The sequence below is a fragment of the Rhinolophus ferrumequinum genome, chromosome 8 (assembly GCF_004115265.2).
Source record: "Rhinolophus ferrumequinum isolate MPI-CBG mRhiFer1 chromosome 8, mRhiFer1_v1.p, whole genome shotgun sequence".
Lineage (NCBI taxonomy): Eukaryota > Metazoa > Chordata > Mammalia > Chiroptera > Rhinolophidae > Rhinolophus > Rhinolophus ferrumequinum.
Genome location: NC_046291.1, coordinates 18,719,951 through 18,864,129, shown reverse-complemented (window position 1 = coordinate 18,864,129; position 144,179 = coordinate 18,719,951). Strand labels below are relative to the sequence as shown.

The window sequence follows — 144,179 nt, the reverse complement described above, 5'->3', positions numbered from 1 at the left end:
TTGGTCACATGGAGTCAGCCCTGATTTACGGTGAGAGGGAACCACACGGGGGCCTCAAAGCAGGGGGGGATTTGCACCATGGAAATCAGCCAATGCTACAAATCAGCCTTCTGCTCACATTGGTTTTGTTGTTGTTTTTGGAATAGTAATGGTTAAACATTTACCAGCACACGACTAAACTTAACTGTACATACCTAAAGACAAAAAGAATTACAAAACAAAATTATCAGAAATTAGCTTCAATAATCATGGTGTTGGTAGTAGTGTTGGTTTTGTTATTCTGAGATTGTCTTGTGAGTAGTAGGAGATAAACAAATGAGTAATTATGTTGCTATTGTTAAAAACTGGGATTTGGCAGAGTAGGGAAAAGAAGACACAAATGTAACAGAATAAGTAAAAAAAACCTTAGTATTGAATTTCTGTCCGAAGTATCAGTGTGAATACACAATAAATTTTATTTTATTGAACATACGCATAGGGATGCACTCAGCAAAACCCAACTGTGGGAACTCTGGGGCAAACTATACATTTCTTCAACAAAAACAACAAAAATCACAAGAAAAATAAAAAGAAATGGACGAGTATATCTATTGATTAAAAGAGACATAAAAGATATTAATCAATCTCATTGTATGGACTTTTTGAATCCTGACTCATACAAAAACAAAAAACAAAAAAAAAAGGGAAAAAAAGGAAGGGAGTATTTGAGCAAAAGAGCATTCTGAAGACAACTAAGGAAACATGAATAATCACTGAATGTGTGATGTTATTAAGGACTTTCTGTTGATTTTGTGTGATTGTGGTATATTATTGTATGTATTGTGATTACATTTTAATAGCACAGTCTTTGTCTTTAAAAACACACCCTGAAATATTTATGTATAAAATAATATTACAGATATGCCTAGAATATGCTTCAAAATAAGCAGGGGAAGGAGTAACGAGAGGAGATATAGAAAAATAAAATTGGTCATAAACTGATCATTGTTGAAGCTTAGTGATGAATACATAGGAGATCAATATATTATTGTCTATTTCTTTATTTGATGGAAATTTTTCTTCAAATGATTTCTAAGATTAAGATTCCTACAGCCCTGTGCCTACTAGATTTTGCTTTCCCCAATTTTCTTTTAAAATATAAGCATATTTTTATGGGGACTATTAACTGGACTTATTGTGGTCATCATTTTGTAACATATAGAAATATCAAAACATTATGTTGTATCCCTGAAATTAACATAAGGTTATGTCAGTTATACCTCAATAAAACTAGATAAGCATCTTTTCTATTGAGATGAGTTTCTGTGGATGTTTTACTGTCATATTCTACTAAAAATCATTTACTAAGTGCTTCATATAAGGGCTTAAATTTAACAAAATTCACAAATCACCCAAGTATAGACATGAAAACCATACTGAATTACCATAGTTCGAAAAAAAACCACCTCAATAGAGGCAATTTATAGACCAAAATAACCTTGGCAGCGATTAATGAAATGCTTAATTAGGAGCTGCAAAACACTTTCCAAACAATAAATAATTGGAACTTCTTACAAAGTCACACACCTTTAAAAGAGTTATTGCTGCTGTATAACATTATATAGGCCCACATAGAAGGATTCTTTAAAACATCTGGAACCAAGCACATTTGCTACAGGTTGTTTAACAGAGCCTCCATAAAACCACAGAACAGACAGAACAGACTGATTGACCCGAGGGCACCTATATGACTAGACCATGAGAAGAAGGCACAGACGGTACTTCTGCCCACAGTGCATTTCTCAAGAAAATGAAACCTCAGAAAAGTACAAAGAGGCATCAGCCCGAACCATCCCTGTTTGCTTTAGGTGTGAAATATCCTGTCCCAATTCAGACAGACAGCAAATATTTAACAAGGAAAGAAGAGAAGCAGGTGCCGAATTTGGGCAATTGGTAAGAACTCCTCGCACAATGGTGAGTCATCAGAGAGACATTTAGGTCAGTGACCTTCAGACAAAGATAGCGCTTTTGATCATTATAAAAAGCAGGAGGCATTTCAGGAAGGGATCTACCCCTGGCCCCCAGTCCCAGAGTCCCAACCAAACAAAAAACCCACACACCATGGCGAGGCGGTGGTAAGAAACCTTGGCCATCGGCCAACGTAAGTAATGCAAGTAAACCCGGAAAGTGTCTGGAAGCCAGGCTTCGGTGAAAATCAACAAAGTATTGGCTTTGGAGCTCCTCATAAGTGTCCTTAAATCCTCAAGTCACGAAAGGAGCACAATTTTCTGAATGACTCCAAGCCAACATCCCTGCAAATAAGTCTATTGGGCCAATTGCATCAGAATGAACTTGAGATGCTGCTAAACACAGACCTCCTAAACAGAGTGGCCAGTGTGACGAGGGAATCTGAATTTTCAAGAAGCCCACTAAAATTTTCATGCCCACTACAATTTAAGAACCACTGTGCTGGGCCAAGCCTGAACAGTGAATGTTATCACAGATCACAAAATGCCCAACAGTAGAAGCAAATGCTTATTATTTTTCCATTATGTACAGTGTATATGAAATTATTTTGTAATCACATGTCTCCCGTATTCTACAAAACTTGGTGGGAGGGTGGGCATAAGGGCTGGAGATTATTCAGCGTCAGAGATTCTGACTCCCTGTCATCTTCCTAGACTTCTAATTTTTTAATCTCTGAGTCATCCAGGTGAAATGTTCATTTTTTTTTTTTAAATGTTAGGTCATTTTTATTATCTGTGGTAGAGAGTATATTCAAATATCTAGGACGAGGGGACATTCATGTTGCCTGTTATGGAAAGACTAAACCTCACTCAGATAAGAGGGTCCAAGCAACAGCCTAGAACTGGGTTGAAGTCCCACTTATCACCTATGTAACTTTAGATGGTTCACCTCACCTTTCTGAGCGTGTTCTTTATGTTAACATTGAGAACAATGAAAATGTCTACCAGGATTAGATGAAGTACAATAAGTAAAAGCCTTTGGATGTCTGCCGCACAACTGACTGTTATACAACAACAAATTGTTATACTCATGCCTTCCTCCAGCATCATTCTGTCATATCACCAATACATATCATCCCTTTGGGGTCCTCCCTCCCAAAGGGATCTTGGAAAAGGGGACTGGAGAGACTTATTGAGCTAGGAGAGAGACAAACTCAATGTGATGTTTGTTCTGTGCTTCCCATGGGAGGACAGTCAATACAGGATAATCAGTCTCCTGAAATCACTTACATTCTCAGGACACTGAGAATTCTTTGAAAAACCTGGGTCAAGATCTCTACTTACAGAGACAGGTAGGGATCCAGCTTTTAAGTCAGCAAGCAACTAGAAGAAGGTATTGAGTTGGTGCAAAAGTAAGTGCGGTTTAAAAGGTTAAAAACAATTGCAAAAACCACAGTCACTTTTGCACCAACCTAATAGTATACTATCCTCCCTGATTTAGGGATTTAAAAGAAGGTGTCACCATCTCTGTATCAGTTCTCAACTGTCAGACTTTTGACTTTTGACAAACTGACTGCTCTGTATTTCTATTTTATCAGGAACCAGTCGGTGTCAGTGATGTGACTTTCCCTTTGTTCTCTCTGGGTAAGTGGACGTAACCGAGCTGGGTGGACTCAGAGACCTCTGCTTGGTTTGCTGCAGAGCTCGATTACCCCTGTCCACATCTTTTCCCGCCCTCCCTGTCTCCCTTCCCTGGAGCCCTGTATCTTGATTCTCTCCTAGCAGAGGGAGAAAACTGATAAATCACTAACATGTTTTGATTTAGTTAATGCATTACTCCTCATAGTGCTGTGTGTAATTGACGAAAGCAAACCAAGAATATATTCCTAATGATGGAATTTCTGGGGGGAAGGAGAGAGACGTTTTGGGTCCCCCAACCCCATTGGTGAGCGACTATGCTCACAACCGAACGAAGAACCAAGGTGTTCCAGTCTCACTCCTTAGCCACGCTTGGCACTTGGTCACCCCCGATGCTAGGCAGCCATGCATGGTGGTTATTGCTGACACCTGGTCATTTCTTTCTTCAGAGGGGGCCAAAACTCACGATTTTCCTGGACTCCCCCTTCCTCCGAACCCAGTCATTTCCTGATGAAGAACCACTTTTGGTTTCCTAAAATTGTTAAGAATATCACAATGGATTGGGCCTGGCATGGCTGAGGGAAGCACTGAGAATGTAGTCCTTGTTGGGGACAGTGGCCAGTCTCTTTCTCTCTGGAATTTCCCGAATCCCCTCACCTCTTTCAAAGCTTCGCTCCCATCTCACCTTTTCATGGGGTCTACCCTGAACACCTCTTGTTGAAATCTGCACCCACTCCTCATCCCTGGCCTGCACTCCTCCTTTCCCTTTTCCTTCTGCCATAACCTGTATCAACATTGAAGATCCTATAAAATCTATGGGCTTATTTTGTCTACTGCTAATGTCTTTCTTCTACCACTGATTATAAACTTCATGAGGGCAGGAATATTTATTTTGTTCATCAATATATGCCCAGTGATTGACACATAGTAGGCACTCCATAAATAGTCGCTATTAATAATAATATAATATAATTAATTGATTTAATTAATAATTAAATTCAATGAATGCCATAATAGTTCTTAATAATAATAATAACAGTTGTATGCTATTGATGGCTAATACGGATATTGAAACAGCACAGTTGTTAACTAGAGACGAGAGGTAAAGTGGAAGAGAGGATGTACTCTGGGCTGGGCACCACCCAGACTCACGTTTAGGAATACAGTTCTCCTCATTCCCTGCAGAGTTTCTAGAACAAAGACCTTTAACTGAAAAGTGCCAACCTAACAGTCAGCCCTAAGTCCTGGCCTGGGTGGCAGCCAACAGGAGAGCTAGAGCATATCGTCTCCCCAAGACTCCTGGAAATTCCTACAGGGAAAAAGAAAAATTGCCTGTGTCGTAGACTTATACGTTAGGTGATCCCTCCACCACGCCATCCCCAGGTCACTAACGAAAACTTAAAGATTTGCAGAAACTAAAGGGAAGCCCAGGGGAGTTGCCGACTGCTCACCCCTTGGGCCTTGCAGCGGGCCCCGAAACAGCTCACGAGTCTATCACTGCCTGCTATAAAAGTAGATACATCAAGTGTGGGTCTGAGCTATTAAAATTGCATGAAAAACAATATATTAGGTTGGTACAAAAGTAACTGCAGTTTAAAAGGTTAAAAATAATTGCAAAAACCGCGATTACTTTTGCACCAACCTAACATATAAGCAAGCAGAGCCCATGAGACAGGAGCAGGCTTGCTGGAAATATCATTTTCTAAAAGAAGGGCCAATCTGGGTTTGGCCACTGCATCTCACCAGGCATTAATGAGTCTCAGTGGCTTGAATCCTACTTGTCTCCTAAAATCTAAAACAAAGTAGCCTCAACACTTTGTATCCTCCTGTCTCCTGAGCTGGAAGGTGGAAAACATTCTGGAAAGGCATATGCTAAATCATTAGCATCTGTTACCTCTGGATAAAGAGATCATAGAAAAGACGGGGGTGCTTTTAAATTCGTGCACTTCCAAATTTTATAAATGTGTCAAAACAAGCATGGATTACTTTTGTAATTTAAAAAAAAAATAATCATGCATCTTTTTTTTTTTAAAAAAAAAGATTTTATTGGGGAAGGGGAACAGAACTTTATTGGGGAACAGTGTGTACTTCCAGGCCTGTTTTCCAAGTCAATTTGTTGTCCTTTCAATCTTAGTTGTGGAGGGTGCCGTTCAGCTTCAAGTTGTTGTCCTTTCAGTCTTAGTTGTGGAGGGCGCAGCTCAGCTCCAGGTCCAGTTGCCGTTTTCTAGTTGCAGAGGGCACAGCCCACCATCCCTTGCGGGAGTCGAACCGGCAACCTTGTGGTTGAGAGGACACTCTCCAACCAACTGAGCCATCCGGAAGCTCAGCGGCAGCTTAGCTCAAGGTGCCGTGTTCAATCTTAGTTGCAGGGGGCGCTGCCCACCATCCCTTGCGGGACCTTGAGGAATTGAACTGGCAACCTTGTGGTTGAGAGCCCACTGGCTCATGTGGGAATTGAACCGGCAGCCTTCGGAGTTAGGAGCATGGAGCTTTAACCGCCTGAGCCACCGGGCCGGCCAATCATGCATCTTTTTTTAAAAAGAATTCTTTATTGGAGGATGAAAGTTGGCTTCTCAGTAGACATGCCACAACTGTATGGAAATTCTCAGTGAGAGGTAATTCCGGCCGGTTCCAGTGGGAAGCATGTAAAACATATAGCTTATCTGCTGGTGGACACCACTGTCACATCACCCCAGGAACCAGAGCTTTGCCTCGCAAATGGGGCTCCACACCTGGGATTCTTTGGGGTGTCTTTAGCCACCTCTGAAGCCCTGTGCATGTGTTTTGCTCTGGAAGGCAGTCTACAGTGTCCTCTGCGAGTCAGCCTGCCCAAGGTCACGGCTCTCCCAGTCTACCTCAAATGAGTCCTTGTTTGTAGGATCCCCAAGGTCCTGCTGAACAAACTGGTTTAAACCCTCGAGTCCTGTTCCAATGGGATACAGCAAAGGGATTTATGAGAAGTCATGTCTGGAGGCAGGAGGAAAATATTGGGTAATGTGAGCAGCCTGACCCAGAGGCGGGCTGTGGTTTGTAACTAGACATCTACCCTGAGGCAAGGCAGGGTGCTGGGTCATGCTACCCAGGTCCCCAGAACCACAGTGGGTTCCATTCACAAAATCACACCACCCCATGGCCCAGAGCTGGACAGGCTCCATACTGAGGGCACCTTTTCCAAAATGTGGCAATGTAGACATGTAACCAGAAAGAGTCTACGTTTGCCTGCGGTCAGTGTCTGTGACTGAGAATGAGACAAGGCTGGCATTGCACAATGACTTTCAGAGTGGGAAGGGACTGTGAGGTGTATTCACAGGGTGATTTCAATCTTGGCTTCACAGAGCCCCGGGAGTCAGAGCAGGAACCCAGGAGACAAGGGAGGGGCTGAGGGGGGCTCTGGGTTACCCATCCTGGCTTCATCAAAAGTCGGCTACCATTTATCTATTATATATCTATTTACCGTATACTTATTTTATCATTTATCTGTTTTATATCTGGCTTCTTGCCTGTGGATGCCAGATAACTCTGTGGTCCAATCTCAGCATAAAGTCATAGAAACAGCTATCCATCAAAAAATATAATCCAAAACAATTCATATCACAACTAGGCCTCTCAAGTAAAATCCAAATATGCGGAGTACATTCTATATGAGCACCAAGGTGTCTTTAAAATCCCTTACCCCCAAGCCTTGCCATTCTCAATATCTTCCACATACATGGCCGCTGCTTTCTGAAATCTTACTTTCTATCCTACTCTCGAAGCCAGACCAAAAACTCTCCACAATTTCCAGCCTGTCTGGCTTACCCACCAACCCTCGTCCCTTGTCCAGCTCAGTTCTCTATTATGTAGCTCAGCTTAGCCTCTCTGGCTTCACTGGTTGGTTTTTCTCCCCCCGGACCCCATACGGGAAAGATCAGACATTGGTGCAGCAAGTATGAACCCTTCTTCTTTACAAGGTAAGGAAAACAGAGAAAGAATAAATTCTCAGAGTGTCATTTTTTTCCTTGTTGCATTAATGTCTCAGAAAAAAATAAATCACTTTTAAAAGGATGCCACTGATCCAGTCCATTCTAAATGGAGTCTCTGAGAAAATTCTAGCTGATAACCATTCTGCCTCTACCCATGAAGTGACAAGGGGTTCATTACTTCACAAAGCAATATGCATAATGTTTAGCCAACTTTCATTTGTGAAAATTTTTCCTTAGCCAGATTTTTGACAGGGTTTACCGTCTGGCCAAAGTTCCTTCTGCTTAAAAATATTTCTCTCCAGAACTAGAAGAAGTGTCTCAAGATCTAAAGTTCCCAAGGACTAATTACGTAGAAACATATTCTCTAAAACAGGTAAGCCCTTCTGTCACTAACACCAGCCTCATTCTCTGAATTCATTTCTCAAATCTGCTAGCCTTGGTGATACCTTAAAATTTGGGGTTGGGAATAAAGAAGGAGAACATTCCAAAGAATGAGGTAACGCCCAGCAAAGTGGGGGAGGACTGGAGCTCTGGGAAAGCACAAAGACAAGCGGTGTTAGAGACCCACTGCCCAAGCCCTCCACGCCCAGAAGAACTGGTTTTGAACCACCAGACAAAGCTTCGCTCCCATCTCACCTTTTCATGGGGTCTACCCTGAACAACTCTGTTGAAATCTGCACCCACTCCTCCTCCCTGGCCAGCACTCCACTTACGAAGCCCTGAGCTCTCATTGTTCGTCAGCACTGTGGTTCCAGACGTCCTGTTGGAGTGGAGTACTTCCTGGGGCCACATCCTCAGCTCATGCTCCTGATCTGGCAAACCCACTAACTCTTCTCTTCTCTAACAAGCCCACCTGCCAGCTCATCACCAGGTTCCAAGTGCCCCACCCATGCTATTCTCCCTGCTCCGCCTTCTGCTTCTAACTTCAACCTCTCCAGCCCTACCCTACTGCTCACCTCTCACCTCCTTGTGGGCGGCAGGCCCTTGTCCTGACCCACCACAGTCTGTGCCCACGATCCAATATGCTCTGGCTCCCCAAAGACTCTCCCCTCAAGTAGCCCTCGTCTTCTCTCACTCGTCTCTAATTTCTCCTCATCAGCTACACAGGTGTCCCCTGCCTCTGACAAACTTGAGCGACCTAACAATTTTACCCAGGGATGCCTTTCCTGCCTGACATGACAAAATCACACTGCTGAATCCTTTCATTCTCAGGGCTCTCAGAATGTTGTTAATTGAGTGAATGAATACATGAATGAATGGACAATTAAATGCTTTATAAGATCAGGGAGGACATGTGGCGAAAACTACCATACAGGTTTCCTTGGCGACTTCAGTGTTCAACAATAACAACGAGTGGGGACAGAGCCCCAAAAAGCAGTTTCCAGGCTCTCGGCCTCACATAGGAAGGTGCTGGCTCAGGTAGTAAATGGCCATCGACTGTGATCAAATGGCCATCAGCTGTGGCTAGTTAGCCGTCAGCTGTAACCAGTGAGCCATTGGCCACTAATATAACTGCTGTGGCTACGCTAACAGCAAGAATGGGGGCTAGCAAGAAGATGGTGGCTGAGCCTGCAAGCGGTGCACTGAGGGTTGCGAACAGTGTGGCTCCTGCTTCCTGTGTCTCCAACCCAGCCGCCAGCGAGAATATAGTGGTGTGACTCCCCTACCTATGGCTCCGTGGGTGTTCCCTTTTGGCCTCACCATGTCCTGCGTTCTTGTGTGGGGAGCGGGAGCAGAGACCCCGCAGGCTCCCCCGCACGACACAACGACAGCAGTGAATACGTTATGAAGTCAATGCCCATCATGCATCTGTCCTTGGAGCTCTATCTCACCCCAGGAACTATGGACATTCATTGTTTTATCCAATCGGCATCCTTTCCCTTTCTTCTGCTTTTCCTAGGATATTACCACTGTGACTAGGACATGGGCTGATGGTCCACTTGGGCCATCCAGGCCTCTCTCCTCTAGAGATTTGCATCTTGAGTTGAGTGACTCAAGAATGGAAATAATTGGAGCAGATTCCTCCAGAATTCTGCACCCTATACAGACTGGCCAACTGTCTAAGCGGCTTTGTGGCGTAATGTGGGTTCTGGAGCCAAGTGGTCCAGGACTGAACATTGGATCTACCATTTATCATCCACATGTCTTTGGATTACTTACGGTTACTTAACTTCTCACCGTCTCAGTTTCCTTTTCTGGATAAAAGTGATATGCATTGTCCATTGGGGTCTTCTCAGGTTCAAATAAAGAGCCCGACTCAGAGGACAGCAATAGGGTTTGCACGTGGCATTAGTTTACTCAGAAACATATCAGACGTTCTTCTTCGGACAGGAGCCCTTACAATAATCCACACAGTAGATTTCAAGTGCAAGAAGCCAACATCCGCATCAAGTGGGAATTGCTCTGACTTAACAACCTCAGGACTCCCTCCCTGCTTTCCCCCTCCAAGAGGTAGCAGTGCTTGTAACAATTCCATAGACATAGTTTGCAGGTTCCCACATAAGGACATGCCAGTTGTGAGAGTCAGAGAAACCCAAAATGATAGCTTCCTAACACGTATTTATAGTTTGCCCCGTCTAGGAGCCATTAACCAATCAGAGGTCATTTCTACCATAAGCAAAGCTGCTTAGCATTATGAGTGACACATATCATTATAGCTGGTGTCCAGAGTAACATTTAGGCAGTTAACCAAAGGTGAGATTGTCATGTCACAGGGGAATTGGGTTTTATTAACCCTTTTACACACAGGATACCCACCTTACCACATTCTTGTGAGGGTGAAATGAACTAATACGCGTCAAGGGCTTAGCACAAGGGCAGGGACACAGTAAGTAGTCAGTCAGTGCTAGCTACCGTTATTGTAGATTTCTGGACCTGCCTGTTTTCTCTCCTTTACAAGTTCTGATTATTCAGGCTTTTCTTCAATTCTTAGCTACCACTAATCCTTCCAGTAAATTGAACATTTGATTAAGTTGCTCAGAATAACTTTCTCGTGCAATTTATCAACCCTGATAATGCCGGAGTAGCCGCAGGAGAAGGATCTTGTCTGAACCAGGTAGTGTAACCTGACCTCACTCTCAGGTCCTTGCCTAACTGCCAGATTTCCAAAATTACCACATGAGAGCCTGAAACTTCCAATGTCACCCTAGCCCAAAGTGACATGGAGTCTGAAGCGGATGTGGCTTCCAGTCCAGAGCCTCAGGTGACTTTGTCATCAAGCACAAAAAAGGAAGAAGCCATGTTCCTCTGCTTACCTTGCTCTGAGATCTTAGGTCTCTGTGTTTATTAGTGACTTGAGGGCAGAATGTTGTCAGAGAACAGAGGTCTCGAGAGTTGTCTCAGAGAAGGTAAGTTGTCACGGCTGCTCTTTAGGGACCAGGGAGTATAAAGTCAGGTAAAGAAGACCAGGATGCTTCTGCAGTATGGCCCTTGGCCAGAACACAGCCCTCCATCCAGGGAGGAGCGGGTTACAGTAAATCTGTCCCTAAAGGAGACACACCACAAATGACACACGCACTCCTTTCTCTTTCTCCTGCCGTGCGGTGAATGGGAACGATGGTATCAGCAGATCTGTGCCCCTCTGTTTCACTGAGGTAGCTGACTGCTGTCGGAGCAGGATGACTCACTGGAAGGCTTTTCTCCTCCTGTCTCCTTTTTAGGGTCACGGTGTCTGGCTCTGGGAATTGATAAGTCCTCTCCTTGTTCCAGCTCCCCCAAGTCCCTTCCTTCCAACACCCTACATCACGTCTGGCTTCCACCTCCTGTTTCTGACACTCTGGCTAAAAAAAGCAGACCAAGAAACCAAGGCAGCTTTCCCTTTCCTGGGGCTGGTTGGGTGACAGTAACTGGATTTCTTGCTAAAGTCAGTGTTCATGCCTGCTCTCTGGATCTAAAGAATAGTGCCTGAAAAGCAACCTTCTTTTGAAAAGGTGAGACGATAAATAGAGACAGAAAACCAGCAAGTGTCTTGATATAAGCCAAGTCCCCACTGCCATCTTCCCTTTCAGAAGAGAGTCAGAGAGGTGCAGCCCACCTGTGCCACTCACTGGGCTCAAACTTCTTTGTGCTGTTGTTCTTCCTGGTATAGACTAGAACTTCCCAAGTGACAGTCATGTTCTTCATATTGGACCCCTACCTGTACTATTAGTTATCTATTTATTTCAAAATATTCCCATCCATTTTTTAAAGCAATTCCTAGTTACCTCTCCAAATTCAAAATACAGTCATACATTTAACGTGTTATTATCTCCTTAACAAACACTACAGAACTCTTACAGTATGTCAGGCCCTACTGCAAGTGATTTTCCAATGTTAGCTCGTTGAATCCTCACAACAAACCTATGACTTAGGGTCTGCTGTTATCCCCATTTTACAAATTAGGAAATTGAGGCTTAGACTGACGAGGAAATCACACTGTGAGTAGTAGAATTGGGACTAGAATCCAGGTCTGATGGTTCCAGAACTTAAGTTTAACCTCAGTTAACCTAAAAACTATGGTATTCCGCCTTTTTAAACATAGATGAAAATAACCTATTAAAATGTTTTCATTTTAATTCATACACCGCCTGAAATCATCTCATGCACAACCAGTGCTACCCATCACTGTGAGAAATACACTTTCTTACCCACTGAGAAATACCAGCTGAGTGGAAAGAACTCTGGATTTAGGGAAGAGACTTCATTTCAATTCCTTTCCCACTACTTACGTGCTGTGTGGCCACATTTTCTGAACCACGTAAGCCTCAGTTTCCCCACATATTGACTGTGGGTAATAATCCCTACTTCTCTCACAAGTGGTGGTAGAGACTGAAGAATTCCTACCATCACAAGTGCTTCGAGAAATGTTATTGCCACTAGTCAACATCATCCCCTCCAATGATGAATAAATGTTTAAAATGAAGAAAACGCTGCCCCTACTTTTTCATTACAAGCAGCCCTTGCTGGTTGGAAAATCTTTCAAATAAAAAGTAGATCCTTATGTTCCTTTGTGCTATGCTATAGAGGTTGTTGCTGCTGCTGCCAATTCAAAATAAATTACTTCGTGAAGTAAAGTCTGTTTATGTTATTCCACTACCTGATGACTTCCTGTGTATAACATTGAAATGTAAGCATCCCAGCCAAAGGCCCATAAAGCCATTTCCCCCACACTTCACACTCAGCTGTGCTAAACATCTGCTTTTCTTGGCCACCTGAGTTGATGAGTTTTACTTTGCACCACGGTGAGGTCCAGGTGTCAAGCGAGGACCCAGACATTTTCATCCCTCATTGCCTCAAGAGGGGTCTGGGTTTATAGCCCCATTTCCCTACAAGAGCTGGTGGTGAGGAAACATTGCAGCTGGACTTCATTACCCTCAATCAACGGCCATGACTTTTTTTTTTTTTTTAAGGTAGCAGGCAGGGCCTAAGGTTGCATTCTCGCATTTTCAGCCAGGTTGGAGCTGTGGCCATCGGGAAAGATGGATATGATTATAAACCCGAATGAGGGAACTTTGGTTTTTCTTTCTTTGGGAGCTCCTACAATCTAAAAATTCCTTGAGTCTTCACCCTGGGAGTAACATGTTTTCTAGACTGAGCTCGTGAGTGTGGCAAGGATCTGGTCTCTGTTCCTTTCGGCTCCTCTTCTTTATCGATGAGAAATAAGAATAAACGATGTAATGCTTTTGGGGTGTTTGGATATCTTCATTGGAATAGTAATCTGTAATGAATTCGTGAAACCCTGATATCACAGAGGCCTTTGGGCGTGTCTCCTCCCTGATTCCCACAGTCCTTCATTGTTAAAGGATTTCTTTTGAAACCGGTGCCCATTTTTACCTTACAGAACTCATCTCAGTATATCAGAGAATATCACCTGATCATTGTGAAAGGAGAGGCAAGAGAAATACAGAGGAAACATCTCCTAAATCCCACCTAAATCTCTGTGCCTCTGTCAGCCAAACCAGAGCCTCCTACCCTGGAGAGAAAACAACTCTCTTCCTGAAACAATACCGGCCATATTTTGAAAACCAGAGCTCATTGAAGAACTGAGTCAATATGTTGCAGCTGCACCAATACACTGATATCCCAGGTGCTGCCCTTCACAGCTTTTGTATTTAATAACACGTGGGCCTTCCTGGTTTGGTCACACCTCAAAGGGTGGCAGTACAAATGGAGAATGGACCAAGAGAACAAACTGGCACTCGTTCCTGAAAGGAGATTTGCATACAGGTTACTGTCTATCTGAACGCTTCCATATATTTGGATCCCGCCAGGAGTTTTCTAGGCCACTTCTATTGCCTGTCTGGCGAGAAAAGATCACTTTTTTTAATGGTCCTGGTTGACTGTAAAAAAAAAAAGTATTTATTTAACTGCTTGGGATTTTCCCTTCAATCATCCCTTTATTGCAGGACTGTATCAAAAAGTGTGTATGTGTTTGTTTTTTTAATTGGCTTCAAAATGTTACCTGTTCCTCCCGACATCTCTCAATGACAGTCACTTTCCATATCGCCCCCCCACCTGCTGGGCTATGGACCCACACATCTTCCTGTGCCTCCAACTTTCAGTGTCTAGATGCAGACCCACCATGATGTACCGGAGATAACTGTTCCAGGCATTGTGTTAGACGCATTCCCGTGCCCTATGCCATTGGATCCCCAAAGCACTGAGATAAGCAGAATGCCCCATGTCACAAGCAGGAAAACCCAGACAAGAAGAGGCCACGAACTTTGCAGTGGTCGATGCACGCTTTACACCAGGGTCTTCTCCAATCCCTGCACGCTCTATATTAAATGAACTCCTTCACTTTCTCTTCCCTCTGTTCTGAGCTATCTCGGTCAGCATCACTAATTACAGTTGACCCTTGAACAACACAGGTTTGAACTGCGTGGTTCCACTTATCCACAAGTTTTGTTTTGTTTTTTCAATAGTCAGCCTTTCCTATGTGTGGGTTTCGCATCCACAGATTCAACTAAGCACTGGTCAAAAACAATATTTTCACATTCCCCACCACAGATTCCCAAACCGGGGATGGAAAATACCATTTTGGATCTATGGCTGGTTGAATCCAGGGATGTGAAGGGCCGACTGTAGAGTCAAAAGTTATACACAGATTTTCAATTCCGTGGGGGTCAGTGCCCCTAACTCCACTTTGTTCAAGGGTCGACTGTATTTACTCTCCTCTTTGCAACAAGCATCCTCTCTCTTTTCTGTCCGTGCTTGAAAGCGTTACTGCAGGACCTGTCTTCCTTGCATCTTGTGCTTTTTTCCTTTCCACTGACTCCCTCCTTCTTTCCTCTCACAGCCAAATTCCTGAAAAGCGAACTACATTCTTCCTGTTGCTCAATTCCTATCCGCTGCTCACTCCCTTGAAATTGCCCCAAAAGGGCAGTTTGGTTGTACTGCTGGTCTTTTCCCTTATCTTACCATGTTCTGATTCCATCCAGACCTCAAGCATATAAGCACATGCTGATCTGTATGCCAAGAGGAGATATCTATCCAGAGACACATTTTTCTCTGCGAATTTTTCAAAGTACCTTACTAAATATTTTTCTAAGTCTTTTGTTTTCCTTTTAATTGTTAAACAATTCGAGCTACCTGAAAGTAAGAACTATGTTTTTTGTTTTCAGTAGTGGGTCTCAGGACATGCATGCAATCAAATTAAAATCAAATAAAAAATAGAACTTAAATCTTTTTGACCAAATGGAACCAACTACACTAGTTCTCTAGATATGGAAGCTCCCATAACTTCAGAGAACAGAAGAGTTACGTAGGAGACAACAATTTCTTTTTTGAAAGTTGGCTAATATTCCATAGAAGCCCCACTTTCCATAGATGGAAGAGAGATGGAAAGAAGAAATTGCTAGCTCTGTCAAATTGCTATCTCTGTGTTAGGAGGAAGGTAAAGGAAAAAACCACTTGGATGCATTGCTGCTATAAGTGTAAATTGGTAACACTTTTTTTGGAGAAAGATTTATCAATATTTATCAAAATAAAAATGCATATACTCTGACCCACCAATTCTACTCTTTTAGAACTAAGCCTACAGGTTTACTCATATCTATGCACAAAGAAATGTGTGTTGTAATATTCATTGCAGTATTTAAAAAATGAGGCAGCTCAATATCATATGAAATGATCTCCAAGATAAGATATGAAGAAAGCAAAATGCAGAACAATATGTATCATTTACTAATATTTATGGAGGTAAGACACACACATACACACTTGCATTTGAAAAGACTATAGACCTATAAACACACACATACACATTCGGATTTGAAAAGATTGTCTCTGGCAATTTATACCAGAAAATTATCTTAGCTGTTATCTTTGGGGAGAGAAATTAGGGACTGGGGTGGGAAGGAAACTTACTTTCCCACCGCATTTTTATGTGCTAATTTGAAATTTTGCCTCGTGCAACTATTAAATTTAAAAAAAAAAATTTTTAAAGGAAAAGAAATTTTTAAAAGCTTGGATTAACCTGGATTTCTTTATTCCCAATTAAGTATAAAGAATTGCTATAATTTAAACATTTTTATTTTCCCAGTTAAGTATGAAGAGTTGCTCTAAGATTTGGGAGGCACAGGTAGGCCAACTCTGAATTGAGGTGTGATAGCCACAGATCTAGGGTGAAAGAGGTTTTTCTGTTGCCTCCCCCTGATTTTGAGTTTCGCTGTTTTCAGAACTTTACAGAAGTGTTGCTCTAAAGAAGGCACAAATTATTTAATCCACACACAAGAGCCTGTCTCCTGAGTTCACATTCACACCTCTTAGTTTGTACAGCGGTCATCAGCTCGACCTGGGAGGGGTTTCGAGGGACAATCTCACCGCTCTGTGAAATAGTTTTCTGTCCTACAGGTTCTGGGTCTTGGAATGTACGCAACAACATTCACCAGCCACAGTCCAGTCTGTTCCTTCTATGGCCTCTTCAGTCAGTAACACTAAGTCAATATTACTCCATCGTTTCAGCGATCTGGTCCGGCTCTCTATTCCAGATACTTAGTTGCAAGTTTATGGCACCACAGCAGGTCCAGACCTTCCATTTTTGACTCAGAATAGCTTTGCTATCTTACCTCAGGAGCCCCCCAACCTGGCATCTTCTTAGCAATCAATTTCATATCCCAGGAAAGAAGGGGAAATTCCAGAGACCGCGATCTCCAGGCCATGTAGGAAGCACCCAGAAGACAGCCATTAATAGACATTCAGGAACTGTAGGCAGTTCCTGTCCTCGTAACAACAGCTATTGGAGAGGCAATTTTACAGCAGCCACTGTTGTCAAATGGAAATACATTTTTAATAATACGAATAACAGCAGTGCATTGATACTTTGGCTCTTCTGCAACAGCCATCCAGGGATATCCCAGGCTTCAAGTTGTATCAGTTCGAGCAAAGTTAATGTTTCCAACCCCCCCCCCCCCCCCCCCGGGGACCACTTTAGCTCTTAATCTCTTTTACAAGCAGCAGAGGACTGGAGAAGCAATGACAGCTGAGGGCCTGGCCTGTGCCAGGTGGCCTGTGAAGGAGCAAGCATGGAGGAACAGAGTCCCTTCTCTCTGTCTCTGTTTTTCTCACCAGCCTTTCTTTCCCACTGTCCTGTAGGTGTAGTACATTCAAATCCGTAATTCTCAAAAACCATAACTCACGCTTTCTCTGGGTGCCAAACAATCTTAGAATGCTAAGACACTTTCAATAATCCACTCTCCCGTCTTACTTCAGCTTCTGGCATTGATCAAGAAAAGGAGACCGCCTCATTTGCCCTCCTCAATCTTGTTCATGTGCTATCAAGACTCACCTATGGGATTAGAAAGATTTCCAAGCACACGACGTGAATTTATATCTTTACACACCTAATACACTGACTTCCTGAAGCCTCATGCACTTGGAAAGAGAACATAATGCAAGTAAAATCTGAATTGATTTTAGCCTGATTTTTTTCCATGAAACAGGGACTTATAAATCATGCTATGTGTCAAACTCTGCCCTTTTCCCCTGACTCAGTAATCACTCTTGGTAACTTGGGATATTTAAACTAGACATTTGTATCTACCATGGGCCCTGACTGGGGTATTTATTTAATTCAGCTGAGAATTTGGGGTGTTATGTTCTATTAATTCACAGATGACCTATTTTTAAATTAATGATGCAGCGCCAACTTCTTTTTGAGATGCTGGACTTGATAGAAATAGAATACAGTAAGGAATAATTCTCTGTTTTGGCTTAACCTTGTTATTATCCTAACTATTCACATAAGAAAAAAAAAATCCTCAAATGCTCTCAGGTTTCACAGACATACTTTTGTCTGTATGTTTACTCAGAAGGAGATCAAGTCCATAGTTTCACTTCATATTTTAAATTAATAGCAAGAGGAAGATCCTAAACCAATCCAAAAACCCCAGCTCTTCTGAATTAAAGCTAAAATTATGAAAATTAGTTATAACCACAGATTATGTCTGGCTTTTAAACTATTTCTAATGCACAGACATAATTTAGCCACACTTTGTGTTAAAGAGAGTTTTAATGGCTTTAAAAGAAAGTTTGTGTCGGCTTCCCTCTTTTTCTTCCGACTAACTTGTTCAAGTTCTATGGTACTAAGACCTGGAGTTAACTACTGTTATTCACACTGGATTTTCAAAAATTCAAGTATAAGAGAATAAAAGCTCTTGACCAATGTTTGCCTATTGGAGAAAGGGGAAAACGTGAGTAAGCAGACAGAGATTTGTGATTCAAAAGGATGGCTTGTGCTAAATTCCTCATAAAAAGGTAAATTCTCAAGGGTCACCTTTCAACCTCAAGTCTGGAGTTTGACTTCGTACATTACTATTAATGGGAACCATGATTCCATGACTCAGAAATGCCACGCCACGTCAGGAGCATTGCTTTTCCCAGCCAATATCTATGTCTCCATCTTTAAAAAGCATAGATTCCTTTCCTATTTTTACCACTCAACTTCAAATGTTCTCTTTTGGTCTGAGTTATGAAGTCAACAAAAACCAGTCAGAACTGCCTTCAGATGTTGTATCTTTTTCCATCTTTGTGAGAATGTTCTGATGAAAGGGGGAAAAGCATGCTCTCAGAACGCCATTACTGTATAGGTTTTTTTAGCATCCTCCTCTCATAGCGTTCCATTCACTTAGAAGCTTCTCCTCTCTCTTTCCCATATCCAAGTCCTTCCCACCTTCAAATCATATTAAGGACTGTTCTAATGATACTTCTTCCCCTAATATCTAGCAAAGAGTCAACCCCACACGAGCACGCCAAGAATTGTGGAAGGACAATGCTATACTTTTCTGCTCTTAAAAGATCTCTAAATTGTAACCTTTCAGGATTGTCATGTGCCCACAGGATGTAGCTCAAGGTAGGACAGAGGCTAAATAAGATAAAACTTAGGTTAATAATACGTGGTCTAAAGCTTAGTTGTAACTGTCATCTTTGGGAAGGTATATGCCCACCCCATGGTCAAACAACTGCCTCTTTCTCACTCTTCCCCACTCATCTGAAATGATACCACAGACGTTTCACCCTGGCTTCTTGAAGTTGTTTCAAGCAGAACTTATGGGTCAGTTTCTTTTCCTGAAAGTACAGTCTATTTTCCAATATAAAACATTACTATTGGACAATCAAACTTACATAGGTGTAGGAAAAATTGTAAAAGCCTTTGCAATAGAACAAAATGATTAGAAGTTGTCTTCAGTGGAAAACTAGGCATTGTCTAAATGTCATCTTCCTGGGTATTTGACTCCATGAGACCTTTTATCGACTTTGAACTACTTTGTTTACAACTCTGTAAATTGTAAATAACAGTAATGCAAATGATTCTTGTCCAGAGATATGCAAATGAATTTTCCCCAGAAAATACAATTGATTTTTCTCCCCTGCTGTGGAATGAGCCTAGTTTTGCATATTTGCAAATCTATTGCTCTGTTATTGCTGGTTCTTTGAATTCTTCTTTGACCCAGTAGTAACATCTTACTGGTTTCCTCATTAATTAATGATTTAAATAATGTCTCTAACATATGTTCATTTTATATCTGAGATTCATGATTATATTTTATTTTGAAAATTATCCTTTAATACAAGGAATCCAGAGGACAGTAAACACTGTTCTTTACTTTTCTCATGGAAGAATCCATGGAGTTCACCTCTGGTAGGCATCAAAGAGCCCCGCCTCTCTGGTCTCTATCCGGTTCTCTTCCAGGTGCACCCCTATTGCCCTCTCAGTCTTTTTAGTCATTTACCCCCATGACAGGCTCTCAACCAGCCAGTTCCATCTGAAGGGAAGAGAGAAGAATATTCTGATTCTTCTGTTTCCTCAGCACATAATAGCTATGAAAAAATAAGTGAACTTGTCTACTGCTAGTATTAGTGACTCATCAGACCACTTCTCCACTGTGTTAGACTAATTCCAATTGTCAAAGATCCCCTCCAAGAAAGCAAGTGGAAAGGAAGGACCTAACACGCCATTCTGCCACTCTGTACTAACTTCCTTTTCCTATTAAAAAGGCCTGTTGCTAATTTCTCTTTCCAATGATAAGGATGGTTTCTCCTGATCCACGATCCTCTTTTATCCTGTTTCATGGCTCTCAACCAGTTCTGTGGAGCATTAATTGAGCATTTGCTATATGCTAGGCATTGTTCTATTTGCTGGAGATTCACAGAGCTCAAGGAGCCCACAGCTTTGGGATGATCGCTTCCAAGTAAATGAACAGTTAGAACACATTGTCGCCATGCAGCACTTAATGAGCCTGTACATTTTCAGAATGACTGTCATGATGAAGAGATCCAGTCTGTGCCTAAATAACATAACTAAAATCTCAGTACAGCATTCAAACCTAGGGTCCTGGCCTTCTCTAGCCTTAAATTTGAACAAACCCAACCATCTCCAGACAAAAAGATTCTATCTGAACAGAAAATAGTAGAGATCAGATATCTCAGATGGTTAGTTATCAAATTACTACTCACAACCCAGAAAATGTCAATGCTTAGTTGGCTTTCAAGATGACAATTCATGAAATATGGGGTTAAGGAAACTAATAATATCATCTTGAAGGGCTTTTAAGTGATTTGGACACTCTGCACTAAGACTCAACATCTTGTGGGGGGCAGTTCTGCTTTGGGGTGCCTTTCTAAAGTGAGTGGGCAGTTTATTCCCTTGACCTCCAAGAGGCGTCCAGAGTTGGTCATGTTTTATGAGTAATTTTGAAAGCACATTTTAGACCTCCCTTCCTTTCCAACTGCTCAGGCTTCGCTAGGCTTTTCAACTTTCTATTTCATTAGAGTACAAACAACCCTACAAGCAGGCCTCCTGCTTCTTCCCTCAGGCTATGCAGAATTATTCATACTCAGACTCTAAAGAGGAACATCAGCATGAAGGAAAAACAGACCAAGGAGTGAAAACAAATTAGCAATCCAAACAGCCCTCTCCCTGCCTGTCAGGAGTAGGCCTTTGGTGTCTCCTCCCAGAGTCGAGGGCTTTTTTGAGTCAAAGATTAAAGGATACATTTCAGGGCTCAGAGAACAGACACTCTGAAATGTATATCTACCCAAGGCAAGCAGGACAAATTTTGCATATGCAGAACCGGGTGTGCCTTAAACCCTGCAGGACTCTCCAAAGCCAGATCAGCCTGACTGAATGTTTGGTATTCTGCACCCACCAGGCACAGGTCTAAAAGTGCATCTCATATTTTCCTTCATGCTCGGGTAGGAAAAAAGGGAAAAGAACGGAAAAAGAAGAAAAATAAGCCCGTGAAGCTCTCTAGGGGAGTGTAAAAGCTTACCTTAAGTTATTCTCAACTGGAGGGGTTTTTGCCCAACACGGAAACATTTGGCAATGTCTAAAGATGCTTTTGATGGTCACAACTGGGGGTGGGAGCTGCCACTGTCGACGTGGGTAGACAACAAAGAGGATGCAGCGAATCACCCTACACAACAACCCCCACAACAAAGAGTGACCTGGTCCACGTGGCAGTAGTGAGGAGATGGAAAAGCCCTGCCTTAAAGAGGCGAAGAGGTGAAAAGAGAATTTTTTAAAAAAATTTCCTCTCCCTCTCTCTCTCTCTCTCTCTCTCTCTCTCTCTCTCTCTCTCTCTCTCTCTCACACACACACACACACACACACACACACACACACACGGTTGGCTTCATGCCTGTGAAACCTGAGCATTTGCAAACGACCCTACACTCAGAGGAGTCCCTGCACTTGATAATCCTCTGCTGTTGCCATCTTGAAATTCTTAATAATTTTGAACAAGAGACCTGACATTTTCATTTTACTCTGGGCCCGCAAATTGTGTAGCTAGTACTATGTGCAAATGCACGTGCACGGGAGACTCGGCCGTTTACTGGAGCAGAACCATATGTTCACTGCACTCCCTTTCCAGCGCCAACATTCCACTTCTTCACAACAGTGTGTATTCTTGTTCTGTTTTTAAAACCCCTTTTTGCGTTATGGCAAAGCTGAAGCTGGAAAATCTACCCTGTCATGGATTTCAAGTACCTGTGGATTGCCCTGTCCCCCATCAAACTGTCTAGGAAATCCACACAAGGCACCAAGGGCCAGGCAGTGAACTGTGTGGCATAAACAGACATTTTCTCAAGGACCCAGGAAAAAAGCTGTAGGGACGGTACAGGGTATTTGTTTCCTGCAAGGGCAGTAGGGCTCTGCACCAATAACCCTTGAAAAGGTGACAAAAACAATCCAGGACAAGCATCTTAATACCTGGATTCAAATAAAATCAACTTTCACATCTATCCTCTTCCTGCAAGTCTATTGTGATGTCACGTTATCCATTGCTAACAAAGCTATGAATATGCTCAAAATGCCCTATTTAAAGCCTCAGTGAGGTAAGAGCCATCACTTTGCTTCTCATTAATCACTTTTAATCTACTACCGTAGGTCCATCAGCAACAATTGTAAAGGGATGGAACACCCTATCCACAAACAATCTCATTCTCTTTTCCAAATGGATTCTTCAAAATGCCCTATTTGTGGGATTATCTGTGATGTTTACATGAACAAAAACACAAGAGCAACAACAAATTCAGTTTTTGAATACTGGGCCAATATGAAAAACCCTGCCTAAAAGGTCCAGGTTCCCTTGGTAAAGACCTACCAAATGTGTCTCTGCTGCCATCTTCTGATAAGCCATCCAGCACACATGTTTATTAGCGTCTACCACTTGGGAATCACCCTGAGCACTTTAGAACTGCACTTGCAAAATAAATGGGCTTTGAAAAAAATATTAAAGCACCAGTCACAGTCGCTGCCACATTAGTAAACAGTTGAGGACATCAATAACAATTTGCAAGTTTGCAGGTGATTTGACTTAAAACGTATACACAGAGCAAAATTCAATGCCGTGGGCTGTGAGCAGGCAGCCTTGACTGCAGTGGGACTCTTCAGGGACCTGTACAAGAACCATGGAAAAGGCCGAGGGAGGGAGTCAACAGGATCTGATCAGAACATTTTGAGTTCTTTAAAGGTTTTTGTTTGTCTGCTCCTAGGAAGGAGAACAGATCAAAGGCTGTGAGGCTGATTTTCCAGGTAAAGTAGAAATATGGTCAGTGTACCTTCTTAGGCATCATCTAAGACACACCTAGTTCTCTTTTCCCCTTTGAGTATGGCAACCCAGACTAGATTTGTAATCATAGTGATGATGGTTACTATGTAGATTTCACAAGGGCAAGGACTGGATTCCGTTCGTGGCTGTATTCCTAGGACAAAAACAGTGGTGTCGCAGTGCTCAAAAATATATACTCACCAAAGATATATTATTTCTTGGTGATATATCTTATGCCAAGTCCTTTCCAGTTCTTATCTCATTTCCTCTTTATAATATCTTATGAAGTATGTATTATTGTGCACGTATTATTGATAGAAAAAGTGATATTAAGCAGAGTTGGTAATGGCCAGACTGAACAGAGAGAAAATCCATGTTATGTTACCAGTAGCCCCGGGAGAAGCGGCTGCATAATAATAATAAAATCAGTTATTGAGAAATTACTCTGTGTTGGCAGATGCTCAGCATTATCTTCTTTACTCCTAACAACAGCTCAGTGAGATAAATACTATCTGACATTGCCATTTTAAAGATAAGGGTCAGAAAGTTTAAGCCATTTGCTGGGATTCCCACCCAGGACTGCCTCATTGACTGCAGCTTCTCCTCCCCACATGCCTTGCCCCACATGCATACGTGGTGGGCTGCACGCCCGTCTTCGTCCAGAAAGGCCCCCCAGGAGAGGAACAAAATGGTGAGCCAACTCCTACATGAAATGCCCACCAACGGACTAACTGCAAGATACTTCCTCTCAAAATAGTTAGCAGTGTGGACACAGAAAGAAAGAGGCCTGACATGATGATCTAATGATTTAGGTTGGTTGGTTTAGAGTAGAATGGAGTCTCCTCAATGCAATGACAAAGGTCAAAAGGTCAGCTAGAAGAAGAAAGCATGAAACCATGGCAGCAACTTGGCGCTTCCACTTGCCTGTCCCATAAACACTGCAAATTTCACAAATTTAAACAAAACTTGGATACCCACACAAAAATTGGTACACAAGTGTTCATAGCAACATTATACATCATTGCCAAAATGAAAAAACAACCCAAATGACTGATGAATGGGAAAATAAAATGTGGTATATCCATACAATGGAATTTTATTCAACAATAAAAAAGTGAAATACTGGCACATGCTACAGTACGAATGAACTTTGAAAACATTATTCCAAGTGAAAGAAGTCAAACCCAAAAGGCTACATATTGTATGATTCCACTTATACTAAATGATCAGAATACATAAATCTATAGTGATAGAAAGTATATTAGTGGTTACCTAGAGTTTGGGATAGAGGAGCAGGGGCAGATGTGAAGAACGAATGACTGCTAAAGGGTACAGAGTTTCTTCTGGAGTAATGAAAATACTCTAAAATTGATTATGGTGATAGTTGCACAACTCTGTGAGTATATTAAAATCCATTGAATTACACACTTTAAATGGGTAAATTGTACAGTATATGAATTATACCTCAACAAAGCTGTCGTGAAAAAACCAATATTCTGTATGTGTTTAGAAACAAAATGAATTCCTTAATTATTGAAGGGAAAAAATCTTGGTGCTCTATCAAAACTAATCCAGCCCCTTCTTCCAGTGTTCCTTATCTCAGCAAATGGTACCACAGTCTTGCACAGCTAGAAAGCTATGAGTGATCCTTGATTTCTCCTTTTCCTGTACCACCTCCAAAATCAAAATCCATCAGCAACTACTGTCCATTCCATCTCCAAAATATACCTCAAACTTTGCCCATTTGTCCTCATCCTCACCACCTGTACCCTAATCCAAACCACCATCCTCTTTCATTTCTAACTGGGCTTGCTTCCACTCTTGCAATCCTCCAACCCATTCCCTATAAATTGCAAGAGTGGTTGTCTTAAAAGAATTCCGATCATGGCTCTCCCTGGTGCAAACTCCTTCAGTCTTTGGCCCATTGCAAAGACACAACATCCACTTTCCCTATGGCCTCAGCATTCCACCCCCTACGATGCTCTCGGGCACTGCTCCCTCTTCTGTCCTTCGTTCATGCCAAATGTTTTATCACCTCCAGGCTTTTGCACAGCTGTTCCCTCCCACTGGAATAGTCTTCCTTCAAATATTTGCTTAATTGGCTGTCACTCGTCCTTCAGGTCTCAACTGAAATGTCCCCTCTCAGAGAAGATGCCCCTGACAGCTCTCCGAACACAGGTCTCACCCAGTTTCACTCTATCTCACCCCAGGGTTCATTTTTATAGTTGTGATTGTAATTTGTACTTACTTGTTTATTTGTCTGCTCTTGTCTTTCTTATTAGTAACTAAGTTTAACGTTTTCTTTACAATATATTAATAATTAATATAAACGTTTGTTTGTAATGAAATCTTATGAAATCCCTACATTTTGAGATTGAGTAGAGGGGGATCCAGCAAAAGAGACTGAACAGGAGCTATGTTCTGAAAACTTTCCCAGTTAAAAAAATATATATTAATGATTCTGGAAAAAGCAGGATTATAGGATTCTAGTGAAACTATGGAGGACTTTACAATGATTTTTATATTTACCGAACTAAAACAATAACGTGTAAAACAAACAGATTATCAGTAACATTTTATGGCACTTAAATTTATAATATTGGTTATGGTGTAATTAATTTCCGCACTTATTATCCCAGTTTGAATTCAACATTTTGTGATTTCCCTCACACATAATTCTAAAGAGATACTTGTAAATTTGTTCTGCTTTGTATGTAGATCATCTAAATTAAAGAGGAATTTTTCTTCTGGGTATGGTTCTTCATCCAAAAATTCGATCATTTTCTAAAACCAAATGTCTCAGAGTCGTTGAGTCACTTTTCCCAAGTTATGACTCAACGAGGCTAGTAATTCATGTATATTCTTCCAAAATTCTTACCATGGCAGAAAAAGAACACTGAGTATAATAGAATCAGTTGTTTGGAGAGATCAATGAAAAAGTTTGCTCATACTTCAATTAAATGAGAAGCAAGGAATACATAATGGGGGAAAAAGGTTCGTGGGGCAGATATCCTGGAGAATTCAGATCTAAGACTGCCAAGTCCTTGTTTTTCATCCCTCCACCATGTTGAACTATGCTGGACTTTGCTGTTTCAAATTTTTGATTCAGGAATTCTGCAGAGAGGTCTAGAGATCTATACAGTTGTAACTCCAAAGGCATTCTGACATGAAGTCAAGGTTGGAAAACACTGCTTTAGGCCAGGTACTGAGAAAAGATCGGATCACAGGGGTACAAAGATAACCAGGATTTGGTGTTGTCCTAGAGGAAGGAGGTCTTCTCTGGGAGCAACGGTTATGTAAGCATGTATTTCAATGCAATATGATAAATGCTCTGAGCACGTTGTCATGGAAGTATATATAGAGAGATGTCTCCAAGTCAGAGCCATAATTCTTCTGAAAGGACAGGGGGATTTTGAGGACTGAAATGGAGCGAGGACTCTCTAATGTTATTTGCAATTTCTATGTTTTCAAGTAACTTTTAGTGATCTGCCTTTTGCGAGAGGTGCCCCCTAACTATCCATCAACAGATCATAGAGAATCTAATATTGGTCTTAACTGGATCATGTTCCTGTAGCACTCTGTTTGCTAAAATAATAATAATAATAATAATAATAATAATAATAATAATAATAATAATAATAATGGCTAAAAGAACCTGAGAAGTTTTATAAAGCGGCATCTCAGACCACACCCTAGGTGAAGGGAAACCAGCTCGCCATGGTTGGTGTGAGGGGTTTTCTGGGGTTGTTATAGGAAGGATTAGAGACTTTAATAAAAGTAGATAGATTTGAAGGTGTAAGAGGACTGATTATAAAGCATAAGAGTTAACGCAGCTTGTCTGAAAATAATTTATGTTCTCTGAATATAGTGAGATGCCTAGGGAAATTCTTAGAAGGGTACTTCCAGGTTGGAAATGCAAGCTGGAAAGAACCTTGTACTGTCTTTGACACTGGCAACATTCTATTGTGTGCCAGTTTATAGCTTCCAAGGTATCGTAAATATATTTGTAAATCTATTGAATTCCTTTGTAGAATCGGATGTCTAAATATACACACATTTACAACATACACAGCTATTATAAATCTAGCTATAACTAAGTCTAACAATAAACTGTTCTATTTAGAAGATTCCTGCAAATGTATTTTAAAAGCTTTAAAAATGTATGTGTAGAGCTGGTCTTCAAAAGAGAATCGAGCTATTTCAATATGCACACAGATTTGGTAGAAATCAAACTGAAAAGTAGTGTCATAGAGGGGACGGCTGGATGGCTCAGCTACTCAGAGTACAAGCTGTGAACAACAGGGTTGCAAGTTCGACTCCCACACGGGCCAGTGAGCTGCACCCTCCAAACTAGACTGAGGACAACAAACTGCCAGAGGGGTGGCCGGATGGCTCAGTTGGTTAGAGCGCAAGCTCTTAACAACAAGGTTGCTGGTGCAATTCCCACATGGGATGGTGGGCTGCACCCCCTGCAACTAGATTGAAAACGGTGACCAGACTTGGAGCTGAGCTACACCCTCCACAATTAGATTGAAGGACAACGACTTGGAGCTGATGGGCCCTGGAGAAACACACTGGTCCCCAATATACCCCAATTAAAAAAATAATAATAATAAATGGTTAAAAAAAAAAAGAAGTGTCATAGAAACACTTTTTGTAAAAAAAAAAAAAAGAAAAAGAATGGGTTTAAATCAGATGAAACCATCAATTAGCTGTATCGATTTGGGCAGTTGCTTAGTCTCTCTGATCCTCAATTTCACTCTCTATAAAATGGAGATGCTACAACCTACCTAAGAAGATTAAGTACATGATTATGTAAAAACTTGGTAGTTTTTAAAGTGATGGGATAGATTTATGGAGTTCATTATGCTAATCTTCTTACTTTTCTGTTAAAACTTTTTCAAAGTAAAAAGCTTTGGGTTGTTTGTTTGTTTGTTTGTTTTAAGTAAAAAACCAGTAATGGAGAGAAAACTATAGAGACAGTTAAAAAAAAAATCGGAGGTTGCCAGGGGTTGGAGAAGAGGAAAGGCTGAACAGGTGAAGCACAGAGGAGCTTTAGGGCAGCGAAACTATTCTATATGACACTGTAATTGTGACTACCTTCATTATACAAACCTATAGAATATACAACACCGTTACGTAAACTACGGGCTTTGGATAATGATGTGTCCATGGAGGTTCCTTGATTGTAGTGAACGTACCACTCTGGTGGGGGCTGTTGATAATGGGGGAAGCTGTGCATGTGTGGGGGTGGGGAGTAGCGGAAAATCTCTGTACCTTCTGCTAAATTTTTCTGTGAACCTGAAACTCCTCTTAAAAATAGTTTGGAAAAGAAAAAGAAAAGAAAAAAAAACCTTAATGACACCAACAACTTGACCTATTGAGAAATAAAGGCAAGCATTAGCATATATCATTATAATATTCAAATAAATGCCAAAGATGATAAAAACCTGGTATGCCTCAGAACTAGGGAAACAAGTAAGCTTGAGGGTAACTTGAGTCTTTTCCCAGGCAGAAACTCAGAGCTACAAAATGATTTTATTTACAAACCTCTCGTGGAAGTCAGTTGACCTTACTCCTTTAAGAAACATTCATGCCTCTTCCACTTTCCATTTTCTGCCAATTGTCAAATGTTCTCTAGAAAAAGGCAATATCTGAAAATTATCTTAAACAGACACCACACACACACACACACACACACACACACACACCTCTATATCAATCATTAAATGAGAGAAAAATTTAACAGACCTTGGTGTATATATTCTGGAAATCTTGCCGCTAAGACAGCAGAGTGAGTCAACAGTGACATCTAGTGTTCAACCGGAGCTTTTCTGCAAAGCCCCAGCACAAAGAGAGGAGGGTCTTTGTGTTAAAGGTAAGATGCAAACCTGTTACATGCAACCAACCAATTGAGAGCACTGAGATGCACTCACCTGAGCGTCTGTGATGCTGCCTCCACAGACGTTCACAGGGAGAGGGCACAGGGTGTCCCAATTCCACAGACCCAACACCTCGCAGCCGCGGGGCGCGCCTCCAGTTAAAGAGTGGGCGCCATCCCCCCTGCCTCCACCTCCCCTCTATCCCACAGTCAAGACAGGATGATAAGCCCTGAAGGCCAAATGCCCTGGGTAATTATTTAAGAGTCTTTTCCGGGTGTAAATTGAACAGATCTTGTTAACTTTAGGAAATAATCCAGGTTTCGTATTAACTGTTTTAATTTAATTTTTGGTATTAGTTCCAGGTGCACAAAACAACATGAGTAGACATTTACACGCCTCACAAAGTGGTGACCCCCCTCCCAAGTCTACTATCCCTCTGACATCATATGTAACTATTACAACTTTTTCCTTAACTCAGTCAACAGCAAATTATTGAGGGAGAATATTAATCTTGAGTGTTCTGTAAATAAGGGGCTATTTTTTTATCTACACATGGCTTTGATTGTCAATATTTTTTTTTTTACTGGCAGTGGAACTCTTAAGGAGAAAAAATGAAATATTGTTTGTAATGACAATGTTACAAAGCATAGGTAAGTCAGATAAAAATAAAGTCGATATGGCTGCTCTATTGAAAGCAGGGCTAGGTGGAAAAAAACTGGATCCGCAGTCTCAGCCTTCCTGAACCCCACCCTCTCCACCTCACACCCCCCCTCCCATGCCCCCCACTCTCTACTCCCTCAGCCCCAGCTTCTGAAGCTTTTCTGCACAGTCTTAGCTCCTCCCAACACAAGCCCTTTAAATTTGTATTTACTTTCTTTAGGTGACAACTGACAGAAAAGCACTTGCAGACCTGAGCAAAGGAAATGAGGTACTTTAATATAAGTGAAGATGTAAATTACTTAGCACAGAAAACCACAAAGTGGGGGCTGGGCAGCAGTTTTCCAGCTGGAAAGAGAAGCTTCCTTTCTCTCTCTATGTCCCACCCTCGTCCTCACCCCTTCACTAATGGCACCCCACCTTTGGATGAGGATGTCATCAGGCCCATTTAGAAAATCTCTTTGTGATTCTTCTGGGAGATTTTATACCCACCTGTTACCTCCTCAGGGCTATGTCGGCCTTCCCACAGACGCAAGTGTCAATGCCCCTCAAATTCTGAAGGTTTACCAGAAAGAGACTTAATGGTCAGTGTCACAAGGTCAATTTCCCAGGGACAACATCCCCCTAAGAGTCCCATGCTTCCTGCCTGCCTGCAAAATATTCCTAAAACTTCGGGCCTTGAAGTTTTCCCTGTAACTATCCACTTATCCACTAAGAAAACATAAATGAACATCTTCCAAACTCTTCAAACCAAAAGAGCCACATTTTTATGATTGGAAGTCACTTATTTTTCTTGATTGTGAAATTGAAAGCATTATCTAAACAAGAAACTGACAGCTGCCTCTCACAGCTGAAATGTCTTGGGTATGATTTAATCAGAAAACGAATGAGAAAAACTCTTCTCGGTTCCCTTCACTCATTCAAAACAGGCATGAGCACTTGGTAAGCTCTAGTTGACAAATGCATGGTCATCCCTACTTGATATTTACTAATGAACGTTCACACTAAGTAATTTCTACAAGACAGGATTTCCTCTCAATACCACGTCTTAGACATTCTCGGCCTCAGCGCTACTGACATTTTGGATAATTCTTTGCTGTGGGGGTCTGTCCGGTGCATTGTAGCATGTTTAGCAGCACCCTTGGCCTCTGTCCACTAGATGCCAATAGCATGGGCCCCCCACCCCCATTAGGAGAACCAAAAGATGTCTCCAGACATGGCCAAATGTCCCCTGGGGGACAAAATTGCCCTCCTCTCTATGAAGAACCACTGCTTTATATGAATTAAGTATGTAATTCTTGCAAAAATCCCTATGAACTGGATCATCTTTCTTCTATTTTACAGGTGAGGAAACAAAGATTGGGTCAAGTCCCCAATTTTACACAATTGAACTCAGTTGAGAGCCCGGGAATCCAACTCCAGGGGGCACGCTCTCAACCACTCTGCTACACGCTCCTCTAAATGTTTATCCCACTGCTGCCCGGGATCTACAGAGCCCTCAGAAGAGCTAGGAACTTCCCTGGCACTGCCACAGCCTTGTGTGGACGTGCTGCCTCTCCCAGAGGCCTGTGCAGTGAAATTTAAAAAATGAAAAAAGAAGACGAAAGTTAAATCAGATCCCTTTCAGGTCTGCCCTTGTGTGTGAAACCAGGCCATGTCCGCTTACAGGTTACTATAAAGTTTCAAGAGCAATCGCAACACAAAATTTCTCTACCTTAATCTCACCTTACTATGGAATTCCACCCTCCAACTTTTAAGTTTCTTCCAAAATCTTCGGGGATCCTGATTCACTCTGGGACCACAGCTGGAGCCACCACAAGTGGGATCTTAGTGGGTGGTGTCTCTGTGGATTTCTTTCCCAGCAGTAACTCATCCAAACTTCCTAACAAGCATTTTACCCACTTTGCTATAGAGGAAACTGAGGACTAAGGCAGTTAAGTAACTTGCCTGAAGATATTCACCTGGTTAGTGACAAAGCTGAGATCTCAATGTCAAAGTCTGTGCTTTTAGCCACTAAGATAAATTGTCCCCTTGGCCGCCCACGGTGTCACCAGTGTTTGTGGTTCAACTGTAGCTCCCCATGCCTGAAGCAGCAACCAACATGCTAAGACTACGGCTATTGATGTACAAAACATCACGTTGCACAGACAGCTTGTGGGGACAGAGCCCCAAAAAGCAGTTTCCAGGCTCTCGGCCTCACATAGAAAGGTGCTGGCTCAGGTAGTAAATGGCCATCGACTGTGATCAAATGGCCATCAGCTGTGGCTAGTTGGCCGTCAGCTGTAACCAGTGAGCCATTAGCCATGAATATAACTGCCGTGGCTGGGCTAGCAGAAAAAGGGGGAGCTAGCAAGAAGATGGTGGCTGAGCCTGCAAGCGGCGCAGTGAGGGTTGAGAATTGTGTTGCTCCTGGTTCCTGTTTCTCCAAACCAGCCGCCAGCGAGAGTATAGAGATATGACTCCCCTACTTATGGCTCCATGGGTGTTCCTTTTTGGCCTAGTCATATCCTGCGTTTTTGTGTGGGGAGTGGGACCAGAGACCCTGCCGGGCGCCCCGCACGACACTTGGCGTAGTCCGCAGGATCCCCTGCACTACACATTTTATTCTCAGGCCGCTGTCAATGTCACTGGTGCTAAGATGACAAGCATCTCCCAGTGTCCCCTGAGGGACCCAGGAAACAGTTTGCTCAGTCTTTTCCTCTTCTTTTTGTGTCTCCTCACTTTAAAAGTCAGGTGTGAGCACACGATGACAACGGAGAAGGAAAAACGTCAGTGACAAACAGAGCTCAGCTCAGAGTGCCTCTCCTCCATCACTGATCTTTTGTTCTTGAACAAAACTCTGCCACTTGACTCTCTCCTCACTCAGGATACAGGCTTTTCTCCTTCATTGTCTCAGCCAATATTTACTTAATCTCCTCCATATGCCAGCCACTCCACTAGGCACTGGGAATAGAATAATGAGTAAAGATAGATGCGGTGACTGCCTGCTTCATGGAGCTTGCAGTTTATGGAATAGACAACCATTAATCTAATAATCACATAAATAGATTTATGGCTGTGTTAAGAGCCACGGAGAAAAAGTGCACGATGCTATGAGATAGCGTCTCTAAGAGCAGGGCCTACGCCAGTCTGCAAAGTTGGGGAACGTTTTGTTGATGAACTCGTATGGAACTGAAACATAAAGATCTGAAGAATGGAGAGGAGGTAAGAGCGAAAACCAGCTAAGAGGGAGATGCCATGCAGGGAGCTGGAGGGCGTTCCGAAGAAGCACCATGTGCACAGGCCGCGAAGTGGGAAGACGGAGCAAAGCCTGCCTACACGACAGGAGGCCGTTGTAGCTGGCTTGCAGAATGAGTCTGAACACACAAGCAAAGGCCCAAAACTGCAGAATCTCACGGGCATGTTTAGGATTTGGGGCTTTTCCCTAAGAATATTGCTTTAAGCAGGAGGGGACATGAGCCTATTTGCACTTTTAGGAGCTCACTTTGCTATGAAAGAGTAGATAGGAGAAGAATGAAGAGAGGCGTGAATCTATGTGCAGAATATAAATACACGGCTGGCGGCAGCTCCTCTGAAGCAGATACTGCTGGTTGCCTACCCGGTAGCCTTACTCCTCCTGTTCTTGCTAACTCACAGGGTTGTGCTTTTGTTCACGGTGGTTATATGCCCAGTTAAAACTACTCACTTTCTCCGGCTCCCTTGTATTCACAGCTGGCCCAGTGAGCCAGTTCTGGACAATATTTTCTAAGTAGAATTCCTGTTTGTGACAGGCACAGCTAGCTTGCCCTTTGTGCCTTTGCCCTACACCTTCTCCTTCCCTGGATGTAGATGCTAAGTCTGGAGGTAGCAGCCGTCTTGGAGCCATGAGGATAAGTCAAGTTGAGAATGAGGAGCAGGAAGCAAGCCACAGGCTACACAGTTGATGCACAGACGGTCCACTCCCAGACTTCTTGTGGCATAAGACAGGTAAGACCTACGTGCGGGGTTCCTGCTACTCACAGCTAAGTCCAATCCTTACGTCACCCACTCATCCCTCAGACATCCTCAGACATGCCTAAATCTTAGAGTGAACGTAACATCCGGTCTTTTTCTGAATGTGCTCCAGAGATCACCTGCATCAAAATCTCCTAACGTGGGCGGAGTTAGAACTGCAGACCCTCCCCTCTCAGCAGGAGGTCAGGGTTAACTTCAGCACTGGCAGTCCTGTGGATACATGCGTCCTGCGTACGACGCGATGAACAGGGCCCTCACCTCTCACCTCGGTGCTCTTCCTCCCAGTCTAATCACAAGACAATTGTCAGACAAACCCCAACTGAGGAACATTTTACAAAACACTTGCCCAGAACTCCTCAAAAACAAGCAAGTTCAAGAAACTGTCATGGCCAAGAGGAGTCTTAGACACAACGACTAAATGTAATGTGGTGTCCTCCATGGGATCCTGGAACAGAAAGAGGGCATGAGGTATAAATGAAGGACATTTGAATGAAGTACGGACTTTAGGTAATAATAATGTATCAATATTGGTTCACTAGAGGTGATAAATGGATCATAAGATGTGAATGACATAGGAAACTGGAAGTGGGGTATATGGAATTTTCTGTACTATCTTCACGATTTTTCTGTAAGTCTAAAACTGTTCTAAAATTAAGTCTGTTAGAATGAATATTGCAGTCACCATGCTAGTCCGACAGAAGCATCTGTCTTGAGTAGTACCCAGATACCTATATAGCTAACAACACTCTCAAGTGTCAAAACTCCTAGTTCAGGCCTAATCTGGGCCTCCAGCAACTCTTGAAAGGCAAGACCCTTTGGGCCGCCTGCTCAGCTGCCACAAGGAAAGATGCAGACCCTTCAACAGAGAGGGGTGTTCAGGATCTAAGAGTGAATGTTCAGCCTCTAGAACAAAGCAGGCAATTCCTTTGTTAGATGTATTTTATTGGCATCAAATGCCTTTGGATAAAAATTGCTAGTTGAATGTTTTACCCCCAAATTGGATTTGAATTTTTGCAGTAATGATGTTAAACATCTGGACTGAATATTTGCACTTCTGTCATGAGTAAAGTGAAATATTTGGTGTTTTTTTAAGTTCTTGGCTCCCACTTTTACCACAATATCTCTTGGAGTAAAAGAGTAACAAAACCAGTATTTATAAAGATTTGTCCATGGCTCTATAGTAATTTTTCATCAGGCTTGAAAGATCAAAATAATTATTTTCTGTAATGGAATTCGGACATGAATATACAGAAATACAGCCTTCCATTAGCTACATTCAGATATATCAGGACCAAATTCTATTGCAAAATGCAGCAACACATGCAGCCCCAGAAGAAGGCAGCATGGTCAAATGGGGGAAAAAATTAAACTAGAGATCCAAGGTCCAGATAGTAGGCTGCTCGCTTGTGTGACTTTGGAAAGGTAACTGGAACTCAATTTCCACATTAACAAAATGAGCAGTTTGGAATAGATGACTTGTAAGTCCCTCTGAGATCTGGAATTTTGAGTATGGAACCTCAAAGCCAGGAGCTGGTCTTGCTCCTAATATCACAGTAGTAAGGCTTGTGTTTGTAAACTCAAAATAATTCATAACTAATAATTCGGTAACTAATCATAAAATGTGAGTATAAAACTTCAGCAGTCTTAATCCTTGAGAATCGTATTCACAAAATGAATTAGAGAGACACAACTGGTATCAAAGGCTATTTAAAGATGGCTTTCAATCCATTTTGCTGCCACGTGAGACAGTGAGCGACCAAAGGATGAAAGCTGACAACTAGTACAGAAAAGAAAATCCCCATAAAGCAGATGTTTTAAACATGAAGCAGGTGTTGGTGTTTATTTATACCTGGCTGCTGCATAGATTGTCATTGTTAAAATTTCAAAGTAGAAGTTCTCCACATAGACAAAGGGCAAAGGAAGCAAACAGACAAGTCACAAAAGAAATGAAAGTTGTAAACAAGCATATGAAATAATGTTCATCCTAATACACAGATGAGGTGCGTTTTTTATTCTTTGCCAATTTTATCCCCCAGTATATATCCCAATGATGACAGAGATATGGTGAAACTATACTTTCATACATCACTGCTAGAGAGAACATAAACTGGTACAAACCTTCTGGAAAACATCTGATGATGTACATAAAGTATGATTTAAATATTCATGCCCTTTGATTCTGTAATTCCACCAAGAACACAGGACAAAGCAATATGCATGAAGATGTTCATTGCAGAGGAAAATTGAAAACAACCTCTGAATGTCCAAAAATAGATGCAAGGTTGTAAAATGCGTTCCATCTACTCAATTTAATATTATGCAGCTTTGTAAAAATGATGCACTCGAGGCCACTCACTGACAGAAAAGCTTTATGACCTGTGAAATGTGGTAAACTGTCAGTTCATGTATATATGTATCTTTGGCTTACACGATGGTTTTCAATTTTTCATTTAGTAACTAACATTTTAAAATTGATAAAACTTATATAAAATTCATGTTTGTTTGGCTCTTGTCAAAAAATTAGAATAATTGGCCAGACAGCCCTTTTGCAACAACAATTGATAGTTTGGAGCTGCATAGTTATTGTTCCCTTTAGGGCGAGGAATACATAACGTTCTTTAATCTGCAGGCCCTACTCAGTGACCCTCGGAGATATTTGAGTTCATGACCCCTGGCCTAAATTTAATAATCAGGATATACTATTGTACATAAAAATTTCAAATATAGACACAAAAAAGAAATGAAATCTCCCAAAATGTTATGAATGGTTGTATTAGAGTTCTAGTATCATGGTTGGTTTTCTTTTTCTATTTTAAAATGTTCTGCGTGACTTTCATCTGTTAAAAATGGGTTAGAAATGGACCTACGTAACTGTGACCTTTCAACAGCTGTCCAGTCTTTTAGTAAACATCAGTGGTTTCCAGCAATTAGAAAATAAAGGTGAAAGCCATACGTCTCCTCTCCTATAATCTTGCAACCAGGTGCTACATTACAATGAGTGAGTCTTAGACCAAATTCTTCTAAACAAATAACACTGATTTGCCAGGAATGGCACGTGTTTCCTGTAATCTCAGAGAAGCGCCCCCTTTCTTTCCCCAGCGCTGACAATATTGAAATAAAAATTTGGGAGAAACTTGAGTGAAAGTTTCATTTTTAGGCAGACACAACAGTATTTCCATAACAAAATTGGACAACACAGTGTCAGATCTGTGAATCAGGCAAATGGGGCTCAAAGCCTTGAGCACTGCTGGGTTTAACAGGTTTTTAACACCTTCCTCCTGCAAAGATGATGGAGGCCAGACAGTCTCTCTATCTGAGCACTTACTTTGACTAGTACTCATTTCACAAATGGAAAATCATTCCTCACTCCCTTCAACAACCATCTTTGGAAAGTGGATTCCTGATTAAGATACTTCAAATCCTGTATGTCTGTAAGATATATGGTGAAGTTTACTTATCCATTTCATACTACTAATGCTGAAAAAAGGTTCGAGTAAATTGCTACTTAAAAACTACAGCTATTGGTTTTCAAAAGATCTGGGCTTTATCTAGCTATTATGTCAGAATTTCATTTTGTATTTATAATACGGTTCTTTCTAAATTTAACAATACGGTTCTTTCTAAATTTAATCTCACTAAATACTTAGAATATAGATGAGTAGCAAAATCTGGTAAACCCCATTTGGTTAGTAAATGATCAAAGGATGAGACCAAAGGTAAGACCTGGTTCCCTGGCTCAGTTCTTCAATACCTAGTCTTCTAAACCCATAGCTTAAAGGACTTCCAAGTTGACCAATTGAGATGCCAAGTGTCCTTGAGTAGTGTGTCAAAACAGGATAGGGAATAATACTCTGGAAGCAAATAATAGCACTTCTGGAAACAACGTAAACAGAAAGTTCAAAGTGGCTGGCCACTTTCGCTCTGTACCTGGTAGTGATTTGGAAATTGAATATACTCTTCTCAATGGAATTTACTCAAATTTAAACATATTTTTTTGTGATATTAGTAACAGAAAGAGATCAGAGGAAATGCATAAGTGCATTAATCCAATGGAAAAGAAGTCACACTTGTGCCATCTAGTGTTCACAGGGCCCAGAGTGGTGAATTACATGGAATTATGATCAGGACCAACACTCCTTTAGGTCTTTAAGGTTAGCACTAATCTCTGCCGTCTCCCTGGCATGCAATACTGATTTTGGTTTACTATCTCGGTCAGGGGTGGAGGAGTTTCAGAGGCTTAACCCACAGGCCAAGAAACGAATGAGGGTTCTGCCAAGTCCCAAATATGTTCAGCCCAGTAATTTATTCTGGAAGTAGAAAGATGATCATTGGGAAGGTCCGTGGACTCAGTGGACCTACTGTGAGTTAGCCCTGGGATAGGACTCCATTTATTACCTGCATCCCATAGGCTCCATTCTAAAAGGCACATTAGAGTGACACTCTTGTCCCTGAGTATCAATTTCAACGTGGACCGTGTGTTCCATGGCCTCAGTTTGTGTACACTCCCTTCCCCAGGTTTTACAAGTAAATCGCCATAGGTGCTTTTGAGGAAGAGCTAGGGGAGTCGTTGCCATGGGTGCTGCAAAGCTCTCCTTCTTAGGGAGCCAGCCTTTCCTTCAGTCAGTAGTTTCTGGGTCTGGAAAGTAGCCAAGGTCTGGAAACTTAGCAAGAGATCACAACTTTGTTAGGGTGGCTGTGCCCTGCCTATCTCCTGATCATCCCTCCATCCTTGAGATCTTTTGATGATATAGCTTGAGCAATACTCTTATCGGCTACCCATCTATTTTGCCCCTAGTGCTGCCATGTGCTCTGAGCCATCTCCAAATCTCTGCAGGCACCCCTCAGACCTAACCACTCATTATGATAATTGTGTCCACTTTTCTTCTGACAGTGAAACTGGGCCCCTGTTCTCCTATGCCCGTTGTTATCAGGGAGCCCACTTCTGGCCGACAGGGCTACCACTGAGTTTCTCAGTGATGCAGATGCCCCCTCGCCAATGCATTCCTTGTCACTTTGCCTTGTGTGTCCATCGTGCCTTCCTGGGTGCCCCCTTGAAGGAAACATAAATACTTTATTGTTTGCTGCAATAATATCCATTCATAGAAAATCAGGTGTTTGATCTGCTAATTACAGGGTCTTTCCCAGATGTACATTAAAATAAATGTTAATATAAAAATGTCCTTCCATCTACCACCTGAAATCACCCTGCATACATAGAAGAACCTTCGAGAAGTACTACAATAGGGAGACATTTAGAAAATAGGGAAACCCTCCAGCCACCTGCACATCTGTGGATGCTGGTCCGACTGAGCACCTTGTGGCTTCTGAAGTGGTCATGACAGTCACTCTCGAGCCTCTCTCTTGTGTCCACTGGACTTGAGCACAGATCTACTCCCTGACTGGCTGTACAATGAGGGGAGGTCCTTAAACTCATCTGTTTCTCAGTATCTTTACCTTTTCATTTAAAGGGATTATGGGAAGAGTATCTGTTCCTTCTTATTTCTTGTAAATAGAACACATATCCAACTGAAAAGTAAATACAGAAACCTTCTAATTCCTTGAAAGGAAAGTTTCCTGGATAATTCCATGTGTTTTTATAATCACAGAGACAACCTCAACCTTACTCATTCATTACCAAAACTAAAGACTGTGGTTACAATTTATTCTCCATAGACGCAAACAATCTCATCTATTTTGACCTCAAAAAGGCAGAAAGACAAAACAGAGATGAAAACAATATGATTTTCTAGTTTTTAAATTTATTTTATTGTTTGTTTCTTATTGTTTGTTTCACTGTGTGTATGTTTATCTTGCAAGAGCCCACCGAAGTAAGGGAAAATATTTGCAGGCTAATTTTAAACGACATGAGAGAGATTAAGCACTAAATATGAAAAAATAAGACTTTTAGCTTACTTGTTCTACTAGAAAGAATTTTCCTGAAACATACCACTTAAATTGGTCTGCAACGCATTAATAAGTGGAGAACATGTATCTCCTGTAACAAATAACTTAAACAGTGTATACGCTACCAAAATTGCTAGTCAGGATATGGCAATTTTCAAGCCACAGTCCCCTGGGACAGACAAAAAACAAGTTACTTTTTAACCTGAAGTCAGAAGAGCAAGATCTGCAAAAGTAACAATATTGCCATTGTCCTCAGCAATCTACTGATGAGTCCTATAAATTCTGAAAGTCTTCTCAATAAAATGAACCAGTATTTCTTGGCAAGCTCCTTGCCTAAGGGGCAAGTAACTTCTGAAGCTGGATTTCTCAATCTGTGGATAGATGGAAGTGTATTGGCACCACTGCTCCATTTTGAAAGTCATCTTCAGAATGAAAGTCCAGCAGTGACCTTCTTCAATGCCTGCTGAGCTGCAAGTCTGCACTAGAGGTCCCTGGGCAGGTGCAACTCTTAGCAGATAAGCCGGAAACAGATTAAAGAGAAGAAAGTAGAGGTCAAACACTTCTGTTTACAGATGCTATCCTGGATAAAATATCAAGAGTTTTGGACTAGAAATGGACAATAAGCACAATGGAGGTAATTGGATATCAATAATGCTGAGAAGTTAAGATGCCTGAAGATAGAGCCTTTTATATGTAGCTGCAGGAAGTTTTGCTTGGGACCATTCTCTTGGGAACTTATGTCTGAGCAGCACTCCTAGACGTTTCTAATATCTAATACATGTGTATTTCTGAATAACCATAACTGACACTCAAAAATAATGCCTCTGACACCCTCTGAGGTTCTGTGGGTTCTTTCAAATTAAAGCAAGTCACATAGTGCCTGGTATTATTTTGGCGTTAGCCTATATTATATAACAATTACTTAAAAATTGGTAATCCATGTGGGGCTCAATGAGAGCTCTTGCTATTAATCTTATTGTTTCATTAACTAGACTATCCCACTCTCTCAATAGGATTACTCATTCGGGCTTTCTTACAGTACAACCAAAACCAAGACAAGGGCAATGGATGCTTGGAATCTAATCACCCACGATGAACTATCCCGTCGACCCACTCACTGATGCAAGCTCATCAGGGTGTTTTAATGCAACCTGCACATCTCACAGAGCAAAGTACTTGTAAAGCCCAGATATCCAAATCCCCAGATTTTTGTAGGATTCAGAATCATTTTTCATTAGGCCCCCTCTGCTTATTCACTCTCATCGGCATGCATCTGTCCAACTTTGGTTGGCTGCTGTGTTCCAGTGGAAGAATTCCAATTCTGCCTTCTAGCCTCTCTTCTAGGGACTTGGAAATGGAAGGTAGTGCAGTTCTTTCTGGCCATCTGCCAGGCATGGTCCCCCCGGCTTCTTGGGGTAGGTTTGACGGGCAATTTTAAAGAACTCTTCTGCAGCATCGAGAGCGATGAGACGGTCCTGCCAAAAAAAAAAAAATTAAAAATTAAAATGTTGTCAAGATGGGAACCATGCCACATTGATGGGAAAACCAATCTAACAACCGTAAAAAGCCACCCCAGAAACAATAACAAGTAAACCTGTATTAAATTTTTCTCAAATTTCGAGACACACCTCACTCCTTTAGTTACATTATCCAAGAAACATTGCACCACTCTTAGGAGTCCCCTCAAATTCTTTTTCAACCTAGGTTATATAAACAATATTTGTCACATCTCTGACCTACAAATGGTTCCAAAAGCAGAACTGGCTGAACAATACAGATTCTTGAGCCACAGCCCAAGCCTCAATAGGTCTGAGTACAATCCAGAAATCTGAATTTTAAAGCCCTCCAGGAGATTCTGAAGCTGCTGGCCACGGAAACCCAGAATCTGAGATGCCAGTACCATCTGCCACCTCCCATTGTGGTGCTGCTGGCGGTGTTAGAATGATGAGTGTATAGAATAACAGAAAAGCAAAAATTTAAAGCAAAATCAGGGCAGGTGAAAAAAATGCATCCGCTTACCACAACAAAGAGGTATCTCTCTGAGAGCTCCCAACTTGTTGGGAAAATAGTGGTCTCTTCAGCCAGTTTTAACAATATCTCCCGAGCTCCTCTTGTGTTTTTAGAATCACTGATGGTGCTGAGTTTCGTCACTGACAACAAAGAGTCTGCTTCCTTTTGAAATCCTAAAGTGAAAAAAAAAAAAAAAATGTACCTGTCATGTAAAGTAGTGACAGGAAACGATCACCCTGCAGGACATTAAGAGACCCCAATGTTGATTCTGAACCAACACCAGAAACGGGAAGTCAAAGACACCACGTGCTGCTTCCCAGCTTGCTGTGACCGGTGGGGTCTTTTCTTAAAATCATTTGACGTTTCTTCTTGTTTACTGTCCGTTGTTAACTTTTTTCCTCAGAGGTAAGCCTCGCATACTCCCCGACTGACGCTTGCTGCATTTCTGCTGGTTTGAGAACCTCCTCCCACTCTCCACTCTTCACCTCCTCCCCAGAATTCCCACCTGCCTTTGCAGTTTGGGAGCCGCAAAGGGGTCACTTCCAGGTCCCTACTTCTCCAAGCCCTGATTCCAGGGCCATGTAGTACTCAATACTGAGGACAGATGGAGTAACACCTGGCAAAACGTATCCTCAAGACACGGGCTGGTGGTAACAGAAACGTCAGATGTTTATGCGGAAGGAGATACAAGGGGGACAGGCTGGGGAAATAATCAGCACACAGTAGCCTGACGTAGTCAGTTTCTGACATTCCTTTGATAAACACCCTGGTGAAAAAAGTGAAGATGAACGATCACAACGGCTTATTTTTACCATTTCATCATCACTTTCAGACTCACCTAAATCTTCTAAAATGCGCTTCCATCTATTTCTCACTTCCCTTCGAATGTGTCGCAGGGTGTAGATATCGTAGTTGAGTTTTTGCCACTCCTGTAGGAAAATAAAAATTCAGTTTTTTATTTACCTTTTGGCCTAAACCTTTCCCCAAACTTAAGCTGTTTAAACATGTGGTTCTCCTCTCCACTAATTTTCAAAGCATATCTAAAAGAAGAAGCGACGAGTGAGATGGGCTTGATAAGAATACATCGGCCACCATTTCTGGAGAATCTGCTGTGTAGCAGGAGATATGACACATTACATAAATTATCCTAATTAAACTCTTCACACCATCTAGTCTTTCAACTTCAGTGATCTCACCTGTGAAGCAGGGATAACAACAGTGAATGTTCCACTTAAGATTGTTATACAGATTAAGGGTATATAAAAGCACAATGCCTGCCCACAGTGAGCACCAATAAAATCCATGTATCCGTAAAGCCATTTTACAGATAAAGAAACTGAGGCGCAAAGAGGTTAACTGGCTAATCCAGTATCATTCAGCTAATAGGTACCAGAATTGGTATTTGGATCCAAGTCTGACTGAAAAGTTCATGAGGAAAATTACACAAAGAATGGATGTCTTCCTTTTATCGGGATAAAGTAGACCCAGGAATCCCAAGTTTCTTGATTCCCAGCCAATGTTCCCTTTATTGTATCTCAGCGTCGCTCTTTCATTTATATTCCCATGATAAGATGGATCTTTCAAGACATCGGCTGAGCTATTATAAGGTTATCATTCTGAAAACTTCAATCTTACAGGTAGTAAACAAACATGTTGGCCCCAAAACAAAACTTGAATATTTCAGGAGCATTACTGAGCTCCTTTACTGAGCTAAAGCATTCCTTTAAAATGTCATGGAAAGTTGTTTTTAAGGAGCCTTATCTATATACAATAGTCATTTCATAATGTATTCTTTTCCCTCTTCACAAAAACATGAAGCACACAATGATCCTAAAGCACAGCTTAAAAGAACACCATTCTAAATGCTCAGCGTAATACTCAAGTTATATGCTATTTTGACATTTTCTTTTAACTGAAAATGTTTCAATGATGCCATTATTTTCCTACCAAGTTCCTTTCAAGGTTTGCCTTGCTCATTGATAATCAACTGTCATGACTGGTTAAGAGAAATCAATTTATCAGCCATTCACAAATGTTTGTAGATACCACTTTGAAAAAGAAACGCTAGCAAAATAAAGTGTTGGGGTTCGTTTACGTTTGTTTGTTTTTTAAGGAGGGTGCAGTTCACAGTGGCCCATGAAGGGATCGAACCCGCAACCTTGGTGTTATTAGCACCACGCTCTAACCAACTGAGCTAATCAGTCACCCCGTGTGTGTGTCTTTTTTTTTACAACTGCATTTTAGATCTGTATCTGAGGATGTGCCATCAGAAGGTCATGGATTTCAGCTATTTTCTAGAAGTCAAGAAGTGGTGAAGCTGAGTACTCTTTCCTGGTCCTCTTTTTTTTTTTTTTTTTTTTTACCAAAGGCATGTACACACGTGTACATGAGAATGTGTGGTGATTGGGCTAAAATCTGTGGCCCAAGAAGGGAGCAAAGTTAACTGAGTCATCTCAGAAATGCACAATCCTGACCTCATCATTAACATCATTGTTAAAGTATACGGGTTTAATGCCCGGAGACTGTCTACGTCATGGGGAAAAACCCAAGGATTGTCATTTTTCTTGGATGGGACTTATTGTACTAAATGGGCCATTCACCAGATAGCATCTTGTAAAAGAGCATGGAACCTACAGCCAGACTGCCTGGGTTTGGATCCCAGCTCCATTAGTTATTAACATCTGACTCGGCACAGAACCTCACTTATCTCATGGTCTCATAGGCAATCGGGGATAATACTACAACCAACCTCATCCACTTACTGAGAGGATCCAATGAGTTCGTGCAACCCTGCCAGTGGAGTTTGGTGGACATTCTCCTCCAAATAGTGTAGACACCATTAAGAAACAATCCTCCAAGATTCGGCATGGTCTCTATTCTAAGGATTGAGGATATTATACTCGGCATGATGCAGGTCTCCTATATGAGGACCCCCCGGAAGAACACTTTGTCTGCTCTTGGCATCAGGTACAGTTTTACTTTTCCTGAAAATTGCTTTATCTTTCTGGACATTGTGAATTTTGTAAGCGATTAGTTTCCAGGCTTACCTAAAAATGTAGTCATTTCACGAAAACTTTAGAGGCATTTTTGACTCCTCAAAAAGTTTGACTATTTTTATGTCCTTGTTCATGTTTGTTCTTTCTTATCTTCTAGCTTGTGCTATCTCACTGTATTTTCATGTACATTGCATGAAGTCCTTTTTGATAAAAAGAAGGATATAAATAAATAAAACATTTCACAGAGCAGTGCTGTGCTTATCCTCAATGACGCTGACCCTACACCTTGCTGGACTAGATGAAAAGTGATCAGACTCAATCATTCGTGATTAGAGACCCACCTAAGAGTTGCTTCACATACTCACACAACCTTCAATTTTGTAACAAACCACTAGGTGGCTTCATTAACTTGTGATTAAGGTCCCTGCAATTTTTCTTTCTGTTCCCTAAATTAAGTGGAGCCAAATCTCTGTTTTTCAGCAACCCATTTATCATGGGGTGATCCAGCCTTCAGCCATTTTTTTTTAACCTTTCTCTTCCAGCTGTCCATCTATCAGCTATTTCACTATTTCTAAATACCAATACAGGAATATTATACAAATTCATTCAGTGTTAGTGTCTGAGACTCTGAAAAAGTGTTTGATGGAGAAGCAACACTATGACATTTTAAAATCTGCTAAGGTTAGATCCAGCCTCAATGCATTGACTGTTGCACATGATAGGTAATTGTTCAGCTTAGTGGACTGAAACTATGCATTGCCTATATCCATATTATTACTGTCTTCTTTTGACAGAATAGTCACAGGTAATCATATGAAAGTATCTCGAAGCTTTGTGCAAAATTTAAAGATCTAAAACCAGTAGAGAGTAGGGTAGGGTTTTTACTTAAGAATTGAGTTTTGATAAAGTAAATGGTTAGAGGGGAATTTGAATTCCTCTTTAACACCTGACCCCAAAGAACAGAATCTAAATGCAACAAATGAAAAATGGTGATGTACAAAATCTTACCCACAACTACAGAAACTAATTCACTTATTCTCTGGTACTAGAGAAAAACAAGCCCGTAATAACTTTCAATTTTTAAACTGTAACAATTTGTTTTTAGACAAACAATTTGAAAATAATAATTAAAGATTAGTTAAATATCCTTTACCAGTGAGTTGAAACTCAAATCTACTAGACCTCAAAAGTGAAAGTTTTGTTTTCTAAAATAATCTTTTGTTTTTCCTCATAATTTCTGAAATAACACATTGTGGCCAATGTGCTGCTGTGGCCAAAACTTTAACAATGAGTAAATTATCAAAGGTGTAATAAAAGAAATAGTGCAGAATTAATTTCATAAGATACCTGGGAACCAGGTCAAACTGAAAGACATGTGATTGAAAATGAATCACACAAGATGCATATAGCTGAATTCTTGAGGTTTTTCTCCTCTCCAGTTGTTAACCAAATCAGATTAGGGCTGCTAGATAAGAAGGTTGAGGCAACAACATGAAAGGCAGAACAAAACTCAATCTCCTGCAGCCATCAATAGCTAGCTCTCCTCTAGCTTTTTAGATCCCTTGAGCTGGCCTTGAACTTGAGTTCTGATTTAAGCTCCTCAGACCATTTTCTCACACACAAAATTAAAACATTTTATTCTTATTGTGAGGTTGTAGATTAATGGGACACTTTAAAAATACTGCTTATTTCTTGTTAAAACGTGATTTATAGATTTCCAGTCAAGGTGGCAGAATAGGTAAACACTGTGCTCACCTTTTCTCAGGATCACATCAATTACAACTAAACTACAGAACAACCATCACTGAGAATCCCTGAAGTCTAGGTGAACCAAAGCCTTACAACTACAGACATACAGAAGAAGCCACCTCGAGACTGGCAGGAGGGTAAAAGATGTAGAACGGGCTGGTCCCACATCTGCATGTGACCATTAAAAATTAGGAGGAATATCTCAGTTGCGGAGGTTCCCCCCCGCCCAGAGGAGCAAGAGGTCCCAGCCCACTCCAGGCTTCCCAGCCCAGGGTTCCAGTGCTGGGGAGAGAAGTCCCCATAACTTTTGGATTTGAAAACGAATGGAGATTGTGGCTGAGTGAGACAAGGGTGGCTGCAGTCCCAGTGCTCCTCTTGGAGGGCCTGTGTACGAACTTACTCATTGATAGACTCACTCACTCTGAGCTCCGGTGCTGGGGCAACAGCTCGAAAGGCACAGGGACATACAGCGAGAAATTGAGTTCTCTGGCTTCAGAGTGAGAGCTGGAGGGGCAGCTTTCTCCTGGATGGAAGAGATGGCTGAAGCCATTGTTTCTTTGTTGAGCCCTCTCCCTCCCTGTGTGTAGGCACAGGCAGACGCCATATCTGAGTCTCCATGAAACTGGCTATTACCTTTCGTCTGCCCTACCCTAGTGGTTCTCAGAGACCCTGCCCCACCCAACTTTCGGGCACACCTCAGCCACTTCCAGTGGATCACCCATACAACCTGTCTTAGCTCATGCTGCAGACTTGCATAAAATCTATCACAGGTTCACAAAACCCAAACAAGCAGTATATGGCTTTGGCATGTCCCATTCCTCTGGCTGAGCAGCCCTAGGACCAGCACTAGTTACAGCTGGCCTCAGTTCACACATTGGATCTCAAGGTATCTCCAAGCCCAGTGCAGGTACCAGCCATTTGCAGATTGTTTTGTGGCTCCTGTCGGGTGGCTTCAGGCAGGGCACAGACTGCAGCTAAATGTGCCCTGCAGCAGGTCCCCTCCCAGAAGGCCCCAGGACTGGCACGCCTGGTGGCCAGCTTCAGACCACGTCAGAGTATCACCCGGCCACCTCCAAAGATGACACACTGAAAGGGCAGACTGGGCAGGCATCAAAGCCCCACTAAAGTGAACCCTGCTCTGTAGGGTCAGCCCCTACATGACAGCTCCTCCATTATAGTCATGGCCAGTCCTCAAAATCAATCAGCCTGAGGGTGAATCCCTTCCACTGACATGCAAACAGCAACCAAGGCTCAACTACAAAAGGAGGACACACACAACCCACACAAGGGACACTCCTGGAGTACCCCGCTCTGGTGACCAGGGAGATTGCACCACCAGGTCCCACAGAACACCTACTACATAAGACCACTCTACTAAGACTGGGAGGCATAGCAATCCTACCTAATACATAGAAACAAACACAGGGAGGCAGCCAAAATGGGGAGACAAAGAAATATCTCCCAAATAATAAAAAAAAAAGAACAAAGCTCCAGAGAAAGAACTAAACCAAATGGAGACAAGCAACTACCAGACACGGAGTTCCAAACACTGGTCAGAGATAGGAAAGAGATAGGAAACATAAAAATGGAGATAAAAAACGTAAAATAGAACCAGTCAGAAATTAAAATACAATAACTGAAATGAAGAATACATTAGAAGAAATAAACAGTAGATTAGGTGAAGCACAGGATTGAGTCAGCAATTTAAAAGATAAGATAGCAGAAAACACCAAATCAGAACAGTGAACAGAAAAACAAATCAAAAAAAATAAGGATAGTTTAAGGGGCCTCTGGGACGACATCAAGCATAACTATATTCACATCAGAGGGGTACCAGAAGGAGAAGAGAAAGAGCAAGGAATTGAAAACCTATTTGAAAAAATAATGACTGAAAGCTTCCCTAATCTGATGAAGGAAATAGACATCAAAGCCCAGGAAGTGGAGAGTCCCAAACAAGATGAACACAAATAGGCCCACACCAAGACACATCATAATTAAAATGCCAAAGGTTAAAGACAAAGAAAGAATATTAAAAGCCGCAAGAGAAAAGCAGTTAGTTATCTACATAAGACTATCAGCTGATTTCTCAACAGAAACTTTGCAGGCTAGAAGGGATTGGCAGGAAATATTCAGTTATGAAAAACAAGGACCTACAACCAAGATTACTCTACCCAGCTTTGCTGTTTAGAATCGAAGGACAGGTAAAGAGCTTCCCAGACAAGAGAAAGCTAAAGGAGTTCATCACCACCGAACCAGTATAACAAGGAATCTTAGAGGGACTTCTTTAAGACAAAGAAAAAAGAAAAGATAAAAAATATGAATAATAAAATGGTAATGACTACATATCTATCAACAATTACTTTAAATGTAAATGGATTAAATGCTCCAATCAAAAAATAGGGTGGGGGCAGCCAGATGGCTCAGTTGTTAGAGCACGAACTCTAAACAACAGGGTTGCTGGTTCTATTCCCACATGGGCCAGTGAGCTGCGCCCTCCACAACTAGATTGAAGACAACAAGCTGCCGCTGAGCTTCTGGAGGAGGGGTAGCCAGATGGCTCACTTGGTTAGAGCGTGAGCTCTCAACAACAAAGTTGCTGGTTCAATTATGGTGGGCTGCGCCCTCTGCAACTATAGATTGAAAATGGCAACTGGACTTGGAGCTGAGCTGTGCCCTCCACAACTAGATTGAAGATGAAGACTTGAAGCTGATGGACCCTGGAAAAACACACTGTTCCCCAATTAAAAAAAAAGAAATTTGAACTTTAAAAAAAACAATACGGTGGCTGAATGGATAACAAGACTCCTACACCAGCTGCCTACAAGGAAGATTCACTTCATACAGAAAGGCACACACAGACTGAAAGTAAAGGGATGAGAAAAAGGTATTTCATGAAAATGGAAAAAAAAAAAAAGCTGAGGTAGCAATACTTATACCAGAGAAAACAGACTTTAAAACAAAGGCTACAACATAAAACAAAGAAAGGCTCAGTAATCCCACTTCTGGGTACTTATCTGAAAAAAAACCCAAAATGCTACTTCGAGGGGACGAATGCATCCATATGTTCATTGCAGCATTGTTTACAATAGCCAAGATGTGGAAGCAGCCTGGGTGTCTATTGATGGATAAATGGATAAAGAGTAGGTGGTACATACATACAATGGAATATTGCTCAGCGATGGATGGAAATAGGTTTGTGACATCTGCAGAGGCATGAATGGACCTGGAGGGTATTGTGCTGAGTGGAGTATGTCAGACAAAGACAGATACAATGTGATTTCGCTTATATGTGGAATCTAAAGAACAAAATTAACAAACAAAACAGAAACAAACTCACAGATACAGAGAACATTTTGATAGTTGCCAGATGAGAGAAAGGTTGGGAGTGAGTGAGAAAAGGGGAGGGATTAAGGAGTACACATTGGGTGTTACACAGTAGTCAGGGGGATGTAGGGTATAGCATAAGGAATATAGTCAATAACATGATAATAGCTATGTATAGTGCCAAGTGGGTACTAGGCTAGTCAGGAGGATCACTTCCTAAATTATACAAATGTGTAACCACTATGCTATACACCTGAAATTAATATAAAATAATATTGAATGTCAAAATAAATAAAGCATAAAAAAATAAAAATATATTAAAAAGGTGATTTACACAATTAAGGAAATGACTCTAACAACAAGTTGTGCAACCATCTTAAACTCTTAGGAACAACTTCAAAAGATACCAATTTATTTTTAATTATAAAAATAATATAATCACATAGAAATAAAAATTCGTCGAGAAAACAGAAGGGTATAAAATGAAAATTGAAAGTTTTCTTTCCCATCCTTTTCTTCTTATTTCTCAGAGGTAACCACTTTCGGACATTTCTTCTTCCCCCTTCCTTCTCCTCTTCCTCCTCTGGTAACTTACTTCCAATTCCTCCCATATTAATTTTAAACTTTCTTTGTACTTTCTGCTATATACAAAGAGAAATTTAGCTCTTCCCCTTCTCTCTCTCTCTCTCTCTCTCTCCCTGCAAAGGAGAAAAAGTGGAGAAACAGATTATCAGTAGTATTCACAATCTATCCCTTAGAGATGGCACCTTGCTGCCCCAAACTAAAGCTGGGTTTTTGCAGCAAGGAAGAAAGAAGGGATACAGACACTTGGGGCAGCTAATATGTCTGCAACTAATATGTCTGCTACAATATTTGATGTTTGCTTCCCTAACATCTATATTCCCCTTCTCCCATCAATCTGTCAACTACACTCAGACTTACATTCTCAGCTCTAGGAGTGTATAATGATTGGCTTAAGCCAAAACATTCAACTTTGGCTATATATTAGAATCACCATGGAGCATTTTAAAATACCAGTACACTGGATCCACTTCCCAGACAAATGAAATCAGAATCCTTTGAAGGGGTACCAGGTTTGAAACCCAATAACTTAAGCCTATAAGCATATCCCATTGGCTCAGGGACGGGCATATAACCCAACTCAAGCTATGGAGATGCAAGAAAATCCACGGGGCTTCTGGGAGCAATCAGGAGTGGTCTCTCTTCTACTGGACATCACATATGAGGGTAGAAAATTCTAGAACTGCTCTCATCACTTACTTCCCTTAGAAGAGCCACCCTAAGGAAGAAGTCAACACCGAGAGGACAATTATGAAAGCATCACAGAGAAATGGAGCCTGAGGACACACTGGGCCTTAGGATCAAATCTCACCTGAAGTCAATCCTACTTCTGGAACTCTGTTATCTAAGTCAATTCCATTTAGTTTTAGACAACTAGAGTTCTTTTTCTGGTCCTAGCAGCTGAAAGATTCATGTTACAACACCTACGCATTTGGTACATAAACAAAAAGGAAAATATAACACTGCACAAAATATCAGTCTTATATTTTCTTACCTCTAGCCCCTGGGGAAAATGTTCAGCATATAGACCTATTTAGCTGGGGATGGATATGGCTGACAGAGAATGCAGTATTAATGGCTCTGCCTGGACCCAATTTTTCTGTCCCAAGAGTGCCTTAGGCAATGACACAGACATTGTATCCAGGAATTGCCTTATGGTGCCTCCCCTGAATTCTGTCCCTCGGAACAGAGCTTCTCACTCTCACAAGACTGTTGCTATAATATGGGAGAGAAGGTGGTTTCTATCTAATTGGCTCATTTCTTCTAAAGATCCAGAGGAAAGGGGTCTAACTATCAATGGCTTAACCACTCTTCTCTCTTATTTATAAAAATATGTTGAATCCATCTGGCTGGATCTAATGATCCGTTCAAAGTTAACTCTTGACTCAATTAACTTCGAGCCAAAATCTATTCACCATCTGAAACCCAAGCATTAGGATGACCTTCCTGTCTTATGTCTTTCTCGAATGGTGAAAAATCATGTTCAGAGGAAGATGCTCATACATCGGCTGAAATCTGCTTCATCTTCTTCATTCCATACCCCAAGATCATTTCATCACAAACTGAACTTTAAGAAATGGTCCTTAGTATATTTGATCTGCATACAAACCTAGCCAAGAAGGTCTTTCCCAAATTTTACATGAAGTTATGTAACTTTCCCCAGGCTCGCCTGTCAGTAGCTGTCAAGCCAGAATTCAACTCTAAGTGCGTCTAATTCCAAAGCCACATACCCTTTAAAAAAAAAAAAAAAAAAGAAAGAAACAGAAAAGAATGACTACTTATTTTTGCTTCCCCAACCCAGATTCTTTTTTCTTATGCATTTATTGTTTGCTTATTTAATAAGTTAGGTCATACGTTTATATAATTCACGATTCAAAAAGGAGTAAAGTCTCTGTCTCCCAGCCACCAGTCTCCTCTCTACAAGAAATAAATGTTGTCAATTTCTCATATACCCTTCCATTTTTCCCCATGAATGCTAGCATACTATATCCTGTACTTTTCACTTAATAATTTAGCAATCATTCTGTATCAGAACATAAGGTTCCAAATTCTTCTTTAGCTTGACTTTTTGACCATCTGGTATAGACAGAAACAGAACTATAATAAACATATATATTTGTTTTATAGAAAATAGTCCCCCAAGAAATTACAATATTTTCCTAAATGTGCTTGAAAACTAGAAAATGGCTTAAGACTTTTTGCTTTCTAGTCTTTCTTTCTAACATCACAATCAAAATGCACTATCTACATCCCTTTGGAAATTTCACTTCAACTCAGAACTGACATTAAAAGAAGACACCATACAACTGTGGCTGTAACAATACTACATTACAAAAATTTAAACACCTAAATCAGGGAATTATAAAGTGAATAGTAGCCAAATATTTTTACTTGAAAGTGATCGCTCCTTAGTAAAATGAATTCTTTGAACATTGTAACTGTTATTTCTTTCAGCTTTCACCAATTCATATCATCTTATACTACCTTCTACTTAAAATGAGGAGAGATTCTCTAAAAGACAGAAAAGTCATACTGACTGCTTCTCCAATTTAGTTGTCTTTCATCTGGTTTATAGTGGAAAATATTGGATAAGTATGAGAAAGACATGTAATATGTGGGGGGCAGGGGTACCTGGATTTTAACAAGTCTCTAACAGATTCTCCTATGTCTGCTTTTCACAGAGAAATTTGAGATGGATAATGCCGACTAGGGTAGTTTTGCAAGACTGCAGAGTGCTCAAAACGGTTGCTGTCGGTCTGGAAAAAGGTGTTTAGTAACGCACAACAGGGCTCAGTGTCAGGAACTCCCCATCATTTTTATCAGTGACTATGGAGTCAAAAGTCACAAGAGTAGGGGGACAGCAGGTTAGCTCAGTTGGTTAGAGCGCGGTGCTCTTAACAAAGTTGCTGGTTCAATCCCCACATGGGCCACTGTGAGCTGCGCCCTCCACAACTAGATTGAAACAACTACTTGGAGCTGAGGGGTCCTGGAAAAACACACTTAAAATACATTTTTTAAAGTTTAAAAAATAAATAAATAAATAAAGTTGAGGTATTTCTTCTCTAAAAAAAAAAATGTCACAAAAGTAGGAGGGATAGTTAATACATGGAATGAGAGAACATCAAAATTTGAAATATACAACAAATAAGACCTAAAAAATAAAATCTACAGGTCAAAATTTATTATGAATAGATCAAAATCCGACTCTTAGGTTGAAAACAATTAACACAGCCAAAGTACCAGATACAGGGACCTGCTGACACAGCACTTCACGTGAAACACAGGTTAGTCTTAGTGGAAGCCACAAGAAAGAAGATCAATATTCGAAGGAACTTTCTACTCTGAATGAAGTCTTCAGATGAGGGTAAACGGGATCAAATATATGGTGATGAAAGGAGAACTGACTCTGGGTGGTGAACACACAATGTGAGATATAGATGATGTATTATAGAAATGTACACCTGAAACCTATATAATTTTACTAACCGTTGTCACCCCAATACACTTTAATTAAAAGAAAAAAAAAGAATGAAGTCTTTGTAAGATAATGAGTCTTCCAGCACTGCAACTCTAAATTATAATTTCTATATTTTATACAGAAATATACTATATAACTGCTAGAAATAGAATTTCTATAGGCTCTTTCAACATATTTTCCTGTATCACTGAGAAAATCCAAAAAGGATTTAAACACTTACGTACAAAAAAGGAGACAGATAGAAAGATAGACAGATAGATAGACAGATAGATAGATAGATAGATAGAGAATATTTACATAAGAGCACTTACTACTTCCCAGATTACTACTTCCCAGACTCTAAGCTCTTTACATGTATTTGCTCAGTTAATTCTCATAATATGACATGTTACTCTACAAGATGGATATTATTATAACATCTTAAAAATGAGGAAACGGGGGCTCAGAGAGGTGAAGTAACTTGCCCAAGGATGAACACCCCAAAGTGAGAAGTTGGGATTTCAAACCCAGGCGGTCTGGTTGTAGGGTCAATGCACTAACCACTATCCAAACGGCCTCTTAAAACAGGAAGAGGGGGGTAGGTGAGCAACGTGGGAAGAGAGGAAAGGAAGTAGAGCAAGAGGACTTGAAAGAGCAGTTGATTAGAGAAGAGATCAACCTGAAACCACAGCAGCTGTGTCTAAGGAGGAATTAAGAAAACACAATTGAAATCTTGGGAGAAACCAGAACTTTTTGAGAGGTACAGTAGTCCCAGACTCTAGCCAAAAATATTGCAGAACCTAAGAATGCCCTCAAGGGTCGACTCACTGAAATGTCACGCTCCAGTCCTTCATTTGGGGACTTCAGTTCCAGCTCCCCTCCCCAAAGCAGGTTAAAGGACCTCAACACCCCCTTGCCACTTTTCCTGTCTCTTTCCTACCCCCAACTCCCTTCTTTCCAGCTCATGGCCACTTCATCTCTGAGGAGTGAGACAAAGACAAAACCACTGCCCTCAAGACGCAGGAGTGGTGGGTGGTGAGGGGTGGCAGAAGTTACAAAGGTCTGAGATTCTGAGAACCGAAGAGAAAGGGTCAATATTTTGGACTGGTTTGTGCTTGTGTGCAACCGGGCGGTCTATGAAACTCCTCCACGCTTTTCTGAAACAATGCTTCAGGCTTAGGCCGAGAAAAGCCCCGGTTTCTTAGACTTACCTCCGTACTTCCTCTGCTCCTCCCCCTGGGGGTCCCCCCTCTCACTTCAAAAGGAAACCAGCCACCTTATCTTTCTTTCCTTGGAAAAGGCCCTGGAGAGCTTGCAGCCCTTGTCTCCCAGGTTTGCAAGATTACAGGGTTACAAGAATGCCTCCTTCAGAACCGCAGCCGAGGCCTCCGGAGCTCACGTGACAAACCACAGTTTCACTGGTTCACATGATGGCCTCCCTCCTCCCAGAGATAATCAGCCAGCACCTTTGAACAAATACCCACAAGCTGGACCTTCAGATGCCAAATACAAGAGAAAAAGGATTTTCCAAGGAAGTAGCCCACTCTTCTTCAGAGGGCAGCTGGTTTCACTGACGCCAGCAGCCATAAAGCCTTTCTTTCCCTTAATCCTACGCCCTCAAACTCCACTCCATTCTCCGTCCCTCCCTTCACCGCCAAATCGCTTAAAAGAGGAGCTTCAACTTGCTGTTCTCACTTCCTCTTCATCCCCTTTCTCACCAGCCCCTGGCCATCAGCCTTTTTCAGATCCGCTACCCACGGAAAGTACTAAGGTGTCCCCCACCTTCCTTGTGTCACGAGTATCCGAATAGGGGTGTCTCATAGTCCTTTCCGACGGCCCTCACTTTTTCTAAAGCATTAAATCCTGAAGGCCATCCCCTTCTTAACATGCCTCTCCGGTTTCTGTGGAAAAGGGGAAAAGGAATGAGCATCTGTTACAGACCCGCTCGGTACAGCAGGCAGGGACACCTCCAACACCCAATGAGCGGCTGTTAGAATCCCTGCACTGTGAAAGGAAGGGCCATGGTATCTTGTCTAGGGTTATTCAGCAGCAGGTCTGAGATTGGGATCTGCTGCCTCCAAGTGCATCCTCCAGAGGATCTCCCTCACTCCCCGCCCTTCCCTTTGCAGGTTCCTTTTCTTCCTTTGCCTCTTCTTTTCATACCTTTCCCAAGGCTCAGTCTTGGGTCTTCTCATCATCATCTCCCTGGATAATTTCCCGTCATGCCTCAACTTCTATTGTCACGCCAACTCTCCTTCTTTTGCCCTGACCCCAAGCCCGAGCTCCAGGTTCGATTTCCCCCTTTCTGCTGGGTGTCTCCATGTGAATGGACTGCTGGCCAGGCTCCTCAGCAGAGTCGGACTCGCCCACCCACCTCCACTAAGCCAACATCTTCCCTCTTACGCTCCCAACTTGGTTATCTGCTGCTCACGCCTCTTCAATCCCACCTTCTGAATCCAAATCAGTCACCTCGTCCTGTTGGTTCTCCCTCTGTCACAAAATGCCCCTTTTTTCTATCCCCACTGCCTCAGCCTTAATTGGCCTGAGGAGCTGCCATACTGGTCCCTCTGCTTCCAGAAGCTACGGTTTCCAATCTCCTCTCAACCAGGCATCTTCCTAAAGGTGAGACTGGGTCATTTCCCTCCCCGGAAATCTTCAGTGGTTCCGCACCACCTACTGAGGGAAATTTCAGTCCCTGCACAGGCTCCCCATGAGCTGACTTTCCAGTCTAGTTCCAACAGTGTCCTTGGCTCAGTGTTCTCCTGCCCCATGGGACCACCAGTCTATTCCCAAGTGTATCTTGAACCTGTGTACCTTCGAGCATGTTCTCTCATGTCCTCATTCCCCTGCCACCTAAATCCTATTCACTCTTCAAAGCTCAAATGGCACCACCTTGAGAAGCCTTCGCCTTTCCTACCAGTAGAAACTCACGGCTGCTTCTTTTCAAATCTCTCCGCCCCTTCATGAAAATTGCTGTAGAATCATTGACCGCATAGGTGTTGTTGTATAGGTATTTGTGACGTGTCCTTCACTACGAGATTGCAGGCTCCAAATACAAGAAGCTGACCCATTCAGGTGTTACACAGTCCCCTGTATACAAGAGGTGCTCCGAACCCAAAGGAAGGTGACGATTCCCACCAAGGCCACATGCTGTTGGTGACCAAGCGCCAATGTTGAATCTAGGAAACAGCACCAAATCTCATCAGAAAAAGGCATCTGGGCTCTAGTCTATGCGTATTCTGAACAAGGCAGGTTTGTATATTCAACATATTTTGATTCCCGTCTTTTTGGGCAACAGAATGAATGAAAGAGAAATGAAATGAAAGAAAACAATCCATTCACCTCTTCTACTCTGTGCCTGATCAAGCATTTGATATTTGAGAAGTACTTTTCACACACGCCTCTGTACATGGTAACAATACCGAAGCTGCACTGTGTGGCAGACCCTGTCCCAGACTCTGGATGTATTTTATTCGATTCGTCAGAAAATCCGATGAGACGAGATTATGGATCCCTTCCCAGAGACATCTTAAGGGAGGCTCCAGGACGTTAAACAACTCAGCTGAGATCTCACTGCTCTTTAGTGGGGAACCTAGAATTTAAACTCGAGTCTTTCCGACTCCAAAACCCATGCTCCTCCCAGCACCCTCAGCGGCACTCAGTGAGGCCCAAATTTAGTCCACTACACTGTCTTTCCCTGTTACCTGCATGGAAACTGGGACACAACGAGAGAAATGGAACATAACGTGCAGGGACTTTCATTCTAAAAGAAGCTTCTGGCACAGCCACGCAGGTGCAGAAGACAGACAGGCCCTCATCTTTCCCCCTGCTGCCCCATCCACACACCCCCTCACTGCCCAGCAGCGAGACGCAGGGCAATGAATGCAACCAGATCCTAGGGCAGGCTGGGGAGACTGCTGGGAAGGGAGGCGAGAGTCCATTATGCAGAGAAAGCTAAGAGCTTCCTTTAAACACAGCTGGTTCTGGTCAGTGTCAAGGCCACCTCCCCAGGAGGGGCATCCTCTTTCAGGGCTATAAAAGCCTCTTATCTCATCCAACCAGACACGGTATGCAAGTGGGAAAGACAGGATTATGTTTCACTGTTCCTAGACAGCTGGTCCACTCATCGCCCTCTGCTTCCACCTTGGCCCAGATGGCACAGGATGAAATGACAGAGCAGAGAAATTCGGTGTATCAGAGGATAAATAACAGACTAGAAGAACCTTGGAGGAGGCAGTGATAGGGAGTGAAGACCCAGGAGGGGCCAGTGCCCAGGAACCTGGCATTTAGGTCCTGGGGGGCTCCAGGACTTGAAGGGCCCCCCGACACCTCCAACAAGGGTTGACTTTATTCCTCTGCCCAGACATCTCATCACTCTGCAGCACTCACTCCAGAAAGGTCTATCTGTTGGAAACTGGGGCCTATGGAAATGAGCCTTTTGAGGGGCATAGCTCAAACTCTGATGTAGCTCTCTCTCTCCTAGCTTCATCAGACCCATCAATTCCGGGAGGTAAGAACAAGTCTTTGGGTTACAGATTTGCCTCTGGGTCTCCTCCCTACTGCCTGCCCTCCAGAGCTATCAACTTGCCCTTTCTCTGAATCCCAAGGGAAGCTGGGCCTCAATGGGGTTAGCCTGCAGTGCTGACCACTAGGCCCTGGGTCCCCACCCCAGATGCTCTGATACATAAATGATAATAAACTGAAACTTTTCGAAGGTCTGGCAGCTTGGGCAATTGGACTCTACATACTACACAGAGCCTCTAACCCCAAATATCATCCTGGAGTTCTGCTTGGAGCTCCTTGGAAAGGCATATCCTTACGCTGGTGGCTAATGTAGTCCCACTGCCCCTACCAATACTCATGTGTTCTGACCTAGAACTAGAGCAAGAATTTGACCTAGAACAAATCAAATGCACATGCCAAGTCAGGCTTTTCCAGCTCTCCCAGTTTATTTTTATTCCATAGCTCTGCTGGAGTTCTGGAAACAGACTGCTTTGCAGCCAGGGGCCCCTGACCTAATTCTTTATCTGGTTTTGACCAGATTAAGCCAAGGGGACAGCTCACATCTCCTTCTGGGGAAGTGTGCCAACAAAGCCATAGACCGGGGCTGCTAGGCAATGAGATTTCAAGTCAGTTTTGTCTAATTTGGGGCGGCAGAGGGGTTCCGGCCCACATATGGCTTTAGGAGAAGGGCCAAATTCAGGATGTGATTTGGCCACTGCTGCCAGCGGGAAGAATGTGACATTGTTATTCCTAGTCAACTAGTTGGAACCGCCCCAGATCTCTGCAGCTCCAGTCATTGCAGGGAGGGACAATTAGTTGCTGTCACTGAAAGCAAGGATAATAAGATGAAATTCTCATATGTGGAGAGAAAAGGGGAACTTGACTTTCTGGCAAGATAGAAATAACCAGTTCATTCAATTAGTTTTAAGTATGTACCATCCCATCGAGGAAGGCTGCTGCTGCTTCTAGATTTAATGATGGATTGTATGAAGACATCTCAAAGATCTGGCTATCCCTCCACATCCAGCCCTGCGCTGGCCAATGCAGTAGCCACTGGCCTCCCATGGCTACTGTGCACTCGGAGTGTGGCTAGTCCAAATCGAGAAGTGTTATAAATTAAAATACACACTGAATTTGAAAGGCATAGTACAAAAAAAAAAGCAAAATATCTCATTAAGGCAATTTATATTGATTACGTATTGAAATGATAACATTTTGGACATACTTGGTTAAATATTTCACTTTTTTTTTTTTTTTTTTTTTTTACTTTTTCAATGTGGCTACTAGAAAATATAAAAATACTTAATGTGGCTTGCACTATTTTTTTTGGATGGTGCTGATATAGATACTACTATATCTAATGGTTTATTAAGTTAGTGCAAAAGTAATTGCGGCTTTTGCAATTACTTTTAACCTTTTAAACCACAATTATTTTTGCACCAACCTAATAATTTCAAAGTGTGGCAAAAAGTTGCAAAGGGATGCCTCTTTAGCCAAATCTCACCAGCAAACACTCTTGTGTGGATCCTTAAGGGTTCCAGGTCTTTCCAGGTGATAGCATGATAGTGTTTATATCAGGGTAGGGTTATGTATAGGTGATTTTTTTCTTCTATACTAACCAAATTTTCCACAATGGTCATGTATGTCTTTTATAATCAGAACAAAAATTTTAAAATTCCTAAGAAGTATAATTTTTTAGCTTCCTTTGTTCATGTGTCTAGTGTCTAATTACCTCTAAAACAGAAAAGTCTATTTACGGGTATGATTGTAATTTGAATTTATTTAGAAAAGTCTTTACCATTTTCTGGATAACAACACACAGACCTTAGCTCATCTGATTTCAGTGAATTCTATTAAATTGAAAATCCTGTTGATAAATTTGCAAGTTCCTGTGTGTGTCCTGGTACTTAACTGAAAATACTGTTGCTTCTGAGGGGCATTTACTCTGTCTGGATTCCAGGATCTCTGCCAGCTTCAAAGAGGAGGATGAGCAAGGGAACAGGGAAGAAGGAGTCCCAGTAGAGTTGAGAAGGAATCCCCCAGTTGGGGGGGGGAGGGAACTTTCATCAGAGCCAGTCAGAGGCACAAGGGAGAGAAAGGAAAGAGAAAAATTAAGAGTTACAATTTGCTTTTATAAACTAACAACCTCCCAAATCTGAAAGTGTTCCATTTTACTTTAAACCCAAATACTTCTTATTGTAGTGGTAATCCTTTTTGTAATCACTCCTCCTGCATACCTTATCACCGGGACCCTACTTATAATTACTCTTCCTTTATTTGAAAGCTGTCAAATTGTTTATCTCTTCTGCCTGACACTGAATAACCCCAGTCCTTTTCATCTTCATCCCCTAGGAGGAAGGAGTTAAAGCAGCTGGCCGTGTGTGTGTGTGTGTGTGTGTGTGTGTGTGTGTGTGTGTGTATGTACGCGTGCGCTCATGGGCCTGTGGGGGGGGGGGGGGAAGGGGGCGTAAGTCCCCAGGAAAAAGGAAAGCAGGCAGGTGACCATATCTAATTTCCTTATCAACTGAACCTCCTGGTAACTAGAGGAATGATATTTGCTAGGAGGAAGAAATCTTATCTATAGAATGCCCTTAGCAGGCTGTCTCAGGCCAAAGAATTACTTGCACACAAGGCACCCTACATCTTCAGGGAATGGCTCCCTGGAGAATGTCACTATACTACAAAATAACGGGGAGTTATACGGTGGAGCTGTTCAAAATATAAACGCTTTCCACTGTATGAGATAATCCAATGAACCTCACTTAGACTCATCTAAGTGCATGTTCTATGGGGGAAGGGGGCCCTAGGGACACATTCTCAATGTCCCCGACCTCTGCCTGCTTCATCTGAGCCTCTCGATTGCCTATGTCTTTGAAAGTATTAGTAAAGCTTGATACTGGGTAAGATCTATGATCCATGTGAACCTGCTTTGACAATCTGTGTTTTGCTTACCCCACTTCTCCCCCATCATTTGATTCCAACTTTCTAATTTTTCCATATTTTCATTGTTCATTGTAGACCGTCTCTAAATTATCTATATCCTTTTTAAGACACAGAGCTGCAAACTAAACCACTTCCCTCATCACACCAAGCACATCCCCAGCATATGACACCCCTGTGAACACAACCCAAAGAGACACTGAACCTTCCACAAGACATGCAAGATGCTTGCCTATGTCACCTGTCCATGACAACAGAGTTCCTTTAACAGCTGGGAGTTATCATTTAAATTGAAACCTTGTAAAACATTTTCCTTACAATTCCAGTATCTCACTTACTGTCCAGTTTTACTCCACCACTATCTTCAGCTGAGCCTTCCAGATGCTACCTCCCCAACTCAAGTGTTTGGGGGTTACTCTAACAAAGCCTCAAGCATGATGTAATGCCACACAGCCTCAAGGAAAAACAATCTCTTGAACAGAAGCAGTCCTGTAATTGCCTGGACACTCACTGGTTGACACATTTGTTTATAATGACTCCAGTCTCTACTGGCTATTATGGACACATGGATGACCCTTTGCCAAGGCAAGGCAGAAATCAGCAGCCATTTCTAGTTTTTAAGACCTTTGCCTCATCATCGGTCATCTGCCTGGTTCCTTATCAACATGGCAGGCTTTCATTAATTTAAACAGAACCCCTAACACAATTTCTGTGCATTTAAAACCCAGAATGTAAAAGGATAACAGTAGTGTGGTACTAATCTGTGGTACATTTAACATGTTTGGGAATTACAGTGGGTTTTTTTTTTGTTTGTTTATTTGTATTTTGACTAATCTCACATAATAGACGATTGTAATCATTTTTAGAAAGAAAAAACTCATAAGTAAATGGAAAATGTTTTGTATCCATAAATGAAAAGGCTAGAAGAGTCTCTCAGTTTCTAAGAATCTCTTTTTCCAGAGGATCATCGCACAGTGGGCACAGGAAGCCTTCCTCAAAGGGATTGGTGATATGTCTTTTTTGCCTGAAAAATTAAATCCATGCAGTCATTTGAGCCAAGTCTACTGAGCACCAAACCAAGGGCAAAGCTCAGAGGGCCTCACGCCCAACAGTAAATATTTTAGGGTTTATAGGACACCAGGTCTCTGGCACAACTACTCAGCTTTGTCACTGTAGCACAAAAGCAGCCAAAGACAATACGTAAATTATTGGGCGTGTCTGTGTCCAAGTAAAACTGGATTTGCCCTGTGGGACATAGTTTGTCTAGAATGAGAAGGGAAACGTGGCATGGCGGAATCAAATCTACCTGCTTTACTCTCAGAAAGGTCCCCAACCCTCGTTCCAGGCATAGTGCATCTCATTCAAAGGGCACGAATGAGGTTTAGCTCATGCGGACGCAGATGGCCAGGAGTACCACACATAATGTTTCTTGGGTTAAAAGCCCATCACTGCACCATAATTCACAGGCTTTTAAATATGGGGACTTTTGAGATATGTCCTCCATACCTCCCTGTCAGATGAAAAAGGCCCAGAGAGATGGAGTGGCCTGCCAAAGATCACACAGCAAATTAGCAGTAGTGTCAGGAGACAGTAGCAGTGTTAGGCCTGAACCCTCGGAATCCGTCCTGCTGTGCCACACTCCTCCTAGTGCTCTATGAAATAAACAAACACCCGCTTTCCTCTTTGACACCCATTGCCAGAGCCCCAGGTAACAGAGAGAAGTAGATGAGCTTTCAAATTTGTTTCTGCAAGGAGACTCATTTTTCCAAATGATATCCCACACAGAACCCCAACATAAAATATATGTGAAAGGGTTCCTCTCTCACTCTGCCTGGTCCCACGCAAAGCTAGTGGGGCACCTCAAAGGGATCGTAAGGATCCAGGAAACCAAGTAGCTGAAATGTGATCGTATTCCTCACCTACTAGCCTCTCAGTACCTCTTGTTTCTAGCACTCTCCCTCCACTACTTTTTAGTCCTGCCCCAATGTCCAGAGCCAACCACTGCAGGACCCCTCTCTCCCAACCTTCCCCTCCATATCCTACAATCAAAACTTAGTCCTGGATCCCATTCTTTTGAAAAACTAATTGGTCCTGACCTATTCATGACGGGCAAATTAATTTTTTGTGAACATACAATTAACTTGTCTCTGATAAGAATCAATGTATTATTGCTCCCAGATATCAAATTTGAGTTTTAAAGGGGGTTTAGTAGCTCAACACAGTGTGTCTGAAATTATGTTGGGTGGCTTTTCCAAACACGCCTATGGGGCTGCCTGAAATGGGGAAATCTAGGCGGTTACCCCTACTTCGGCCAGAGAAGTTTCAATTTTATCAGTTTCCTGGTAGGTTTCATTGGTGGGCAGGGGTAAGAGTTCCATAGATAACAGAAAAAAAGTTTAAAAACCACAGACATATGCCAAAGCATTGACTTGTGGTCAAGATCTCCATCATGCTGCCAAAACCAGAAGCTATTTTAAGGGTGTCAAGACCTGTGAAGCATCTCAGATTTGACTCTTTTTATAAGCTAACAAGTTCCCCTGCCAGTTTGATGGGGGCTGGCGGAAAAACACAAGACTCCTGCTGGGTCAGAGACAAAGGACCCAGCAACAGCAGCTCTCAATTTTTTATGCCAGTTCTGTGAGCCCAGATTCCAACACAGTAAGAGGGAGAGGGCTGAATGATACCTGCATGCACAGCAGGCAGCATTACCGGACAGGAGCCCTGAACTTAGGGAGCCTGACTCTTTTATAATGGGCAATAGGCCTGCCTGCCCTCGGTTCCAGAGGGAGAGCTATGTACGCCTCCCGAGGATGTTCCCTAGGCAAACATCCTTGGAAAAGACGGTGCAGAACAGAGGCCGACAGTGCTTCTGCTCACCACGTGCCCAGAGATCAAGAGACCCAGGGAGAATTCTCTCAATGGGCAGGAAGGGCCAGGCCTGCTTAGGACTCCCAAGGAATGTGAGCATCTCACACTGGGAGGAACAGGGGCCAGAGGGAAAGAACAAATCTTGCGAAGAGACAAACAAGCATTTTCCACGTATTTAGTTTGAAAGCACACCCTGTCCCTCTTAGAACAAAATTCAGAGTCCTCACCATGGCCTCCCGGGCCTTCCTGGTCTGGTTCTTGCTAGTTTCCCAGTGTCACACAGTACAGCTCTTTCCCTCGCTCCCTCTGCTGTATGCATACTGGCCTTCTCGCTGCTCCTGGCACGTATCACGTGCATTCCCACCTCAACGTCTTTACAGCTGCTGTTCCCTCGGCCTGGAATGTCTTTCACAAGGCTCACTCCCTTGCACCATTCAGATCTCCACTCCCTGCCCGGAGTCACTTTCCGCTCCCTCTAATTGTCTTATTTTTCTTCAAAGTGCTTATCACAACCTCCATCATCTTAACTTGCTGTCAGTCTCCTCTCAAGGGTGAGCTCCCTGAGGGCAGACCCTTGGTTCACTGCTATGGCCACAGGTCTACGCCTGACCAGCAAATGAAACAAATACTTTTAATCCTATCGATGACATGCCTACCACTATGGGTTGAATTGAATTGTGTGCCCCCAAAATTCATGTTAAAGTCCTAATCCCCAGCACCTCAGAAAGTGACTTTATTGGAAGACAGAGTCTTTACAGAGATAATCAAATGACAGTGAGGTTATTAGGGTGGGCCCTCATCCACTACGACTGGTGTCCCCTCATACGAAGGGGACATTTGCCATGAGAAGCAAGGCATCAGCTGCCATAACTGGTTAAAAACACAGTGTAGAGTCAACTGCTATCCAAGCCTGGAGGCAGGACTTAATAGAAAATCCTCACGCTGACGAACATTTGAGATCTTACTCCTCAGCATATGAGGTCAGTTGGGCCCAAATAAATCCTTATTCAAAAGAAAAAAGAAAATCATCACTCTGAAGCATTTCAGGATGTGCTCTCTCTAGCTGCTACACGTCCAAAGCTGCTCTCTATTCCGCAAACGTCACTTACAAGCAGGCAAGAGATAAATACTATGCAATGGATTCAAATGTTAAGGTGACGACTGAGGCGTCAGTGACATGCTCTGTTTTCAAACACTCAGCAAGCCAAAGCCTAGGAACCTGTGAGCCTGAGCCGGTTCCTCTTCATGACCGGATCTCTCAGCCTGTGTCTGCTGAAACATTCACACAGAGACAAGCACAGGCAGAGGTAAAAATATTCTAGCAAGCAAACGGAAGAAAAGGACGGATGAAACTAGCAGAGGGCTGCCTGCTTCCCTTGCTGGTTGCTTTACACAGCCCTGCTCTCGACTTTCTGTGGCTGGAAGAAGAGTCCAAGGGATTGAAAGCGGGAGAAACAAGAGAGGAAGAAAAGACCTTTCAAAACTAGGGCAGAGGAACAGGTGGAGCAAGCAGCATGAACGGCAGCCAGTGTTTCCACATCAGCAGGGATCTGCCAGCTAGAAGGGAGATCATTTCTCAAATGCCCCTGCCTTACCTAACCCTCGTCAGAGGGGAGAGACATCAGGCACCCCGTTAATTGTCCACATTCTTGGGCCACTCAATGCTGCCTGCTGGCTCAGGCCAGGGTTCAGCCCTTTAAATAATTCAGCCCTAGGGCCCCACAAAATCCTCTGGGACAAGAAACAGTCTGGTTCATCCAGTGCCTTGGCCTCCACCCTCAGGGTCCTCACGCAGGACCCTGTCCCTATCCTAGGAATGCTGGATCTGAAGCTCCTGGCAGTGTTTCCAAGGTCATGAGGCCGCTCCATTCCCAATTCAGGAAAGACCAAAACAGCAAAAACAAAACAAAACAGTGAGCTGAGCTGGCCTCTCTGCTCAGAAAACCTCTTTCTCATATTTTACCAATTATCACGAATTTGGGTTCACAAGTTCCTCCTTCAAATCATTCACCCTCTTCAGTGAATTCCTCTGGTTTTCTCCTAATACCTACTTTTTAATTTCCAGTTGAGCTTTGCCTGTGCAGTGTAAATGATCGTTTAATTGGATGGAAAGATGGACGACGAAAGGTTAGGGATGAAACAGGTAGGGAGAGCTAGGCTCGATGAGGAGCCAACCGAAGTGGGTGCAGGTAGAGGGTAACATGAGAAGAAGCCTGGAAGGGTCCTCCAAGGTTAAGAGCAGGGCCCAGCCAGGCAGGGAGAAGGGTTCTGCATGGGAAGGCTGCCCGTCCTGCTGGTCAGAGCACATCCCTGCGTAGCTCAGTCCTACTCCACAGTCCACTTCATCCCAGCACACCACCCATTCCCTCCAGACTTCTGCCTGGAGATGCAAAGGGGTAATGACAAGAATATGTCCTGTCGTTATTCCCCATTAGAACAAATACGGGAACCTCACTGACTTGCGACAGATAACAGTATATGCAGTATTAGACGACGGAGAGTATTGTTAAACTTATTCTTGCAGATTGCCAAGATTGGCCTGAAAAAACAGACACCCTGGCCAGTCCTGGCTGGTCTGACGGTCTCTCTCTCTTCTTACAGGCTGTTGCCATTCCCACGTCTAGCTTTTCTCAGAGTCCCCCAAATTTTAAGTGATTACTGGGAAAGAGACGGGGAAATGGATAGAAGGTCCCAAGCCCCGAATCATGTCCTATGTTTAACCAGAAAATTAACTGCAGTGGCTTTTATTGCCACCACTTGTATTTGATTGCAAAACTTTCTTTTGTCACCACTTGTATTTGATTGTAAACTCACCAAGGCTGGCAAAAAAAAAAAAAAAAAGTGAAAATTTAAAAAGTAAGCTCAAACTGAAGTGCACGCGGATGTACAACTGAAGAAAAAATATTTTGGCTGCGCTACAAGAGGCCAACTCCTGCTCTGCTCCTCTCTCATGACTTGCCCAATCTCTGGGCCTGGTTAACCAGCAGGAGTGCCTGGATCTTCTGGTTCTTGGTTGAAAAACGTGATTCCACAGCCAGGACTGACAACCAGCAAAATTAATGGGTGAATTTTGACTCAGGTCTGTTGAAATTCGCTCCAAGTTAAGTGCTTAAATAACTAAGGCCGCAGCAACGTGGTAAAGGGGCTGGGTGTGACTTTACATCTCCTAAACTGTAGTTAAACACGACAAGTATGTCTAAGGGGCGTACCCAGTCTGTATTCATGAGCCATGTGGCCTGCCACTTGGATTGCAAAACCATCAAACGGCACAGCTGACTCCTGCACTGTAAATAACATGCTCACGTGTTAACAATCATGTATAAACAGGTAGCTGGGGACAAGGCATCCGAATCGAGAGGTGCTTTCATAACAAGAAAACTACAGTGTCCTTCTTTCCAGAATACTTTGGGGATTTTAAGTCTGAGAGGCAGCAGGTCTGGGCCCCCCCTCAGAACGGAGTGGGTACTACCATTTCCCCCAGGTGTTCAATCAGAACCAGAAAGCAAGCTAAGCTGTTCTTATGGACCACGCCTCATCAGCCTTCCTAAGATGCCCCAGCTGAACACATCTGCTCCATGAAGTCCCAGGACACCAGCATCCAGGGCTCTCAGGGGCCTTGTGCAATTAAGAGCCATTTGCCATTATTCCAAGATGAGCAAGACCAACCAAAGGAAGGGGCGGGACAGGAACGGTTGAGAGGATGGGGGAGGTGAAAAAGCAAACAAACACAGCTCTGTTCATTACCATATGAATTCACAGGCAGTCGGAGGGGAAGCGGGCTCCAGAGAAAGAGCCTGATTTATCAGAAGACTCTTACAACTTTGAAAAGATAAATACCAGCTGACTGCTTCACTCACATTCTGCATTAGTCCATTTTGGCAGGATTCCTCAAAGCTTGCTCCAACTCCTCCTAAACTCTCATTCACTCTCTGCCCCACCCCTCTCCAGCAAATGCACAGTGAAACAAAGTGGAACCTTTTAGAAAGACTCAGAGAAACCGCCCCCAACAGAGTGTGCTACGAAATAACAGGGAGAGAATTTTATTTTGTATGCAGTATATGTATATGAAGTAATACATGCATATGATCTAAAATTGATTTCAAACAAAAGACCATAAAAGTGAAAGGAAAGAAAAACCTCCCTCTCTCCACCCTCTCACTCACTCTCTTCTAACCTCCCAGCAGTCACCACAGCTAACAAGCTCATAGGTAACCTTCCAAAAATGTTACAGCTATATATTAGCATACATATGCTTTTATACAACTGGGATTTCTTTTACACAAGTGGGAGATTATATATACCCACTTAGCAACAGATCATAACTATCTTTCCAAGTCAGTACCTATAAATGCTACCTCATTATTTTTTAAGTTGTATAGCATCCATTAGTATAGCTATTTATGATATATTTAACCAGTGCGTTCATTGGATATTTTTATTTCCAGATTTTAACTTTCCAAAACAATAACATATCTTTGTGCGAATATCCATAGGTTGGACTGCCAACAGCAAAGCTGTCGGGTGAGTTGATTTCATTTAGATTCCATACTTAGGCTACTACTCCACCTTTAAAAGAATTTCAAACTGGTGAATGGAGCTAAAATGACTTTTGAGGAAGCACAAGAGCTATTTTGATCACAAGGGATACGATTCTGGGGCAACCACTTCCCGTGGGCTCACTTGTGTCTCAGGCAAGAGAAAAATGCAGATCTTTACTGAATGCTGGCACAGTCCCTTCAGGCAGAGATTCCTCAAAACTCAATTGCCTTGTCGGTTTCTGTGCCCTTGGTCCCGCTTTATATATTAAATTATAAATCAAGGAAATGAAGGAACCTTCAATTGGAGACGTGTAGCTATCTATGGGCACAGAGATGACATCATTATTTGATTGGGAAAATACTGTCAAGAGGTCTCATGGGAGATGATGAGATAGCAGGACTTGCTGAGTCTTGGCAATGCATTAAGTTCTATTTACAATAATCTGTGTGTTTCACTCTGACTGCAGTGTCTAGAAATCCCTATCTTCCATTCTTAATCTGCTGTCTCTGTTTGGGTGTCTGCCTAGCCTCTTCATTAATCTGAGTCTTTATCTGAAACACCTCTGTTGCTCTCAGCCCCAGATTTACCCACTGTTACATTATTCTGGATTTCCCCTGACTACACAATCTGCCGCCTGCCCTCCCAAATCCCTGTCCAAGACTACTGTTCACCCAGGGATGATGTTCAGAAATCTCTATATACCACCATCAAGGGGCAGGGTGTCCTAACCAAATGACAGGAAAAACTTGATACTGGAGATGAAAGCACCAGGTGATCACATCTGGAAGATAATGGCAGTAGCATAATAGATGTAAAATACTTAGAGCAGCACCTGGTATACAGTAAGTGTTCCATAAATGTCCGCTGCCATCGTTCTCGTCTGATTCCTTTCCACCAAGCCAGCCACCTTCTAGTCTGGTCACTGGCTTCCCTTACAGATTCTAGCATAGGGGAGAGACATCACTGACCCACCCAGTGTGTGGCCCACCAGGTGGTTACATGCATTTGGGTTTATATGGCAGTCTCTTGTGAATTTGCTTAGTGTCAGTAAAATTCCCTATGATGGTTAATGTTATGTGTCAACTTGGCTGGGCCACAGTGCCCAGATATTTAGTCAAACATTATTCCGGATGTTTCTGTGAAGGTGTTTGTGAATGAGGTTCATGTTTAAATTGGTACACTCCATGTAAAGCAGATCACCCTCCATAATGTGGCTGGACATTAATTAGTCACTTGAAGGCTTTCGTGGAACAAAGACTGACCTCTGAGCAAGAAGGAATTATGCCAGCACCCTGCCTTTGGACTTGAACAGCAATTCTTTCCTGACTCTCCAGCCTGCCGGCCTCCTCCATCAGATTTTAGATTCACCAAGCAACCACCATTGTGTGAGCCAATTCCTGAAAATAAATATCTCTTGATAGATGATTGATAGACAGATAGATAGGTAGATTGATAGATAGATAGATGATAGATAGATCCTGTTAGTTCTGTTTCTCTGAGAATCCTAATATACCTCCCAAGTTCAAATAGCTCTAGGTCCCCTGAGAAAATCAAGTTCAGAGATGAGCATAGCTGATCACCAGATCTTGGGCAGAAGTGACACCACCCATGGTATTGGGAGTCTGTGAGCTTTGCATGAACAACCAACGAGCCTCCTTCGGGGACACACCCATCATGTTGACCTAAGAATATCTGTGAAACTAGAAGTGGGTCCTTACTATGGTGAAAGTAGAACTTCTAACTTAATGGCAATAGAAACCATTTAGTTCTCATATGAGTGGAGAGGTGGGGTACCTAGGAAAAACAATAAAGAATTTCCTACATTGTTGACACTAAATTAACATCAAGACTAAAAAATATTAGCCTTTTGGGTGTTCGAAGAACTGACAACACCTTAATTCCAAATCAAACCTACCTGACTTAACATTAGACATATCAGTTACTAATAAAATGCACCAATTAACACACACATCTGGCAGAATCTGAACTTTTGTTATAACAAAGCCTCAAATAGATAAGAATATATTTGAATAACCTAGATACCTTTGGAAAAACAATTACACATTGAAGTTTACTTAAGAGAGAAATAAGCTGGACATCTTTTCTATGAAGTTCTATGCCTAAAAGCTTATTTTACCACCTGATTGTTACGATTCACATTTAAAATAAAGGACAAAGAAAATCATTCAGCTGTCTGGCCTAAATCCTCAGACCCTGTGGCTCTCCATCTCCACTCCATAGTCAAGTGCATTGAACCCTGAGTCAGAAGCCCATTTCTATTTGAACTCTATAAAGTCACTTAACCTCTTTGTGTGCGTGTGTGTGTGTGTGTGCGTGTGTGTGTGTGTGTGTGTGTGTGTGTGTGTTTCTCGTTAACAAATAGTTCACCTACATCAACAGACTACTGTGAGAAGCCAGGTACTGCATGTAGGAGGCAACGTAACTGTATGGCAGGCAGGCATCTCTGATGATCTCACCTGTTCTAGGAACAACCAAAGCCAACACTGAGGTAGGTTACTGGAGGCTTAACTTGATATCAATCCACAGTGTTTCAAATTTGTAAGCATTACACTGTAATTTTTAAAAATTACAACGTTTGAAGCAGCTTTACGGTTTCAGTTTCTTCTCAGGCCCAGCTGAACTGTGCAAGTTCTAAAAAAAATGAATGGAAAGATACCATTCCTATCAGCAAATTATCCTGCACCCATGCCTGCCAATAAATATGTACCTTCCTTCTGGAAATTTCTACCATCACAAGCACAAAAACTCAGGAAGCTCTGAGGTGCAGCAATTTGTTGACAGTGACGTTCTAGATACGGAGAAAGTTGGCCGGCTTTCTGCCCTTCTCCCACAGGCACTGCATTTCCCTAGAGGACCCCAACTTGTTCTCCATCCTCTCTATTTCACTGACCCATCAGTACTCTCAAGGTACATTATCTACTGGTTTTCATGTATTTTTCTGGGGCCAATGAGGACAGAGCCTAAAGAACAGTAAAAGGTAGAGGCCTGGCCATTTTACTCTAGTATATGGATGCCCAGAAAAAGAGTAGAATCCAGGTACAAAAAGCCCAGTTTTCTGTCCTCTCCATTTCCCTTCCATGGCCAAGCAGCTCAGAGGGAGGCTTTGCCAGACATCAGCCTCTCCCAGGTTTACGTCCCTAGTGCTGGTGGTGATTCAATGGTGGTGACTGGCCCACAGTCCCAATTATATGGACTTTACGTAGATGTGAAAATTGATCAATTTGGAGCCATCGCTGTTTTACTGACCAATTTGGAGGTTAAGAAAGATGATCTTAATAACAAGTGTTGGTGAGGATGTGGAGAAATTGGAACCCTGCGCATGGTTGGTGGGAATGTAAAATGGTGCAGCCACTGTGGAAAACGGTATGGAGGTTCCACAAAAAATTAAACATAGAATTACTATATGATCCAGCAATTCCACTCCTGAATATATACTCAAAAGGGTTGAAAGCAGACTCAAACAAACTTTTGTACACCTATCTTCATCGCACTATTACTTACATGAGCCCAAAGGGGAAAGCCACCCAAGTCCATCGATGGATGAATGCATACAAGATATGCCATTTATACACACAATGGAATATTATTCGGCTTTAAAAGGGAAGGACATTCTGACACCTGCTACCACATGGATGAGGTCGGAGGATGTTATGCTAAGTGAAGTAAGCCAGTCACAAAAAGATAAAATTGTATGATTCCACTAATAGGAAGTACCTACATTAGTCAAATTCATAAGAAGAAATGGTGGCTGCCATGGGCTGGGGGCAGGGGTAATGGGAAGTTGTTTAATGGGTAAGTTTTATTTTGGGCAGATGGAAAGGTCCTGGAGATGGGTGGCGGTCACTGCTGCCCAACAATGGGACTGTACTTAATGCCACTAAACGGACACTTAAAAATGGTTAAAATGGCAGCATTTATGTTATACATATTGTACCATGACTTAAAAACAGAAAGGTGATCACACGTCCCAGCTTGTCTAGGGCAGTCCCAATTTATACCTTTGGCCTGGCACACCTGGTATTAGCTCTCCCCTTTCCTCTTAGTTAAGACCTTGTGGGTGTGTCACAAACTGAACAATAAATGGTATGACAGTCCTAAGGTGAAATAACTATTCAGTGTCATCAGCTAGAACATGGCAGCGGTATGACTCTCATCCCCAAATCTGTCTAATCCCAAAGCCCATGTTTTTCGCCACCTCACGTCTTACTGCGTGCACGTCTAATGATTTCCCCCAGCCTACATCAAGTTTTCCAATATTTATTGCCTCAACTCGATTTACATAGATGGAGCTCTGATGTGCCACCTACATAGTAAGAAACACTGATTACTTTATTACCAATATCCAGAATGTTGTCTGGGGTGGCACAATGGATTCTCATACCCAGAGCAGTGCTTGAGATGTCAAAAATTCCTAGCGCAACAGCGTCTGAAGCACATTGCGTGCAGTGCCCAACACAGATTGACGTGAAACAAACACCAAAGCCACTCTGTGATTCAGCTGGCACAGGAGTAACCGTCGACAAATCCACAGACCAGAGTGTCCACTTGAGGCAGAAAGTCAGCATCCATTTCGTCACTTTCTCTTTGACCAAAAAGATTCCACTGAGGCTTTTTCTAAGCTCACTAGAGAGATCGGGGCAGTGTTTCCAGTCATACAGGCTTCCGAGTCATACAGACCGAACTACGATCCCCATCTCCCACTCATTTCTTACAACACCTTGTACAGACGCCTGAAAGCCTCTACTGTTATATGTCAAAAATGCCTCCTTCATAGGGTCACTGTGAGGATTCACTATTTGTCTGAGAACATGCAGCACGCTGCTTACCACATAGCCTAATAATAAATATTGCTACCTAAAACAGAGGATAAGATCACTTGATTCTCAGATCCTAATAAGTAAGTGTTTTTATTCTCGCCCCCTCTAACCCAAACAGTCATTAGCAAAGTAAAATAAAGAATAGCTGCATTCAACAGTCCAGATCATCTGGACCCCAGAGAAAAAGGCCTCGGGAGGGACCCAGAATTATCTAGAGAACTGCTTCACTTTTCCACTGTTATTTTGCTCCTTCATACTTGTAAAACATGCAGTCCTATCTCCTGTGGGAGCCAGTGTTCGCTCCCTTGTAGAGAAACCAGTAGGCCCCACCAGAGCAGGCCCCGTCCAGGGCGTGGAAACCAACAACAGGGTAATGCAGAGCCAAATGGGAACCTCTTGTCTCCAAGTGCTTCGGAATTATGTGGCTGGTACAGGATCAATTCAACCCTCTCTCCCGCTTCATCACTTCCTCCAACCGAACATTGCAGTCGGTTGTTTTACCCCTTCTGGCAGTACTAGGTATATGACAGGCTAAGTGTATAATCCAGACACTGCAAACAACCCCTGGGAAGGTCTCTTGCTATTTTAAACTTTTTATAGGAACTGTTTATAATGCTCAGCGACACTCCGCAAGCAGGGAGTCCTGACGCTCAGAAAAGCAAACTGTAGAACAGGAACAGTCTATGTTTTTGCCTCTGTAGTTTTAAAAAACAGTAACACTTGGCTGTTCCCCAGGGTTCAGCAGAGTATGGTTTCACAGGCTCACTCCAGCCACACAAGCATGTGGTATTCACGTCACATTGCTCAGTGACAGGGAGGCAGGCACTCATCATGAGAAGTACATACATTGCTGAGCATGTAATGATTTAATAATTTTAAAAGTAAACACAGAATTGCTATCCCTGCTATGCCAAATAAACATCACCCATTCTGAACCAAAATGGTGCTTACATGTGTTTATGAGAATGATTTTTTAACATTTATTTTCTTAACCAAAAATGTAATTTTTCACCAGAGTAAAAATGTTGATATCATGCATGTACAGGCTCCTAAAGGAACTATTAGTGAACCATCAAGAAGGGACACCAAATAACATAGGCCAGAGAACATTAAACAAAGTAAAGAAGGGATGGAAAAGGAGCAAGATGAAACATCTTGGCGAATAAAACAGAAGCCTGGGGTAGGAGTCACAATCAGCTGCAATCACCATGGAAAAGCATAACTTGGGAAAGGTGTATTACGTTCCAATCAGGAACACTTCCTGAAACACGATCCTCAAGCAAACATAGCTCTCGTTACCCTGAGGTGAGAATGCCTTTCCTATGACTGGCACCAACAAGTCACAAAAATAGGCTTTGGACAGATAGGCTCATGCATTTTGAAATCTACACTGAATCACAGACAGTATCTGTTCCTCCTTCATAATTTCATACATGCTGCTCATTATATATTATGTCTCTGGATTCACAAAGCCCAGATTCAAATCCTGACTCTACATTTTCAACTGTGTGGCCTAGACACATAGCTTCAAATAGGAATAATAATAGTACCCATCGCACTGAGTTATGAAGAAGACGTAGTAAATACATGTAAAGTGATCGAACAGTGCCTGGCACTATTTTCATTATTGTTAAGATCTTGGAGGATGGGCCAGCCCGGTGGCTCAGGGGGTTGGAGCACCATAGTCCTAATGCCAAGGTCAACGCGGGCTGCCGCAGGGCTGCTGTGTGCTGTCACGGGCTGCTGTGCTGCTGTGGGCTACCGAACGCTGCTATGAGCGGCCAGTGGCCAGCAGGAGTGGCCGGCAGCAGGTGAGAGCTGCCGTGAGCTGCTGTGAGCGGCCAACCGATGCTGGTGACCGACTGCCTCAGACGGGGGGAGCGCAAGGCTCATAATACCAGCGTGGGTCAGGGAGCTGTGACCTACACAACTAGACTGAGAAACAACGGCTTGAACCAGAGTGGTGGGGGGAGGCGGAAGAAGGGGGGAAAAAAGATCTTGGAGGTATGATTAAAATTATTGATACAAATAAATAACTAAGATGCAGTGATATTTCATTAACTATTATCAAGCTCCCTAGAACAGGGTGTGTTATGTGAAATACAACTAGTTTAATAAGAATGAACGTAAGGATAATGATTTAGTGCCATGATTTTGAGGTCATTTACTACTGCTTAGTCAAACATAAAGTATTTTACATCATTCAAAGACAAGAGTAATAACTTTTCCACTACTTGGAGGTCTGCAAATGCATGATTTCTTCTGCTAAAAGTCTGTTTTCCACTAGTTTCCAAAGGCTTGTGTAAATGAAAAGTGAATTCTATTAGATTTAAATAATGTTCCTCTTTACATTTTCTGACACTGCAAGTTCCTTTAAGTTTGTGCTTTTGCTTCATTATTCGCTCTCCTGTATGTCTTCTTTTCTGATTTTTTTTTCAATTCGGTGAAAACACTGCAAATTTAGCCTTAACTATTTGGAGCCCTTCCTCCACCAGCTTCAGATTCAATAAGGAAATGTAAGTAGTACACACACAGTTTTGAAATTATTTTTCATTTTTCAGAGAACTCTGAATATGGTGGGTCCTGGGTCTTGCATGCTATTGCTACTCAACGAAAAAACATAACTTGCTTAAGCTTCTAAACAGAACCCTGCAAAAATATCGTGGGTTCCTTGTTCCTTTAGTAAGCAGACTCTGTTTTTCTTTCAAAACTAAAATCCTGTTGTGTTAAAATGTGTACCAATTCCATCCTGTATGGAAAAGAAAATAAGCAATACTAGCAGATATGGAGCTGGTTCAAATTTAAAACACCCCTCACTAGCCTCCTACTTGCACCTTCTAAATTCATGGTGAATTCACTTTGCAATCACACTGGACAAAATAACAACAGTAAGTAGTAGCAATCCTAGTTGCAAATGTTCCTTATAGATCAGTAGCCCATAAACGTATTTTGTGGAGCTGACACATTTTTTTAATGTGAGTTATCATTTAAAAATCTGGACACTTTATATATAAATTTGGATTTTCAGTTTCTCTTAAAAATCAAAAGTTCTGGCACTTCCTAAACCACATCCTCCGCATGGCAAACAGTTATCTGGAGCTTGGCAGCTGCTCCCCTTAAACACAGAATGAGCATCCAGTGCCACTCAGTTCTGCACCCCAAAGTGCTTTTCCTCGGTTCTTCTCAGGAAGCACTGTGACAATTCCATCTTAAATGCACATGCTCTTTGGTCCAGCCTGAAAAAACTATAAAAGTCATACAAGTATACACAGATATCCACTGCAGCACTGCTTCTGATAGCAAAAATCTTGAATCAACTTAACCATCAATAGGGACTGGTTAAATGATGGTAAATCCACCCAAGAGAATACAGTCGGCCCCCAAAAATACTAAGGTAAATCTAAGCATGTTGAAATGAAAAATTGTCCAAAACATAAGTAGAAAGAAAGCTAGGTGCAGAACAGTATACAATGAATAGATCTATTAATATGCACTTTTATATTCATTTCACATTTGGGGAAGAAATATAAGAAACCTTTTTTAACCATATGTATATATTATATATATTATACTACATATATTAATAAATATAATACAATTACATATAAAATATGTACATATCTTATATATAACACATACATACTGTGTGTGTGTATATGTATATATATATACATATATGTTTATTTATACTTAAAAAAAGAAAGCACCATGAACAGAGATATTTAAAATTATTTAATGTATTATTATCATGACATCTATCTATTATTTATTTGACTGTCTACATTGGTTACAGAGTTCCGTTAGAGGTAAGCTTGATTTCATTTCTCAGGCAAGGAGAAGGAAAAAAGCTTCTGGATGAACCTTAACACAGGTCTAAGAATAGCACAGAAATGACACAACAGACCACTTTGGAAGCTGTGTCTATTCAGAGTGCTTTGTAGCTCATGTTGCCTCCTCTACAGTCTTTTCAAAAGTGAAGACAAATATGGCAGAGAAGCTGGAGCTCCTCCAGAGAGAGCGGCAGGGCTCAGCTCCAAATACCCCCTTCAAGCCCCTTTCACATTTGCATGGGGCCCTGGAGAGAGAGAGAGAGAGAGAGAGAGAGAGAGAGAGAGAGAGAAAGAGAGAGAGAGAGAGAGAGAGAGAGGTACTATATATTATTGCCCTATTGCTGTTACTGCTTTAGGCAGAATGGAGAAAGAAGAGGAAAAAAAGAGAAGTAGTTCTGTTCTCACCAGCAGAAACCCTAATTGGTCAGCCCAGTGCAGTAGGGAAGGATTGGCTCTTCCCTTTAACGAAAGGGAAAACAAGGTCATGTATTCCTGTCCATGTGCTCAGGAAGGACAGCCAGGGTGGCTGTTGCTGACTGGAACAGGCTTTCTGATGTGCTTCAAGTGTTACCAGTTAAGGAGGGGATTGTGCTGGGGACTTGGGACGCCAGGGGTAGTGCAGAGCAGGCCACAAGTGGGATGCTATGGCCCTGAGTTAAACCCTGTGAGCGCTATCTAGCAGAAACTGGCCCTATCAGCACTCCACACGCACGGAAGGACACTCAGCAACAGTTCATGTTATATTGTAATATACGTGGTACTATAGTACTACCTTTGAAATAAAGGAGAACATAAAACATGACCCCCTTCGTTGTTTTCTCTTTACTTATTAAGTCCTCTCCTTTTCATATTCTAGCATTCCAACACCAATAACTTTGGATTAAGAGTCCAAGAAGAGTGGTTTCAAGCCTTATCATAAAAATCATCTCGAATATGGCAGATATGCTGCTGTCTGATCAATATGGACAATTTAAGAAGCTATAAACAGAAGAAAAGAAAAAAACTAATTCAGGCTCCACTAATTCAGAATTAGTGATAATACAAAGTACCCTCCAACCTTCAGTCTAAATCTTCTAACCATGGCTTGCTAAACAACTGGAAAGCTTCGAGAGGGACTGGTTAAGCCATTTAAGATGGTAAACTACTTTCACGATCTTCCACAGCACCGCTTTGCTGTTTCTGTATTATTGAAATTTGGATCATTAAGGTAATAATGAAAAATCAGTCTTATCTGTTTATCAAGCAGGTCTACCAAGACCAGCTATAATTAGCCACTATATACTGTTAAAATACATGCCCTTCAATTCAAACATCTCATCCTTCATTCTTTTCTTTAATTCAGGCTGGTCTTCTCAGTCACTGCTGTTTTTTACTGGACATTAGCACCTGCACACAGCAAGCTCTCAAAAGGTGCTTACCTCTGAATCTTTGGCCTGCTGATTACGAACGACTATCAAATTGTACAGGATTCTGTCGTCATCCGCCTCTGTATGGGACACATCGTGAGGCACACTCCACAGATTCTTTTCATCATCCCTTGCCAGAGTTGCTCCAAATGAAGAATATGGATTGCTGTCACTATGATATAAAAAAGGGGGGGGGGCATAAGCATTTTAGAATATATATAATTATATATTATATAATATATATATGATGTATATGTAACGTAAGTAAAATATGTGTCATATAATACATTATATATATGTGTGTATATATATATATATATATACACACATATATATATATATACACACATATATATATAACAAAAAGGTCTGAACTGTCTTTAATAATTAAGCAAACCACAACAGACAATTAAAAAGTCACTTTAAAAACAGCGGAGAACAGACGTAACCAGACACCTGGGCAGAGGTAATTTTATTACTACCTTAAACATGAAATTTAGCACTCAGTACCCCGGCAGCTAAACCCAAAAAAGGAAATTCAATGGGGAATAGAACACTCGTGTGAGTAAAAGACAAAAACAATCACCATGAAGAAATGAACTTTTTACTGGCTCTGAATTCAAGGAAGCACAGTACATTCAGAGTACAATGGTATGCAATATCTACTGAATTCCTGACAACAAGAAAGTTGATAAATATGCATATCTAAATACCTCCAATGAATAATGTGGGATGTTGAGTAAGAATTTCAGCTGTCCCATTTTGTACGTTGGTTTTATGAGTTTCCCTTTCTAAGGCAGTACCCATATTTGGACTTATGGAGATGAGAGACACAGCGTCACAGCTAGACACGCTTGTGTACACAGCTTAGTTAACGTCTGTGGGACCGGACAAATAGGGTCACGCTGAGGCTATTCCCTTCATCTAATAATATGTATGAAGCACCAACTCCATGTTAATCACAAGGCCCAATAAAACTGTGAGCAACGCAGACATGGTCCCTGTCCTTGGACCTCACCAGAGTCCAGGGAGGGAAACACATCAATGAATTATCACACGACTGTATCATTAGAAAAGGTGATAAGTGTTACAAAGGGGGAGTTCCGGGAGCCGTGAGAGCTCATGGGGTAGCCGTGAGAGCTGATGGTAGCATTGTGAAGAAGGGGTGTTTGAGATTTACACGGAAAGACAAGAACAGAATTTCAGGCAAAGGAAACAACACATTCAAAGGCCCTGGGGTGGGAGGAAGCAAAGTGTCTATGCATTAGAAGAAAGGGGACATTGGCCAGAGAGTGAAAGAGAAGCTAGAGAGGTAGCTGGGGTCAGATCCACATGGCTTTGTAGGCCATGTTTTCTAACATTGTTCAGAAACGTGGTCTTCACTCCTAACAGCAAAGAAAGATACGGAAGGGTTTTAAGCAAGACTGTGATGTGACATGAACAGTATGACTCCTTTAAAGATCTCTCTGGCTAAAGTGTGGCAAATGCCTGAGAGAAGTCCAGTGGATTTGGGGATTCATTAAGATGCAACTGAGGTAACTCAGGTGACACATGGTCGGTATCAGGATTAGAAAGATGGTGTGGAGCTGAAGAAAAGTACTCTATTCAAAAATGTGAGGAAGATAGAAGCTCCCTGGCTTTGCACCTGGATGGTGAGCGATGCCATTCTCTTAGACAACTAGAATGCCCCGTGGCCATGGGGTGGCAAATACACCTGCAGGTGTGACACGAGGAATGGCAAATGAGGACAGGCAGAAGACGCCCAGATAAACAGACGGCACCTGGAAAGGAGACTCAGTAAATGCCACGTGGGTCGAAGGTAAATGTGAAGATTTAAACAAACATGAGACACTCAGAAGTTGGCACTAAGGAAATCTTGCGACAGGAAGCAAAGTCCCGGTCTCCAAATAGGGGTTCAAAAGCAGGAACCCTCCTAGCAAGGGAGGGGCTCCGGCACTTGGACGATGGTTTACAGATCAGGCTACCAGTCAAGGACTCAAACTTGGGAGAGGCAACCAGTGGACCCACGCGTGAAAACTGGGGAAAAGAAGGGGTGGGATCTTGGAACCCAGGTCAGCAGGAGGACTCCAAGGGCACTGGACATGGTCTACCTGAATCGGGCAGAGGGCTGAGAGACTGGAGGCTGAACAGTGCTCCTTAAATTTCTCCAACTGCAGTTCAGAAGTGTAGGGTCTGGGACGTGACAGGAGGATCAGAGCTACAAGGAAAAGAGCAACTTACAGGGAACCAGACACAGCTCATCCATCAGTTTTCAGAACCACCCTGTTCTCACAAGGCGGCCTGACACCACCAAAGCTGAAACGGAGCCCCATGGCCTGGTCCTTCTTAAGAATGATGAGCCAGCGACAGGTGAGGCAAATGATGCTTCAGTGCCCTGCCCTTTCGGGCTTTAATGAGCAGGTCAAATTCATTCATTCATTCATTCAGTTGTTGATGTAACAAACATAGAACGGATGCCTGTTGTAGACTGGGTGCTGGGCTGGGTGCTTTGGGGACTTGAAAATAAAATAGGACACTGTGGGGACAAAGCCAGGAGTGCAGTTTCCAGGCTCTCGCCCTCATGTGGAAAGGTGCTCATTCGGGTAGTAAATGGCCATCAACTGTGATTGGATGGCCAGTAGCTGTGGCTAGTTGGCCGTCAGCTGTAACCAGTGAGCCATGGGCCACTAATATAACTGCCATGGCTAGGCTAGCAGGAAAATGGGGGCTAGCGAAGAAATGGTGGCTGAGCTAGCAAGAGCGGATTGCAGCTAGCAAGTGGGATTGGTTGGTTGGCAGAGAAGTGAGTGGTGGGTTGCAGATAGTATGGCTCCGGCTTCCTGTGTCTCCAACCCAGCTGCCAGCGAGACTGTAGTGGTATGACTCCCCTATCCATGGCTCCGTGGGTGTTCCTTTTTGGCCTCACCATGTCCTGCGTTCTTATGTGGGGAGCGGGACACCCCGCATGCCACCCTGCATGACAGACACTATCCCTGCCCTTAGTGTGACTATAATGCAATGCGATAAGTGAAAAACATGTTTAAAGTATAAACAGAAGGTCATAGGAGCAGAGAAGAAGGTGTGACAAATTGTGTGTGATGAGAAGAAAGCTCAAGAAAGGTTTCATGGAGGTGACAACGTCTAACCCAGACCTGAGGAATATACAGATTTTCACCAGGAAGAGAAGCAAGAGGAAAGGTATTCCTGGCAGAGGGAACAGCACAGGTGCCGCATATCGAGGCTTCAAGCGCCCTCAGGGGTGGGGGGTTCCAAGTAATCCTGCCTGGCTACAGCACACTGTGTACGGAGGGAGGGAAATGCAGGGACATGAAGAAGAAACGGCGATTTGGGGTGAGACAAGGATCGTGCTGGCGTTCAGGCTTTATTCTACACACTGTGACGAGTTACCAAGGGGATTTGGTGCTTTGTCAGCTCCAGATTTTAGAGAAATAACTGCGAGAAGAAGGAACAAGAGGATGCTTAGGAGGCGGCCACAAGAAGGTAGGTGTTGTTTTGACGCCATGCTCTTTGAGGTCCCAGTGTCAGGGGTCCAGGGGCCACTGCAGGGGAGGAGTGGGACAGAAAATGGGTAGGATCCCTGGGCAGAGAAGGAAAGGAGCCCACAAACCAACCACAACAAGAACAGCTGTTCTAGTTACATCTTATTGGTTAGAGTTACATGGAACATTTCTTTGGGGCGTAGGAAAGGTGGAGTTTTATTGCTATTTAAATAAATGCATATGTAACACGGAACATTTGGAAATACTGGTTTGGGTGAAAGTGAACAAGGGTGTGGGCTAAGCTAACAGAAGTGGGAATGAAAATGAGAGGGCGATTCCACCTGCATCTGAGAGGGGGCGCGGCAGCCCTGTGACGGGCAGCACTTAGGCACGAGGGAAGGCGGCAAAGCTGACGTGTGAGGGGGTGCCTTTAACTGGGACATCACGTTGGAAACCACAGCTCATCTGTGAGCCTGCAGGACGTTCAGAGAGGGGTCAGGATGTAGCTCTCAGGAGCCAGGAAAGGGCCACAGACCCAGACTTGGGAGAAATGCACATGCATTTCTGTCACCGAGGAAGCTGTGGGATCAGAGGGGAAGTGAGCAAAGAGTTCGGGGGAAGAGCTAGACTGAAGGAGCAGGGGTGGAAGGGATCCGGAGGGAGCAGGTGAGAACCAGGAAGAGAGAATGCTGGGACAATGAGGAATAGACGCGGATGGACGTCAATCACACGAAGGGCAATGATTCCAGTTCTTTTTGTCTAAACAGACTTTGCAGCCGATGACAAACCACCACTACGTAATGCAGGGCTTTTCACGAGGGCTTCCACATTCCATCCCTCCTGTTACACAACCACCTGTGGTCGGAAGGATGGGTGACCCTGTCCCGCTTTGCAGAGAAGGACGAGACTCTGCAGTTGCTTGACTTCTCCCAAGTCAGGCAGCCAGCTGTCGTAAGACAGCACCAAGTTCCTGATGGAGGGTCTCCAACCAAGCAGCCATGTGCCATAAGACTGGATAACCAAATGCTGTGACGGGATGCACCGACCAACGGAGTGGCTCAGATAATGACTACACGTGTGAAGAGCAAACCTGTACAAACTGGCAAATGCATCTGGGGCTTCTCCTCCAGGCCCCAGGGGCACCGCTTTCACCAGGAGCTGCGACCACGGCTGCTGCCACCACAAGACATGCACCTCTCAGGCAACGAAACCCCGGTACTTTCCTGAAGCCAGTCTTTTGTTTTTCCCCAAATCTGTGTCACTCGTGAAAGTCTTGTCTCTTCAACAAATTGGTAAGTTCCTCTAAGGCAGGAATTCTGGCCAATATTTTCTTGATGCGTCACATCACCCGGCAGGGTCAGGCTCAGAGTAGTTACTTTAGAAGTATTTTGTTGAATGCAGCCCACTACCCTGGGACCCCAATCTGCTAAAGAAATTCCCAGACATAACTCATTGTTACCACTTCTTAAAAATTCCCCTAAAGCAGGAGGTTTAGAAATTAGCCCGTATTTACCTGAATCATCAGTCATAACATTTGACCATGAATAATCTGGCCACTTTTTGTTTAATAACCCACCACTCATTTGTGTGTTTTGAGAAGATTATGACCGCTGCCTCCCTGGGCAGTCCCCCTACCCTCTCACAACCAAACTCTCTCTCTCTCTCTCTCTCTCTCTCTCTCTCTCTCTCTCTCTCTCTCTCTCTCTCTCTCTCTCTCTCACACACACACACACACAAACACACACACACACACGAACATGCACTACTCCAGCCAATGGAAAACACTAGCCACTCTTCCTGACTCCACAAACTTGCATGAAGCTCCATAGGAGATCACCAGCCGCCTGTGCAGAAGAGCTCAGGTCCCCAGACAGGTGCTGCCTCCTGTTCTCCCACATCTAGCCCTGCCCTAATTAGGGGCTGCGTTCCCCTGGCATCCCATGAGCCTCAGACTCTGCCTAGTCACTGACACCCAGGGCACAGTATAAACAGGGAAGAGAACCATGCCTTTCCGCCTCTGGGTGAGCAAGGACTTTCCCTGGTGCTGTTTGCCAGGAGCTCCTGCCTCCTCCCAAGCACGGGACTGGCCCGCTCATCTCTGCAATGCAGCCCCCTCCACTCGGCTCTGTTGCCTCCCTCAACCTGGACGTCATTCCCGCCAAGGTCTTCTTATTCATTCGAGTTACAAGTCAGGTTTACCTGCGACATTGGAAAAGTGGGTTCCTATCACTAAATAAATCATTAAATTAATAATTTTATCAAAATCCCGGTCAAGATGAAAGTGAATGAGGGTGGGAGCTCACTCGTAGGACCTGGCAGAGTCGACCTGGCTCACCAGATCCTGGGTTCTGTGCTCTGGCACGCCATGTCCCTGCTCCTTAAATCCTACACCACCACATAGTCGAGGCAGCAATCCACTTTGCTCTAAAACTTTCAACCCTTAGGGTGGAGAGACCAGAACAAAGAAAAGCCTAAAGCAAAAATTGGAGAAGCAGCATGGGACCCTCTGTGCACATGAGACGGTGGAGGACTCTGGAGCCTACAGGAAGCAAATTCAGTGCAAAGGCCCTGAGGTCCGGGCAGAGACGCCCAAGAAGGAGAGAAGGAGGGGAGGACGGGTATGGAATCAGGAGCTTCACTTTCTCTCCCTCCCCCATATAGTGATTTCTAAAAGGTACTGAAGAAAGTAAGAGAGGCTGTTTTGTCCCTGGCCACCGTCTGCTGATGATAAATATTTTATTATCCTCAGGCATTTGAGAGGTGGCTCTGAAGTTACATTGGAAGCACAAGCTGCTTTTCACTCCCAAAAGGGTAGGATGAGACAGGTCTCAGGTTCCTCTCTCTCCCCCTCGCCCCCATCCCACCTGGAGGCACAAGACCAAATTGCTGGGGAGTCTTGTCTTCAGTGTAGTTAGAGCTGAAGGTAGACCCACCCCTGGACTCGCTGCCTGGTGGCTGCTCCTCAACATGACAGTTGCTTCCAAGAGTTTCCCTGAGTCCTCACTGCCAACAAGGACGTGTGCACAAGATTTGAGAAAGCCCCACAAATACCCTGCACACAAGGCTGGCTGCTGGCACCATCGGCTCAGGTGGCTTTACTGCTCTCCCCACAGACAGGCTGTGTGTCAGTGACCACCGGTTTAAGACTGACGCTCTGAAACAGTGAAGAGATAAAATCTCCAGTACACAGCGACCAAAGCAAAAAAAAAAAAAAAAACCACCTCAAAAGACTGCTTGGTGCCGCCCCCTCATCACCTAAGGCCTACTTCCTCTGATTCCCCACTAGGAACTAGCCTGCCGACTGGGGTCCTGGCTTCCAGCCCTTTCCCTTCTTCCCTCTATGGAAACCTGGTGAAGGACTAGATGAATCTAAGATCCTTACCCTCTCCTTTTCCTCCCTCCCTCCCTTCCTTCTTTCCTCCTTCATTGCTTCCAAGACAGACACTGTGGCTCCCTTCTCTTACCTAGTTAATCCAATGTTTACCATTATTTAACCACAAGTTTAAACACTGTCCCATGGATTCTGGAGCTTTTCTCAGCTCAGCCGCCGAGGCTCACGGCTTCCTTCAGCAGCTGTGGCCTGGCCACCCTCAGCCTGCGAGAAGCAAGATACCAGATACCGCTTTCTGGCACCGCTGTCCGATGTGCTCCCACCCTTCCTGCCATCCCCTCCCATGGCTGAAACAGAGCCTGTGTGATCATGCAGCATATGTCACTTTAAGTGCTTTTGAGGATGGTCCTGACGGGAACCCTGTGACGTGGGCTGGGAAAGCATTATTCGTATTTCTTCCGCTGGGCATCAGGAAGATTAGACCCAGTCCTAGGTCTTGTCTCTGCTTCCATTCACTCCTGGTCACTACATCTGATCTCCCGGCTTTCAATTCCATCCACATGAGGAAGATTCCTAAACCTGTACCTGTATCCCCACCTCAGACCTCTCTCTGGAATCCCAGACTCCTGCGTCTACCTGCCTTCTTCCCACCTCCACGTGGATGTGTAACAGACAGCTCAAGGTCAGGGCGGTCGAAGCCAAGCACCTGATCTTCCCACGAGCAGTCTCCCCACTCGGACGACAGGACGGGAACCCCACCCTTCAGATTGCTCAAGCCCAACCCCTTCAAGTCATACTGGCTGGCTCATCCCCTATATCTAATCCATCGGAAAACCCTAGGGGCTCTACATTCAAAAAATACCCACCTCTGCCACTACCACCAGAGCCAGGACATCTGTGTCTCGCATGAGAATTCCTGCAACAGTTTTTTTTCCCACTGATCTACCTCTTTCTGCCATGACCTCCACCAATTCTATTCTTAACACAACAGCCAAAGTGACCCTTTTGATATGTGTGTTAGATCATGTCACCCCTCAAAAACCTTCCAGGGGCTCCCAGTTGACTCCCAAAGTCCTATCATGGCCCCAGGTGAGACCCCATGCAACACGCCAGCCACTCTGGCCTCTCAGCTGAACCCACCAGTGACACTCCCATTTCAGGTCCTCACACTGGCTGATTCTTCTACCTGTGATGTTTTCCCCCAGGTAGCCACATGCCTCACTCCCTCCCTTCCTTCAAATCTTTGTTTAAACATCAGCTCCTCTGGGTGAAAAAGGTGAAGGGATTAAGAAGTACAAATTGGTAGTTACAAAATAGTCACGGGGGTGTAAAAAGTACAGCATAGGGAATATAATCATCCACGTGGCAACACCTATGTATAGCTCCAGGTGGGCACTAGACAAATCAGGGGATCACTACATAAATTACATAAATGTCTAAACACTATGTTGTACACCTGAAACTGATATAATATTGAAAACCAAAAAGAATGAGGTCCTCAATGAGGCCCACCTTGACTAATGTACTTAAAATCGTAAGCACGCTCCCCTGCCCCTGCTCTGCCTTTTTGTTCTACACATTTACATATCTTCTGATTTACTTCTTATATTTACTGTTTTGTCCACCCGCCCCAAACTAGAATAAAAGCCCCACAAGGACAGGATCTGTATCTGTTTGGCTCAGTGACGCATCTCGTGCTTGGAACAGGACCTGGCACTTAGTAGATGCTCAATAAACATTTGCTAAATGAATGAATTGTTGCTTCTCCTGTTCACAGAAATGAGACGCAATCGCTGTCTCCCGACTCACCGACAAATTCTTAACATTTGAGCTGTTTAAATTTATGAAGGCGGGGCTGGCTCTCAGTCTTGTGGGAGGAAGCAGACAATAAGCACATATTTCACGTCATATAACATGCAGGGCTCTGTAGGAGTACAGGGTGAACATGGCACAGGGTGAGGGAGTAGGAACGCTGTTTGAAGGAGGGAAGAACTTTCTGGTAAAATGACTTTGACCAGAGACCTGAATAAAGTGAGGGAGTTACCCACACAGGTAAGGGGAGGAAGAACATTCTAAGCAGGGAGGGCAGAAAGTGCCAAGGCCCTGAGACAGACGTATGCTTGGTGTATCTGAGGACCCAGGACGAGGCGAGTATGGTGGAAGGATGAACAATTTCACCTCTTGTACTGACTTTAAAATCTAAACCATGCAGAACCGCCCCAAACTGGAAATGACCCAAAAGTCGACCAACAGTCAAAGGGGTGAGCATAATGAAATGTACTATAAAGCAGTGAGAACCACAAACTAAGGTACACACAGCAACTTGGATGGATGTCACAAAGTGGAGATCCCATTTACGTCAAGTGTCCAAGCAGGCAAAACTGAAGTACATATTTAAGGTGCCTACATAGGTGGGAAAGCTATAAAGAAAAGCACGGAAATGTCTGTCACAATGGTCTAGATACAATCAGGGGTGGGGCATGTGGTGACTACAGGAGTATTCACTCTATGAATGTTGTTTATACTGCACAAATTTTTGTACGTTTTTAGTCTCTGATATCACATGTACCACCACCAATTTTTTAAAGGCAAGGGAAAAAAAAATAAGTACAAAGCAATGCAGAAAACTCTTATCACATGCCGGGCAGTACAGAAGTTCATGAGATACATACTGTCTCGTCAAAAGTATTTCCTAAAAAAAAGTACACAAGAATAGAGTACACAGTGTATAACTGGCACAAAACAAATATGTATTTACCAGACTGAAGAGGACCTCAAACGCTAACAGAATAAACTATTTTACCCAACACTTACACAGAACTTACTTTTCAAACCAAAGTATAGTGTGATAAGATCACTTTAAGATATCTAGAGAATAAAAAGGTCTCCAGAAACCTAGATCACATGATGTGTAAGACATTTCATCATGGGAACTTCCAATTTTACCAAGACTGACTAACTCAAGTCACAAAACGGGGAAAGGGATGCTGTGGGTTGCCTAGGGAGACACCTTTAAAAGTCATCCTCATATGACTTTTGAGTGGCTGACGTCTTGGTAAAGCACTTAGCTTGCACTCACTGGACCTGAAGCCGTTCTGGGAACAGCACCTATGCCATCTCCTCTCTCTCCCCTGTCCTTCAAGAAGGTTAAAGTGCCAGCCTCAGAATGGATTCTTCAGGAGCCAGGGGCTCCTTCCTGCAGCAGGAACCCTCTGTGCCTCTGTAGTCACTTCCTGTGAATCACTGTCCAGCCCAGGCCTGCAGGCTTTGTAAACTGCAGCCTCTGCAGGAGGGTAGGGGTGAGTTGTGTCAGCTCAGGGAACTCAGCGGGATTATCGTGGGAAAAGAGGCAGGCCATCTGGGCCCTGGTCTGAGCGAGCTCACTGACACGAACACATGAGCCAACATTTTTTTAAAGCCCTTCCAAGGGCAGAAGACCATTTGATCTGCTCAGAGGTCATGTGAGTCCACACTGTGAAGTGAAAATCTCTACACACGTAAAAGATGATTGTCCTTCTAGGGTTGGTGGGGGTTTTCTTTGAAGCGTCTTAAACCCACCACCCTTCTTCCCCACTGGCACCTGGTTTCACTAGCCACCATACAGACAAGGGGTCTAGTATCTCTCAACCCCAGGCTGTCACAATTCAGGGCAGGTCTCATACGGCAAACACAATTTCCAGCACACACCACATAAGCAGCTAGTTGCACACCTCCCTGCATACTAGGAGGCCACTGCTGTTTCCATGGTTCTGGAAGATAAGAGGACTCGAACCCAGCTCAGCCACCTGTGTTCTTGTGCTACTGAAGCTCTTGTGCCTCCGTTTTCTTCCTCTGTCAAGAAGGGATAGAGACCTAACTACAGTCTACCCTCATTATTCCCAGATTCTGTATGTGCAAATTCACCCACTTACTAAAATTTATCTGTTATCCTGAAATGAATACCCGTGGTACTTTTGCAGTGTTTGAAGCCCAAGCTCCCCACTGAGGTCGGATGGTGCCTTCCTGTATCAGCTTTCACACTCCAATCAAGAGTCCTTTTCGTGGTCTGTTTGGTGCCCCATTTTTTGCATTTCTGTGCTTTTTTGTTGGTGATTTCGCTGTTTAGAACGGCCCCAGCCATAGTGCTGAAGTGCTAAAATATGTGTGTTAGATAAGCTTCATTCAAGGCATGAGTTATAGTGCTGTTGGTCTCGAGTGCAATGTTAACGAATCAACAATATATATTAAATAAGGAGTCTTTAAGGGGAAACACACATAAAACACGGTATGTATTGATCAGTTGGCAAATCGACCGGCAGGACTCTAACTCTGCATTTTCCCCTTGGAGCAATGAATGGTTCGATATTCTTTCATTCAGTATGTGCGGTGACTAACACAACATAACCACTGTGAGTAGCAAGAATCGACTGTGCCTGGTATGATTATGGTGAGGATTTCATTCATAGATGTAATGCACTTCTGACAGGGCCTAGCACACCATACGCATGAAGTACAACGTTACAAAGGCTCAGGAGAGACGGGACAAGGACGGCGTATGTCACAGCTCCAGTCTCTCACCCTCTCCTGCAACGTCAGAAACGGTATGACTCAAACTGAACCATTTCTTTACGGATCAGGAAAATTCAATTCTAGTGCCCACACCCATGGGCCCCCGTCAATCCCTTCTCAGAACGGCCCCGCTTTGTGGGCATGAAACAACCATCAAGAGCACACCGAGGTTTTATGTTATTTTTTCCCCCATAGGAATTCCAGGCACTGGAGAAAAACAAAACATGGACGTCTGTTCATTGTTCACGGCCCATAGATATGTGGGGAAACTGTTATCATGAATGGAAGGCGCAGGTGAGCACTGAGAAGAGCTGGGAGCAAGACACATTTGGAAGCTCATTACAGGGTTCACTGAGGCGGCTTAAGCGAGAGCCACAAACAAAAACTCAACCGTGATTGGTAATTCTCTCTCCCGTCTTTTGCTTTTGAACAACTGGGCAGTGGTGGTGCTTATCGGTTATTAACAGCCAATAAAGATAAGAGAGTGAGAATTCTATTTCCCTGAAAAAGATCAAAGGAACCTTTGTGAAGGACGCTTCAGTATATGACATTTACACTGTACTCCTTTCATATTCTGTTTTAGACTCTTCTGGGCTTGATGTCTGTATTGGATGTCATATGGCAGTAGACTTGGTAGTGCCAGGGGACTCGGGCATCTCTGCTTAAAGGTGACTGACTGCAGCTGTGCCTCCCGAGTCATATTTTCCAAAACCACAACTCAGGCTCAGGAGGATTTCTATATGGCAATAACATGCTTGTTATCACTAATGCAAGACGTCATGCTCTAAAAGTGGAATAGAAACCAATGCTTTGAGCGCAACCATTTTCCCAAAAAGGTACCCTGCCATGGGTTGAACAAGTGTTCCCGAAAAAGACAGGTCCAAGTCCTAACGCCCGGTTCCTGTGAACGTGACTTTATTTGGAAACAGGGGCTTTGCAGTTGAAATTAAGTTAAGGATCTTGAGAGGAAATCATCCTGAATTTAAGGCAGCCCCCAAATCCAATGATTGGTGTCCTTATAAGAGAACAGAGGGATGTGTGAGACACAGAGGAGGAGAGACACATGAAAGAAGACAGGGGCAAAGATTGGAGTCGTGCTTCCGCAGCAGGAGCCACCGGAAGCTGGAGTCAGCAAGGAAGGGTTCTCCGTAGAGTCTTCGGAGGGAGCAGGGCCCCGCCGACACTTTGATTTCAGACTTCTGGCTTCCAGAACTGTGAAAGAATAAATTTCTACCGTTTTAAGCTACCAAATTTGTGGTGATTGCTTGTGGCAGTCCTAGGAAGCTAATACTATATATTCCAAACATTTCTTTTAATTAGTAACATGAAATTTTGAACCAAAAAGTCATTCACTATTCTACAGACAAATGATTCATTCCAAAACAATCCATTTGCCTTATTGTCCTGTCCTCACTGCATATTGGTTTTTGGTTGTTGTTTTGATCACTATTTACTTTAGAAATATAGTTGGTGCAGGGAAGAATGGCAGGCAGAACCCCAAATCTTAGATTGATGATTGACAAGATGAATCTTATATGACTCAGTCCTAAAATCGGGGTGAAGGTGAGAAACAGGGAGATCTAACAAAACCCTTGGCCTTCTTTGGGGCTGAAGCCCGGTGTTAATTAAGGTCAGCACAAGTGTCCTTACTCCAGGCCCAGACCTGCTCTTAAACTGCCTGGCGTTAGAAATGACTACTCAACTATTCGCTGGTGAAGCAGCTCTGGACGGCTACAGAGCTGGACAAATGGTCATGATTCACATCTCCTGGGACTCCAGGTTCCTTCCCAGTACTGCAGACAGCCTCACTGCCCCTGTATCCCATGTCAAACAGAATTTCAGCTGACACAAGCCACAGAAAGGGGGCCATCCATGTCCAGAATGGAACAGCCCTTCAAGGTCGCACGTTGAAGTCTCATCTTCCCCATTTTACAGAAGAAACTAAGGTTCCAGGAAGTTAAAAGAGACTTCCCCCAAATCCCACAGCTGGTTAAGAGCTGGGGCAAGGACTCAGGTCTCCTAACTCCCCTTGGGCTTAGTTTACAGGGCCAGGTTGCTTCCACATCTAGGCAGGAGAATTATACTAAAGAAGGACACAGAAGAAGGAAAGGAGAAAAGGGACAAAATGGACAGGAGCTAAGACTAGTGATCTCCATCAGCTTCTAGTGCACAAATATAAGCTACTTTTGGAAACTATTTGGTAGTTTTCTGAATTTTCTACAAAATCAAAATCAAGGCCTGGACTTTGACAAACACGGGTTCAAATTCTGACTTATCCGTTGTGACTCTGAATTACTTATTTAAACTCTAAGCTCTGGGTTCCCCATTTATAAAATGGACACACTACCCATCTCATTTGGTCATAGTGACAGACAATTAAATGACAGAATGTGTGTAAAGGAATCTCACTTATGCAATAGCCTAAATGCAGTACACACCATTTATTTAAAGTTAAGAGTGCTAGGCACAGATTCAATTTACAGGTCACCTCTGGAGGTGGGAGGAGGACACAGTGATGGAGGGGTCCATGGAGGGGCTTCAGCGTTACTATCAGTTTCTGTAAGGTGGGTGCTGGGTCTATGGGTGTTTGCTCTATTATTCTTCACAACGTTTTGTTTTAAATACATTTTTTTTTAAATCTGCTCTTAGAAAGAAATTAATAAATGTACAACTATTGTTATCATCTTTATTAACGAAAAAGTTATTTATTCACTTCTTACTCCACATTGAGCACTGTGCTGAGCTCAACAGGGGATGGTAAAGACTTAGTCCCTCCCATCTAGATTAGAACCTCCAATCTGGCAGGGGTTGCACCACCCACCTATACCTGTAATAGCAGGCAGATGCGGTAAGTGGCCTCAGGGCTAAAAAGAAAGAGACACCATAACTGCTTAAGGAGACTTTCTAAGCCTTCATCACAAAGGCGGCAACTGAAATGGGCCTTAAAAACTGAGTGGAACCTTAAGAAGTAGAGAAAACAAAATGATGTCTAGCTAACAATTAACAAAAACAGCAGGAGGGAAACCAGCAGCATGATTAGACGGATCTCAGACAGAGACTAGAGAATGCAAAATCAGAAAAGCCAGGGGACGAGGAAATGTGAAAGAAGGCGTGCATGGCCAGCATGAGGGTATTCCATGTACACTGAGAAAAGAACATCAGATTTCTTTCTCTAAGCGATGGTCAGGTATCATACATGGGGCAGAAACCACATTTCATGGTGAGTAGGCAGTCAAGGAGGTGGGGAGGGGGGTATAGCTGACCACTTTTAAAGATACTTGTGCCTGACAGAAAGGAAAGCAAAGGATGGTAATTGGAGGGCATGGCACAAAATCAGGGTGAATTTTTTAGTCAGGGGAGGCCTCAGCATATTTCTAAAGAAGGGGGGGGGGGGGGAAGAACTAGTGGGACATAGAGATAAACACCAGTGCAAACAGACAACGGACAGGCATTCCCTTTCACACGTACCAGGTTCCAGAAAAAGCAAAAGGAGTAACGGCAAAAACATAAGTGGCATTGTCAGATTGGCAAACAAGTGGGACTAAGAGCTGTTTTTCCTGATCTAACAAGAGTCCCTGGTGCGTTTTGGAAAAGGACTGGAGATGACCGCGCACACAAATGACAAATGTCGTCCCCTGACCAGAGCTTTTCCAGGCACTGTTACCTTGCGATATGAAATAAAACTTGGAAACCATTGTTTTAGGATAGAGCAAAGGATTTTTAATTAGGGAGAAGGAGGAGGGGTGTCTGTACAAAACCTTTTTTTTTAGTTGAAAATAATAATATGATGACATGAAGAATAAAGTTCCCAATAAAATAAAAATTCAGACCATCTGCCCACATGATTTCACCACATCAACATTTCAAACCAGCCACTCTGGAAAACATTCTGGCAGTTCCTCAAAAAGTGTAATGTGAAATTACTACCGTGTTTCCCCGAAAATAAGACCGGGTCTTAGATTAAGTTTTGCTCCAAAAGACGCATTAGGGTTTATGTTCAGGGGATGTCATCCTGAAAAATCATGCTAGGGCTTATTTTCCGGTTAGGTCTTATTTTCGGGGAAACACGGTATATGTGATTCAGCAATTTCACTTGTAGGTATATAATCAAAGAATCAAAAACATACGTCCACACAAAAACGTGTACACAAATGTTCATAGCAGCATTATTTATAAGACTCAAAAAGTGGAAACTACGGACTACCCAAGTGTCCATCAACTGATGAACGGCTAAATAAAGTGTAATATATCCGACACTGGAATATTATGCAAATATAAACAGGCGTGAAGTGCTGATAATACACACTACATGATGAGACTCCACATCATTATGCTGTAAGAAGCCAGATGCAACAGTCTCCATATTATATGATTTCATTTATACAAAATGTCCAGAACAGGCTAATCTTATGGATTAGACAGAAAGGAGATTAGAGGTTGTCTTGGGGAGGCGGCAAGGGACAGGGAGGGGAGGGAGGCAAGTGACTGCTAATGGGTATGGTTTCTTTTTTGGAGTGATGAAAATGTTCTGAATTACATCGTGGCAATGATTGCACAACTTTGGTGGTACACTAAAACAACTGAACTTCACAATTTAAAAAATTTTTAAATGAACCAAAAATATATATATATAAATATATATATTTATATTTTATATATATATATTTATATTTTTATTTTATATATATTTATATTTTATATATTTATATTTATATTTATATTTTATATATTTATATTTATATTTTATATATTTATATTTTATATATATTTTATATAAATATTTTTATTTATATATTTATATATTTTTTATATTTATAAAATGTATTTTATAAATATAAATATATATAAATATATAAATCGAACTAGACGTTGCGATGACTTGGGTAGGAAAGAACATGCAGGCATCCATACACTCACGTATTCTCACTGCTCCACACATCCATTAAGAAGCTCCTGTCCCCAAATATTGTTATACGAAACGATGCCAGAATGACTATACTACAAAACACCAGTCCACTCATATTCACATGCTATTCAGAAGAATAGCAATGATAATTAATAATAAAACTAAACTTTACTGACTGTTTACTATGTGTCAGACACTCTCCTAAGCCCTGTTCATGGATTAGCTCATTTCGTTTCTCACTGCAACCCTTTCAGGTACAATCTATTATCATCCTCATTTTACAGGTGAGGAAATGAAGGCACAAATAAATTTCATAATTTGTGCCAGGTCACCCAGTCAGTATTTAACCCCAGGCAATCTGATTCATGAGCACTATGCTATTCTGCCCCAGATGACTCTGGTTCCTTAAAATCACTTGCAAAATGCGATGACTTCCAGTGTAAACCAAGACAGGAGAGGGAGTGAAGAGTTTAAAGCAACCAAAACTATTAATTCAAACAGCAATCCTGGACAGAAAATTAGAAAGATCCAAAGCTCTGAGGATTAACCAAGCTGACGGCTGCATTTCATGTTACTATAAATACTGACAAATTGAGTGTGCAACCCAAACATGAAATTCTAGATTTGACCCACTACATTTAAGACTAGGGGTAGATTACTGGGTTTCTCCCTGCCCACAATAATCTAATAATCTAAGTGGGATTACCATCACAAGTACAAACAAAAACATTGTGTATTGTGTATATGACTGTTTAGATATATAAAACAACATGACATGTATGTTTACACACATGCGTGCTCATTAAACTGGGAGGGGCAGATGGTGAGTTCTAAAAAGTCCTAAATCATAGGAGAGAGAGATAAATGAGGGCAAAGTAATCAAAGGAGACTACTTTGAGGGGGGCTTTGAGAGCTAGCGTTTAGGAAGGGGCAGGAAGGTTAAAGGGCACTCCTTCAGGAAAGTTTGAAGGAGTAAGAAGGTTGGATTGTTCCTAGAGCAGCAAAGATGCCTGTCTCATTAAATCAAGGAGTGTACAGTGTTTAATGTAATGAGAAATAAGAATGGACAGGCAGGGAGGGGTTATGGAAGACCTCAAAAGTCAGGGGGAGTATTTGGACTTGATGGAGTAAGAAAAGGTAAATCGTGCTTTAAAAATAATAGTTGTGAAAGCTTCATCATATTAGTTGCACACTTCATAAGAAAGAAACACTGGCTTCAATATAGCTGCTTACCCAATCCTGAATTCCACCATATATGTGTGTATATATATATGTATGTATGTACGTATATATACACGTACATGCTGCAATTCCTAACTTCATTTCAAATATTCTGTTTCTTTCGTATCTACCTCCAAGGCATGACCTGGTGAAAACTTAATTCAGCAGAGTTAAAATATAATTGCTTAAGATCGCAGCCCTGAACAAAACTGTTTTATGGTGCCTTCACAAAGCCACTTCCCACATTGCTAATGAGCATTAAATTTCCGCACACTCCATAGCTTAACCTGTAAAGAATCAATCAACATCTTAGTGAACAGGCTGCCCTTGAGAAAACACGCATTTTGCAATGTGAAAAATATTTCCTTGTGCTCAGTCACTGAAATTGTCTTCTTTTGATAATAAAATTGAACGACATTTTTTTTTCTGGGTGAAACAGAAACTCAAGAATTGCTTACTGCACTGAAATAAACCTATCAAATATATAGTCAATCACAGTTGTATTTCGTCGGAGCCCTATGAGAACTTCTCTCCTCACTTCCCCGCCCGGCAACTGCACCCGAATTCTTGGCACTTTCCACAGGCATCACCTGGGTCTCCGGTCCCTCCGAGGATCTGTGCTTTCGGACAAAAATCTTACCCAAGCAACAGGATATCCTGTAAGGGACCAAGGGGCTTAGTTTGTGCCTCAGTGGGATCTTCAAGTAAGCCAACTCAGACAAGCACGCAGGTATCCCCACTCCGCGGCGCCGGGCTGCGGCCAGGTAACCCCAGATCCCGGCCCGGACACGCACCCACCTGACCAGCGGCTCCTTCTCGAGCACGGCGGACTCCTCCAGGCACATGCACGGGCAACAGCAGCACAAGGTCCTCAGCCAGTCCCTCAGCCCCATGGAGACCGCGCTGCCCCGCCTGCGCCGGGGGACTCCGAGAAAGCCGCGGCGGCGAGCGAGCGCAGCTGGGGCGCGGCCACGGGGCCGGCGTCCAGGTGCGGGGACAGTCGCGGCCCGGGCGTCGCGGGCCGGTCCGTGCGCATCACGCCGTGGCCGGTGACGCGGGCAAGGCCGGAGGCGTCTCCACGGCCCAGGGTTTGTGGACCCGCGCGCTTTCTACCACTTGGGTTTTGTTTGCTCCGCGTGTTTTGTTGGGGCTTTTTTTTTTCTTTCTTTTAATTCCCCGGGCGCAAATTGGGGCGCATGCGTCCCGGAGGCGCTCCGCTGCTGCCCTCTAAGGAGGAAGCGGGGACTCCAGCCAGACGGCAAACTCCGAGGGCCCGCCGCGCAATCCCGACTGAAGAAGGAAGGAGGGGGAAAGCCTTGGAGTCACGGAGCACGTCACAGAGCACGAGCTTGGGCTGATTCTATTCATACGTTTTATTGGCTTCACTCCCCGAGGGAATAAAAGGTCCTCCTTCCCACCCGCTTGTCTTCAAAGCAGAGTTTATGGCATTTTTAACAAGTCAGCCCCACATGCAAAGTAAAAGTTAGCCAAAAGGGTATGAACTGACCCATTATAGAGGTGGGTTTTTTAAAGTACTACATTCACAATGATTTTTTAAAATTGTTTTCCGGCCTCCCAGTCCTTTTAACCCGCTCAAGGAAGGCAGCCACTATCATTACTTTCCTGCGATTTTCCAGAGCTATTTGTGTATGTATTTATGTTCATGTATGTATGTATTTATTTATGCTTGTATAACTTGTAGATATATATACACAAATCCCCCTCCTTTTTTTACCCAAGCAGTGGCGTTCTCCCCACATTTCTACCCCTGGCTTGTTTCACTCATTACATCACGGAGACTGTTCCACAGCAGTACATATGTATATCTTCTTCTATCATTTTAACAGTTGCATATTATGCGGCCATGTGGATGCATGCCCATATGTTACTTAGTCAGGCCCCTATTTAAGTTAATTCCGGCCTTTTGTTATTAAAATAATGCTGCAATGAACATCCTTGAACTCTGTGTTTGTACATGTATATCTATTGAGTAAATGTTTGGCAGTTGAATTGCTAAGTAAGATGCCTTTAAAAATTTTGATGGCTCTTGCCAAATTACCCTTCAAAGAGGTAATTCCAGTTTACACTCTGACCAGCAACATATAAAAGTATCTATTTTCCTATGTCCCCAGGACCAATGCAAAGTACCATCTAATTTTCATCCAATCTGGATTACTCAACAAATACTTACTGACCATCAGTTATGTGCCAGGCATGTGCTAGATGCTGGGGATACAGCAGTGAACAACAACAACAATGTTTGTGTCTGCTCTCTTCACACAAACGTTGTAGAATTGTCAAGACGGTGAAGTAGGTAAACGCTGTGCCCACCTTCTCTCATGGCCACATCAAAATTACAGCTAAACTACAAAACAACCATTATTGAGAATCGCCTGAAGTCTTGCTTAGCTGAAGCCCTACAACTGAGGGCATACAAAGGAAGCAACCTCAAGACTGGTAAGAGGGGCAGAGACATGGAATGGCCTGGTCCACAACCGTGTGTAACCACTAAAAATCAGGAGGGATATTTCGGCTGTGTAGCCACCCCTGAGGAGTGGCTTGTGGGTGCAGAAGGGTGGCTGCACTCCCAGGTGCTCCTCTTGGAAGATCCCCACATGGACTTACTTGCTGACAGATTCACTCACTCTGAGCTCCAGCCCTGGGGCAGCAGCTCAGAAGATGAAAGGGACGTTCAAAGAGAAACTGAGTTGTCTGACTCTAGTGTGAGGGTTGGAGGGACAGCTTTCTTCCGGACAAAGGAGTTGGTGGACGCCATTGTTTCTTTGTTGAGCCCTCCCCCTTCCCAGTGTGCAGACAGACAGCCACCATACCTGAATCTCCATCAACCTAGCTAACACAGTTCATTTGCCTCATCATGGTGATTCTGAGACCCTCCCCCACCCAACTTTTGGGCACATCCAAGCCACTTCCAGTGGCTTTTTCATACAAACTGCCTACTTTGGCTCATGCTGCAGTATTTCCTAAAGTCTCTCAAAGGTTCACAAAACCTAAACAAGCAGCATCAGGCTTTAGCATGTCCTGTACCTCTGGGTGGGCAGCCCTAAGCCCAGCACTAGCAATACCCAGCTTTGGTTCAAGGATTGGCCTCTCAAGGCACCTCCAAGCACAGCACAGGCTGCAGCCATCTGAGGAGCTGAAGCATCACCCAAGAACACTTCCAAGAATGACACATCCAAAAGGCAGACTGGGCAGGCACCAGAGCCCTGCTAAAGTGAATCCTGCTCCATAGCATCAGCCCCTCCACAATAGCTCCTTCACTGTAGTAACGGCCAGCCCTCACAATCAATCAGCCTGAAGGTCAATTCCTCCCACTGACATACAAACAGCAACCAAGGCTCAACTATAACAGGAGGACATACACAACCCACACAAGGGACACATCTAGAGCACATGGCTCTGGTAATCAGGGAGACTGCACCACTGAGTCCCATAGGACACCTCCTATATAAGGCCACTCTACTAAGACTGGAAGACATAGCATCCCTACCTAATACATAGAAACAAACACTGAGAGGCAGCCAAATTGGGGAGACAAAGACACATGTCCCAAACAAAAGAACAGAATAAAGCTCCAGAAAAAGAACTAAACAAAATGGAGATGAGCAATCTACGAGACACAGAGTTCCAAACATGGTTATAAGGATGCTCAGTGCTCTCAGGGAGAACTTCAACAAAGAGACAGAAAACATAAAAAATAACTAATCAGAAATAAAGAATACAATAACTGAAATGAAGAATACATGATAGGGAATCAATAGTAGATTAGGTGAAGCTGAGGATCGAATCAGCGATTTAGAAGATAAGATAGCAGAAAACACCTTAGCAGAACAGCAAAACAAAAAAAATAAATAAATAAATAAATGAGGACAGTTTAAGGGGCCTCTGAGACAATATCAAGCATACCAACATTCATATCATAGGAATACCAGAAGGAGAAGAAAGAGAGCAAGGAATTGAAGACCTATTTGAAGAAAAAATGATGGAAAACTTCCCTAACCTGGCTAAAGAAATGGAGATTCAGGCCCAGGAAGCTCAGAGAGTCCCAAACAAAAAGAACCCAAACAGGCCCACACCAAGACACATCATAATTAAAATTGTGATAGTGTGGTACATTGTCAAATGGTTGCTGGACTTACCATGGTGATCACTTCTTTAAGTATTTAAATGTTGAATAACTATGGTGTGCACCTGAAACTATTAAAATATTGCCTGTTAGCTATATTTTAATAAAAATCTTTTAAAAAACACAATGTAAGTACAAAATCACACTCTCCACAGTTCGTTACACCATGTGTTCACTCACAGGGAAATAATTTAATGCAATTTACTCCCAACTGTTTTCCTCACGCTGACCTGTTTATTAAGTAACTGATTTCTAAAAAAAAAAAAAAAAAAAACTGTAGTCAGGGAGTTTGACAAACAAAACAAGCACATTAGTGTGTTAGAAGGTAATGGGTACTCTGAAGAAAAGTAACACAGGGAAAGGGATAAAAAGTGCCAGGGAGGTGTGTGTGTTTGTGAGTGTGTGTGTGTGTGTGTGTGTGTGTGTGTGTGTAGGGATGGCTCTGGTATGGTGCCATCAGTTTCGAGGGGTGGTGCCTGCAGTTTTCAATGAAGTGGTCAGGGAAGGCCTCCTGATATATAAAGACTTGAAGCATGAGCAAGCTAGCCCTGATATTAGGGGGAAGAGCATTTCAGGGAGAGTGAAAACTATGTGCCAAACCCCAGAGGAAAGAGAATGAAGTATGCCTGAGAAACAGCATTGATTCCAGGGGCCCTAGAAACAAGTGGGCCAGAAGGAAGAGTAATAGCAGATGATGGACTGTGGGATCTTGTAAGACTTTGTAAGGACTCTGGATTTTGCTCCATGTGAACTGAGCAAAATTTTGGAGGCTTTTGAGTAGAGGGAATAATATGGTCTACCTAGGTGGCAATAAGATCCATTGGCTGCTATCTTGAGAAGAATCTGGGTACAGAGGGCTGTTTTAGGGAGATGCAAATGGAGGCCACTGTAATAATCCAGGTGAAAAATGACAGTGGTTTGGATTAGGGAAACAGCAGTAGAGGTGGTTAGAAATGGTGGGACTCTGAATGGAATTTGAAGGTACAGCCAACAAGATTTGCTAAGGGGTTGGAAGAAGGTATAGATAGAGATAGATAGAGACAGAGATAGAGATAGAGATATAAAGAGAAATAAACAAGGAGTGGCTCCAAACATTTGAGTTTACAAATTGTGAAGGTTAAATTGCCATTGACTGAGACAGAGAAGACTGTAGGAGGAGCAGGTTTGGAGGGGTGAGGAAGAAGAGCAAGAGTTTATTTTCAGAAGTGTCAATTCTCGTGGGTGGTGTATTAATTTTTAAAGTGTGTCACTACACCTAAGTTTGTCCTGTCCTGGCTACATTCAGAGGCTGAAGGAACTTAACAAGTACATATTCATTAAGAGGCTGGCTATTGAGGGATGCAGAAGAATAAGAGAAGGTCCCTGATGACTCCAACTTACTTGAGAAGATATGGACCCACCATGAAAATTAACAGGATGTGACAGAATACCAGTTGTCACCAGGTTGCACAGGGCTATGGTATCAAGCCCAGCACCATGTTACTTATCACTTGCAACTGTGCCAGGATGGAGGCTGAGTGTTGTTCTTGACAGCAAACTCTCTACTGGCTGCAAAATCCACTTGGTAGAATGTACTATTCTGAAATGGGATCTTGAATTTGAGTCAATCCACCTAGGTTCAGGTAGGAAGTGGATAAAGGCAGCTGCCAAAACGAACTCAGCCAGCAAGAAGATGAAATGTGAGATCTGACAGCTACTTTCAACTATTAGAGTTGGAATTGTTGAGAATAGAGAAATTAGAGAAGGCATTGAGCTCCTGGAAATTATAGGTGCTCTGTCCCTTACTAACTTTGCTCTTAAATACGTCACTTAATTTTTCTTAACCTCAATTTTCTAATCTGTGAAATGGAGATGATGAGCCCAGCCCTACCGATTAGACACAGCTGTGAGACTCCAATGAGAATGCTTGAAAACCATAAAGCACTATAGAAATACCAGAATTTAGCGCTACTGATTAAATCCAAATAATATGGGCCTGTTGGGTAAATGCCAGTTCCAACGCTACTTGGTTTGCATAGGACAATACGCACATTTGTACCTCAGTATTGTGTGAGCATCTTGTATGTGCTTTGTTTCAGATTGGATATTTCTAGAAAGCCCTCAGACCACGTGTATTCAACAAATTTGATCAGGAGGTTAATGCCTTGTTTTACTAAGGATCATGCGTAGTGTTTGCTTGCTCTAACAATTATTGATAATTTTAAAATTAATTTTCTTTTAAAATTTTTAAATGAAACATTCCTTTAACAAACTGAAATATTATAAAGTTCCCTCTGACTGCAATCCACAGTCCTCTCCCCTTCTTACCCTCCCTAGGGTAACCATTATTATCAGTATGGTACAAACTTTTTTTTTGGATATACATACACATATGTGCCCCTGTAATATATATATACCGTATTTCCCCGAAAATAAGACTGGGTCTTATACCGTATTTCCCCCAAAATAAGACTGGGTCTTGTATTAAATTTTGCTCCAAAAGATGCATTAAGGCATATTTTCAGGGGATGTCTTACTGTTTCATGTACAACAATCTGCATTTATTCAAATACAGTCACGTCATCTTCTTCTGAAACATCATCATAACGTACTAAATGCATCCGTCTGGCTGGCGACCTTAACAGGTGGTAGGTCTTATTTTCAGGGAAACATGATAGTATAATTGTGTGTATCATTTTTTGAGTAGTGGGTTTTGTTTTAATATAAAAGGTACCCACTAATCTATCTGCAAGCTTTTTTCACTTAACACAGTTAATACGAGTATGTCTTGGAGATCTATTCTTATTAGTACACATAATACCACCTTGTTCTTTTTAACTAATGTGAATATTCTATTTCTTAGTTTTCTAAGGATAATTATATGTGTTTTCATAGTGCTCATCTTCCCAGAAGTTGAATACCTTCATGATTTCCCTGTTTGTTTGTTTTTTTTTTGTAAATTGGACCTTTGATAGTAACACCACCACCAACCCTTCCAGGTTCAGCTTCTAGACAGCTAAGACCACATTTTGGCAACCTCATTTCCCGTTTCAGACATCATTTTCAGGAGAGCAGTGAGCTTCCCTTTTTTTTAGAGTGATGCTGCATTGTTCCTACTGCCTGAGTTGACGTCAACACACCCAACACAGGCAGCAACAGCTGACATTTACCAGGTGCCCCTGGGCACCTGACATAGGCAGTCCCCTGAGGTGATGAGTGACTCACAGACCCATCAGCGGTTTGTTTTCAAGGCAGAACTGCTGGTCTATATTTTCTGATTTTTCCATAGCAGGGAAAATATTCTAGAGTCTGCTTTGGAAACAACTACTACAGTTTGAAGTCCTCCTTCTGAACGAATTTACTTCTGAGAGCTGAAGAAAAAAGGCATATGCAGGGTGAGAAAAACTGGAAAATCAAAATACTTAAGCTCCAACACCACATCATCAGTGCATTCTACAGAAAAGCTATGCTTGCAGCAACATAGCCGAAGCTGGTGTCATTCCATTATTCATTCAACAAATATTTATTGAGCCAGGTACTGGAGATACGGTGGTGAACTAGAAGGTGAGTCCCATTCATAAAGATGGGGACTTTGTTTTGTTCTTTGCAATATCCCCAGCACCTAGAATAATGCAGACCATAGTAGGGACTCAGTAGATAAAAGAATATCACGACATCCAGAACAGTGCAGGCACATAGTAGGCACTTAACAAATGGGAATTAAGTGTATGGAAACAGAAAAAGAACTTGTTTAGTGAACCAAAATTTGCATGAAAACTTATGTTTAATTTCTGAAGTCTATTTATGAGCTTCCCAAATCCAGTAGAGAAAGACCTAAAGAGCTCTGTCTTCCTTGGTGAAAACAGACATCTTTGGAAACAAGCCAGTACCCCAAACCAACCTTAGCATCATCACTCACACCAAAGGACACAAGATGGACAGCCAACATGCCTTCTATCTCTGGAGAAGTCACATTAGGGAATGGAATGACTGGATGTCACTAAGGTAAAAGCCAGCGAAGGGTTCCCATTGGGTCTTTTGTTTCTGCCTCTGCCGTATGCCCCACCTCTCCTGTTGGTGACAGCACTTTGTTTTTCTTTGAGGAGCAACCCCCTCCAGTCCCATGGGTTGGGTATGACAAATGTACATACTCCATCCCTCAACCTCTAACTCCCAACCAATGAGGGGAGGGCATGTGACCAAGATGGGCCAATCAGACGACCTTCCTGAAATTTGCCTCTTAAGGGCAAGGACTCAAAGATGAAAAATGAGTGGAGTTGAGACATGAATTATTTTAGGAACAGCATCTTGAAGAGAACATCCAACAGCAGATGCTATTTAGATGCCTGGAGCTTTCCTCTTTCTGTGTTTTCCAAAATCTAGTTGTTCTAGCCATTTAGTTTTCCCATTATTTTTTGGGTCACTCCATAACTTGTCAATAATTTTTTTATTTTATTTATTTATTTATTTTTTTGTTTAAGTTAACCAGGCTGAGGGTCTGTTGCTTTCAGAACTAAAACCATACAGCCCCACTGAGGGATGTTAGGAAGCAAGAAAATGGTAATTGTGACTAGAGAGAATTATGAAAAAACAGTGCTCTTTTAGGCCAGGTACAATTCAAAGACTGATTTAGTCAGGTGAGATTTTTATTTTTGTTTCTTTGCTTGGCTTCTCTTCTCTGAAGAGAAATAAATAATATGCCATCTGAGAATCCTTTAGACATATCACTCTGTAGTTTCCCATAATGTAAAATACATTCTAAATTTCCAAAGTATTTTTATTTGGTGCAGTCTGCTGGTCAATTTCACTTCCATCTCTCTCTTACCTCAAATGTATACTCTGAGAAAACCTTAATAATCACTCTTGCTCATTCTTCAGTTTCAAGTGACAACCATCTTTGCTTTCCTCAAAATTTAGTAGAGTCTTTGTTAAACAACTTGTTTTTAGGAATAAGTCTAACCTTTCAAAAGGATGCCCTTGGAGAGAATAAAAACACGAGGTAAGCTAGAAGAGGGATAAAGCATGTTAAGAGTTTCTTCAAGAAAACTTGATTCTTACAGTCCCGCCATAAGGTAATCTAACCCTGTTGCATCAACTTTGTATAACACCCTTTTGTCTATATTTGTGTGACCTTTATCCTCTAGACATTAATCAACAACCAATTGTGAATGACAAAAACATCAACCTAACTGGTTTAAGTATAAAAAGAAATTTACTGTCTCAAGTAACTGGAAAATTTAAAAGTAATGCTAGCCTCAGATGTAATTGGATCCAGGCACTCGAAAGATACAATAAGAGCTGCTCTCTGCTATAGATGGAATGTTTGCGTATTCCCCAAATTCGTATGTTGAAATCGAATCCCCAAAGTGATGGAATTTGAAGATGAGTTCTTTGGGCGGTGATGATGTCATGAGGATGGAGCCCTCAGGAGTGGGATTAGTGCCCTTATAAAAGAGGCCCCGAGAGCTCCCTCCCCCCTTCCACCATGAGAGAGCACAGCAAGAACACAGCTGTCTGTGAACCAGGAAGCAGGTTCTCACCAGACACTGAATCTGCCAGAGATTTGATCTTGGACCACCCAGCCTCCAAAACTGAAAAATAAATTTTTGTCATTTATAAGCCACAAATCTATGGTATTTCTGTTACAGTAGCCCAAAAGGACTTAAGAACTGTCTTTTCCTCTCTGGGTTCTGAGTTGGTGACACTTTTCAAGCATCTAGTAGCCCTGGATTTCACCATCTTTTCGGCTGGGATTATCAGCAGAAAGAGAACAGTTCCTTTCCAGTCAGTCAATCAATAGGCTGGGACCCGGCTTGGCTTGGCCTGAAATGGAACCAACTGCTTTTTCAGAGGGAGGAACTCCACCTACTGAGCAGGCTCGAGTCTCACATCCACCCTTGCAGTACTCAAATGAGGAATGAGGGGACAGGAAAGTAAGCCAATTAGACTAAAGGTAGGAGAATGTCCTAAAGAAAATCAGCTAGAGCCATGAAAAAAAGGAATGGATACTGGCAAGGCAAAAACGACACATGTCCACTACACTCAGTCATGGCAGCTGCTGGTGCACTGGCTCAGACATGGTCCTGAGTGTCCAAGGAGCTCCTATCTGGAATGGACAGAAAGGGCTCCACAGAGAAGAGCCAGCCCGTGGTTCCATCAGGTCCAATGTCCAGCAACTCAGACGACAGGAGCTGTCTGCAAGAGGGACTTCAGAATCCCACTGCATCCCCTAAAAAATCCAGATAGTTCATTGATGAGTTCAGCAACACATACTCCCAAAACCAAAGAGAAAGAAGTGATTTCACTGGATGTGAAGGAACTCTCCAGTGAGGCTGTTGGCACAGGCCGAGTTTCTCCAAGGGTGATCCTAAACACCAGCGTCGGAATCCTTAAGGATGCTTATTGGAACTCCAGATTCCTAGATCCTACTTGAGAGCTTCTGAATTGTAAACTCTGGGGTGGGAGCCCCAGAATCTGCCGTTTTATCAGGTTCCCAAGCAGGACGGGACTAGGGTGGGGCTTCGTGTGCAGCACTTAAGGACAGACTCACTCCTGGGGCAGAACCTACCCTTACACAATCCTGAGAGTGAGCAGGTCCTTAAATGCTGCTCCCCAGGCCCCTCACCTCCCTCACCCTCATCTGGCCTTGCTCCTGAGGCTTGAGCATTCTGAGGCAGAGTTTCGGACTGAACTGTGTCCCCTCCAAAATGCGAACATTGAAGTCCTAACTCCCAGGATCTCAGAAGGTGACTGTATTTGAAGATAGGGCCTTTAAAGACGTAATTAAGATTAAATGAGGTCATTAATTCAACATGACCGGCCTCTTCATAAGAGGAGGAGATTAGGCCACTGACACAGAGGGAAGACCAAAAGAGAAGCCAAAAAGAGAGGCCTCAGAATGAAATCAACCCTGCTGACAGCTTGGTCTCAGACTTCTAGTCTCTAGAACTATGAGAAAAGAAATTTCTGTTGCTTAAGCCACCAAGTGTGTGGTATTTGTTATGAGAGCTCCAGCAAATTAATGCACACACCAAGTTTGAGAACAAAAGGAAAAACAACATGGGGAAAAGGGAATACTTTGGATAAGAAATCAAGACACAAATCAAGGACTGCAAAAAATATATTATACATAACTTTATTTTCCTTTTGAATTAAGAGATTTCATACAAATTTGACTTCTTGAGCAAAGCAAACCACACACCAATAATTACCATAGAGCTTTATTGATCCAAAAGTACTTGCCAGGTAAAATGAATCACTGTATAACTCTGGTTGCCAGAATCATAACGATGCCACAATTGAGATTTATTGCCCACCTTTACAATTAAATAGTAAAATCTTCTGGGAGATCATGATACTCAGTTATTAATTTGAAATTATTTCACTTTTCAAATACCTTTCTTAGAAATAAAAAGTATAATCCTAAAGTATGTTAATTTCCATTCCTAAAATTTTTTTTTTTAAAACACAAGCTAAAGGTCATTAGTTGGGACTTAAAAATGCATGTATTTCAAGAATAGCTTTTGCATAGTCAAAACTGATAACATTAAAAAAGCACCAGACGATTTTTCCCCATAAATTATAAGCTCCTATAAAGTATACAAGACTGAAGGCATTCTCAAGACTGAAGGCATTTGGGGACACAGGACACCGCCTTCTTTCCTTAGGTTAGAGCTTGGCTTCACACTTTAAGGAGTCTTTCATCCTTTTGACAACAGTAAGGTCCCCTGTTCCCTTGGGCCAGTTGTCATGATCTGTTAAGTAAGTGAAAACCTCACGTCACATGCAAATCTATTAACCTCAGAAGTCCTTCTAGTTTCCACCAATCCCTCGTCTTATTTACCCTGGTTCACCCCTTTTCTTAAAAAGAAAAAAAGCAATTATTAGGACAAATGGCATAGGTTTTGAGAAAATCCTGGATTTGAATCCCAGCTCTGCCACTTACTAGCTTTTCTGAATTTGGAGAAGCTACTCCTTCTGAACCTTGGTTTTCTCATCTATTCAAGGGGATCACAGTATCTATCTTTTAAAGTTGTGAGAATTTAAATGTGACACTCTATGTACAGTGTTTGGCATACTGTAGACATTCAATAAATATTACTTCCTTAATAATACTGATGATTTTAACACAACATGCTTACTTTGTACCAGGCACATCTAGTTGCCTCCCCAGCATCCAATCCCCCATCTCCTCTTTCCAATAGGCTGTTGGCACCTAGGATTCCCTGCAGCTCTGGGTAAGCGACCCCATTTAGACCACTGACTGATGACTGACTGATCTAAGTCAATCAGTGCACTCCACTCCTCTGGTTATTGGTTGAGCATGGACATTTGCATAAGCTGGTCCAAAGCAGAGTAGATCTCAGAATTTCGTTAGAAATGCTGAAAGTCATCCTCCTCCCCTGCCACCGCCTCCCTCTCTGTCCAGCTGGATGTGAACAAAGAAGCATAGGTTTAGGAGTGGCAGGTCACCATCCTGCAACCAGGACAGTCAGTCTTAAGACAAAGCCAACATCATAGAAGCGAAAACAGAGGTAAAAGAAAAACAAGTCTTTGATGAGATCATGGAGGTGCTGAGTCAAGTCTCACCTGCTTTTCAGTTATGGGAGTCAACAAATTCCTTTATGGCTTAAGCCAATTTGAGTTGTATCTGAAAGCATCTCGTATCTGACCCAGGGCTTCAAATGTGCATTATCTAATTTAATGCTCCCAACAGATTACCAAATAAATACTATTAAGTGACCCCACTTGATAGACAGAAAAATGGAGGTGTGCAGAAATTAATTTTCCCAAGATCATACAGCTAAACAGGGTATAGCCAGCTTTCCGTCCGAGGCATGCTCACTCCAAGGCTGACAATCTTAAAGAAAACACTAGAAGGCAAGGCTGAATATTCCCACTCACAATTTCAGGGAGTATATTCTGAAAAAATAAATGTGGCTGCTTTCCCTAAAAGCTCAAAAAATGTTTTTTGTACTGATAAAAATAGTGCTAGAAATACAAAAGAAAATCATTTCACTGGAGGATGGGAGAAGCAGTCACCTAGGGTTTCTTTCCCTTAATAAAGTTCTATAGTAAAGATATTTCAGTATTTTCTGTGACTAGGAACATTTCCTTTGAAAATCATATCATGAATACAAACATTTTGCACATTTTGATGTTCTATTAAGAGAAAACCCTTATCTTTTAAGTAACTACTTAAGACATTTTGGAAATGTGAACATGAAAAGGCATAAAGTTAGTGACTACTCATTTCTTCACAGCTCACCTGGTATGTCATACATGTGACTATACAGAGATTGGCCGCCATCCACATCCACTAACTGTCCGGTGATAAAGGAAGCTGCTGGACACAGCAGGAAGCATACCAAGGGGGAGACCTGTAAATGGAAGCACACACATGCATACAGAAAAGGAGGCACACCCCAGTTTGGGCTGCTTCCCATTCCTGCGTAAACACCTCTCAGAGCACATGACTACTACGTGAATCCTCCGGTGTGCTGCGCCATAATCTGACAGCACATAGACAACTGCCTTTTTCTATTTGAGTATCATGAAAATCAGGCAAGAGATTAGGGTGAAGACAACGTGCTTAGTTTATGCTAAACACTGTCAAAGGATGGGGCCACCCACCACCCAGTATTATTGTGTACAGAATGAAGGAATCTTTATGTATCTCTTTCCCCCAAATGAGGAGATGTTGCATTGCCCAGCTCCTAATACAATATTTGCCCACAGACTAGGCACCATCAAATAATACTGAATTTAATTGAACCTATCTGCTAGGTAAAACACATATAAATATTCAATGCTTGCTTTAACTTTTGGAGTTCAACATGGAGCTAAACTGAACTAATGAAATTCTGATAATTTAAAGACTTAACAAAGGTCATGGTTACTTGGGTGAGAGAGTTGTAGTTTGGCTGGATTTGGAAAGGAGCTTATTGGAGTGAATCTTCCTAACTGGTTAACTTTCAGAATTGAAGGTAGTTTTCATCAAATAGGTAACAAAACAAGTTCACATGGTGTGTTGTCATATCTACGTATGATGGTTGTCTCAAGGAAAAGGATGTGTGGTTGAGTTGCAATATGAACTAGACACTTTTTCCATGAAACACCATTTTTTTTTAGTTGAAAGACTGACTAACAAAGTACAGTTATTCATACTTGAATATTGGGCATTTTTCAAAAATGAACACAGTGAGACTGGCACTTCAAAGGAAACAAGTGACAGTATTTGTTGTCAATGATAACATTTGAACTTTCAAGTGAAAATTAGAATTTTGGAAAACTTGTACTTGTCACTATGAGTCTGACAATTTTCTATTACTTTAAGATTTTTATGAAGAGATGTGTGGTGATGTTAACTAACGTAATCTTTTGATATTTTATGTCAACACTTAGAATTGTGTGTCAACATCTAGAAGATCAGAAATACTCAGTGAACCAATATTTTCCAAAAGACCAATGCCTGATGTTACAAAATCATCTATAGGCGAAAGACCCAGAAAAAGTGCAAGAAAAACCAATGGATTTTAATGTAACAGGGTACAAAAATTTCACTGACATGGTTCCAGGTTCCACACTGGAACTAATCTTTAAAAAATTGCTACTTGTTGACTATTAATGAAGAAATATCTACAATAATCAGAAAAGGCTATTAAAATGCTCCTCCCTTTCTAACTGTACATCTGCATGAAGCTAGATTTTCTTCATATGCTTAACCAAAACTACATATTGCAGCGGATTGAATGAAGCAGCAAATATGAACATCCAGCTGTATTCCATTAAGCCATACATTAAAGACATTTGTAAAAATGTAAAACAAATGTAAAAAACTATTTTCTTTCATTTTTGAAAAATGTAGCAATTTTTCACCAAAAATACTACTTATTTTAACACATAATGCCTATATTGCTATTATTTTAAATAAATTGATAAACATTTCTCAAATTTCACAATTTCAATTTCTAATACATTAAATATAGATATTATTCACATACACAAAAGGAGTGTTCTGTCCAAAATAAAAATTTAATTCTATAATTCCGTTGATTAAAATCCTTTAAAACCCCTCTTAGTTTTCAGAATAAATATCTAAATATCTTGCTTAAAATGGCTCATCAAATGTTTGATTTAACATTTAATAAATCATTTTCATAAAATTTAATTTGCAAATCTGTTTTAGTTCAAGAATTCCATTTCTAGAAAGTTATTCCCTCACACAAGAGTACATGACTATGTTCAAGGATGTTCACTGCAGAATTACTGCAATATCAAAAAATATAAATAGGGGGCAGCCAGTTAGCTCAGTTGGTTAGAGCGTGGTTCTAATAACACCAAGGTTGCTGGTTCGATCCCCACATGGGCCACTGTGAGCTGCCCCCTCCTTAAAAAAAAAAAAAAAAAAAAAAAAAATATATATATATATATATATATATATATATATATATATATATTCTAAATGTGCAACAACAGGGTATATTAAATATATTATGGCATATCCATAGCAAGTTGCAGAAAACTTGCTACTTTTTCTTATTTTTGTAAGAAAAAATCAATAAATATAGATATTTTTGTGGGTGCATAATAAATTTCTAGAAAGATATACATCAAACTGATAATGAAAGCTAGTTCTAGGAATTAAAACACATTTGTTTCAAGAGTTTTATGGTTTTCATATTTAGCACTTTAATATATCTGAAAATTATTTTGTATGTGATATGAGATAGGGGGTCTAATTCATTTCTAGATGAACAGCCAATTGCTGCAGGATTTTTGCTGAATGGTCTCTTCTTTCCTCACAATCTGACATGCTTCTTGTATTCTATAAACTCCCATATATACATGATACTGATACAAGAGTCCATTCTATTGCACTTATTTTAATCTATTCCAGCACCAGATGTTGTAAATAAGTATAGCTTTATAGTATGTTTTGATATCAGGAAGGTCAAATCCCCCCCATTATTCTCATTCAACACATTTTTTGGCTGTTTTTACATAAATATTTTTCTAGACAAACTTTAGAATAAATGTGTTAAATTTCAAAAATATATTAAATTTATACATTAGTGAAACTTGATTTTAATAAAATCGATTCTCTCCATTGAGGAATTTGACATGTCTCTATTCTGGTCTTTTGGGGTTTTTTTTTTGTGTGTTTTTTTCTGTTCTTCAGTAATAAATTTTTTTTCATTTAGAGCTAAGTTTACTCCAGGTGGTATTTTAGTTTTTATTATTACTGTGGAAAAGATATCCTTTTTTAAAATTACATTTTAAGACTGATACAGCTAACATTTAAGAAAGCTACTGATTCTTACATCCTTCAATCTGGCCACCCTATGGAAATCGTGTATGGAACTCCAGAGAGTCATAATTGTGTGACTTACTTAGGGTCCTGTGTACCAACGTGTGTCATGGGATAAAACAACGGAGCTTAAAAGTGAAATGAAACAACAAAAACATGCTGCTCTTAATTCACACTGCATCTACTCCTGAATCAAGACTGCCGTGAGTATTCAAAGCACAACCAGGGTATTTGCCAAGGGCCAGAAAGCCCAAGGAAATGATTGGTGGCAATGGGAGCAATCACCACTTCTGTGAGCCAACCACTCTATGTAAAGAGGACAAAATAAGGTCATCAATTTCCAAAGTATAAAACAAAGTAATTCTAATTAATGTTAGAAATATATATTACCTCCTCAGGAACTCCAAGTCTTTTAGCTGGGATTCTCTGACAGCTCCTTGCAAATAATTCTTCTGCCAAATGACCATAGTTGTCAAAAGCAGTCTGGGAATAAATGACTCCCTATGTTTAAAAACAAAACAGGACCAAAACAAAGCACACAAAATTAAAATTTAATTGTAAAGACATCAAGGCAATCTATCAACCGATACCCAAAATTACGTGGTTTCAGTTTAATAGAAAATTTCTTATTTCTAATATTAATTTCTCTCAATATTATCAAAGAAATATAGTCAACCACCATTACAAATGGATTATCTGAATGCTCATTTTGTGACCTTCCCTTCCTTCAGAACCAGCCAAGCCCTGGATTTTTTTCGTAAAAGACTTGGTTTCTGAAAGCATAAATATACGAGTAGATCAGTGAGGCACTTAACTGGGAACAATGGGACAGGAGAGTTATTTTATCTTCCACTAGGCTTCTCTGTTGTACAATACAGGACTGGACTATGATTATGTGAGACTTAGAAAATGCAGCATTTTCAGGGCTTGTCAACTACAGGGAAATCACAAATAAAACATAAATAAAACATTTGAATCCAACATAAATAAACGAAAATTGTTCACTGGCTTTCAAGGGTTTATAAAGCCAAGAAAATGACTCAAAAACTGTAACACAGGATAAAGCTATTTTAATTAGCTCAAAACTACAGGAAGTTATGGGGAGGAGGAAAGGAAACAGGATGCATGGAAGTAAGATGAGGAAATTTGTCGGGATGACTTACTCCAAATGATACTGGGATGATATATGGGTTTCTAATTAAACAATCTTCTAGAAGTACTATGGTTCAGACATTAAACCTAAAAATATCTCAGGAGGACAAATACAACTTTAGTGATTGCTTGTAACACTAACATACCACTAAAGTTTTCAAGACAGGCACTTTGGGAGGCCAGTATTCCAAGGTATCAACATTAAGAACGGAACTACATTTCATTTATCCTATAAATACCTGAGTGTAACATGGGCATGGTAATGTCAGCTATGAAGGACTGAAGAGAAATGAAGTTTCTGGCTAGGAGCCTGCAATTTGTTAGAGATGAGATTTTCTACTAATGTCAACAAGTTAGTTTATGCTTCGTTCCCACTGAATAGCACGGGTAACAATAGCTATAGATTATATAGACGGATCTATAGATGATATCCACAGATGTTATAGAGTTTCAGATCAAGGGATGATTACTATCTTAGCAATGAGCAGGAAACATCACTGAGAAGTGGATTTGTACTGAGTTTTGCAGGATGAGTGAGATGTTTCATTTAATGTCTCTCAGTACATGGCCAATATGCAATATTCAAGAAAGCTCAAGCTGTATCTTACTTCACACAAAAATGATAGTTTTTGAAGTTAATCATATTGTGATTTTTTCCCCCCACCACTTACATTACGTTTCAGAGAATTTTTCTCTTGACTTTTAATTGATCTTTAACTGGGAGTTCCTTCCTATAACTTTGACTTTAAGTTTCTCTCTCTCCTAATACAGAAAGGATTACTGATATACCAAGAAATAACAAACAAAATGATCCAGAAAAATTCATTCTTTAAAGCAGAGGTTCTCAACATTCACTGTGCATTTGAATTTCCTGGGTGGCTTTTAAAAAGACCGATGCCTGGATTATGTAGTTTGGATTCAAGATTATACATCACTATTTTTTAAACATCTGATAATTCTCTAAGATACAGCCTGGATTGAGAATCATTGCCTTAATTTTTAACCTTCTTGACAATCCAATCAAAGAATATTTGTAAATCAAAGGCTACTTCCTTCTGATTTTAGCCACTTTTAAAAGCCAATCTTTTGTAGTATACACATATGTTAAAAAAATACCTCTGTTAAAAACACAAAATAAGCAGAAGAGCACAATTTGTCAACAGCTTTCAAATAGAACGTTTACGTACAGGGGCGACACAGTTGATCCTTACTCCACTGCTGGCCCATTCCAAAGCTAAGGTTTTGGTGAGGTTGTAAACACCTTCTCTGGCAGCGCCACTATGCCTTTAAAAGACAAAATATAAACATTATAATCAGAGTCTATTGAGTAGTCCTCTCATTCACTAGACCGACAGGTGACATACCAATGACTTGTCAGAGCCCCACAACCATCTTCTTGACATGAGGTTGTCTTTTTGAGTCTCTGGACAATGGGAAAGAAGTAGGCCCTTCCGTAGTAAAGCCAAACCACAGTGACCTGATGGTCACACAGATCTCACATTGTGTAGTCCTCCAGCTCACATCAGCGTAAGAGAACCATTGTGAAGGACTTTTCTCTTATGGAGAAAAACAAACCAATTGGTCATTTCGAGGGTTACAAGGGTGGTTGTTTTTTAAATCAATTTTAGCTAATAAGGGATAGGAAATTCATACATCAGGCTAGAAACAGTTTCTATACAGTTTCTAGATGTACCAACATTTAAATAAATTTTAATATATTTCCAGACAAGAGGTTGAAAATGGGTAGGTCTGCATCCGTGTGGGGGTCTACAGAAGGTACAGATACGTTATGGCTTAGACTTTCTAACGACAAGATCGTCAAGACCAAGTATGTAAGATCTGAGGGTGTACCTGCTTCTCACCAGAGAGTACCTCCTGAGACCAACCTCCCTGAAGAAAACCCAGGTCAGTTCCAGCGTCAGCTGCAGCAGCCCTGCTGGGACCCCAGGCAGAAGCCACTGCTCCATCTCTTGGAATTACCTGAGTGACCCCATCACCGTCAAATGTGGCCACAATTCTGTTGCTTTGGCACCAAAAAGTTCTAGTGGATCTACAGGACAGGTTCCCTTGCCCTGTCTGTCACCACCAGTGCTAGGAGGGGCCTTTCTGGAGCGACACTCAACTGAGAAGGATGACTGAAAGATGACCAACCTCCTCCATACACCACTGGGAGCAAGAGGCAGAGGCAGGAACTGACATGCTTATGTAGGACGTACAATCACATCCTGGCCCTTTTCTGTGAGCAGGACCTCGAGATGTTTGCCCACTTGCACTCAGCCCGACGACCAGGGCAACCGCAGGAGGTCCTGCCTTTCCAGAGAAGGCGCCACAGTTACACAGAGCCCCTGGAGAAGCCAGAGGCAGTCAATCAGAAACCAGGAACCACCCAAGAGAGACAACCACTAGAACTGAGAGAGGTAGGAAAACAGAGACAGAAATTACTCTCTGAATTTGGGCACCTGAACCAGTTTGTAGACCATGAGCTCGAGGCAGGGTAAGGGTAGCAGAGAATGCCACCCCAAAATATGACTCTAGAAGTTTAGGACATTTCACTCCCAGATAGGCCATTTTGACGTGTCGATTATTTTGAGCTGTTGGCACTTGAAAAACAGCAAATGCAGGGAGAGGCTTTCTCTGAACTCCCCTTTTCTGCCAGAAGACAGATCCTCCAAAAGGAACTCCATTGTCATAAATCCTCTCCCCCAAGAGTTTCACCAACTATGAAAGATTAATTCTTGTCACAGGAGAGGAAACTAAAAGTCGACGCCACTCCCAAACTTTGTCACAAACTATCATACCTCCCATCTCTTCTTCCAAGGGCCCACTCATCTTTCCTAAAAAGCATCCACTCCCTTCTACAAGGCCTACATCTCCCCTCCCCTTTCCTAATTAAGATGGTATTTAAGTCTGATTTCTAAGCTACCTCAGGGAATTACTCATGTTCCCTGGGTATCTCCCATGTATCCCATGAATAAACTTCTGCTTGTTTTCCTCTTGTTAACCTGTCTTTTAGTTCAGGGGTCTCAGCTAAGAACTCAGAGGGTAGAGGGAAAATTCTTTTTCCTCCCCTACACGGTTCTCCCAAGGTTTGCCAGAGAAAAGGGAAGTTCGATAGAAACTCAATGCAAATATAACAGCATTTTCAAACTACATTGTTACACTCAAAGATCCACGAAAGGAGGCAGAGAAGAGTGTGATGTCAAGAGCACCAGCAACAGGTGTGAAAGCTTGAAAGCCCCAGCGCGCTATGCCTTGAAGTCTTCCTCCTTCATAGTATTCAGCTCGGCAGGAAATTGAAAGAAGTGACTCTGGATCCCAAATCAGCACATCCTAATCTGCTTGTCTCTGGGATTAAAAAAAAAAAAAAAAGTCTGTAACCTTTATGAAGAAAAAGCAGAGTTCATCTGACTCCAAAGAGATTTACGGCGTATCCAGTAGTCCTGGGTGCTGAAGGATTTGATTCTGGCTGGCACAGATGGATGACCAGCCTGAGTGGGCCATGGAGGGTTCATAAAGACTTCATTCTCACGAAGGCAAAGGGACCCTGTCAGAGGGTGGAATGGTGACTATAGAAGCTGTGGAATGACAACCATGTTGAATGAGGCACTGTTCCACTTATTCTTCTTCGACAGGAAAAGCCCAGAGGGACTGGCATTTATCTGGACTATGATCCAGATATAGGTAAGATGTCATCTTACTATTTGAATGACAGGTCTCACATTCACTCATTTCCTGATAAACTTTCTGAAGTACTAATGTGATTTAGTATCAGATGTGATTTAAAACCTCTTACAATCTGTGCAAGAACAGATTATGAAAGATACACTGCCCTTAGGGTTGTCACATTGCTTCATTTTCTTCGTGTAAGTTATAAACAGGAGGCAGAATCATGTGCAACTCTCAGTGAATTCAGCACTAACAAAATTTTAAAATGCTCCTACAATGTATACACATAAATGAAATCATATGGTACGTGCTCTTTTCTTCTTTTTTAAAATATATATGTATATATTGGGGGGGGGAATATTGGGGAACAGTGTGTTTCTCCAGGGCCCATCAGCTCCAAGTTGTTGTTCTCCCATCTAGTTGTGGAGGGCGCAGCTCAGCTCTAAGTCCAGTCGCTGTTTTTTTTCAATCTTAGTTGCAGGGGGCGCAGCCCGCCATCCCATGTGAGAATTGAACCAGCAATCTTGCTGTTGAGAGCTCGCGCTCTAACCAGCTGACCCATCCAGCCACCTCTCTGGAAGCTCAGCGGCAAGTTGTTGCCTTCAATCTAGTTGTGGAGGGCGCAGCTCACTGACCCATGTGGGCATCGAACTGGCAACCCTGTTGTTCAGAGCTTGCGCTGTAACCAACTGAGCCATACAGCCACCATGGTATATGCTCTTTTCCACCTGGCTTCTTTCACTCAGAACAATTATCTAAGATTCATCCATGTTGTTGCATGAATCAATAGTTCATTCCTTTTTATTTTTGAGTACTAGTCCATTATATAGATATATTACAAATGTTTATTCATTCACCCATTCATGGGCATTTGGGCCACAAAAAATTATCTGTCCATGGGAGATGTGAGTTGCTTTTTGGCTCACCTCTTCCCCTTGTAATTGCTGACAATGACTTAAAAGATCAGCAGGTCAGTCTAAACTCCCTTGCATAGACTGTAATGGAAAATAGACTAGCCTCAGGTGAAATTAAGAAAAAAATGATCAAAACCCCCATAGAAAAATGTGCTGAGATAGTAATATAGTTCAAACACATACAAAAAAAAAAAAAAAAAGATACCCAGATAGTCCTTCAACAAATGAAAAGATGCTCCACTGAGAATACCACTTCTTGCCCCTCAGAGTTGTCCAGAAATTGAAATACCCATTTTGGGTAAGGCTGTGGGGAACTAGCACTCTCATACGTTGCAGGTAGCAGTGTAAAATGGAAAGAAATTTAGAAACCTAACGGTATGCATTTAACCCTTCACTCAGCAACCCAACCTTCAGATGTACCCTGAAGATATACCTCCACAAATATGAAATAGATATTTACAATGTTATTCATTGCAGATTATTTGTAATACCGTGTTTCCCCCAAAATAAAACTGGGTCTTATATTAAGTTTTGCTCCACAATACGCATTAGGGCATATGTTCAGGGGATGTCCTCCTGAAAAATCATGCTAGGGATTATTTTCCAGTTTGGTTTCATTTTCGGGGAAACACAGTAGCAAAATGTGGAAACAATACAAATTTCTTTTAAATTTGAGACAATGTACTCATATTCATTTGAAACAATGAATTTGAAAAGAAATCCAAAGTCCATACCAAAAAATTTAATACGATGAAGGGATAGTTGTAGTAAAAGTCTTAATGGAAGAATATCAACTAATAAATAGAGAATTCTGAAATAAAAAAAAATCAACATTTTCTCACCCTCAATGTAATAAAGATCAACAATGTTTGCTAAAATCATCATGGCAAAGAGAATATTCACATAGTGGCAAAATATCACCCTACAGATTACACATTACTTAATAATTACACAGGAATTAAGATCACCATTTTAATTAGTTAACAGGTGATTTCTGGGATGAGAGGGTATAGAGGATTTGACTTTCTACCTTATACAGTTATATATATATATATATATATATATATATATATATATATATACACTATCATGCATTGTTGTTATTACACTAAGGTAGGTTCATTTCATTAAAATCAAGATTCTATGTTGGAAAATAAAAATAAAACTTTCTTTAATTTAAAAAAATGAAAGGAATCAGAACTTATAAAAGATACTAAAGAAATGAGCAAAAGTAATCTTTTTAAACTAGACTTTTTAACTGCTAAACATATGGTTTTCAAGTAGCTCCCCGGCATATTATTTTTCTACCTGGTCTACTTGGATGAACTTTTAGACTATTATGAAAGAATCTATCGATCCAGCAAGCTACATTAGTTCACTGATTTCCTTTCTTTAAAAAAAAAAAAAAGTTTGCTTGTAAAAATCTATCAAAATCAGAATAAGAGTCAAGCATGTCAGACTTCATTATGGAGTAACAATTTAGCAGTTCTGCTTAAAATTTAGTAGGCATATTCAAGATATTCAAATCTAAATTAACATAGGTTAGTTTCATTTCCACACCTTAGCAAAAAAGATGTCTCCAAACAATGATGTAACATTGGACTAGAACCCTGGATTAGGGTTCTCAGATAAAATACAGACCATTCAGCTAAATTTTCATTTCAGATCATGAAAAAAAATTTACCATAAGAATGTCCCATGCAATATTTGGGACATATTTGTAATAAAAAAAATTATTAAATGGAGTATCCTGTTTGTTTGCTTTTCTTTTCTTGGTAAATATGGCAACGATAATATGAATGGGAATGTTTTAGAAGTACATTTTTAAAGATCAAATAAAGGGAAGTGGTAAGTATTGAGATCACAACTCATAAAGGATTAATGATCTAGATTTAAGGCATTTTCCCTATCCTACTCCCCCTATTCAGAGGACAAAACCCAAAGACAATTGTTAAAATCAAAAGCAAAGGGAGACAAGCCTTGAAAGTTCCCCAGCAGAAAAAAAAAAGTTAGTCATGCAAATGAAGCTTAACTTAGCTTATTTTGCAAGGCTAACTTAACCTGGATCATCTATTGCTTATGCCCCTTGAAATTATAGGCAAACTTAAACTGTTTTCCCAGGTGTATGAGGTAACCACAGAAAAATTGAATACTATAAACAATAACTGTGCAGAATAAATAGTCACTTCGATCTCACTATATAAACTGCTTTATAACAATATAATACTCCCAAACCTCATTCCATGTTTTGGCTTAAGTGCTCCCGATTTGCAAATTGTCTTTTTGGTATGTGCACAATAAAATTGTACTCAATACTACTTCAGTGATTTCCTGGTTTTACTGGCTATTTCTGAACCTTTGACATATAGGAAAAAATGTATTAAAATGCTTACGCAGCCCCTGGAAATCCATTTTTAGTACTCATAATGATATTGACAATAGATCCTCCATGCTCTTTCATCCAGGAGTTGTAAACTGCAGGAAACAAACAAATGAAAATCATACTTAAAGTGTCCTGACCCTATTTGATATATTTTAAATTTTAATTTATGTTTCTTCTTACAAAAAGCCTGATTGAGGTACAATTTACATACTATAAAATTCATCCACTTTGTGTACAATTTATTGATTTTTAATAAATATACAGAATTGTGCAACCATCATCACAATCCAGTTTTAGAACATTTCCATCACCTCAAAAAGTTCCTTTGTGCCTATTTGCAGCCTAACCTATCCCACAGCAAACACTCATTTACTTTCTATTTATTTGCCTCTTTTGAACATTTCACATATGTAGATGAAATAACACAATATGTGGTCTTTTATGTATGGCTTCTTAGAACATTTGTGAGGTTTATCCACGTTGTAACACTTATCAATAGTTACTTTGTATTGCTGAATAGTATTCCATGTATAGATATGCCACATTTTATTTATTCATTCACCAGCTGATGAACATTTAGATTGTTTCCACTTTTGAGTGGTTATGAACATAAGTCTTTATATAGAAACAAGTTTTTATTTCTCTTGGGTAGATACCTACGGTTGGTATACAGGGTTATACGGTAACTCGTTTTAGCTTTTTAGGAAACTGCCAAACTGTTTTCCAACGTGTCTCCACAGTTTTACATTCCTACCAGAAATGCATGAGGATTCCAGTTTCTCCACACTATTATTGTCTGACTTTTTGATTATAGCCATTCTAGTAGGTATGAAATGGTATCTCACTTAAGTTTTGATTTGCATATCCTTAATGACGAATGAAAGGTGCTGAGCACCATCTGATGTGCTTATTAGGCATTCATATATCTTCTCTGGTGAAATATCTATTAAATCTTTTGCCAATTCTTTCATTGGGTTGTTTTCTTATTATTGAATTATGTAAGTTCTTTGTATTCTGGCTACAACACCTTTTTCACATATGTGATCTGGGAATTTTTTCTCCCAGTCTGTGACTTATCTTCTCATTTTCTTAATGGTGTCTTTTGAAGCACAAATGTGTCTAATTTTAAGTCTAGTTTATCAATTTTACATTTTATGGATGGTATTGTTGGTGGTATATCTTAGGACTTTGCCTAACCTAAGTCAGAAAGATTTTCTCCTTTGTTTGCTTCTAAAAGTTTTATAATTTTACTTTGTGTATTTAGGTCCATGATCCATTTCGGACTTTTGGTTAACTTTTATTTATGGTGTGAGGTAAGGGTCATTTTGCAAGTGGATATTCAACTGTCGTAGTCCATTTGTTGAAAAAAACTATCATTTCCCCATAGAATTGCGTTAGCACCTTTGACAGAAATCAATTGACCATAAATATAAGGGTTTATCTCTGGACTCTGAAATCTGTTCCTTTATCTATACATCTATCCTTATGCCAGTACCACAGTGTTTTCAAACCAAGAAGTAGCTTTGAAATCAAGAAGTATAAATCCTCCAACTTTCTTCATTTGTAAAATTGTTTTGGATATCCTGGGTCCTTTGCATTTCCACATATATTGTAGGACCAGCTTGTCAATTTTTGCAAAAAATTGATAGGGATTGCATTGAACCTACAGATCAATTTGGGAAGAAATGCCATTTTAACAATATTGAGTCTTCCAATTCATAAGCATAGAATGTCTTTCCATTTATTTAGATCTTCTTTCATTTCTCTCAATAGTGTTTTGTAGTTTTTAGCATATAAGTCTTACACTTCTTTGTTAACTTCATTCTTAAATATTTTATCATTTTTGAAGCCCAATTTGACATATAGGCATCCATTCTAGTCATACAAATGAAGACAAGGCTAGAGATATACCTCAAGACTCTCTTCAACAGAAATCTAATTTTTAGAATGTAAAGACCAGAGAACAATTCAATACTATTAGAAAATTAAGCAAAAATAAATATGCTTTCCTGTGAGTTCTTACCAATTCTTAACATATGGCAGTAAAAAAAAAGGAGTAAAACCACTAGAAAAGAAGACATGAAATACATTTTAAATCTAAGATAACTTTTTCACATTGCTGAAGTTGCAATGTCTTCCAATTGGTGGCAGCTTGCAATTACAAATAGTACTGTTTTACTTTGTTAACAATATATAAACTAATGATGTATTTCACGATTGACTATACATTGACTCAATGAAATACAGTAGTTATTTTTAGACAACATCATTGTATAGCTAGAAAACCCGAAACACTAATTTGACATATTATTAAATAAAGCCACAAATCATTAGATAAAGCTACAAGATCAATTTGAAAAAATAATTCATCTATAAACCAACAATAATCCAGTTTGGTAAATTATTGGATGGGAAAAAAGCCCATTCAAAAGAGCAATAACCATAAAAAAATATCTAGGTGTAACCCTTATAAAAAAATATGAGATCTCCATGACAAAAACCACGAAGCTTTGCCGAAAGATATAAAAGATAAATTCATTAATGAAAAGACAAATTCAAAGACAAATGCAAAGATAAATTCATTAATGAAAGATATAAAAGATAAATTCATTAATGAATAAATTCATTAATTAATTCATTAATTAAATTCATTAATGTCATCATGGGAAGACAATATTTGAACATGTTAATTATTTCCAAAGTATTAAAAAGTTTAACACAATTCCAATCAAACTCCCCAGAATTTCTGAGAGAGAAACTTGAATATCAAATTCATCTGAAAGAATAAATGGTTATAAATCACCAAGAAATGTGTGGAAATGAAAATAAATAAAGCAGTGTGTGCCACATCAAATATTTTAAAAATCTGCAAAATGATTTGACCCTAGCAGAAGAAAGGAGAATAAGTTTATTTAAATTACCTTAGATATTCTGCTTCTGCTTAAATACTACTATACATTTTACAGTGCAATTATCTTTGTGTTTCTCCCTTAACATTTTCCAGGGCTATTATGGCGATACTTCTTCAAGATATTTGGGATAGTCATCAGATGCCAGTCACAAGTCCAGGTGGTTGTTACCTGGGCTTCTGAGTGGCTATAAATCCGAGGTTCCCATAACTATAACCTCCTCCTTGGATTCCACTAATGTGCTACAGCGGCTCACAGAACTCAGGAAACCAGTTTACTCACTAGATTACCAGTTTATTACAAAGAATAAAATTACCAGTTTATTACTAGATTACCAGTTTATTAAAGGCTATGAATCAATAGCCAGATGAAGAGATACACAGGACAAAGTCCTAAGCAAAGGAGCTCTGTCCTCACAGAGTTCGGGGCCCAGCACTGCGGCCTGTGAAGTGTTTTGGTTCCTCGACCTGGAAGCTCGCTCGCTGAACCCCATCCTTTTGGGTTTTTGTGGGTGCCCCATTACATTGGCATGACTGATTAAAGCATTGGTCACTGCTGACTGATGCAACTTCCAGCCCCTCCCGCCTCCCCAGAAATCAGGGGGCGGGACTGAAAGTTCCAACCTTCTACTATTCATAGTTGGTTCCCTGGCAACCAGCATCACCGCCATCTTTAAGGGATTTCCAAAAGTCACTTGATTAACATAAATTCAGTTGTGGTTGATAAGGGTTTATTATGAATAACCAGACACCCATTTCACCTTTATGGCCCTGAAGTGATTTCAAGAACTAAGGACAAGAGACCAAATATAACAAAAGATGCTCCCATTGCTTTTACTGCTCAGGAAAGTCCAAGGGTTTGGGGAGCTGTGAGCCAGGAACCTCGGATAGAAGGTGTATTTACAAATCACAACATCATAGTCCCTCACGATTATGGAACTACCGTAATATCCCTAGACTACCTACCTAGACTTTTTATGTGAAGGACAAATAAACTGTTGGGGAGGAGGGAGTAACTTCCCTCTACCTTCCTAGATTCTTCCAGCTGGTCTAATTAAATCTACATGAGAACAATTAAGAAGAGAAAATAAGCAATTTGAATTATATATATAGGTATGGAAACCCCACAGACATGAGAGAGTCAGAGACCCCACATGAGAGGTTCTGAGAAAAAGTTAAAAAGAGGTATATATGGCACTCTGAGCTAAGGAAGAGGTAAGGTGCCCTGGGGCTTCAGAGGGGAGGAAAGTCACTGAAGGATAAGAAGAGTATATGCATATGTTCAGTAATTAGATGTTTGCCCTGCCCTGTAGACAGGTCATAAAAAGGAATCTCTGGTAATAACTCTGATTATGGCTAAGGCCCCCAATTTAGATTCTTCTAGGTAGTTAAGGAAGGGGTAGATGTTTCCCCTGAATTTGCAAGGTCTTCATTGCCTTCAGCTCAAAATAATCCACATGTCAAAGTAGCACATCTTAGGGACACTGTTCTCAACCCTTTCATTATTTTATTTAAAGTGTTGTGTTTTTTTTTCTGGGTCTCTACACTGGAGCAGCCAATCCTGTATCACAACGAATACAGAGCTTTGTATTGCTAGTTAAATTCAAATGAAGCTCGGGAATGTCTGCAAGAGCTTTGACTTAGAGATACTAAGAATATAAAGTGTATCTCACGTTGGGCTAAAGATCCTTTGGGTCAGAATTATACTCGTTCTACATTTTGCATCATGAAAATATCTTGGACAGTTTGAAAGGAAACCCTTGTGTTACCCAACCTCAGGGGTTTAATATTTACACATTATGTGAAACATAACCTTTAATCCAAAAACTATGTATACATCCTAATTAGTAGTTAGAAAAAACGTGGATTCTGGTATTCTCCCGAAAGACTTGACTGAATAAATTAACAGTCCCCTATAACAGATTTAATAGATTCATTTCTTAAAAACAAAGTAAGCGAGTGAGTTTAATTTCATGACAAACTTTGTAGCTATACCTGTGTACAGATCCTTAATCATTGTCTCATGTTAAATTCCTAGAAATAAAATCATAAGATCAAAAGATATCCATATTTTATGAATATTGCCAAGTTACCATCCAGAAATGCAGTGATTTACATTCCTATGTCGTATGTGAGTAAATCAGTAAATGTTGACGCCATGGAATTTCTGAGCCCCTAACAACTTCTTTTTCAGAATTCTCTATGATCATTAAACAGACACCCTGACTTCTGAGGTTACTGATCACACTTGCCTGCTTTGCACATGTAGAAGGTGCCTGACAGGTTGGTTTCAATCACAGCATGCCATCCCTTTGAAGTGATATGCTCAGCAGGAGACATGAACTGGCCTCCTCCATTGTTTACCAAGAAATTGATCTTCCCATAAATATCTAAGGTGGATTTGATCAAATTATTCACCTAAAGAAAGACATCAAAAGCAAACTGGTTAATAACCTAATCTGCTCCTTGGACCGATGGCTAGCTCTAGGATAATAACAGAGTTTACAATCTCTCACTGTCCATGGCAACTCTAGGTACCACAGTAGCCCCAGATTATAAAGCTAAATTTGTAATTTTGCTTCCATTCCTCTCCTTCTCCTTAGGTGACTTAATCAATCATTAGACTACTCTCTTTCACAGGCTATGCTTCTCATGAACCTCATGTGAGACAGCTACCAAAGGAAAACCTGCAGCACAGTCCGGTTTAGGAACGACTACTATAAATTAAAATGAATGAATAAGTGATAGAGATATATTTGCATTACCTCCTCTTCTTTACGGATATTGCATTGTATGGGAGTGACTTGAGACTGGCTGTTGGCAGGCAGGCTGGCCTTCAGTTCATCGGCAGCAGATTTCAATCTATCAAATTTACGGGAGGCAATGACCACATTACAGCCTGAAGAGAAAACAGCCAAGTAAGTAATTTGCTTTCACTGGTTATCCAAATTCCACAAATAATAATGTTTAGCACATATTGCATGTGTTCTAGTAAAAACAGATGAATTATGATTCCTGCTTTTGGTCAAGATGGAGGAAATAGGAACTGTTTCTTTTGCGGGGAGGGTCGGGGGTTGTAATGCAAATGCCTGACTTAACCTGTGATTGTCTAGGCATCTACTTCATAGATGGCTATCTTCAGTAAACACAGTGCCACACAGGAGAGATAAAGAGCCAGGTCACCTCCACCTACTGAGGCTCCTCTGTTTTAGAGATCTTGGCTGATTTTTCGATAACTATTTGCGCTACTTGTTTTTTCGCTTCCTCTGCTTTAAATTCACACTCCTATATGTTAAACTCACCAATAAAGCGTGAGTCTGTCAAACTTCAGGCCCTCACCCTCTACCCCAATAAACGCAGAACCCCAGGCCCCATGTTCTCTCTCTACCCCGTCCTCACATTGTGGCCTCAAGTGTGCTATGTAATTTCCAGGTCCTGTAAGCAATAAACCCCCTTTTTTTTCCTCCAAAGTTTCCTGATGGTTATTCCTGAAGAGCATCTTGAAATCATAGTAAGAACCACAAAGGCCGGTCCAACCTCAACATTGGTTATTGATGGGCTGAGATGATAACAAGCCTAGTCACCAGCGCAAGAGAAAGTACTGTCTTGCCTCACAATTTCCACTTGCATTTCCCACTTTCATTTTAACCACCGTCCCTAACTTCTGCTATAGGCAAAGAAAGAGAGTGATTAACGTGAGCACAAAGAAAAGAAACTGACTTGAATTCAACTTGAATGACCTTAGGTATTCCCTGATGGAATCAGGACTCCCAGTCGAACAGCACATGTCCAACAAAGAGGGCTTCAATCCTGTTCACTAGATCCTACTCTCATGAGGGCTTTCAGCATCCTCTCAGAAAAAAAGAACAGTCAAGATCATTTGGATATGTAAGACAACACAACGATCAGCATTTTTAAAAGCATGTCTGAAAATTCAACTTGTAATTCGCACCAAAAGATAGTTGACTTTTCCCTGGCAACAGAATTGGCTAACATTTTATTTCATTGTATTTGCCCAACTTGAGCGTCTATAATAATTTTCAGAAAGTAGCCATTAATTCTGGCATAAAAAAAAAAGGTTAGAAAGTCATAGTAAAAATTATTTGTATATTATTTCGCTGAAGGAAATCCATTTCTAATACACCTTCATTACATATGTGGGTTTTTCTAAGTATATGAAATGTTTTTAGAAAGGCACTCCGCCTCTTTCATTGCAATCTCAAAGGGATCCATGGCTTCCAAAAGATTAGAAGACACTGTCCTAATGTTTCATTCTATCCTAATAAAAATAGTCCGCCACTGTGCCCCGGTTCTGACATGTAGTGTTTGGGCAGTGCAAACTTACCAAATTGGAAGAAAGGTCAAAACCCACAAAGGGTTGTGCAAGGTTGAACCAGAATCCAACAAATCCGTAGGAAGCCTAGTCTCTGACCTTCACATAAAATGATAACTGATTCTATTTTTCCCATGGATTTTCCAGAAAGGGCATAGAGTTTGGTGTGGAGTGGAGCGGGCAATAAAGGTGATGAGGCTATACCAGGGCCAGATTAAGAAATGCTAATTTTCCTTTTTTCTTATTAAAAAAGATATGTATTTTCATTGTTTTCAACATACTTTGTTTTTTTCAGTTCATACTATGTGCCTGGCATTAGAAATACAGTCATAAACAAAGGCAACTTACACGTTCACACAAAAAATTGAAAAATGAAGACAATTTAACCCCTTATAATTCAAATCATTTCCAGAAAAAGTAGTTGCTGTTAACAAAGCTATAAACCTCCAGTCTTTTTCTGCATATATACTGTAGTTTTCATTAATAATCATATTAGAATGCTGTATTTTTTTAGAATCCTACTTTTTTCAATTAAAAGGTATGTATTTCTCTACAGTCTTCAGTAGCAAGATGTTTAAATAGCAACACAATATTTCATTGTTATTGATTTAACTATTTCCTTTATAATGAATATTTAGTTAATTTCAAATGCTTCACTACTCAATACTATCTTTGTATACACATCTGTGCTTGTCTCTAATTACCTCCTTAAAATAAATTACTGAGATGAGAATTACGAGGTCATAGAGCATGAATATTTTTAACATTTTGGGTTCCTTTTTTTTCAAATTGCCCTCTAGAAAGCTTGGAATTATTTACATCCTTGCCTACCTTCTCTCAATCCCTCATCAATACTTTCATTTTCTTCAATGTTTTAAAATTTTGTTATAAAAACAATGGCATCTTATTATTGTTTTATTTTGCATTTTATTGCCAATAAAAGTGATTTTTTCTCATATGCTTATTGCTTATTTTTAATTCTTCATTTGTTATGCTTTGTCCATATCATTAAAGCCCATTTTTCTATCAGTGTGTTAGAACTTTTCCTTATTTGTTTGTTAGAGCTCTTTATATATCTGTTGTATATTGCAAATGTTTTTCTTCATGTGCCTTTAAAATATCCTTTTATTGTTTTTTAATTCAATGACAATATACATCTTCATATGGGTACATGTTATCTATTCTCCCCTTCGTGGTTTCTTTCCTTGTTTATGTGCTTACAAAGTCCTCCTTTCACTCAAGTTATGGTAAATATTATAAGTGACGAAAGAAGATTATATGATGGGAGCCTCTAATGTGTTACAAGCTTTACCAGTTAAATGAACTCTTCCCGTGTTTTCTAAACACTCATTAGGCCATCTATATAGAAGGGTAATTCCACATGGTTAATTCCATAGCATGTTTCCACAGGTCTCCTTATTCCCTACCCGGGGCGCTAATACCCTATTTCCCCGAAAATAAGACCTAGCCGGACAGTCAGCTCTAATGCGTCTTTTGGAGGAAAAATTAATATGAGACCCGGTATTATATTATATTATACCTGGTCTTATATTACATTATATAAGACCCGGTCTTATATTATGTAAGATCGGGTCTTATATTATAGTTAAATAAGACCAGGTCTTCTACTAATTTTTGCTCCTAAAGACGCATTAGAGCTGACTGTCCGGCTAGGTCTTATTTTCGGGGAAACAGGGTAGTGGTTCATCGCCCAACACTTCTCCACAATTTTTTAGAACTCGCCTCTCTCCCCCGCGGTTTCAATCTCGCCCACATCTACACCTCTGCAACTCCAGACTCTCCCAGCCTCGCGTAGTGCTCCCTGGCTCCCGACCCCAGGTAATGCCAGCCGTGTCTCTACGGACCTCTAGCTCTGGGTCCCCTGGCCCAGGGGCCTGCTCACGTACCCAAATGCAGGAGTTCGCTCACAATGGCCTTTCCGATGCCCGTGCCCCCGCCCGTGACGATGGCCACTTGATTCTGTAGCAAGCCCGCGGCCAAGCAGCTCTTGCCCTTGGCCCAAGAGTTCATGGTTGTCAGCGTCTGACTGCCTGCGGGGCAAAGCAACTTCCGTCAACACGACTCCCTGGGATCTTCGCGGTGGGCAAGCCTCAGAGCCCACGTGACCGCCGGGCCCCGCCCCCGCCCCCCGTTCCCCCCCTCCCCTGCCCCCCCGCCCCCCGGCTCCGCCCGCCGCAGCAGCTCCGCAGCCTCTAAGCAAAAGACTGCTCCCCGGCGGCGGGTTCCTGCCGGTCCGCGTTCTCTGCCAGCCTCTGTCCCTGGCACGTGTAGGTGAGACTCCTCGTTCGCTCGTTTTATTTGTTTTTCTGTTTTTGTTTTTTAAATTTCGATGCCATGGGGCGTTTGCTGTGGGTGACAAAAGGGAAGCAGACAAAAAGCGGGAGTGTGCTCTGTTTTGAAAAATTCAGTCCTCAGTGCTATAGCTCTGACGGTTAATTACAATTAAATCTCCAGGGCATCTGGGCAAAGAGACTGCAGCGTGGGAGCCTTGCTGCGCGCGTCCGCGTCCGGCGATGCTCTGGCCCCAGCTGCTGTGTGCTGCTGGCTGGGAAGGGAAGGGGCTGGCTTAGCTGGGGGGACAAATGCGGCTTCCAGATCCTTGAGTCCTCCGGAAGGGACTCCAGGGATGGGAATGAGGGCGGAGGAGGGTACCGTTGCCATTATCCATAGAAGCGAGATAATAAATGATTTACAAAATAAACCCCAGCTCATTTCCGCCTCATCTGCCTCTCAGGAGTGAAGGGAAGAAGCAATCTTTACCAGATTGGAGATCTGATCCATTTCAGCCAACCTGCATAAATCGATGAGTCCAAAAAAGGATGTTTCCTTGACGGGCACATGCTTCCTGCAAGAATGCATTTGTAGGTGTCTGTTTAGAAGTTATCCTCAATGCAGGGGAGAGATCCTGCTGAGGATGGGGGAAATTTCTCATCCGTGTTGGGGTGCCCAGTAACAGTGACGTGTTACTCAGATTCTCCTCCTTCATCTTGCATCCTGCTGTCAAACCAGAGTGAGGTCACACCTGGACTGGCTTGGTGAGACTGCCTAAGAACTCTGCAGATGTAGGGGATGGGTCAGGTGCTGTGGTCTCAACAATCCTGGCAGAATGCTATTTCTAAGTCTGTTGTCGAGTATTGTATTTTTCCCTGGTGGGCATTCAAATAATGTAAAAGCAAACAAATGCCGTCATGTTTTGGTTGGGCCCACCAGCTAGTTATTCACAAAACAAATTGGAATCCCCTGTCTTTCTTTGAACTTCTTTAAGAAATACTTGCCCCTCTGTCTTTGTTGCTTACAGATTCGCATCTATACTCATTAAAAAGGGAAGAAATCGCTTCCTCTTCCCATTTGCTAGTTTATTTAGGCACTACTTACTTTTATTACTACTAAGTCAGTTATGTAGTTATGACCAAATTTTTAAAAATTACACCAATACCAAAGAAGTAAATTTATATAGGAATGTTCAAAGTATCATTGCAGAAAAAATGTAATTCCTGATGCTTTGATCCCAATGACAAAATATGTTTTTCAGCAGGAAGAGAGGTATTGACTCAGTTCTGAGGGGTTTCTAATTCCAAAAAAATTCCAGGTTTTCTTTCTTGGGAGGAATGAACACTTTAAATTTCTTTTAAAGACAATTTATTAAAGATAAAACAATGTGGTTTGTGACTGGGTAGGGCCTGTGGATTCACAGAGCTCTACCAGGGCGGATCAGCGTGGGTCTGGCTGTCCCACAGCCTCTGCGTGGTGGCTAAGTGGACTGAGAGAGGGACTCTGTGATCGTCCAGTGAAAAAGTGACTGGACTGGCTTCAAGCCAATTCTGACTGCTGCGGATGACAAGGAGCCATTCCTCAGCAGCAAGGAAATTGTAGCATGAGCAATCGGAAAAGCCATTCTTCACAATCCAGAGAGAACCTATAATTAAGAGGAAAGATGGGGTCTCTTTGAGAGATCTTTTGTTAAAGATAAAGAGGCAAGTCCTTTTTGCCTCTGCCTCTGACCTCAGGCAGGGTTTAAAAGTCTGCTCACCCCATAAAGCCTGGAGGAGGCACTGCAGTACTTCTGTCTCTTGGCAGCTCTTTGTTTCCAGATTTAAACTCTTCTCCGGGCAACCAGTCCATGCTGCACTGACTGCTTCTGTAGCTGAATCAAATGCTGCTCTTCCTGCATTCTACATCATTGTCCCCTTTGTCCTGGCGAAAAAGGCATCGTCATGGCCATGACCCATCCACGCTCCTATCCTATCATACCCCATTAGCACCAACATTCTTCATCTTCTGAGATGCTCTTGCTACTCACCCATCTTCCCACCCCTCCCCCACCCTTTCTGCCTGGTGACTTCATTTCTCCCCTCTGCAAAGCAGCTGCTGGCTCAGATTGACAGGGGCCTGTGGGAGTCTCAACATCCAGAGTCATAGAATCGTGGTGCCGAAGGAATGTCAATGAGGCATGTCTCCCCACCCCAGCTTGAAGTAAGAGTAGTCCTGAGCCAGCTTACATAAATAAGACTCGTACCCAGTTCACAATGTTCAGCCAATATTTATTGAGCACCTGCCATGTGCCAGGTCCTGTTCTAGGCATGGGTGATACAGTACAGTGGACAAGACATTTAGGTGTCCCTGCCTTTGTAGAGTTTATATTCTGGCATGTATATATGTTGGGAGTAGGAGTGGCAGGCAGAAAGGGTATGTGTGCCATGAGAGGTAAGATAATAAGCAAACAAAAGATCAGATAGTGAAGATCAGATCTTAAAATAAGGAGATGTTCAAGCTCCTCGCAACCAGCTACCCTCGCTGCAACTGCCGGAAACTATTTCCTTTGTAGATAGTCAGATTTTCCCTAGGTGATGAACCTGCCTCAGTGGAAGAGCCTATCAGGACCAGGCAGGTTGGCAATGACAAGAGAAATGCTGCTCACGGGACCATGAAGCAACAGGCTGCAGCCTGACTGTGCTCACAGCCAATTCACAGCAACTGGCTGCAGGCTGAGAGTTTTCAGTTGCTGTTCCACGATCGTTCCAATCACTCACCAACAGTCTGAGCCAAATTCCCTTTCATTTTTACATTGGTGAGACTGTCTCCCTGAGAGAGGCTAATGGTAATTTTCAGTGGTAAAATGATAAGTATTTTATTTCCTAGTTGGCTTACCGTGTTTCCCAGAAAATAAGACCTAGCTGGACAATCAGCTCTAATGCATCTTTTGGAGCAAAAATTAATATAAGACCTGGCCTTATTTTATCTAGGTAAAATGTCTAAGAGATACATTGTGAGTAGTACTTTTATTTCCCATTGTGGGTATTACTGGGTTCAAGGAACTGATTTTCCCGATTTCCCGACCAACTTTTCTTGGGATTTGGGAACGGGAAAGCAAAAAAAATTCCCGAGAACGGGCAGGATTTCCTGCCCAGAAACCCTAACTATTATATAAGACTGGGTCTTATATTAATTTTTGCTCCAAAAGATGCATTAGAGCTGATGGTTCGGCTAGGTCTTATTTTCAGGTAAACAAGGTAGTACATCTAATGATGGTAAATCAAGATGCTATTGGGAGAGTCTGGCCACTCCAGACAGGTAACATATGGCCCTTTGGGTGACAGATACATGAATTAGAGAAGAATTAAAAGAATAGCAGGACTGGAGCAAGACACAGTTCACTGGAGTAGTGATGATTGAAATTGATGATTCTCCACCCTCCCAGCACAGTTCAGGTTCTTGGAAGAGGGAGATGTGTCCATATGGGAAAAGGTGCAAAAAGTCAACTCCTGATTGTTCTTAAACCAATGGAGCAGGCCACCCTGATTTGGAAGCTTTATAATCCGGAGGTGGCACAGGCAGCCCAGGTGTGTTTTGTTTTGGTTGGTTGTCCACTTGAAAGTTTATTTAAATTAGGACTAATTGCAACAATTAAAATCAGGAATTTTCACATGGAATTTCAGACAACCCATACCAAAGGGGCTTGCAATTCTCTATGAAAGCAGTTGGCTGAACAGAGTTGGTGTGGTAAGTGGAAGAGAGGGGAGCAGTAAGTTCCTAGTTCAGATGAGACCTGAGCTCTTGTTTACCATAGCCCCCACACTCCTTACTGCGTCCAGATGCTAAGGTTTGGTGTCCTTGATACTTAGTAGCTCTTTTTCAGCCATACTTCATCCATGTATGTTACTTGTGTCCCTGCAATAAATATAAGGTCAGAGGCTTCAAGGCTTCCTGGCTTCTTTATCCACCATGTTCACTGTTCTGCTGAGTATCTGGATAGATTTGGAGAAGGCACTGGAACAGGTCTACTCCAGTGACCACCTGGGAGCAGAGAATTATGAGTAAACTCCAGCGAAATCATGGCTGATGGTGAGAGGTCTGTGAATCAGCAGTGAACCACCACTGTGGAGGTGGGGTGGGGGTTAGTGACTGAGTGACTGTCATGCAGGGCGTCATGCGGGGTCTCTGGTCCCGCTCCCCACATAAGAACGCAGGACATGGTGAGGCCAAAAAGGAACACCCACGGAGCCATAGGTAGGGGAGTCACATCACTATACTCTCGCTGGCGGCTGGGTTGGAGAAACAGGAAACAGGAGCCACACAGTTCTCAACCCTCACTGCTCCACTTGCAGGCTCAGCCACCATCTTCTTGCTAGCTCCCCCTTTTTTTTTTTGCTAGCCTAGCCACGGCAGTTATATTCATGGTTACATGAATATATGAACCATGCTCACTGGTTACAGCTGACGGCCAACTAGCCACAGCTGATGGCCATTTGATCACAGTCGATGGCCATTTACTACCTGTGCCAGCACCTTTCTATGTGAGGCCGAGAGCCTGGAAACTGCTTTTTGGGGCTCTGTCCCCACAGTGACTGATTGGATAGGAACTGGCCAGCAGGAACTAGTGACCAGACTTCCTGCTAATGACACAGCTCTACAATAGCACTATAGCTGGGTAGGTATACTCACTTTGTGGTGTTCTAAGTCTTTGGGTTTTTACTGAATGCCCAAGAGATGTTTTTTGTTTGGTTGGTTGGTTGATTGGTTGGCTGGTTGGTTTTTCAAATAAAACTCCCTTTTGGGAGAGCACAGAATAGTCTCTAAGTCTGCCCAGGCTGCTATAACAAAAATACCATGTACTGGGTGGCTTAAATAACAAACTTTTTTTTCCCCCCACAGTCTGCAGGCTGGAAAGTCCAAGGTCAAAATGCAGGCAATTCCAGTGTCTGGTGAGAGCCTGGTTAATAGACATCTTCCTGGGTGGCTTCTTGTTGTGACCTTATAGGGCAAAAAGAGAAAGGAAGCTCTCTGGGGTTTCTTTCATAAGGACGTTAATCTCATTAGTGAACTCTGCACCTTCATCATCTAATCCCAAAGACCCCACCTCTTACTATGATCACATTAGGGGTGAAGATTTCAACATATGAATTTTGGAGAGTCACAAACATTCAGTCCTTAACAGTATCACATAGAATATTGAACTTTCCAGTGAGTTGTTTGTGAGGCTTGAGCCAGCATCCATGTTATCCTTTGTACCCGACAGCTGAGTTTCAGAATTTCTGGCTCACTCAGGAGAATCAAAACTGCTTGAACCACCCATTATCAGGGATGATGCCATTTTATGCTCTATCTCTGAAATGCATATCAAGATCTGCTTATCCCCCAAAGCTGATGAATTGAAACACAAGGTTAGAGGGGTTGAGATATAAAAATAACCTTGTATAATAATCCCAGTGTATTGGGTAAGATTTCTGTATGGCTGCCTTAAGAGACCAAAGTAACCCTGGGTTAAAACAAAATATTTATTTTTTTCCTCGTATTACAGTCCAGAGGAAGAGGATTTATGACTGTGAGTGTGGCTTTTATTCCTTCTTTCTCATTCCTTTGCCATCCCTAGCATTTTGCCCTTTGCTCCCCACCTGCCCTCGAAAGTAGTTCATCAACTTCACATTCCAGCCCCCAAGAAGGTGAAAAGGGAAGGAGAGAGACAGATGTGGAAGTTGCACACATCACATCTACTCACATCCCATTCGCGAAAGATTAGAAAATGTTATCCTTACCGGAGAAATCATGTGACCAGATGAAAAACCTCCATGACTAAAGAAGACGAAAATAGATACAGGAGGAGCCCCTACCAGTTGTGTCATAAATGAGCTTATTAAGCATAAAGGAGCTTATCAGTTGTCTCTTTATTAAACTTTTCTTCGGATTCAGTCTTTGACAAAATCAGCCTAACCCTTAATTGCTACCACTGCACCCCCTCCCCCCCACCAAATCATTAATACAGTCACTTAAAAATATTTTATTAGCACAAATTGGTAACCACAATATTGCCACGGGGATACGAAAGACAGTTTGGGGAATATAATCAATAATATTGTAAAGATTTTGTAGGGTGTCAGATGGGCACATGTCTTATTAGGGAGACCACTTCATGGACAGTGTAGATGCCTGATCACTGCACTGTACACCTGAAGCTGAAGCTGAACAATAATGAATGTCAACTATAATTATATATATATATATATATATATATATATATATATACACACACACACATATGTCACAGGGTGTGGAGTACAACATAGGGAATAGAGTCAAGTCAGTGGAATTGTAACAGCGATATATGATGTCAGAGGGGTAGGAGATTGGGGGAGGGGGTTATCACGTTATGAGGGGTATAAATGTCTATTACGTTGTTTTGTACCCCTGAAACTAATAAAATATATTTAAAAAAATATTTTTTTTATTGACCACTTACTTGTTGGTCTACTTGTATGGCACCACTTTGTAGAGCTTATGATCCAGTAGAGAAGATAGACAATAAACAAGTAAAATAACAAAATTTAATTACAAATATTGTAAGTCTTATACAGGAAATAAGCTGTTATGATAAAAAGTAAGGAAAGGCAGGGAAGGGAGATGGTTTTAGGTTTAGTGTCAGGAAGGCCTTAGAGGAGGTGATATTTGAGCTGAGACTTGGGGGATACAAAGGCTTTGGACATGGGAAGGGGTGGGGCTGGAGCGGCATACCAGCCAAGGCAGACAGCATTTAAGAAGGCTTCACGTGGGAAAGCATTTGGCGCTCTTGAGGAATACATAGGCAGCCAGCACGATTGGAGCTTAGGAAGTATACATGAGAACGGTGGTATGACATGGGATGGCAGGATGAGGAGAGGCCAGGTCATGCAGGTTTTTCAGCCACATAAAAAGTTTGGGTTTCATTTTTTTTACTGTAGGAAGTCACTGGAGGGTTTTAAGCAGAAAATGGCATAGTTTTATTAATGTTTTCCAAATATCTTTCTAAACTGCTTGGTGGAGAATTGATTGCAAGACAGCAAGAGTAGAAGCCAGAAGCTAAGGAGCATTTTTTTAGAACCATGGCCTCTTAGACCAGAGCAGTTCCAATGGAGATGGGAAAAGTGGTGAATAAATTCAAGAACTATACGAAAAGTTTCCTTCAAGAATGGCTTAAAACCAGTTGTTTTAAGCACGAATTCTAGAGTCTGAGCATGTTCTTTGTAACCTGTTTTTCCCCCTAAGAGGACTGAAAACCCTGAGCTAATGGTTTATTGAAGTTACACTGCACAGCATCACATCCATTGCTAACCTGTGGACTGGGCATGAGGTGGAAAATGGGTGAAGCCTAACTGCCAGATAAAAGAGCAAAGTCCTGTCTCTTCTCGTAATTCTATAAAGTATTGCAAACTGGGGTATTCTTTGTGCCCTCTTTCTTATGGAAGCTAAAAGGAAAGAGAAATGTTCAGAACCTGTTTCTCAGATAAAATACTATCAGCATAATACAGTGTACAAAAAGGGGGGGTAATTAAGCCTTCCTCTCTTAATTGTTCATATCTTATTTTAAAAAATTTTTTTATTGGGGAATATTGGGGAACAGTGTGTTTCTCCAGGTCCCATTAGCTACAAGTCATTGTCCTTCAATCTCGTTGTGGAGGGTGCAGCTCAGCTCCAAGTCCAGTCTGTTTAGTTGCAGGGGGCACAGCCCACCATCCCGTGAGGGAATTGAACTGGCAACCTTGTTGTTGAGCTCACGCTCTAACCAACTGAGCCATCCGGCCTCCCCTCTGGAAGCTCAGCAGCAGCTCATTGTCTTCAATCGAGTTGTGGAGGGTGCAGCTCACTGGCCCATGTGGGAATCAAACTGGCAACCCTGTGGTTCAGAGGTCATGCTGTAACCAACTGAGCCATCCCGCCGCCCTCATATCTTATTTTTGAATAAGCATTTTCCCTTCTGTCCTATCAGGTGAACAAGCACACACTAAGTATCTGCTAGTTGTCCAGTCCTGGGGGTCTTCCCACTGGCAGTGAGGAAGTGTAAGAGCGTTCCTGATTTCCAAAATTTGATAATCCTCTCCTCTCCTCCCACATGTGTGTACCTGGAGAACAAAAAGAGGAGAAAGAGTGTTAAAAGTGAAAAGTGTGCAGCCTCTCCACTAGTCTCCTAGCATGTGAGAACTTTCTGGGATCTTGGGCCAACATGAAATCAGGAGACAGGTGTTCTTTAGAGAAGGCTAGGATAGACGTGGTTGGGAAAGCTGTGCCATGGTTAGGTGGCTCACTGAAAGTTGCATTTATCCATTTGAGTATAGTGGTAACGTATGACTCGATAGCCAGAAGCCTGGAGAACTGGTCCCGGCTATCCGAATCTTCATCCATGGTGGGAGTAAGAGTGGTTCTTAAACCCCATCTGTATCTGTAAGGCTTCCTCATCCAATTTCCTTATACTTGGCATGCCGCCAGCTAGGCTGATGGGTTTGCATAATATATGTTTGTATACATGACACAAATATTATTGTAACACATAAAATTTTATTCACAACAGTCCCTTCTTGTAAAAGTATTTCTGCAGCACTCCAAAATAAAGTGTCATGAGAAATAAAGGGAGATGAAGACTTCTGCCAAGTTGAAGATCATTTCCCAAACCCCTTTCCATATCGCCCTATCCCCTCCCTGTTGATGGCTTTGCTTTCCTATCTTTCAAGTTGAACTCATCGTTGGGACATCTTTGCATAGCTCCCTCCAGGAAGAAGCTCTGTGATGTGTGGACTGTAAATTTGCTCAAACAAATCGGACTCTTCACAAGGAATAGCTAGACGTGAGGGTTAGGATGGAAGAACCGGCACCAGTGGAAGGCCAGGGCCAGCTCCCAAGCCCCCACCAGGGCTCTCTGAGGAAGGCTGTGGCTGCTGCCCTGGCTCTGGATGGGGAATCCACAATGGGTCGCAGGAAAAAGAAGAAGAAAGAGTCCCGTCCGGAATCTGTCATCATCTACCGGTCAGAGAATGAGAAAGTAGATGAGGAGCCTGGGGAATCAGAAGGTGGAGACCAGCCTAAAGAGGAGGAAGGAGACGATTTCCTAGACTATCCTGCTGATGATGGTAAGTCTCTGGGCCCCTTGCTTTAATCAATGGGAAGGAAACCAAATGAAGCTCCTCTAGAAGACAGACAGGCATTTGCTCATTGACCTATTTCTTCTTGTTGATACATTTCTTCTCACACTGTTGCAGTCTTCATTCAATGAATCGGCAGTATTTATTGAGCATTTATTATGTTCTCTTCTAGGTGATATGGAGGAGATCTCCGCCCTTTTGGAGCTCCTAGTGTAATGGAAGAGACCAATTTATACTCAAAAATTAGTAATACAAGCATACTGTGCTAATCATTTAATACACATAAGATAAAGAAACAATAGTTGACATTCATAATGATTAAGAAAATGCAAATTATAAAAACAAGTTATAGTATTCCTACACATTTAGGATGGCCAAAAATTGGGTAAAATATAACATCAATGTGAGGAAACGAAGGTATGCTCAAATACCTCAAGTGGAAGCAGAATCGCTTTACCACTTTGTAGGGAAATTGGTCAATATTGACTAAATTCAGAATTCAAAATATGCACACCCTACGTCCTAGAAAGTCTCATTATTTATCCCATGAACCTTTTGCCCACATGCATAAGGAGACATGTATAAGAATGTTTGTTGCTGCTAATGAAGCTGTGGAGTGTCTGTAGCAAGAGATGGATGAGGTAAATCTGTGTGCATCGACCGATCTCTAAGACATATGCCCCCAGTGCACAAGCAGCATCCCTGCACTCAGAAGGTCAGGGTGAAAAGACAGTGAACAAGTCAGCAAATGAGAGACAATTTCAGGCAGTGGTTTGAGTTCCCAAGACAATAAACCACGGTGATGGGAAGATGAGTAACTGGTGAAGGGTACGGGGGAGAGAAGCATGATCGTGCAAGGCCTCTCTGAGGAGGGGACCTGTAAGCTGATCCGAATGACACGAAGGAGCCAGCCATGAAAAGATCTTGGGCGGAGCTTTGAGATGAGGGAGGGCAGCAAAGACCCTATGGGGGGAGCGCCATTGCCCGTTTCTGGAATGGAGTTATTTCTGTTATGGAGTGTAGAGAACAAGGGATGGTGAGAGGAGGTCAGAAAGGTAGGCAGGGGCCGAATCATTTGGGGGCCTTGCCGGTCATAGTAAACAGTTTGGGATTTGTTGTAAGTGCAAGGGGAAGTCAATGGAAGACTTTTAAGCAAAGGAGAGACATCATCTCATTTATATATTTAAGCACTCTGGCTTCTCTATAAAGAACGGTTTAGGAGGGGTAAGAGTGGAAGCTGATGAGAAACTGCTGTCTCAATGCAGCCACAGTAGAACTAAGTAGAAGCCTGGACTGGGGTGACAGCAGTAGAGATAGCTGGAGAAGAGAGGCTGGATTCAGAGTGTAATCTGGAATTTGCTGATGGCTCGGAGGTAGGGAGTGAGGAAAGAGGAGTCAAGAGTGACTCCTGGGGTTTTGACAGAACAGGGAGGATAGATGGTGGTGTCATTTGCTGAGATGATGGGGACTGTGAAACCATGAGGTTCTGGGGGAACAGTACACCCTTCTATCTGGACAAAGTCCCTGCCATGATCCTGGGCCCTGCTCTGTGGGTGGCTCCTTTCTTTCCCTCTTTCAGCCATGGGGCAAGGAGTCCAACAGGGCACAGGGAACATGCCAACTTAAAGCCTGTACTCTCCCCATCCCCTCCACTTCTAGACTACATTTTATATACCAAGAACCAGAGACTTCCCTGTTTTAGTATCTCCAACCTCACTTCCAAAGGAAGTGTCCAAAGGAAGGAGAGTGTCCAAAGGATGGCTGTTAGTGTGGTGGTGGTGGTATGTGTAGTATATATGTGGATGTACGTACATGGTGTGTGGTGTGTGGTGTGTGGTGTGTGTGTGTGTGTGTACAGAGCTTGGATACAAAGGCTGGGACATCCATAGTCAAGTGAGGGGACCCCCACCTCAGGGAAACAGAGAGATAGGAATGAGAAGGGAAGGGGGCTGGGCCGCCCAGCAGTAAAATATGCACATAATACAATCTTCATCCACCGTAGCTGATACTCATTAGCAATATTTTCACAACACTTGTAAACTAAAAATAAGATCACAAAGTGGTGTTTGTAGTCTAGATCCTCACACTCCTCCATATCACAGAGATTGTGACAAGATTGAGGCCCAGAAAGTAGAGAGAGAATGTGAAGAACAAGTTTAACCTGCTTCATAATTTTACCAGTGTGGATTGAGAGTTCAACGTGGGAATAATAATACCAGTGGTCACCCTTCTGAGGGATACCTGTTCAGTCCATCATTGAATCACTGAGTTGGGTACCATGCTAGATGCTATAAAAATAGACACTCATCATCAGCCCCAGCCTCGGGAAACAACACTGAGATGAAATATCCACTCTTCTGATCTGGACTTCACCTCTTTGATGCCCTGCAGGTATGTGGAACATGCCTTTGGACAGCCGCTATGTCACATTAACTGGGACCATCACACGAGGGAAGAAAAAGGGTCAGATGGTGGACATCCATGTCACATTGACAGAGAAGGAGCTTCAAGAGTTGACCAAGCCTAAAGAGTCGTTGAAAGAAACAGCACCTGAAGGCAGAAAGGCCTGCCAGATGGCGGCGGACCAGGGGCCCCATGTGGTCCTCTGGACACTGGTCTGCCTGCCTGTGGTTTTTCTCCTGTCTTTCATTGTCTCTTTTTACTATGGCACTATCACCTGGTACAACATTTTCCTCGTGTACAATGAGGAAAGGACTTTCTGGCACAAGATTTCATGCTGCCCCTGCCTCATTCTCTTCTATCCAGTGCTCATTATGGCCATGGCTTCTTCCCTGGGCCTCTATGCTGCTGTGGTCCAGCTCTCGTGGTCCTGGGGAGCATGGTGGCAAGCTGCCCGGGACATGGAGAAAGGCTTCTGTGGCTGGCTCTGCAGCAAGCTGGGTCTGGAGGACTGTTCTCCCTATAGTATTGTGGAGTTGCTTGAATCTGACAATATTTCAGGCAATCTCTCCAACAAGGACCCCACCCAGGAAGTAGAAACTTCCACTGTCTAAACTCCCAGCACCTTACTTCCTTCTCTGGTTCCAGTAGCCTGTACATCATTCAATTTCAGAAGATTCTTTCTTGAAATTATCCCCTCCCCTTCACAGTTCTGGAAAATTCTAGCCCATATTGACCTGCCCTACCATCTTAATGGTTCCAGGAGGGCAGGGAACAGAAAAGCAATTTATGTGAAAGCAGTTCATCCAAAGCACAAACTTCTTCATTCCCTGCCCTAAAATGACAATTTATCTAGGATAGGGAGCTCAGTTATATGTCAGTTCAGGAGCTTAAAGATTTTACTGGTGCCTGGAACCCAGGGAAGTATGTGATTAAATGTGACAGGGAGAATAAGGAGGCTCTGAAGAGACCAAGTCCACCAGTAGATAGGGATGGAGTGAAACATTTATGAAGCAGGGCTACCAAAGTGTAGCAGAATGTAAAGATTTGTGTGTATCACTTAGAGTTTTATTTAGCTGCATATAATTAACATCCCAGAATAGAAGTTTCTTTCTTTCTTGTATAGAAGAAATCTGAAGGCAGACCGTCAGGGGTCATCAGATATAGACTTCTTTTATTCCCCTACCGTTAGTGAGATGTGGTCCTCAACACCCCATAACTGACTACATCTGCAGCCATCACACCCATTTTTCTGGCAGAATAGAGGAAGGGGCAAAGAAGAGAATGTTCTCCCTGGTCAAGGGAGTCCCACTCAAATACTCTTATATCTCATCAGCCAGACTTTAGTCACATGACCTCATAAACAAAAGAGTCTGGGAAATGTAGTATTTTGACTGGGCAGTTATATGCTAAGCTAAATATTGGGGTTGTGTTAATTTAGAAGAAAAGGGAAGAATGTCTATTTTGGTAGGCAGGTAAGAATCTCAGTAATTATTTAAATACATTCAGATTCTAAACTGCTAATATAGATTTATTTATTTATTTATTTATTTATTTATTTATTTATTTATGCCTGAGTCTTACAGAGATTTTATATATAGATACTAGCTATCTATGTTATACATAGATATTATTATAGTAACTCATGTACCTTGCAATTAAATGCCTGTAGTGTCGTGGTTTCAGGGTTTTTTAGAAAGGAAGAGTAAACAGTTGAGTACAACTATATAATAGTAGCATAACTTTTATCCTAGTAGTGAAAGTGGGACTGGGTGGTGGTATTTAATCTACTCTACAGATTAGACTGTGAAGGAGAGATTGCATCTGTCAAACTATCCACCCCAACCTCAACAGGGATTGGTAGCCCTAAGCATGAAGAAGACAGAATTGGCTCAAAACCTCACTCAGAGCCTTATTCACTCAAACCTTTCTGGAATTGAACCATTTTTGCGGTGCCGACACGCTTGTGTCTTCCTGACCACCAGGGGGAGTAAAACAGATGAATCCAGATTAGCAGGTTCTGAACTTTTTTTTTTTTTAATTCATTCCTGAGGGTTAGTTCTAATTTTTTAAAAAATTGAATCCTAACAGGTCAAGCAGATTTTGGGGGTTTGGGTCCTTATAAGAATAGCTGGTGCTCATTTCTTATTCATGTCGCAGGAAGAAGTTGTTGAAAGAAATGCTCTCTCAGAGAAGACCAGGGACATTTGCCTAATGTATGGTGCTGAACTCCTCCTTCAGAAGAACCCCACCCTTTGAAAAAATAACTATTATTCATTTGACCAAAACAAAACTCTGCCCAACATTTTTGAAGATAATCCCGGTGCTGTTTGGTGCTTTTGCAGAGACATAAACAATTGAAATGTAAACAAAAAAATAAAATCGAATTAACATTTGTTCATTTTATCTTTGGGTTTCTCTACAACTGCTCTGAATGCTGGTTTTCAGAAAGAATGTAATTGTGGTGGCCGTCCTATCGATGTATATTGATCTTAATCTGGATCCTTATGTCTTGACTCTTTCCA

The 144,179-nt window shown here is 41.9% G+C and overlaps 3 protein-coding genes across 7 annotated transcripts; 1 reads left to right on the top strand and 2 right to left on the bottom strand.

Moving 5' to 3' along the window:
- Positions 1–39,352: 39,352 nt before the first annotated feature.
- MREG (melanoregulin) lies at positions 39,353–97,319 on the bottom strand. The gene is made up of 5 exons (XM_033113026.1): positions 96,859–97,319; positions 78,567–78,726; positions 42,361–42,451; positions 41,532–41,695; positions 39,353–40,987 (listed from the first exon to the last, which is right to left on the bottom strand). The coding sequence occupies exons 1-5, from the start codon at positions 96,951–96,953 to the stop codon at positions 40,853–40,855; spliced, it is 645 nt and encodes a 214-aa protein (XP_032968917.1). The 5' UTR covers positions 96,954–97,319; the 3' UTR covers positions 39,353–40,852.
- A 9,985-nt stretch (positions 97,320–107,304) lies between these two features.
- On the bottom strand, positions 107,305–129,964 carry PECR (peroxisomal trans-2-enoyl-CoA reductase). 3 transcript variants are annotated; one of them, XM_033112638.1, is made up of 8 exons: positions 129,757–129,964; positions 126,282–126,415; positions 125,793–125,934; positions 120,619–120,700; positions 114,833–114,929; positions 112,884–112,994; positions 109,452–109,563; positions 107,305–107,937 (listed from the first exon to the last, which is right to left on the bottom strand). In XM_033112638.1, the coding sequence occupies exons 1-8, from the start codon at positions 129,878–129,880 to the stop codon at positions 107,852–107,854; spliced, it is 888 nt and encodes a 295-aa protein (XP_032968529.1). In that variant the 5' UTR covers positions 129,881–129,964; the 3' UTR covers positions 107,305–107,851. The 3 variants fall into 3 exon arrangements, with proteins under 3 accessions (XP_032968529.1, XP_032968528.1, XP_032968530.1); XM_033112637.1 differs by having other exon boundaries at positions 107,388–107,937; positions 125,769–125,934; XM_033112639.1 differs by lacking the exons at positions 107,305–107,937; positions 109,452–109,563; positions 112,884–112,994 and adding an exon at positions 113,206–113,427 and having other exon boundaries at positions 125,769–125,934.
- Positions 129,965–130,029: 65 nt separating this feature from the next.
- TMEM169 (transmembrane protein 169) lies at positions 130,030–142,766 on the top strand. Of its 3 annotated transcripts, none has more exons than XM_033111350.1 (4): positions 130,065–130,141; positions 130,605–130,731; positions 138,847–139,242; positions 141,646–142,766. In XM_033111350.1, the coding sequence occupies exons 3-4, from the start codon at positions 138,972–138,974 to the stop codon at positions 142,266–142,268; spliced, it is 894 nt and encodes a 297-aa protein (XP_032967241.1). In that variant the 5' UTR covers positions 130,065–130,141; positions 130,605–130,731; positions 138,847–138,971; the 3' UTR covers positions 142,269–142,766. The 3 variants fall into 3 exon arrangements, with proteins under 3 accessions (XP_032967240.1, XP_032967241.1, XP_032967242.1); XM_033111351.1 differs by lacking the exon at positions 130,605–130,731 and adding an exon at positions 135,023–135,072 and having other exon boundaries at positions 130,067–130,141; XM_033111349.1 differs by lacking the exon at positions 130,605–130,731 and having other exon boundaries at positions 130,030–130,141.
- Positions 142,767–144,179: the final 1,413 nt, after the last annotated feature.

What these genes read in the sequence shown, in the direction of transcription:
- MREG (XM_033113026.1), bottom strand. Translation starts at nt 96,953, where the DNA reads ATGGGGCTGAGGGACTGGCTGAGGACCTTGTGCTGCTGTTGCCCGTGC. An exon ending in AGCAGGCCAAAGATTCAGAG is followed by an intron (nt 42,452 to 78,566) that starts GTAAGCACCTTT and finishes ATTTTCCTACAG; the next exon opens with GAGTGGCAAAAACTCAACTA. An exon ending in AGAGATACCTCTTTGTTGTG is followed by an intron (nt 40,988 to 41,531) that starts GTAAGCGGATGC and finishes TTTTTTTGGCAG; the next exon opens with GACCGTCTCATCGCTCTCGA.
- PECR (XM_033112637.1), bottom strand. Translation starts at nt 129,880, where the DNA reads ATGAACTCTTGGGCCAAGGGCAAGAGCTGCTTGGCCGCGGGCTTGCTA. An exon ending in AATGGATTTCCAGGGGCTGC is followed by an intron (nt 114,930 to 120,618) that starts GTAAGCATTTTA and finishes TGTCTTTTAAAG; the next exon opens with GCATAGTGGCGCTGCCAGAG. An exon ending in TCACATGTATGACATACCAG is followed by an intron (nt 107,938 to 109,451) that starts GTGAGCTGTGAA and finishes CTTACTTAACAG; the next exon opens with ATCATGACAACTGGCCCAAG.
- TMEM169 (XM_033111349.1), top strand. Translation starts at nt 138,972, where the DNA reads ATGGAAGAACCGGCACCAGTGGAAGGCCAGGGCCAGCTCCCAAGCCCC. An exon ending in AGACTATCCTGCTGATGATG is followed by an intron (nt 139,243 to 141,645) that starts GTAAGTCTCTGG and finishes GATGCCCTGCAG; the next exon opens with GTATGTGGAACATGCCTTTG.